We start from the raw sequence: 144,179 nt of genomic DNA, 5'->3' as shown, positions 1-144,179 counted from the left end.
TGGTTTTGGCGTTGAGCTGCTACCCCCGAAGTCACGGGATCGAATCCTGGGCGCGCGCTGGCCGCATTTCGATGGGGGTGAAATTAAGACGCCCATGCGCAGTGTCTTGAGTGCACGTTGAAGAGCCCCAAGTGGACAAACTTAATATGGAGAGCCCCTACTACGGTGTGCCTCATATCCTGATCGTAGGTTTGGCACGTGAATCCTCAGAATTTAATTAATCGCCTTTAACGACACCAATTTGGTCAACTTTCTACTTTGTGTTTCTATAACGTGAAATGTTGATTGACCGGTTCTGTTCCGTTGGAACTACACTCTATAGTGTCCGCTTCTAGGCTTCAAAAATACGTCATATTTTATGCTGTTGTTCGTTTGAATTTATTTGCGCGTGGAATGTCCTTCAAAATGTCAAATGGGGCCGATTGCTGAAACCGATATAACGAAAACATGTTGCGGAATTATTGTTTGTATCTTTGCAACAGACTATCCACAGACCTTACTTTTGTATCGTTGTGCATAGAAAAGAAGCCGTTACTCGACCATACATGCGTCGCGTGCGCAGATGGTGCCATTCTCACGCCACCTGTGACGTGATCTTCATCAGCATCATCAACCTATATTTAGGTCCACAGCGAGACGAAGACCTTTTCCCACGATACCTATGTCTTGCACTAGCTTATTCCAAATTGAACCTGCATATTTACCAATGTCATCACCCCACCTAGTTTAATGCCGTCCTCGACTGCGCTTCCCTTATCTTGGCGCCCATTATGCAACTAATGGTGCAGCGGTTACCTGCCCTGAGAATTACATGGTCTGTCCAGCTCTATTTCTTTCTCCTATTGTCAAATATTGGTTATTGCCATTAGCTCCCTGCCTCACACCATTCTCTTCGTACGTCTTAACGTTACGCCTGACATTTATCATTGCGTCACTCTTTGCGCGGTCCGTATTACTCATGGCGTATTTGGAGCTAAATTTAGCCCAGCGCGCGGCGTTCAGAGAGGCGCAGCTCGGCCGCGCATTTGTCTGTCCGAGCAGGAATGGTGGCGTTTGATAGAGTTCAACATTTAATTGTAGGGGTAATTGATCACTCACACTGGTAAACTCGTGTTTATCAGGTGTTTCTAGACCCAAAAATGCGCAATATGTAGCAAAAGATTTACACTTCCTAGGCTGCGTTATTGAGCTTCGGAACTGCATGTAGCGCCACATGATTATAAACGCAGCGAGTAAAGTAATACGCATATGCAGAGCACAGGGGCGGGCAGTGGGGAGGGGCTATCTCGTCCATTTTCCCAAAATGAGGCTGCACAAAACGCTGGAAGAAAAGTACGCAGCACTTACCTATTCATACAAAGGACCTACAAATGCTGGTCCTACTTTGTCAAAATATATTAACAGCAGTATAGTTAAACCTCGATATAACAAACTTCAGTATAACGAAATTCTCGATATAGTTGGCGTACGTCGCGATTTCTGGCGCGCGTCTCGGCCGTGTAAGCGCGGCTGAGTCTACATGCAGCCGTGCACATTGCGTTAGAGGTAACCTGCCGCGTGTGCCAAGAGTAGTGGTGCCGAAACGGCGTGGCATCATGTAGGCTGTCTTCCCGCGCCGCGTCTTTAGTGTTGAAGGTTGTGTAATCTCGAGTTTCGGTGACTCGTTGGATCGAGAGACAGACGAATCATTCGCTCCTCACTGCCGGCGCTCTTCACGATAGCGTCATTCCAGTGCGGGCGACGCTATCAGCCGCAGGGGCGGAATGCACGTGAAAGCGCGGCTGGCTTCGTTTAATTCGTACAACCGAAATGATATCGGCGACGTACGTGGTATGAAACCGTGTCATTCGTCACAGCCTACCAAATTCATCAAAAGGAGTTGTTTTCTCATTCAAATTTCCCATTTCTTCGATTGCCCGATAATTCCGGAAATTCTGCGCCCCCTTTCTATGCGAGCAAAATCGATCGGTGACTCTACTTATTTGCATAGAAGGTCGAATTTCAATGCAACGAAATGTTGCTATGATGAAGCAAATTACCGATTTTGCCTACTTCGTTGTATCGAGATTTAACTGTATAACGTCAAGCGTTAGTGGAAATTTAATTCGTGTGATTTTTTTTAATCACGAGTGCTTGAACAATCTGTTACTTTTCTTCTTATTTTTTTTTTTTTTTGTGCCTACGCCGGCGACAGCACCCACATCATCGGACCACAGCGTCGGCAGAAGGACACAAGGGAACGAGCGGTTGAGATGGGATGACGGAATTGTCAAGGTCAGTGCACTTTCTCGCGTCCTTGTGGTAACATGGTGGGTCGTAGTTCTTTTAGACAGCGGCTACACACTTCCACTAACATCCTTGCATGCTATAAAGACAACAATAGGCCACATCAAAAAAGTCGGAACACCAGGTATAAATGAAGCGTCTTGTTCACCCAGCAGCTCGTTCGCGCTGCAGTTGTTTTACCGCGGACGCTGCACTGTGCACGCTGGCGTCTGCCGCTGAGCATGAGGTAACGGGTTCGATTCCCAGCTGCGGCGGGTGCATTCCTATAGCTAGGTGCAACTACAGAAGGCAGGGTCATTAGCCCCTCAAAGGCGGGTGAACACGAGCGTCCACCAATGGGCGCGCACTCTGGATGGACGTCCTGAGCCGGACGGCCAGTGACCCCGCCGACGAAGAACATGGCAACTCGCGCTTCAAACTGGGCCGAGTCCGGTCAGCGGGTTTATTTCTTTAGTCGCGGAGGCAATTCGCTGCCGCACCTCGGTCATCTCAGCGCAGTCTCTCCTGCCTTAAAGCGGCATGACACGGTTACCTAACAATTTACGGTTTAACGCGACAAATTGTGGTAGAGGGTCCATTATGGCTATACACGAGTAAAAAACTGGGCAGTAAAGACGCGTTCCTGCCGAAAATATGAGCTAGAACTCGCCGGCTTAAAGTCCCGCCCTCCGGCTCCGACAGCCATATTGTCATGTCATGTGTGACGTCATGGGCTGCATGGAACCGAGCCATCGTCTGCTGCAAAATCAGGCAGCGCATCACGTGAGGTCCGCACATAGCTGCCATTTGTTGCCGTATTTGCTCCAGATATCGCGTGCTATGAACGACAATCTTGTGGGCATCATTAAGGAGTGTGCAATAGAAGTCGGTGGTAACTCCGTTAGACAGGATACCAGTAAGCTATCGCAGGAAACGAAAGATCTGATGAAGAAACGCCAATGTATGAAAGCCTCTAACCCTACAGCTAGAATAGAACTGGCAGAACTTTCGAAGTTAATCAACAAACGTAAGACAGCTGACATCAGGAAGTATAATATGGATAGAATTGAACATGCTCTCAGGAACGGAGGAAGCTTAAAAGCAGTGAAGATGAAACTAGGAATTGGCAAGAATCAGATGTATCCGTTAAGAGACAAAGCCGGCAACATCATTAGTTATATGGATGAGATAGTTCAAGTGGCTGAGGAGTTCTATAGAGATTTATACAATACCAGTGGCACCCACGACGATAATGGAAGAGATAATAGTCTAGAAGAATTTGAAATCCCACAGGTAACACCGGAAGAAGTAAAGAAAGCCTTGGGAGCTATGCAAAGGGGGAAGGCAGCTGGGGAGGATCAGGTAACAGCAAATTTGTTGAAGAATGGTGGGCAGATTGTTCTAGAGAAACTGGCCACCCTGTATACGCAATGCCTCATGACTTCGAGCGTACCGGAACCTTGGAAAAACGCTAACATAATCCTAATCCATAAGAAAGGGGACGCCAAAAACTTCAAAAATTATAGACCGATCAGTTTACTGTCCGTTGCCTACAAAGTATTTACTAAGGTAATTGCAAATAGAATTAGGAACACCTTAGACTGCCGTCAACCAAAGGAGCAGGCAGGATTCCGTAAAGGCTACTCAACAATAGACCATATTCACACTATCAATCAGGTGATAGAAAAATGTGCGGAATATAACCAACCTTTATATATAGCTTTCATTGATTACGAGAAAGCGTTTGATTCAGTCGAAACCTCAGCAGTCATGGAGGCATTACGGAATCAGGGTGTAAACGAGCCGTATGTAAAAATACTGAAAGATATCCATAGCGGCTCCACAGCCACCGTAGTCCTCCATAAAGAAAGCAACAAAATCCCAATAAAGAAAGGCGTCAGGCAGGGAGATACGATCTCTCCAATGCTATTCACAGCGTGTTTACAGGAGGTATTCAGAGACCTGGATTGGGAAGAATTGAGGATAAGAGTTAATGGAGAATACCTTAGTAATTTGCGATTCGCTGATGATATTGCCTTGCTTAGTAACTGAGGAGACCAACTGCAATGCATGCTCACTGACCTGGAGAGGCAAAGGCGAAGGCTGGGTCTAAAAATTAATCTGCAGAAAACTAAAGTAATGTTTAACAGTCTCGGAAGGGAACAGCAGTTTACGATAGGTAGCGAGGCACTGGAAGTGGTAAGGGAATACATCTACTTAGGACAAGTAGTGACTGCGGATCCGGATCATGAGACTGAAATAATCAGAAGAATAAGAATGGGCTGGGGTGCGTTTGGCAGGCTCTCACATGATGAACAGCAGGTTGCCATTATCCCTCAAGAGAAAAGTTTATAACAGCTGTGTCTTACCAGTACTCACGTACGGGGCAGAAGCCTGGAGGCTAACGAAAAGGGTTCTACTTAAATTGAGGACGACGCAACGAGCTATGGAAAGAAAAATGATAGGTGTAACGTTAAGAGATAAGAAAAGAGCAGATTGGGTAAGGGAACAAACGCGAGTTAATGATATCTTAGTTGAAATCAAGAAAAAGAAATGGGCATGGGCAGGACACGTAATGAGGAGGGAAGATAACCGCTGGTCATTAAGAGTTACGGAATGGATTCCAAGGGAAGGAAAGCGTAGCAGAGGGCGGCAGAAAGTTAGGTGGGGGGATGAGATTAAGAAGTTTGCAGGGACAACATGGCCACAATTAGTACATGACCGGGGTAGTTGGAGAAGTATGGGAGAGGCCTTTGCCCTGCAGTGGGCATAACCAGGCTGATGATGATGATGATGATGTCTTCGACGATGCCAACTTCGCGTGAAGAAGCAAGCGACGAATCTTTGAGCAAGGAAAGCAGCGATGGCGTCGTATGCGCTGCACATTTTGACTTCCATTTCATCGTCACCACCTCAGGTGATGAAACACGGCCTCCGAGATTTTCGCGCCTCGGCTGGCGCGTTCAAAGAGAGCGCAGTAAACGTGGTCGACATAGATGGCGACATTCGTGTTGCGCGAAATGCTGCTGATGCATTTTCGTACTGTTGAGTGCTATATTTCATCAAATTTCATGATCGCTGCGCCGCTTACTTAGCCAGCCGTACACGAGAGACGAAGTCTGGAGCTACTTCTCACAATGCAAATTGTTATGCGCGCATATTGTTTGGCGGCATGCATTCCATGCATGCATGTCTCTCGAATCCGTACTCAACAAAACTGTGATTTTAGCTGCCGAGCGTTCCTCTCTCTCTCTCTCTATCTCTCTCTCTCTCTCTTTCTCTCTCATCTCTCTCTCTCTCTCATCTCTCTATCTCTCTCTCTGTAGTTGCTTGCGGCATATGTAAACAAATGCCTGCGCACATGTGTCCGTGGCGCAAAGATATTGCGCGATGTATGGTTTGTTAAGCCTTTACTTGCTTTATTATACCCGATATCGGCAAAAAAAAAAAATGTAAGGCTATCATTTGGCCGAGGCACCGCCTGTAGGATGGGTCGGTGAACACGGTCGGCATCGCGTCTGGCCGCAGCCTCAGCTTTTTCACGGGTAACCGAAACTCGGCGAGCAAGCGCAAATCGTCGTTGTAGCTGTCTGGCGTGAAGTGTCCCGAGAACTAAATAAAAGCGTCAGATGTGCGCCAGTCCTTGCTGCCCACATTCGCCTCCGAAGCCTTCCGCTTGACGGGCTCCTTGGGGAACCTGAAGAACGATACGAAGCACTCCTTGCTACGTTAGCTCTGGCACCCGACAGCGCTACACAGGCGCCGCGATGGCATTGTTTCAGCCGCTGTAAGTTGAACAATTCCAATAGCAAGGGAAGCAGAAGTTTCCTGCATGCGTGCACAGCTGAAACACAGACTCTTCGCCGGAATATACATGCTTGCTCGGCAAGCATGCAGCTTGTGACGTCACGGCTATCGAACTTGTCAGTGTTGCTCGACTGTTATGCAATTCGAGTGTAATATAAAAAAATGTAATTATAAATTACGTGCTGGCTCAAATGAGCTAAAATTTTGCCAACGTGTTCTCGAACGCACAAAGATTACCTCACACAATACATATTATGATGGGAAATTGGGTGTCATGCCCCCCTTTGAGTTTTACCCGCCTATAAGTAGGCGAAATGTGAAAACGCTCGTGTACCTAAACTTGGGTGCAGGTTAAAGTGCCAGGTAGCAAAAATTAATCCGAAGCCCTTAACTGCGGCGTCTCTCAAGGCATTAGTGTTTCCTCCAGACGTTGAACATCGTGAGTCATCATCATCGTCCGTCATCATTTCGCGAGACATTTTCTTTCGCACGATGTTTGAACGCAGCTCTTTTCAATCTTGCCAAAAATAGGTCACTCATTCGTCGTCTGCGGCGGCGCTGGCCGAGAAATGCAGGTTTTTGTCAGTGAAAGAGGATTGGTGGCGCTGTTTGTCAGTGTTCCGGCAAAATACGGCGCGCTCTCGGTTTCCTGTTGTAGACACGCAAGAGGCATAGAAAGGAGAAAGAACACAAGCGCTGTGCCGCCTCAAAGCTTCCATTCGTTGTGCTGCCGTATGATGAGTGCAAACAACTCGCCCGGTTGGTTGTCCTGGAGCTGTGTTTCGTTGTATAGTAACGACGACACACGACGCGACCGTTCCTTTCGCTGACAAAATCTGTGTTTCTGCTGCAGCGCCACTTCAGAAGCCGTGGAGTGCGCGTGCGTTAAGTAACTCGTTCATATTCATCATAAATACTCAGCAAGATTAACCCCGGCATCGGCGGCCGCATTTCGATGGAGGCGAAATGCGAAAACATCCGTGGTGCTTAGATTTAGGTGCGCGTTAAAGAACCCCAGGTAGTCGAAATTTCCGGAGTCCTCCACTACGGCGTGCCTCATAATCAGAAAGTGGTTTTGGCACGTAAAACCCCATAATTTAATTTTAACCAAGACTAACCTTGCTGAAGGATCCCTTTCTTCGTTCTAACAGTTGTCGAACGAAGGCACGGTTTAGCCAGTGTTAATCACTGCAAGCCTCAACTTTCCTGTGAATTTCTCTCTTGTTTGGATTTCGTCGCTTTGTATTATTTATTGCATTATGACGATGTTTCCGTAATTCATTATCATGATCTACCCTTTACATCCTGTTCCTATGTTCTAATATTACATGCTTTAATTATGCGTTTTCTTGTTTTGTTGTTCTTGTTTCGTTCCGCTAATTATGATTTTGTATTTCTTATACTGTTTGTGCTTCATGGGCTAAAGAAATAACAAAACCGAAGGGGCTCAATTTCTCTTCATTCGGTCATTCCATGCCAACTGTCTCTACCGTGGCGCTCGAGCAATATCCATTTCTGTGAAAAAATTACAAAAAAGAATATATGTATACATGAGCATTACTTGCACAGTATCCTCCTAAACTATTTTCAGCGGGAATAATTTTAGTGCCTGGGAGGGCCATTTGAATTTCGCCAAAAGGTGGAAAACCATGTGTGAAACGAAAATTTCCCAAAAATCGACTTTTTCGCTAATTCTTTTAAACTTTCCTTTCTTCTTTTTTTACACTGTCTGAAGGTAGTGCTTTGATTATAAAGCTGTTTCACAAAATGCTTTTATGTTTTCCAATCCTTAGCGTCTAGTTAAGAATACGCAAGTTACAGCGCTTTGGGGAAATTTTTCACAAAAGACAGTCACGAAAGAAAACCTGGGATTATTCTTATAGAACTGCCCCTAACACTTACTATGTCCCAAATTTTATTTTTGCCAATATATATGCTGCGCACAAGCTCTAAAATAAAAGCCTGACTTTGGCAAGAATGTTATTTTTGGCCTACGTTTAGACGTTGGTAACGCACTAACGCGGTCCATGGAAAAGTACGCTGAAGAGTGGATATAATTGAGAAGCATAACAAATTTCACCACGGAAATTTTAATCGAAGTAATTTGTGTTTTGACCGAGAGAAAAAAATTCGATTTGAGTGCCCCCATTGCAATATTTCGGCTCGAGCTTCGATTTCACCTCGTAGCATGCTTGCTGGACAAATAAACTAACAGAATTGGTGGCGCGAAAAAAAAAAAAGCATAGGTGGTGTATTCGCGCCACATTGTTTGCGGTTCTTTATTTTGCCTTCTGCATTCTTTGTATACTATACGAGGTGCTAACTTTTAAGTTGTACGTTATATTTAAAAAGCACCTGTGGCAGTAAACATAATTATTGTTCTGATTAATAAAGGGAAAATGAGACATCCACTCAGTCGCAACAATTCCTACAAAGGAAACTCATACGGGTTCCTCGAAAGAAAAGCCTCGCAGCTGAAAAAAAAATTCGTCCTGCTCCGGAACTCGGACCCGGGACCAACAACTGTCCGGGGCAGCCGCTCTACCACCTCAGCTAACCGGGCGGCTAGCAGATGGCAGGGCGAAGTCGAATTCATCAACAATTTGAAGCAAAGGCGGGAGTTTGGCGTAATAGTTCTGCGAAAACCCGCATTTTCCTTTCATTAATTACTTCTCTACACCTTGCGGCTTTCCGCAGAACTATTCTGCCAATTTTGTTCTGGAGCTGGATTAGTTAACGAGGTGGACATTACTAGCCCGAGAAATCAAAACACATATTCAACTAATTAACAAAAATCACTACTTCTTATTGAGTTACTTGACAGCACATATTGCAATTCACAAATCGTAGTCGGTGAGCCAGCAAGACTTACCGACTTGAAATTAATTTCCAGAATGACATCAGCTTCGATGTATTCTTTTCCGGAATGTGGGACGAAATACGTGGGCGTGCCAGTTGCTTTTGTGCTTCAATGCATGAAAGAAAACACGGGGAAAACGGGAGATGGAAATTCAAGACGATAAGCAACACGACAACAAGGCGGAAGCCGAAGCCAACGTTTCGACTTGCTTAGAAAAAAACAAGTCCATTTCTCGAAACGTTGGCTCATGCTTTCACCTTGTTCGCGTTTTGCTCATCGTAATGCATCAAGAGCGTTCTGTTTAAAAAGTAAGTGGAACAACAGTGCAGTATTGCGGTGAGATTAATGGCACATATCTCGAAACTAATGTCATTCTGGAAATTCATTCCAAGTTAAATACGCCTTGTGAGCTCGCCGGCTACAAACCATAAATTTCGATATGTGTTGCAAACTAACTAATTAATAAATGACACGACGCGGTAGCTTAGCGGCTATGGTGCTGCGCTACTAAGCACGAGGTCGTGGGATCGAATCCCGGCCTGCGAAGGCCGCATTTCAATGGGGTGAAATGCAAAAACGCCCGTGTCCTCTGCATCAGGGCCGCGTTAAAGATCCCTTCGTGGTCAAAATTAATCTGCAGACCCCACTAAGGCGTGCCTCATAGTCAAATCGTGGTTTCGGCACAGAAAACCCCAGAATTCATTTACAATTAAGAAGCTAAATAGTGAAATATTGGTAATTCGTTGAACATGTGTTTTGATTTCTCGTGCAAGAAATGTCCGCTTCTTTGACTAATCCCCCTCAAGGACTAGAATTTTGTTGTCTGCAACAGCCTCTTTTTTTTTTAATTCCGTAAATCTTAAAGATGATCACCCCGTGTATGTACGGGATAACAAACACAGTCTCAACAATCTGGCAATATCATTAAGTACATCACAATGCCCCCAATAATACAAAGCTGCACTCATTGGTTTCCTCGGGCTTGACATCACAAAGGGCCCGTGCTGCGTGTCGTAACAAAAGCTGTCGACTACTGTCTATCTGTCCCCAAGTAGCTGGAAATTTAATGGTAGAGACACGTCACGGAATAGTGAGATATGCTCAACAAACCTGCCTATCAACAATATTCACCAACTCTTTTCGTCTCCTTTCGCTGGTTCCACGGTGACTGAACGTGTGTCGTGCAAGTGTTGCTTTCAGTTCAAAATTCAAAATTCAAAAAATATTTTTCTCGGCTAAAACGCATATTACTTCGATTAAAATTTTCGTGGCGAAAGTAGCCATGCTTCTCGAGTTAATCCGCTTCGCTGCGCATTTTTTTTGGACCCCCCTTAGCGGGGTTACCGACGTCTAAGCAAAGGCCAGAATAGCTAGCATTTGTGCCAAGTTCGGGTCTTTATTTTAGATCATGTTCGCAGCACAAAGGGGGAAAGTAATTTAACTAGATACTACGTTTCTGGGACAGTTCTATTAAACTAATTACAGGTGTTGTTCCTTGACTATGCACAAACTAACTATGCTTTGTAAAATATTTCCCAAAAACGCTCTAATTTGAGCATTTTTGCCTCGTTGTTAAGTATTACCGAACACAAACGTATTTTGTGAAACTGTTGATAAGGAAGTCGCAATGTTCACACAACGCAAGAACGCAATGTACGAATGAATTCGCGCTGCGGTTGATTTCCGGCGAATTTTTGTTTCGCACTTTGTTTTCCATTATTTCTTGAAATTCAGATGACCTCACGCGCTGAAATAACTTTTTTCGCTTAAAATATCTTGTGAAAAAGCTCTACAAGCAATGCTTACATAAGCGATCTTCTTTTTTTTTTTTTTTGAGAGAGAGAGAGAGAGAGAGAAAATGATATCGGTTGAGTACCACTGTTGGAACAGCTGGCGTGTAATGACCCAGTTGCAACCACACGAAGTCAACCGACAATGACTGGCTTCAATGTCTGTTAGCCTCGTGTACTTGCAACTTGTACGTGATTTTCCCTAATTTATTCCATTTAACGTTTTCTTCAATACCACAGTACTCTGATATATGTATGCCACCATTACCGCTTTGTCGAACAGTGTGGGCAGCCGAGGCAATCGGAGCAGCGTAAATTTTATTTCTATTTAGCTTTTTCTATGTAGTATTCTCAAAAATAAACATTATTGATTGAAAGCGATGGATGCCAAATGTCATTGTAAAAACAAAAGTGGAATAGTGAGCATATCTCACTATTCCGTGACGTGTCTCTACCATTAAATTTCCAGCTACTTGGGGACAGATAGACAGTAGTTGACAGCTTTGGTTAGGGCACGCAGCACGGGCCCTTTGTGATGTCAAGCCCGAGGAAACGAATGAGTGCCGCTTTGTATTATTGGGGGCATTGTGATGTACTTAAGTCAATGATATTGTCAGATTTTTGAGACTGTGTTTGTCATCCCGTACATATGCGGGGTGATCATCTTTGAGATTTACGGAATTAAAAAAAAATTGATTTACAACTGGCATGTAGGATGAAAGACCCAGAGCGCAGCTTTTTTATTACCAAGAAAATGGGCCTTACAAGACCGTGTTCTTTGGTCTTTAGACACTTTGGCAGTGAGCAACGTTTCTTTCAAACAACCTATCGTGTGCGATGGAAGAAAGTTTCTAAACAACGGGTCATGGGGACACTGATATATCTTGGGACAGAAGAGCCCCCATCTATCTTTTTATCTCCGACAACAAGCTTGTTTACCTCACGTAGTGCAGCAGTCTGAAATAACGTGTCGCAGCTGACACCGATCGCGATAACACTGACACCATTTCGGTCGCCCTGCACGGGGCCGTTGCAGCATGCTGCTTTGCGCATTATCACCGCAGCTTGAGGACCAGACAAATTCGCGCGCAGCGACAGTGCACATCTACAGCGAACGCGTATATTACGCGTGACGTCACCTGAGCTTGCTTGCTCGTCGTGCTTCAGGCTTCGACTCCGATTGCATTCTGCCCACAATTCAATATAGCCGGCAAATTCCATGCGGGATAACGAATATTTGCCATTACCACCTCGTAGCAAGGCTCCACCTTGCTTTGTTCAATCAGCTGGTTGATCAAAATGTAAACACTCGCGATTGAATTCACTCCAAACTTATCGAGCAGCACTCTTCTCGTGCGTTCTTTCTTTTTTTCGATCCAGGACACGCCACCGAAACGGAACTAGAGCTGTCGAGGCTTCGAGAGGAAGAGGCTTATTTCGAAGAGAAGTAGCGCTAATCAAGTTTCATTAGGGCGCTTACTATTAATCCCACACTCATGTTTCTAATATCGCCAGGTTACGAAACAATACTTCAATCTTTTGCACATTAATGATCAAGTCTACCATAGAATATGGCTCTGCAAGTCATAATTTCGATCGATGTTTCTTCGCCCGAAAGCTTCCCCGGAAATGACCAGGCGAGAAACACACGGTCCTGACTTTTTTTATCGGACTGGGCATGTATGTCAGCCACTCAGCCGCGTGCACGTGAAGTCGTTGAACACGAGTCAGTGAATAATCGCGCGAGCGCCCAAGATTTTTTGAAGGCGCAGTGCTCACTCTTCGTGGCACAGCAGAAATCGCATCACCCTTAAACGAACGAGGTAATCACGATCGTACTGCAGCATTGCCGGAAGACCATGCCGCTGAGAAAGTGCGCATGGACGGAAGCTATTCGACGAGGCATGACAGGGACTTCCATAAGTGCTCTATGCAGCTGGCATTTATCCGCATATGCGTTTTTCTTGGATCCAGAGTTAAGCACCGGATTATAAATTGGGGCATTCTTTTATTACACTGCTTGGCTGCAATTCCGCAACTGAGACATGCGTCCGAAAGTTATTAAAGGAAAATTATATATTCAGCGTCATTGATCAACCGGTGGCACACTGCGATTTATCTATATTGTCTGCCTCTTCAAGTAACCCAGATAATGTGACTAAGTGTTCGACCTAGGACAGGGGAACGTTAATAAGCGGTTTGCATTTGCACTTTAAGATAATCAGCAGGTATAGACCGATTATTACTGCGGCCGTTTGTTGAATGACCGTGGGCCTGAGTTGCTTGTAACAATCTCAGTACTGAAAAACTGTATATTGCGATGCTTAGTTTATTTATTTATTTATTTATTTATTTACTAATTTATTTATTTACTAATTCATTTATTTATTTATTTCATATTCGCACGGAAATGATGTTGAGCGCAGAAGCAAACCTTTAGCGTGCAAACATGTGCTCCAAGCAATGAAAACGAAGTGATCTCAGGTTGTAGTATTTAGCATATCTTCGCTTATTCTGCGCCATGTAGAAAATTTGATCTGATTAGTCGCTTAGCTGAAAAATAAAAGTGATTTCACTTAAATATAGATATAGAAGCATATACAGAATCCTTCAGTCTAAGAAAAAACACCACAATAATGTTCACGTACTAATAACACCTCAAATTCAGTAACTGGGCGCACGAGGTCATAGTTCATTGACGTGCCCTGAAGTAGTCGGGGGCATTCTGTCCACCCATAAAGCAGAAGAAAATAACGTTCAAGTTAGGCTGTCGCCCGTGCTACATAGGTGTCTCACTTAAGAGGAGGCGACCCAGCAACTCGCCTGAAGCCCGTTATATATGGCCGCAGGTCAGCGTCTTTCACGCATAGCAGTCCACTTCCGATTTCTGTACTGGCAATCGTGTTTTGCTAGCTACCTTGTGTTCAATATGCACAGCTGTACTGCTAACTATATAAACGCTGCATGTGCAAACTGAGGTGTCAGACCGCAGAGCTGCTTCATCTTACAACTCGAATAATTTTTTTCCCATTCTGGCTCTACGTCTTGCAGGCGTCAGTCAAAGTAGGACCAAAGAAGACTCGACAAAAAACACATTCCCGCATCGCCATGGCGCTCGCAGCTGTGTTAGGCTCCTTCTCCGTTGTCCTGGTGTCGGTCGTCCTGATCGTCGTGTACGTCGCCGCCACGCAGCCCAAGGTAAAGGCCACTTGCGACACCTTCGACTGCAAGGACCATGTCGGCGCCTTGGGCCTGAGCCGAATCCACGGCGCGGACCCGTGCGAGGACTTCGGCCGCTTCGTCTGCTCGGGCTGGATACACAAGTATAAAAGAATCACCCAGACCCTCGTCCACGACGTCTTGGCCGACTGGCTTTATCGAATAGCGGAGCTCACTTCGAGCAAGGCGGGCGCGAGTGCCGCCTCGAACAAAGCGCAGCAAATGATGATAGCCTGCGCTACGAAGGCCGACGACTACGCTGCGTCCCTGAGCAGCCTCAAGAGCTTCATGGTGGCCCTTGGGTTTGCGTGGCCAGAAAACAAGTTTCACGTTGGCCCCGACGAGTACGCCAAGTTCCTTCAACTTCTGATCGAATTGGACGTGAATTGGGCGCTCCCCTTGTGGTTCCACATCGAGCAACACGACACTTTCGGAAGCCGAGGGCGGACGTTCGTTGTCAGTTCGTCTTTCATGGCGACCGTGTGGCAGTACTTCAACAAGAAACTCCAAAACTACAGAGGCGCCTACGACTGGTACCTGCACCTTTTCGAAATCTGCTTGTTTCGGGACGACCTTTCTGTTCATGGGACTTTCCACTATTTCCTCAAGGACAGCGCTGACGTGCAGTCGGTGATCTTGGGAGCCCTCGGCAATGCCGACAGATCGCGGGAGTACCGGCCGCAAGTCATTAGACTAGGAGGCACACCGCACATAGCGACTAAACTCACACCCGTGATGTGGATGGACGCGTTGCGAGAGGTCTACGGAAGTGACGCCCCCGTCACGGTTGGCGACTTCCTCGTAGCGACCAACGAGCGTCTAATGGCAGCCATTGAGGAGCTGTTCGTGGCCTTCTCGGCGCAGACGCTTTGGTTTCACACGACCTGGTGGTTTCTTCAAAGTGTCGGCACCTTTTCGAGCAATGTGATGCCTGCGATCGTAGCAGCCGTCGACTTTGGGAAGCTGGGAAGTATGCTGAACACTGTGTACTGCGTTTTGCAAGTGGAACGTACCTACAACGCTCTTTTGGCTGCCATAACCAAGTCTCAGTTTACGGAAGATGAGGTGCGCGAGATTCCTCGCTACTTTAATCGCATCAAGACTCTGGCGATTGAAAAGATTAGCTCAAGCGACCGCATGAACGGTACCACGAAGTCTGCTTTGCTGAATGTCCTTAAGGAAACAGCTACTGCCATTTGGCCAGGAGGCGGTCTTCAGTCGCAGGGAAGCTTCGACAGGCTCTATGGTGTGGTTGACAACGACTCCCGGGACTTTTTCTCGCAGTGGTACAGCGCTCGTCTAGCGCTACAGAAGTCCAGAGGCAGCTCCCTATACGAAGAGGCAGGGAAGATTTACCGCGTTAGCAACCGGCTATTCGTGTACAAGTACATCCCGAACACAGTCTCGGCATCGGCCGCCAGTGTACGCCCACCGCTGTATTACTCGAACGGCACAAGCGCGATGATTTATGGGGGCATCGGTTTCCTCTTTGCGAAGGAACTCGTCGACGCGCTAAACTTTATGATATTGCGCCTGATTCCCAACGACACGATTTGGGGAACCAACTCGACATGGCGACTCTGGGATGCATTCTCGTGCCCAGCGGCAGATGACAGGGAGCAGGTGGTATTCCCCATGCTACCTGCTCTAGATATTGCTTATTCAGCGTACAAGCGTTTTCGGGACCCGATGAAAGACTTGCCTCTCCAGGGCCTAGACTCGTACACTCCGGAGCAAATATTTTTTCTCACGTTCTGCCACACCACGTGCAGGATTGAAGTGCTGACGGGAGCACAGTACTCCCCTGATTGCTCTGTAGCGGTGAGAAACTTTGAACCCTTTGCCAGGGCTTTCTCGTGTTCTCCTGGCTCCAAAATGCACCCTATTAATAAGTGCCGCTATTTCTAAGACTGGCAATCTTCTCCTCCTCTAGGTATTTCTTTTTTGCTTGTATCGTTTTAGATTAGTGTTGATCTCGTGCGACGAAGTCGCTCCTGCTATTCCGCGCTTACTTTCGTGTTGTGCAAGCTAAGAGCACAACTTATAAAATTACCACGACTTCAAAACAAGATTGATACGCAACACAGCCACATCTTTATGTTTCCGGCTACCTTGATGTATTGACGTGTAAAGAAAAATGCAGGACAAACACCTCGCAGTAGGCGTCAGTGCACACTGATAACCAGGGCTGAACAGTTGGTAATTCAGAGAACAGTCCCCTCCCATTCCCTTGCCCTGATTTGCGTACCTCAATTGGTAGTTTAGCGCTGGTGCTGTGTGTACATGTGCGCAGTCGTTTTTTTTTTTTTTTTTGCGTTGTTCAACCTGCAGTATGGTACGCTATATAACTTGTCCAAACAGAAGCACTCCGTAGGAAACGCTCGTCACCATCATTCGCATTTATCTCGCGCCATTAGCAGTAGAGTATAAAATTTGTACACTGACTTCTGAGCTTCGATTTGGACATTACGACGTAACCATATTTCTGCCGGGCAGTATACTTTGCTTCGGTCACCTTACTCTCCGGCATATACACTCCAGCACATCACTAAACACACATTTCCCCGTGGCGCGCTCAATAACGCGTGCGGCTGCTAACGCTGCATCCAAGCACGGTTTATCTCTTGAGTACTTGTAACACTCGTATCGCATTAACAATAGCGAAAAAAAGCGCTATACTACAGGCGTATTTCTTTGATCTTGACTGACGTTACCGCAAAGCGGGTAAATACATCTGTTCATGTGATTTTCGATGTGATTCCAAAACGGTACAAACGGAATACTGGAGGGTAGGGGGCCTTAAAACGTTTCTATAGCGGAAGGAAACCTATGCACAGTCACATTAAAAACAGTACGACTTTACCGCCGTGAACTACAAGCATCTGCTAATACCGCCACATACATGAATAAGCAGAACCTTGGTGCCACTCTTAACAGCAAAATCCACTACCTCGTCAGGATTAGAACTGCTTCCAAGATTATCACAGCAACAAGATAATGATAGCGACAAGCCAAAGCAACGAACCGTAAAAGGTCGTTTCGAAGGCCAAGCGAGAACATCCATCAATGTTAACGGCGGCATCGAGTTTTATTGCTTCGGTTGCACTTGGTTGCTGGTGATCCAAAAAAACCTATAAAAAGGTTGGGAAAGCGAATATAAACAAAATTGTGCACGTATCACGAGCTATGGCAAGTGGTTTAAACGAATTTTTCATTGGTGTTTGCGAAGAACGATGTACTTGTTCGGTAGCTATTGGCATGGATATAGAGCGCATGACCAAGTTGAACACGTACTCGTATTCCCCGGAAAAGGGTTCGCTCAAGGTAAAATGGTGGGGCTGCGCCGTCGCAGACACGTACGACAGAAACTATAGAGCATATTGCGTACACTGAGCGCCGTACCGAACTTGTGCTACGCTAAGTGTTTCTCAAAGCACTTGTTTGCACTCTTAAATCCACGGTGCGTTTCCGCGGTTATCTGCTCACTGCCTATGATGCTACGCCTGCTTCGCGACTAAAAACAGGTGCGCTCACGCGTTCCTGGCCATTCGCTGCGTATCGACGTTGCTCCGATTCGCGTTTAATCGCACGAAATACAGTTTCTTAAAATCGTCTCGAAACAGCTACCAACGGCTATAGACGTCTTCGTCTAAGCGAAGACGAGTAATTGATGTCTTTCTCCAAACATAACCGAGGTTCCCTGAAATGCACCCGTATTTAACTTATAAGCGGTAGCAAACTATTACTAGTGTCGCCACAGAATACTTTGGTTAACGCATTCAGGACGTCTACTCAATAGCTTCTTTAGATGTTTTTTGCCCAAATGTTCATGAACTATCAATACGGCTTGTTAGAAGTACGGTGACCATCGGTGTGAATGAATAAAAGACGCCACGGAAAGAATGACCTCGTAAGAAGCAACACAAGCTGGCGCAGTAGAGAGCATTCCGCCACTTCGAGGAACATTTCCAGCGGTCTTTAGGGCTCATCACTGCCACATGAAGCTCCTCCACTTAAGTTTACTAGTCTCCGTATTGAATTTTCGGCTCCGCGTGACGCTTCTTCCCAGCGGCGAAATGCGAAAACACCAGTGTACTTAGATTTAGGTGCACGTTAAAGATCCCCAGGTGGTCGAAATTTCCGGAGACCTCCACTACGGCGTGCCTCATAATCAGAAAGTGGTTTTGGCACGTTAAACCCCATAATTTTTTTTTTCTTCCCAGCCTATGTATCGAGTAAAAGTGTGTGTGTTTCGAAAAAAATGAACCAGTTGGAAGTCAGCGCCACCTTTCAGCCCTTCTATTGTGTTCAAGTATTGCTTCCGTGCTGTTACTTTATAAATAACTCTCTTTCCTCTGCGATTATATGCTTCGCTCACATTTTCTGTATGTTTGAGCTTTCGCATCCACTTACATCAACTGCCAATACGAGCGGCCATGGTTTGCACGGCCTCCGGGATCGGCTCGCCGTAGGAAACAGCAGCCAGCTTACGCAGAATCAGAGGAACAGCACAGGAAGCTTCGGTTTAAAATTATAGCATACGATTTAGCGATGGACTGTCTTAAGCCAATCGATATATGTCTGCGTAACATAAAGCTGTCGAAATTTCGTATAATTTGTGTAATCTGAGCGCGTGTTACGGGAACGACAAGACTACGGCGACGACGAAAGCATGACGACATCGCCTGATTCATGGCCTATCCCCCGTTGTTGTTGTCGTTGTTGTAGTTTAAGAAATTTAAGGGAACATTTTGCAAGCATTCCTACTTTGCGTGAAATCTCGAAACGATACTGCACTTCATTTTTTGAAACGCATTTATCAATGTAGCGTCTGGAATCGCTGTCTCCGTGTATTCCGACAGGCGTCAAAGCCTCCTCAGCAGCTCGCTCCACCAATGAACCGGCTGATTGCACAACGATTGTGCATTTTTGTTTCAAGATAAACCAGTCAAACAAACCTGCAAATTGATTATTAAGTAACAATGACCGAAAATGACATTTCGACAAGGCAGTTTTAGATGAAACAAAGCATGGCCGTAAACACACAAAATCCTGCAATATTCTTACAATGAAAACGCATGTCACCTTATTCTGGTTCACCGTCTACTATAGGCACCATTCAAAAACCTCACAAGCCCAGAAAGCGATGCGTGCATTGCTGCATGTTCCAAAACTCGACAAACTTCCGTGAGTGACTAGTTTCGGCATGCATCGCACAACGAACCGACACCCCCAGTGCCTTCTTGATTTTCTTTGTTCCACCTTTTAACCCTGTTTGCCCTGCATTGTGCAGCAAACCGGGCATTCGACTGGCTGACATCCCTGCATTTGCTTTACCTTTTTGCAACTTTTTTTTTCGACGAATTTCACTAAATCGTCACCAGAACTGGAACTTCCGAAACCTTAGAATACTGGCATACAACATACAAAACAATGGGAAATCCCACCAGCCAGTGTTGCCAACAATGTCTTTCTTCTTTTTTTTTTTTTTTCAAAAACACCCTACTCGGCAATCTTAACAGCTTCATCACGTGGCCTTCGCCTAGAGTATACGTTGGACTATGTACTCAATAAAGCATCCTTTAAATAATTAATTACATAATTTTACATAAAGCTGTTCATAATTACTTACTATCAAAATAAAATTCTGAAACCGGCGAATAATGGAAAGCAAGCAACGCCTTCTATCGAATGAAATTTCCTGCAACTTACTTCATGTGCACCTTTTTCCAGCAGAGATATATCGCTAAACTTTGTGCCTTACAAAAAGTGCGTTAGGTTTCTCTACCGCCAGCAAGAAAACAAGAACCTGCAGAGCTGCAATATCTCCTCAGGTAAGTTTTTACAATAGCAACTTCAGAGATACTAGTTACCTTGGAGCGCGAAGGCAAACAAAGGCGACAAGGCGAACACGGGCAAACGCTAACTTCCCACTGAATTTCTTTATTTTAAACCACACGATTACAATCAAACGCCTCTACAAAGAAGTGCTTAGGACTGCCAAAATCCTTCGGTATACACGTTACTCCGTTGTAAAAATAGCACATCAGGCCGCTCACAATAGAGCAGGCTAAGCTCGTTCAACCACACAAAGCCTTTAACACAAATTGGAGGGAGAATAAGTTTTTTCAGAATTCAGCGGCGATGTAGGGGTAAATGCGAGAAAAATGCATTAGCATTACGTCACACATCTGTGAAGTCCCCGATTGATTATTCAAACTGCGTTCACCCACTGCAAAGTGTTATTGAGGAGCTCAATCGGCTGACCTACCGCTACCTGTACCACATGGCTGGCTTCCCGCATTTCACATACACTTTTTCATCGTAATTTCTCTTTGTAGGCACTTTGTCGTGCGGAATGGGCCGCCGCGCAACCGACATTATCGCATCAAGGTTCACCGACCGTACTGCATCTAGCGAAACGTTGGAGCGACGCGATGTAAAGCTCCACATCGTCCACTCCCGCTGTCGCGTCCCTTGCCATCCAAATTCTTGGTTCATTTGCCGCCGGCGCTTTATGACAGATGCTTTTGTTGACATTGACGTCCTTACCACTCTAGATGACATTGAAGACGTCGTCGGTGGCAAGTTGCGAGTACATCGTCCCGCCGTCATCATGTGCGAGGTCATCGTGCCGTCGCACCCGCTTCTCTGCTACAAATAGCGTATGAATTGAGCGGTTCCCGGAGTAGTGCCGCAGGACTGTCAACGGGAGTGTAACGCTCGCTTACAACGGCACGCTCATCCTGTGCGCCGCTAGCGAAGCCGTTAGCACTAGCGCAGAGTGCGGCTCAGCGGAGTCTGCAGAGCGCGCCGGCGGCCCCACTAAGTGGCGTTTGTTGCAAAGCAACAAATCACATCACATGGCCTGCCCAGCTCCATCTTCTTTTTCTTTCAATGTCAACTAGAATATCGGCTATCCCCGTTTGCTCTATGATCGACCCCGCTCTCTTTCTGTATCTTAACGTTACGCCTCACATGTGCCGTTCTATCGCTTTTGCGCGGTACATAACTTGGTCTCGAGCTTCTAAGTTAACCTCCAAGTTCCCGCCCCATATCTTAGTTCCGGTAGAATGCAATTATTGTACACTTTTCAGTGACAGTGGTAAGCTCCGAGTCAGGATTTCGTAACACCTGCCGTATGCACTGACGCCCCTTTTACTATCAGGGACCCGATTTTCATTAGTCATATCATGAGAAGCCAACAAACACTGACACCTAGGACTACATAGGGGAAATTACCTGTGCTTAATAAATGAAATAAAGAGCGATAAATTAATGTAAATGAAAATGGATGATGGCTTCTTATCATAAGACTATATATATATATATATATATATATATATATATATATATATATATATATATAGGCAGTTATCACAATTCTAGTTCATGAACTGGTCTACTCGAAGCAGAGGACAATAATTGCAGAAGAAATTGAGATGCCAAATCGACTATTGAATAAAATTCACTAATTACTTTTCTAACTATTTACAGTATGGCCCATATTGCAATTTACAAATTCTAGCCGTGGAGTTCGCAAGGCGGATCCACTTGGAACGATAACATTTGTTAGACGTCGAAACACGGTCACGCGATAAACAAGTACACGTGTCACAACATATATATATATATATATATATATATATATATATATATATATATATATATATATATATATATATATATATATATATATATATATATATATATATATATATATATATATATACATCTGGTTTAGATTGTGTAGCTGATTTCTTCGATGGCTGTTCTGGTGTGGATGTGCACGCCGAGTGTGGACGCCGTCGAGGCTCGCTCGATCGGTTGACCAATGATTGCGAGCTGGATCGGGGGTGCTCGATGCTCTCTGGCTCTCCGTGGTCGGATGTGAAGGTACTCTGACTTGTGAGAGGCACATGTCATGCACGCTGCTTGCAGATACGTTTCGATGTGGTCGATGGCCGTCTGTACTGTGTCTTGTCGCTCGCCATACGAGCCCTTGGTAGCCAAGAGGGCGACGTCCTCGACATAAAAGACGCTCCCGAGGAGCGAAATGCTTTCGTGTTGTAGGACGAGTGTCTTGAGTCCGATGTTGAATAGAGAGGGGGACATGATGGAACCTTGCAGGGTGCCTTTCTGCGGTTGGTCGTCGGTGTCTCAGTTCGTGCCTATCGCGCCGATCTGTGCTTTGCATTCGCCCAAAAGGTCCGTGGCGTATTGGTACGAGCATGCTCCGCTTCCTATATCGGCGAAGCCGCCTAGGACAGTTTCGGGGACGATGTTGTCGAAGGCTTTCTCTACGTCGAGGGCCAGGAGTAAGTTCTTGATGCTGCCCGGGGTTGAGTTAAGCACTTCGTCTTTCAGCAAGAAGAAGACGTCTTGTACCGATACTCCTTTCCGGAAGCCATATATGGAGGTGGGGTGAGGACCGTGTTGTTTCATGTGGCGTTCGATTCATGTACGGACGACTTTATCAAAGTGTTTGCCCAAACAGGACGTCAGCGAGATCGGGCGTAATTGATCTAAGCTGCATCGCTTGCGATGTTTGGATATGAGTACTAGTTGAGCGGCGGTGCATTGTGTGGGTCGTTTTTCGTTTGGTTTCCAGATTTCTTCGTTGGATTATTGGGTGATGCCTAAGTTGGAGAGTTTCTTTGCGTAAGTTCCTTAACATGGCGTTGGTAACACCGTAAGGGCCCAGCACCATGTTTTTCTTGAAGCTCTGTACTGCCGTGTACACTTCTTTGCACGCGATGGGCGCGTGGAGTTGTTGATTGAGGGATCCCCCGTATCTGGGGTATTGTTTCGGATTCTCGGTCCGTTCTCCGCTCATGGTGGCCTGAGTTCTCATATGAATTTTTTGTGGGTGCCCGGGTATTCTCCCACGAGTTTTTGCAGGGTCGCGTTTGTTTCCGTCTTTCTGGTTGTAGGGTCGAGGATGCTGCGCAGTATGCTCCAGGTTTTCTTGGCGCCGAACGTACCTTTGAGTGAGCCACCGAACATGCGCGAATTGTTTCTGTGTAGTTGTTGCGCGTGCGCATGCGTTTGCCCTTCGATCTCTGCGATGCGGAGTCTGAGCTTGAAGTTGTACTTCTGACGTCGCCATTGCTTAGCGAGGCCTCGGCATGCCTCCCATAGGTCTATCAAATGGTTGCACATGGCTGGCGAGTGTGTGGTCGTTTGATACGTCGTGGTGCTGTTCTTGGAAAGATTCCTAATGTACAGAATCCGTTCCGCTAGCGTAGCTGGGTTCCCTTGGCTTTCCGAAGGGCACCACTGAGGCTCGCTGTTGGGCTTTTGTTGCGCCCGGAATTTGGGTCAGTTTGTGAGTCTGGTTTTACCCGTGGATCAGCGGAATTTGGACGTTTCGCTGGTGTTACGTTTCGCCTACGACGCGCGGTATAGCCGGCGCGGATGCAACGGACGCCGGGGCTTCCTTCAAAGCGGCGGACATTTTGGCCCGTTCGGAGCTGCCGCAAGCCTCGCCGCCAAGCGCGTCCAGGCGTGTTTCAGTGCCACGTGTCTTCGTGTGTGCGTGTGTGTGTGTGTGCCCACGCTTGTCAAAGCGCGGCAGCCCGGGAGAGGAGCTCCCTAAGTGTGAAGCGAGGAGGTCTGTCCGGCGCCCGGCCGGCGGTTGAGTCACTACACTCGTCTCAACATGTATCTCAGTCTGTCCGTACCCGCCGTCACGTGGTCTCGTCACGAGGCCTTCCTTCTTGCCCTCAACTGCGAAAGTATAAGAGCAGCTGCCCCCGGACGCCAAGGGAGAGGTTCCGATTTCTTCTGTTGAGTAACGTGCTCTCCCGTCTCTCATTTCGGTCGACCTGACCGGCCGCTCTTTTGCGATGCTAGAATAAACAAGTTGTTCTGTTACCAGTCGACTCATGCTTGGCCGGGACCTTCGGATGCTTCCAGTTGTGCCACAGGCCGCCAGGCCAACGCTACCCTTGGGGCTTGCGACCCATTTGCTACAACGGGCGTCAGCGCTGAGTTTGCAACAACTCGTGCCAGCGGTGAGGTTCCAACAGCTGGTTGCCAGCGGTGAGATCGCGACAACGGAGGCCAGCAGCGAAGATATGCGGTTGAATGTATGCTGAGCAGCACAACGACCATCCGGGAGCAGTGCAACGAGCCCTGAGTGATGACTGGTTGCCTGCAGCGGAACGACTGCGCTGAATTCTTGGCTGCGAGGTTTGGTGAGTGCGGGACTTTCTTCTTCTGAGTTTTGCCAGGCTTTTGTTAGTGTCAGAAACAGAGCTGGTAATTGTGGTTGTCGTTGCTGCCGGGTTAGTTTGCGGCAAGACAATAGTAGGCAGTAGAGAAAGCAGCATTCAGAGCAGCCATGGATTTGAAGTCGTTGCGCAAACCGAAATTGCTGGAGCTTGCAAGAGAGTTGGGTCTGGATGTCTCAGACAAACTCAGAAAACCAGAACTGCTGAGGGCTATTCTTGAGTTAGAAGCTGAGGATGACGAGCTGTCGGAATGCCTTGAGACCATTGAGGAAAGAGAGACGGCAAAAAGACAGGAGCGCGAACTTAAAGAACAGAAACAGGAGCGCGAACGAAAAGAACAAAAAGAAAAAGAAGAGCGCGACCGTCAACACGCTTTGGAAATGAAGCGTCTCGAGGTAGAGATGGAACGCGCTCGTAATGGAAGTCAGGCACACGGTGCAGGAGAACGAGTATCGTTCAAAATGACTGACCTGATGCGGCCGTTTAAGCTTGGAGAGGACATTGGTTTGTTCCTGGTTAACTTTGAGCGAACGTGCGAGAAGCAGGGGTTCTCTCGGGAAACGTGGCCACAGCGCTTGCTCACTTTGTTACCCGGCGAGGCGGCCGACGTAGTCGCTCGCTTGAAAAGAGAGGAGGCAGAGGATTTCGACCAAGTGAAATCGAGTCTGCTAAAAAAGTACAGGCTGTCCGCGGAGGCGTTCCGTCGGAAGTTTCGGGAAAATGAGAAAGGCAAAAGTGAGTCATATACAGAGTTTGCCTACAGGCTTATGTCAAACATGCAGGAGTGGCTCAAAGAAGAGAAAGCGTTTGGTGACCACGAGAAAGTTCTGCAGTGTTTCGGGCTAGAACAGTTTTATAGTCGGTTACCTGAGAACGTGCGGTACTGGGTCTTGGATAGGCCAGACGTTAGTACGGTGGCTAGAGCCGCCGAGCTAGCCGAGGAGTTTGTGACGCGTCGGGCTCGCGGAGCTAAGGACGGTCAAAAGGGTGAATTTGGCTCCAAGTTTGAGAGGCCGAAGTTCACGCCCATGAGAGCAAAGGGGGAAACACGTAGTTCGGATGCAAGTGAAAGCAGTCCGACCGAACGTAAGGAGACGGCGGCAGCCGAAGCCGAACGCAGAAAGCGGTTCGAGACGAGGCAAGCGCGCGTTTGTTATACGTGCCAGAAGCCGGGTCACTTTTCGGCGCAGTGTCCAGAAACAAAAACAAAAGTCGTGTTTTTGTCCTTATGCAGCACTGACGAGAACATGAAGCTTCTCGAGCCTTACATGCGAGACCTCCTCGTGAACGGGAAAGAGTGCCGAGTGCTTCGCGATTCCGCAGCTACAATGGATGTAGTTCACCCCTCCTACGTGGAACCCTATATGTTCACGGGCGAGTGCGCATGGATCAAGCAAGCCGTGGAAGCTCATAGCGTGTGTCTGCCCGTAGCAAAAGTGCTTATTGAAGGACCTTTCGGAGCACTTGAGACAGAGGCCGCAGTGTCATCTATGCTGCCCCCCCAGTACCCGTACCTATTTTCGAACAGGTCCGATCACCTCCTGCGCGAGAAGGGGCTTTTGTTTGGTGAGGCTAGCGTTCAGGCCTTAACCAGATCGAAGGTTCGGGAGCTCGCTGCAAAGGCGGTAGTTGCGGGACCGACGTTGTCGAACAATGAAAAAGGGTCAGAGGCGCAGCAAGCCGATATTCAGAGCACGCCCGAACTGAATAAAATTGAGCCTGTAGCGTTAAAGGCACCAGATACTGGAGAGGAAATTCCCGATGCGGGAAAGTTAGAAGAGCTATCTGCAGATTTGCTCATCGCGCCTACGTCAGACGGACTTAATAGGTTGCTAAAAGTCAGCCGGTCGGCTTTGATAGCCGAGCAAAAGAAGGATGGCAGCCTAGAAAACATACGCTGCATTGTCAAGGAAGGTATCGCCAAGAAAAATGCTCGCTTTGTGGAAAGAGGTGGGGTCCTGTACCGAAAGTATCTAGACCGCAGGGGAGTGGAGTTCGATCAGCTGATCGTGCCTCAGTGCTACCGTCAGGATCTGTTGCGCTTGTCGCATGGGGGTTCGTGGTCCGGACACCTAGGAGTTAAGAAAACTAAGGACCGTCTCTTGCAAGAGTACTATTGGCCAGGGTGTTTTCGGGACGCAGACCACTTTGTGAAGACATGTGACACCTGTCAGCGGGTGGGCAAACCAGGGGACAAATCGAGGGCGCCGTTGAAGTTGGTACCTATCATTACGGAGCCTTTTAGACGGCTCGTTATTGATACAGTGGGACCTCTGCCGGTAACAGCCACGGGGTACAGACACATTTTGACTGTGATCTGCCCAGCGACAAAGTTCCCTGAAGCAGTGCCGCTTAAAGAACTCAGCTCTGTTGAGATAGTCAATGCACTACTGTCCATATTTGCGCGAGTTGGTTTTCCTGCGGAAATCCAGTCAGATCAGGGCACGGTGTTTACGAGCGCTTTGACGACAGCCTTTCTCGAAAGGTGCGGGGTAAAGCTGTTACACAGCTCAGTGCACCACCCCCAGTCGAATTCCGTTGAGAAGCTCCACTCCGTCATGAAGCGCGTGTTGAGAGCATTGTGTTTTGAACATCAAACTGACTGGGAGCTGTGTCTGCCTGGGGTGATGTTTGCATTACGGACCGCGCCGCATGCGGCTACGGGATTTTCGCCAGCTGAGCTGGTGTACGGTCGCTCGCTGCGATCTCCGCTTCGCATGCTTCGAGAATCATGGGAAGGCAGGGGCGACGACCCAGTCGTGGTAGAGTACGTGCTTAAGCTCCTCGAACGCTTAAGAAGGGCACAGGAGTTGTCAGGTGAAGCAATGGCAAAGGCCCAGCAGAGGGCCAAGGTTTATTATGATCGGACAGCCAGGGCCCGTCGTTTTGAGGTGGGCGATGAGGTCATGATATTGCGCACATCGCTAAAGAACAAACTCGACGTGCAGTGGGAGGGCCCAGCACGGATTGTTCAAAAACTGTCGGTCGTTAACTACGTGGTCAGTCTGCCAGGAAAACGGAAAGCACAGCAAGTTTACCACTGTAATCTGCTCAAACCCTATAAGCAACGGGAAGCAGTAGTGTGCATGATGGTAAACGTTCCCGAAGAGCTTCCGGTCGAGCTTCCGGGACTAGGCTCAGTGACGAACAGGAAAGACACCGATCAAGTCATTAGTGACCTAATCAGTAAAGCATCGCTGTCGCCTGAGCAGAAAACCGAACTACACCAGATCTTACAAGAGTTTCAAGGTCTGTTCTCTGAGAGGCCTGGTAGGACTTCTGTCCTTACTCATGACATAGAACTTACCTCCCCAGAGCCAGTACGATCCAAGGCGTACCGGGTGTCACCCCGCCAGAGCGATATTATGGAGGCTGAGGTAAAGAAAATGCTACAGCTCGGTGTTATTGAGGCGGGTGAGAGTGATTATACCTCCCCTTTGATTTTAGTTGAGGTACCGGGCAAGGAACCTCGTCCTTGCGTCGACTACCGCAGGCTTAATTCCATCACTAAGGATCAAATTTATCCGATCCCTAACATCGAGGAGCGCCTTGAGAGAGTGAGTAGCGCGCAGTTTATTTCCACCCTAGATCTTGTCAGGGGTTATTGGCAGGTTCCACTTACAGAAGAGGCTAGTAGGTATGCGGCGTTCATTTCACCAATGGGAACATTCCGTCCTAAAGTGTTGAGCTTTGGTTTGAAGAACGCGCCATACTGCTTTTCAAGCCTCATGGATAAAGTGTTGCGGGGATAGCAAGAATTCGCTTTACCGTATCTAGACGACGTAGCGATATTCTCCGCATCCTGGCCTGAGCATATGGCCCACTTGCGGGCAGTGCTAACCCGCCTGCGCGATGCGGGCTTGACAGTCAAGGCTCCCAAGTGCCAGTTAGCACAGGCCGAGGTTGTCTACCTCGGTCACGTGATTGGTCGGGGTCGTCGCCGCCCCTCTGAAATAAAGGTGGCCGCTGTGCGAGACTTCCCGCAACCGCGCACGAAGACCGATATTCGGTCGTTCTTAGGTGTCGCCGGCTACTATCAGAGGTACATCCCCAGGTACTCTGATATCGCGGCTCCCTTGACGGATGCTCTAAGAAAGACAGAGCCGCAAACAGTCGTCTGGGATGAGACGAAGGAAAGAGCTTTTAGCGCCCTAAAGAGCGCCCTAACAAGCCAGCCTGTGCTACGATCGCCCGACTACACAAAAGGGTTCGTTGTTCAGTGTGATGCTAGTGAGCGAGGCATGGGCGTTGTACTGTGCCAACGGGAAAATGGAGAAGTAGAACACCCCGTTCTGTATGCTAGTCGTAAGCTGACCAGTCGTGAGCAGGCGTACAGCGCCACCGAGAAAGAGTGTGCGTGTATCGTGTGGGCCGTTCAGAAATTGTCATGCTACCTAGCCGGCTCGAGGTTTATCATTGAGACGGATCACTGCCCTCTCCAATGGCTGCAGACCATCTCTCCCAAAAATGGCCGCCTCCTGCGCTGGAGCCTCGCTTTGCAACAATATTCCTTTGAGGTGCGTTACAAAAAGGGGAGTCTCAACGGTAACGCCGATGGCTTAAGTCGAAGCCCCTAACGTGGGAATCAGCCTCAAAATTGTTTGTTACTGATGTTTTTCTTCCTGAGGCAGGATTTTTAACATATTGCATTTGTGTAGTGTTTCAAAGTGATGATGTGCTTTCTAGTGCAATTTTCCGATTTGTGGACGCGTTCTGAGTGCTGCTAAACTACTGTAAGGAACTAGGCAGTAGTATAAAAGGGGAAAGAGCCTGGCAGGGCTTAGTGAGGGTTGTGCCGTGCTTGCTGACTGAGCGGTTGAGTTTCGGCGTAGTTCTAACGCTTGCCGGGAACGAGAACAAAAATGTCAACTCTCCCGAAGTCACTTTGCAGTGTCCTGTGTGAACCTGAACGAGAGAACGAGGCCTTCTCTGTGCGCTGCGCTCAAGAAACGCCGAAGGACGACCGACTTCGGTTATGAGCTTCATCAAGCGACATCCCTCCGGACAGCGGATGCAGTCCCCTGACCATCGGGATCTCCTTCCCCCGGCGGGGCGGTCTGTTACGTTTCGCCTACGACGCGCGGTATAGCCGGCGCGGATGCAACGGACGCCGGGGCTTCCTTCAAAGCGGCGGACATTTTGGCCCGTTCGGAGCTGCCGCAAGCCTCGCCGCCAAGCGCGTCCAGGCGTGTTTCAGTGCCACGTGTCTTCGTGTGTGCGTGTGTGTGTGTGTGCCCACGCTTGTCAAAGCGCGGCAGCCCGGGAGAGGAGCTCCCTAAGTGTGAAGCGAGGAGGTCTGTCCGGCGCCCGGCCGGCGGTTGAGTCACTACACTCGTCTCAACATGTATCTCAGTCTGTCCGTACCCGCCGTCACGTGGTCTCGTCACCAGGCCTTCCTTCTTGCCCTCAACTGCGAAAGTATAAGAGCAGCTGCCCCCGGACGCCAAGGGAGAGGCTCCGATTTCTTCTGTTGAGTAACGTGCTCTCCCGTCTCTCATTTCGGTCGACCTGACCGGCCGCTCTTTTGCGATGCTAGAATAAACAAATTGTTCTGTTACCAGTCGACTCATGCTTGGCCGGGACCTTCGGATGCTTCCAGTTGTGCCACAGGCCGCCAGGCCAACGCTACCCTTGGGGCTTGCGACCCATTTGCTACAACGGGCGTCAGCGCTGCGATTACAACACTGGTTATTTCCATAATGTAGTGGTCACTACTCAGCGACCCGTTTAGGACTCTCCAGTTCGTTCTCATGGCGTTGTTTACTATCGTGAGACCCGGTGTGGTATCTCTCATGTCGCTGTTGCCGATTCCGGTCGACGTGCCAGGCGTTGTGAGCAGTGCATAGTCGTATCTATGTATGGTTTCTATATGTTTGGTGCCTTTGGTGCTGTCTTTTGCGCATCCCCACGTAGTGCGCCACGCGTTAAAGTCTCCAGTTATTATGAAAAGATCACGCGGTTTCAGCAAGCCGTGCAGGTGCTGGAAGACTCGCTCAAAATCTGCCTTCCTGTGTTAGAGGGGGGGGGGGGGGGGGAGGAACTGTACACTTTACACAGGGCTTGTTTCGGTCGCCCTTTCTTGGCTGGCGAGATCGTGAGGATTTGATGTGGTGCGTCTTCGTTGGGAACTGCCCTAAGGGCCGTTGCCAGATCCTTCCGGGTGAGCGTGGTCACTTTAGGTTGGGTCGGGTCGATTTGGGTTTTGTAACCCGTGATCGCTTTCGGTCGAGCTCTAACCTCTTGCAGGCCAATAACGTCAGGAGGGATTAACGCCACTTGTGTGTAAAGTGAGAGTAAAATCTCTTTTATGTGCACAAAGAAAAAGCAAACACAAGTTAGTTCATAAGCTGTCAAAGTATAGAAAAGGATATGGCGTTATCAACAATGAAGTTTACACGAAATGATACATGTGTTTTTCGAACTCAGGAAGGCCACGTTCTGAAAAGCATGGGAAGGCAGTGCATTCCATTCGCTGGTGATTCGAGAAAAAAAAACAAGTGTTTGAAAAGGTTAGTGTACCCACCGTGGTTGCTTAGTGGCTATGGTGTTGAGCTGCTAAGCACGAGATCGCGGGATCGACTCTCGGCCATGGCAGCCGCATTTCGATGGGGCTGAAATGCGAAATCACCCATGTACTTAGATTTAGCTACACTTTAAAGAACCCCAGGTGGTCCAAATTTCCGGAGTCCTCCACTACGGCATGCCTCATGATGAAATCGTGTTTTGGGGCGTAAAACTCCATATTTTTTTTTTAAAAGGTTAGTGCGTGCGAAGCATGGTGTCAGGTCGTGATTGTGAACATGTCCGGTCCGCCTGGAAAAAGTGGGAGACAGGTATATACCAGGATTGATATTAAACTATACAAATTGTGGAGCAAGAAAAGAAATTCAGATATCACTCTGAATTTCTTGCCTCAAATTTCGTTCAGATTGGTGCAATGGTTGCTTCATGAAAGCAATTCTGCGTTTCAAATGTATTTTAGTAGAAAAATCGTAGTTCGTCCTAAGCTAAAGCTTCCTCTTAAAGGGACACTAAAGTGAAAAATGATTTCTTCTGCATAAGTAAATTACCGTTCTACATTACGAAAAACACCACTCTTACAACGATAAGACGTTTGGTAAGCCAGAAAAAGCGCAAGAACGAAATACTGGTGGCGACGCCTACCTAAGTTCCCGCACTTGGGGCTGTGACGTCTTGGATTTGGATGGCATCTTCTAGGGCCTACTAATTATATATAGCGGTACAGATTGACTACATTGTGTTTTAAAGGAACCAAATATTAAACATGGTAAGTTTCGGGAATCTTTATTCAGCCAACGCGGCCCAAATGCGAAAACATACTTTGGAATCCCTTACGTCCCGCTGACGTACCGACGCTGGGGTTTCGGCGCAAAATTGAAATACTGATACTTGGACCTTAATTTTCTCATCTAATAATCAAACTATTTCTTTTAAATGACTGCCTGCAGGGTTCTCAAGCAATGCTTCATTAGTCTAAACTGATTTGTTGTTTCGCTTTAGTGTCCCTTTAAGTTCGGTCAGTCTTCGGCAGTGAGATGCAAAGAAGAAGAAGAGGAATGAGAAGAAGAAGAAGATTATGATGACGATGATGATGATGATGACGACGACGACGATGATGATGCTGATGATGATGATGTAAAAGAGAGATATTAAAAAGAAGAGCGAGAAAGAAAGAGTAATCTCAGCAATACCCAAGCATTTCGCAAAATGCGTCGACGCTATTTCGGAACGAAAAACGTCAGCTAATCAAAAGTGATGTAGATTTGGCAAGTAAAGGGCGTTCCTTGGCGTCCAGTCGTCGTCAGTCATTGTGTGTTCGCTAAATTTTCACCGAGACGGCTACAGCTCGGCAGGTGTTATTATATATTTCTAGCTTTGGCATGTTAATAAAAAAAAAAAAAAGACGACGTCCGAACCGAATTGCTGCCTTTTAAGGCCATATTTGCTAAAACCGCCGCGAGCATTGTTGCATAGAACGTGCAAATAGTCCCTGAAAGCTCTCATCCTTTTTATTATTCGTGTTACGGGCAGATACTTAAAATTCTGGCCTTAAATTATTTCCCCTTAAAAACGTACTAAATTTTATAGAAATTAGTTGTTGTAGTGATTGACTTGACACAGTGGACTGCGAGGTCTTCGAACAATAGGTTTTTGAAGGAAACCAACACAAATGATCTTTCCACATTGACTTCACACATTGAATCCAACACAGTATATTTTTGTTTCTAGGAAGTAGAAGGAAGATATTGCTCCGCAACCCGAGAAATGCCTAGCAAGTTTGCACAACTACCCTATAAGCGAGGGTAGATCAAGGGCAGCGTCAGCTATTAAAGGACACCTCGTGAAACAACGTTCTCATCCCCAACCTATATTTTTTCCGAATTTTTACGATTGCCACCAAATATGCAGCTGTCACTAGTACACAAATTCTGTCGGCGACAAGAACGGCGGCGTGACAACACGGCAACGACGTAGTTTGCAAAGCCTTCTCAACACCTGCACTGAGGTAGCACGCTGTGTGCTCAGCCGCTGTACACGCTACAGAAATGTGCCGAATAAACAATCATCCGCCGGGCCGTGAAATGCCAAATGAAAGCTGTATGTTGAGCCAAGTTTGTTTTGACACTTCAATGCGTACCTGCAATAAAGTAATTCTCAATTCAAAGCGAAATGGCAGCTTGTAAAGAGATCCAGTGCAGGGAGATTATTTTTTGCACGTTCATGCAGGTGCCTGTCGCCGACCCAGACGGCGAGGATGCTATGAAGGGAAAAAAAAACGCGGACGCAAGCAGACGCAGGTCGAAGAGCAGTAAGAATTGATGAAACACGTACAGACACACACGCACTTGCACACATATGCACACAGACACTGTCTCTCTCACACACACAGCCTATTTTTACGTCCTCTGCAGGGCGAAGGCGACCGCCAATTACCTCTGTTTTGCACTAGTTGGTTCCAACTTGCCCCTGAAAATTTCCTAATTTCATCACCCCGCCTAGTTTTCTGTCGTCCTTGACCGCGCTCCACTCCCCTTGGCAACAAATCTGTAACTCTAATGGTCCACCGGTTATCTATATGTCCTACGCATTATGTGGCCCGCCCAGCTTCATTTTTTTCTCTTAATGTCAAGTAGAATATCGGCTATCCCCGCTTGCTCTCGGATACACACCACTTTCTTCCTGTCCCGTGTCGTTCCGCCCAACTTGTTCTAGAGCTTCTTTGTTAATCTCCATGTTCCTGCCCTGTATGTTAGCGCTGGTAGAATGTAATAATGGTGCACTTTTCTTTTCAATGACAGTGGTAAGAATAAGCCCCTATCCAGGATTTGGTAACGCCTGCCTTATACAAACCATTTTTATTCTTGTAAGTTTCCTTCTCGTGATCAGGGTCTCTTGTGAGTAACTCACCTATATAAATGTACTCCTGTACAGACTCTATAGGCTGACAGGCGATCTTGAATTTTTGTTCTCGTCCCCTCCCCAAGTGTAAGGTAGCCAACCAGGCACGTCCTTGGTTAACCTACCTACCTTTCCCTCTTCGTTCCTCCCTCTCTCTTCTACCCTTGCCAAGCTATTGAACATTAGGCTTGTGTTTGAATTACTCGAAGATACGGGAATTACTTGCAGAAAAAATCGAAATTACAAGTGTTCAGGGTTGTCAGTTTAAACCAAAACAAAAAGTGCCTCCTTTTGTTTTCTGGATTTGGGTTTTAGCCAAATAGAATGGGTGAGAACCTATTTGCCAGAAAGCTAAGACGGCGACAGGCTTGCACCTGCTAGCCTACATGCGCTTCGATGTAGCCTGTCGAGGTCAACGTCACCTGCCCCGCCCAAGAAATCTCTACTCCTTCCTTATATGCGTCCGTTGTGCCTGTCACTGCGACGAAAAGAAGTGGTCAGGGGTACACTGCAACATAATTTACACCCTTAACAGTCAATAATGATGTAAATTGGCATATAACTCACACATTGACATCCTGTTTTGGCGTAAGAGTGTGAGTTAAAGACCGATTTACACCCGTATTAAATTTTCATTGTGTTAATTATTTTACAGTGTACGCATCAGGGTGGATGAATCCATAGCCTTGCTCCTTGCTGTTTTCGCGTAAAGGCAAGTGCAGTAGGTGAACTGGGCAAGTTCACCGATTGATGCTAATTTAAGACCGTATCCACTTTGCATATTATCTTTTCTTGCTTTATTCTTTAAGTCCCCTAAACACCTTAGAGGGTATTCAATAGGGAAGAAATACAAAATTATTCTGTCACTCATAGAAACACCTGAGCAAAAAATGAAAAAAAAAGAACATTTGAATTCTCTAAAAAGTAAATGCAGTAGAACTATAAGGCGAGTCTAAAGACTCATTCAAAATGTTATTCACAATTAAGGCAGGCGCAACGTGACAAAGTTACTATGCACTTCTTCAAGTGCATAAATAACGAGAACACAAAATGAAAAAAAAAATAGATATACTGATATGTATCCCGGAAATGGTAAGTACAGTATTATAACACGAAAGGTACGAGGACACATTCAAATGTCCTGTGAACCACGAACGTCTCTTCAACGTCTATGATTGATCCAAACGTTAACGTCTTGAAGTCACGTACATGTCACGTCTCGCGCATGTGCCGTTTTTATAAGAAAAAGCGTGGCTGTTTATAGGATGTACTATCTACATGATTGTTAGACTACCAGATAAGGCATAATGGATGTACATAGCCTGCCGAGCCTGTCGTCCTGACCGTAGACGCGTCGCCACACGGCATGGGAGCCGTCCTTGTACACCGACACAAGAATGGCCAGGAACGCCTTGTGTAATTTGTTTCTCGTCGGCTTTATGCTGCAGAACAACGTTAAAGCCAGCTGGAAAAGGAAAGCCTCGCCCTCATGCTCGGGGTCGAGCGCTTTTACCAGTATCTGTGGGGCCGGACACTCGCGGCGGTCACAGACCACAAGCCACTGTTGGGCTGCTGGGACCTGACAAGGCGCTGCCCGTGCAGGCATCACCTCGAGTGGTACTCTGTGCCTTGAGGCTGGCAGCCTACAGCTACCAGCTGGCCTACCTGTCGGGAAAGTACCAGAGATCTGCTGATACCCTGAGCTACCTGCCCCTGCTAGAGGTGCCTGCTGTTGTTAGAGAACCTGCTGAAGTGTTCATGCGAGAGCACGCGTACCCGGAGGTACTCTCTAGATCTGCGGTGTCACAGGCCACCAACCGGGACCCAGTCCTCTCCCAGGTGGTGAAGGCGGTGTCCCGGGGGGAGGAGTTGGCTCAGCGGGTCTATAGCCACAAGGCCACCGAGGATACGCCTGCAGCAGGGGCTGCCTACTGTGGGGTTCCAGGTTGGTGATAGCCCAAAGTCTCTGGTCCAGGGTCCTGCAGTTGCTGCACGCGGGTCTTCCTGGCGTGGAAAAGACAAAGATGGTGGCCCGGTCACACGTACGCTAAGTGGCCTGGACCAGGACATCGTTCCCATGGTGCAGAACTGCCACGTCTGCCAGGAGCATCAGCGCCCGGGCCTCACGTCATATGGAAATCGCCTCCTGGCCGTTCCCACAGAGACCCTGGTCCCGCCTGCATGTTGATTTTGGGAGGCCCTTGAAGGACCATTACTTCCTGGTGGTGGTAGACGCCTTTTCGAAGTGAGTGGAGGTCCTATCTGTCACCACTCCGTCAACAGGCGTGACCATTTCAGTGCTGCAGCAGGTCTTCGCCAACCAGGAGTTGCCGGACGTCATCGTGTCCGACAATGGTCCCGCTTTCGCCAGCACAGAGTACCAGGCCTGGCTGACAAAGAACGGTATCCGCCGAATGATGGTTCCGCCGTACCACCCTGCTTCAAACGGTGTAGCCGAGTGCGTGGTGCAGACCATCAAGGACAAGCTCAAGAAGAGCCAGGCTGGGGATTTCCGGACACAGGTTGCGTAGGGTACCGTTCCACTACCGTACCACGCCCTACTATGTCACAGGCCATGCCTCCTGTGAGCTCCGGCTGGGATGGATGGTCAAGACACCCTTGGACGTCTTGCATCCGGACCTCCGATCCACAGCGCTCCTGAAGCAGCTGAAGCAGAAGCTGGCTGCTGACCGAGAGTGCCGTCCCGGGCCTTTGCAGGAGTCGGGAGTTCCAGTTTTCGCCAGGAACTTTCGTCCTGGCCCACCCTGGTCCGCCGGATAGGTGGTGTCTTCTGCCAGCGCCTTATCGCTGCTCTTCCGCATGCCAGACGGGGCCACGTGGCATCGGCACGCCGACCATGTTAGGCCTCACCTCGGGACCTGGTTTGCACCCTCGGCTGCCACTTCAGAAGTCCAACCCGCAGGGGGACCAACGGCAACACGAGTCGCTGCCAGCGAAGCACCGCCTACCTCGGAGGCGGCAAGCGTTGCCAGTTGTGCGGCTCCCGTTGAGCCGGTGTCAAGTCTGGCGCCACTCTCAAGGCGCCCCCTGGCCACTGCGGACCCTCTGGACGGAGCGAGGCTGGCTCAGGCCAATGCTCAGGCCATGGCTCAGGCAGCACCCAGCGTTGCCACACCCGGCCCTTGGCGCGAATAGCTTTAGTCCGTCTGGACCTTAAGTGATTTTCGAAAAAATATGGGTCCGGACTCGATCTATAGGCTATGAGTAGACTTGCCCGCTTTGTGTTTTGCCTCTCCTCCCTGTCACCATCGTCAACCGTCTGGTTGCGCTTTCTTTTCGTTTTCCCTGCTCCCAACGCAGAGGAATGTACTGTGGCAATATCTTCGAAAGAGAACCCTCTAACCCTACCCCTGGTAACGGCCGTGAATAGATATTAATAAACTTTTTCCTACGAGGACGGCAGAGGTCTAGGCACAACATTTGCTTTTAAAAGGAAGTGTTCCGCATACAAGGAAACACCTGAGTAGAGTGACCTGGGTAGACGAACAACACGGTATTCACACGGGATGCGCTGGTAGCGTGACCGATAAAAACTACAAAAAAAGGAGAACCACTGCGACACACAGGCTTATGCGTGTCTGTACCTCTCTTCCTGTCCCTGCCTTTCGCACCGCCCCCACCCGATCATACACAACCGGCTCGCCCGAATTACTACAATTACGTTGGTCTTTAGTTTTGAATTTCCCGCTTGTAATGCTGCACGAATTTGTTAGCTGACACCTTCCGATGATAACGTTTGAACTATTACGCCGCTTATAAAGCGTCCTCGAGGAAAGGAGCTGTGCTGTAGTATATTATCCAATAAAGTTACTCAAACCCTTATTGGCAGCACACAGTGGATCAATCAACGATCGTTGGTGCGTTGGCTGGTGATCGCTGACAAAAATGTCATAGTAACGACGACGGCCTCGCACTAAGCAAAAGTAAAAATTAACTGAAAAACTTTAAATTAAGCGTTTTTTCAAAGCAATGAAAAAACTTACTTAGTAAAACTTAAAAATGTATATCAACATAATATTTGGGACATTATTATTGTGCTGCGGAGCTACTTTTATTGTAATGGCTGCCTCCCTTCGCGAGTCCTGTTTATTGATCTCCGGCACATGGAAAACGTAAACAGTTCTGCCTCCGTGCTTCGGCATACGGGCCGTACGCCGATCAAGATCGCCAAATGGAAGATCCAAGCGGGCAGCCGGATTTCGCATGGCACTGGTATCTTGTTGTACCAGAAATCCGGCGAAAGTTCCGACGCGGACGCGCAGTTGTACAAGCTCAAGTCCGAATGCGATGGCACCGTCGACACATTGGTGGCCCAAGAAGGAGACGTCCTAAAACCCGGGTACGAACGATTGCGGTTTTGTTCGTTCAGCTAGTTCTATTTGCACCTGGCTGCTTTTCGCGAGTAACGTTCGATTCTTTCTTTCGCGAGGTTTGCCGAACTGAACGACACCGTTTCAAATTCTGCGATGCGCGCGCGCGCGCGCGCTTTCGTTTGAACAGCGTAGTCGCGTTGCCGAGTTCGGCGCATTAGCTGCGAAAAGAATGCAGAGCTTACGATTATCGGAGCAACGGAGTCATTTTGTGCTCGCACTTAGCCTTGCTACACCGACATGCGCGTGTGTTCGGCGTTCTTATGTTTGCAGCGCATTCGTAGCGGGCAGTTACTCGAGCGACAGATTAAATTTGCACTCGTCTTGTGCCGTTTGACTCCTACTCACTGCCTGTGTCTGGCTTATTTGCCGATCGCGTCCTATTCCTTCTTCCTTGTGCGTATGCGGTTAAATAGAAATAACGCGGGTACGCTGCGTTGAGCGCGTCTCGAAAGCGCAGTTGCTGAGTGGATATTGATTAGCTTTATCGTGTTGCAGGGATGTGTTGTTGAAGCTGGCCCTGTGTACGCATCCCGTCGTCATGAAGGACCTCTGTGCCGAATGCGGGGCCGACCTGAGAGAGTAAGTGCGTCGTCTTGTGTTCGCCAGCTACGTTGAACGTTCTGATGAATATGAACAAGTGCGCATTCGAATACGCGGACCGTGGTAGAAGAAAGTGAAACTGGTAGAGACGCTCGATCAACGTGGCAAATTGCGGTCCTTGTATTCGAATTCGCCATTGTTGATTTTCTTTAGTGCAGTGCGAATCAATTAACTCGAGAACAAGCACCGTTACGTTATAGCGATCGTTGCTTTTTGCGTTCAGGCTGGGAGAAGCCGTGCCGACCGCGGCCGACGTGGCCTCCGTCAGTATGATTCACAATGTACCCGAACTTCGTGTCACTCAGGAGGTGAGTATGATGCCATCCTTCCCATTGACCGGGGTCTGATCATAAACTAGCGACGCTACACACAGTTGTTCTGAGCGAAGCATGCAAACATAGCCCTGATACACATGCAGGAGGAAGTAATAAAACCAGTTATCATTGAAGAGAAAGACACAAGTGAAGCTGAAGGCACCAAAAGATGCAGGTACTCATATGACATGGACATCATAGTGGTAATGCAGAGGCACCGACCGTCTTTTGTGCTGGAGAGGATAAACAAAAGTGATGCAACTTGAAAGCTGCAACACCTTTTAACATTAATCCATTTACTACCGTGTACTTTCGCAAAAGCTACCTAAAGACAGCGATGGTTTTTATTAATACTAACAAATACATATACATAAAGAAAAGGTCCAAAATATATTGCTGAAAGTGTTTCTTTCAGGAGAATGCTTGTAAAAACATATTTTTAAATACTGTACGCAAAGTTGGCTTACGCGCAGTACTGTAGACACCCTGCAATGGCCACAGGGCGCTACAACCTTCTTGTTTGTTGCACCAACATCACCGGCTGCTCGGGAACCAATAAAAATTAGGTGCCATTCAAAATGCTCTTTGTTGCTCTCAGACTTGCCAATATTTGTAATCTTTAAAGCAGTGAAACACAACACTGAGGTGTTGTGCACAGGCTGAGAGTATGTCAGGACAGTTGAGGTTGACTTACGAGCTGTGGAGAGAGAATCTCAATTGTGACAAAGTTTGGGCCTCATACCACTGAGCTTGCTTTCAGTTGATAGAAATAGCACATAATCGAAAATATTTGCTTTTGTATGCATCTCCTTTTTTATTCGTATATGAGAATGTCCGACTCGATTCGCAATTTTTTTCGAAGGCATTTTATTTGCTGTGCATTTTACTAACCCCTCCCTTCTATTCTATTTTTGAATAACATGAACACTACTCCTTAGTATTCAAATTGGATTAAGTCGCTTTTTTTTTTTCAAATTTTTTCATATGCCTATAAGAGAGTGACAGCATCGGGCGATATGGTTTCGACTCATCTTGACAACATAAAACATAGTTCTGCATCACTCAGGGAATTTTGCAATGGCACTCAGGGAAAACCTGGAAAACTCGGGGAATTTGGAAATGTCAACTTGGTAGATACCCTGTAGGCGAGTGTGATAGCAATCCTAAGCTGGCATTAGCAAGAAGTGGTAGGATATGCTAGTAGTACTATGTATTGAGGCAGAGCTGGCACCCATTTATGGCACAAGTAGTCAATGGTTTTTTGTATGTCGCAGGGAGACCACAGAACTCGGGCTACTCGCTCACAAACTCGCACGTACAAAAGCACTGATGTGTGCTGCCATGCAGCAAGTGATGCCACCGCTCCCCTAGGTTCTGTCGTTCTACTTGTTGCTGCAAAGGCTGTGCCACTTGTTAGTGTGAACCTTTTGAGGTCGTAATATGCATAGAATAAAACGTAAAATGCCTGTATAATGCAAAGACTGGAATTTTAAGCCATACTTGTAGTCCTCTTAATAAAAGCTAACTTTCGTACAATAGTCTATGATTACATGGTGAGCAACCATATCTATACAAAGGTTTCACCGCAGCGGGGTGCAACATGCTGTTTTTCTTACCGTCTATGCTTATTGAAAATTATTTATTTATTTGTTTCTATATTTATTTACTTATTTATTTATTATAACTCGAATACCCCCAGTGCAGGGGTGTTACATGAGGGGTGGGCATTCGTACAGGGTTTGTTCAATGTGTGCTTTGAACAGAGCGGGGCTGGAGTGATGCACGACGTGGGGTGGAAGGTCGTTCCAGTCCTTGGCTGTTTGAACAAAAAATGAGCGAAGATGTGCAGTTGTGCAAGCACGCACAGGATAAACGGTGTTTTGGTGGTTAGTACGGGAACATGTCCGATGTGCAGGCATGATAACAGATGCGTCAGACAAAGAATGGAAGGATTTGTGAAAGAGAATTAGTCGAGCGACCTTGTGTCGCAATTTTAGGTTTGCAAAATGGGCTTTGTTCTTTAGGTTAGTGACACTTGAGTGGCGTGAGTAATCTGAATATATAAACCTAGCTGCCCTATTCTGGACAGAGTCTAGCGTTTTGGACAGATTAGATTAGTATGGGTCCCAGGCAACGGAAGCATATTAAAGTTTCGGACGAAGTAGCGCTAAATATGCTAAATGTTTCGCAGAAGGAGGAGCAAGTCATAGGGTTCGTCTGAGGTAGCCAATAACTTCATTTGCTTCGTTAGAAATGTTTGTTATGTGGGACGACCAAGTGAGATCTGGTGTTATGGTTATACCTACAGACTCTGCTTGAACCTTGCACAGCATGCTTGATTCCATCACTATAAATCATGGCCTTTTCATTTCCATCAAAATATTGTAACACATTGTCGGAATTGTCGGTCTGCTTAAGAAGAGGAAATGGCATAGGGCAGGCCTTGTGTAATGTGTAATGTTGAATTTCACGCCAAAGCCTCGGCACTGGTACAGCGCTCGACAATTCAAACGTGATAATCGGCCCACATTACGGCCACCACTTCTTGAACCACTGATGATTGCTGGGCGATTTGCTGGGAGGACCAAATTCAGTCACAATGCGTCACACAAAGGCCCTTGCCTTTGTCGCATGCCACAGTGCATCAGCTTGGTGTTTCTAACACCCATCCACCGGTGGCACAAAAAGTGCGAGCCGCCATTTGGGCAAATCATCGCACTCGAATCGCTGAGCACTGTACATCAATGTGCCATCATGGATTTCAACATAGTTCTGCATCCATCCGTAATTATGACAGAGTGTTTGATCCCATTACGATGCATAGAATGCAGCATATTTCTTATTAACCAATAAACAATTAACTGGACCCCAGCAGACACTGTCATAATCTGTGACATCACAGTGAGTTGGTGAGGGAACTTCAGGCAGGCGGCGCCACCTGCCTTTTGTGCTCCCATCTTTTTGGGCTTGTCCAATCGTGTCAATGTCTCTGTGACAGATGTGTGCAGTTTCAGGCAGAGCTTCAGTTTGCTTTCTGAAGCAGTAGCTTTCTTTGGCTCTCCCCTCCAATTTACAATTTGTATGGTTACCGTATCTGATCGAAATTAGGTCGAAGAGGGATATAGGTTGATGCCTGTATGTTGAACTCCGAGGAATAGAAACATATACTTAATTCAAATAAAGGTTGACCCATATTTATTTTTAAGAATGGAAAATTTTGAACGCAACGCACCATAAGTCACCATAAGCTCGGCTACTAAATCTATCTTGTTGACGCCACAAGCTGCACCCACATTGTACGCAGTGCCATCGAGTGCAAGCTCGCCAGCTGCAGTTAATAAATGGCAAAATGGGCTGTAAGTAATTAGTTCAAAATTTACGCAGTGAAGGGTTATTAATTACCTGCCGTTGTGGCTTAGCACCTATGGTGTTGCACTGCTAAGCATGAGGTCGTGGGGTCAAATCCTGGCCGCGACGAAGGTATTTCGATGGGGGCGAAATGCAAAAACACCCATGGTCCTGTGCATTTTGAGTACGTTAAAGATCCCCTGGTGGTCGAAATTAATACGGTGTGCCTCATAATCAGATCGTGGTTTTAGCACATAAAACATTAGAATTAAAGTGTTGTTATTTATTTATTTATGCGTTCTGATTTCTTGTGCAAGCAGTGCCCATCTTTCTCAGCAATCCAGCTCGAGGAATAGGACTTTGAGGTCGCCACAGGCGACCTTAAAGAACTTGTTTTACTCCAAGAAAAGTTCACCATAAGCGAGTGTACCTTGCAGCCTTTCAGAAGTGCCTGTGGTGGGTGTCAGTGTACCTGTCATCGTGGTTGTTTTTTAAAGGGCGTCTAAACAACCCATAGCTCGAAAATTACATAGTGGCTCATGTGTCCTAGTCTAGAAGGAACACATATAGCTTAAATAATTTCTTTAGAATGATGCAGTGATAACAAAGTTGCAGCCACTTGTTGAACGTCTACGCGGCCACCGCAGTTTCTTTCACCCTCGCTGCTCTTTCCACTAAGCTCTTGCTCCTCCTCGCCGCATACTCTCACCAACATTATGCGACGCAGGGAAAGCTGCGGGTCGTTTCAACAGACCAGAAGAAAGACTCCTCCATTGTCTGCCCCTTATCAGCCTCCACGCGATGCCGACCAAATGGAAGCTTCATGAAAGGTTCAGGGGTGCATGATGGGCGAGCCTCCCTCCATTCTCAGAACACTCAGCTGGCTGTTTTCGTGCTGGCGCCGTTGTTCCTCATCAACCAACCAGTCAACAGTTTTTCACCCTGGTGACATCTCGATGGGCGAAGGAGTACTGAAAGAGGTGCCAAAAAAGGCCAGGAGAGGAGCTGCTTTTTGTATTTGTAGCCTCCCCAAGTCGCTTATTGCTGCCGCAGTAGCCACAGATGGTCGTCGGAGCGTTCTTTACACCATGCACATGTTTATTTGATATTTGTAAAAAAAATTTTAGCGGTTGTTTAGGGGCCCTTTAATGCTGAATTATGTGCTTATACACTTGTATTAGGAAGATTAGGAAGTAGATTAGGAAGTTTCGAGGGTCAACATGGCCACAATTAGTACATGACCGGGGCAGTTGGAGAAGTATGGGAGAGGCCTTTGCCCTGCAGTGGGCGTAACCAGGCTGATGATGATGATGATGACACTTGTGCAAGACCTTTATTCGCTAAAGTGCTTTAAACTTTTTTCAGCAAGCTCGCCAGCTGGGCAAAGCCGATGAAGAGCGGCTGCGCAGCTTACGCAAGCTCGTCCTTCTGGTGGATCTCGACCAGACGCTCATCCACACCACAAGCAATTATGTGCCACCAGATGTGAAGGTACCTTGACCTTTGGCAGTGTGAAAACTTAATTGCATCAAGCTGGGCTTTTATCGTATTGCATTCGGACCTCATTACAGTCAAATTATATTAACTCGACCCTGACTGGACCTCCGAAGTTGGTCAGATTATCTGCCTTTGTTGAATTAAACAAGAGAGAGAAAAAACACTAAAACACACAGCTGATTGATTTGCTCGTATTTGCCTCTGTGTGGGCCCTGACGGAGGGGCTGAGCTAATTCTTCAGTTATAATGCATTGCTTAGCAACTGGTGTTTGTTGAATCCCTGATGACATCAAAAAGCAGTCTTTGCATCATTGGAGAAGACTTTTGAGCTGTTGCTGCTTACCCATGAGAAGACTCGGATTTATGTCGAAGTCTGCCTCCGGCACTATGGTCGTTGGGGTGGATGTAGCAGAATCCGAGAGGACAAATGCATTGCTGGTTTCCACAATTTCCTCCATGTACACGATCGCTGTGCCCTTGTTGATGAGCTTGAACTCCTGCAATACTTTCGCTTTCCCTTTGTGCACTTGAGTGACCCCTCTTGCTACGCAATTTTCACGATCGAGCAGTAGACGTGGGTCGCCCTCGATGACGCTTTCTACATCTGTGGGTGTTTCGCTGCCGACGGAAATAACAATGCTGGAATGAGACACGATGCTTACTTGATCTTTGAGCACACTCAAAGCATGGTGACTACGAGAGCTCTCCGGTGGTATATCATGTGGTTGTGGGATAGCATTATCGACTTGGACTTCATGTTGATGATTTGCACCGTGTTGGCTCAGGAATTCCGTGCTCAGAATTACATCTCGCAAGCACTGTTGAAAGACAATGAACATCGTAGGGTAGGTGTGGTCATGAACTCTAATTCTTGCTGTGCAGACTCCACTCGGAGTTATCAGGTGTCCTTGAGCTGTCCGAATGTGAGGGCTGTCCCGTGCAGTCTTGACTTTCTTGAATCGGGCTGCAAATTATCTGCTTCTGACAGAGTAGTCGGCTCCCGTGTCCACTAGAGTGGTGACTTTGTGGCTGTTGAGAAGCATGTCGAGGATGGAGGTTCTTTGTCTTGCGTTGCAGTGTTGATGCAGTGTTGGGTCACGGCTGTATTGGGTTGTCTCAGCGATGTTATGTCGGGTCATCAGCTCTTTTTTAAACAGCATTCTCTTGGCTTCGAGATTTATTCCGGCCCAGAGCTGGGCCACTGTATAGTCTGCACTGTGGTGGTAGGTAGCGCCCTAGTGACGGCGAACCGGACAGTCGTCGGGGCATTGCAGTGAGGTAGCTGGCGATGTCACATGGTTGTCCACTAAGCTGTGTTGACGGTGAAGCCTCGTAGTACTATCTCCGGGTGTGGTCGTCGGCCGTAGACGTGGCTTGCTTCTCTGCAGTGATAGCAAAGCAGGTGGTGGTGGTTGGGAGCATGCCACATGTCTGTCTTCCTCTGGGCATTGCGCAGGCTGACAGAAAGATGGGCGGGTAATAGCAGTTGCTGGCGGTGGAACTGCGGAGTTACCGGACTCTGGCACAGGTGCGGTAAAGGAAGCTGATGACGGGCGACGGCAATGTAAATCACTGCTTCAGGCTGGAGCTGTGTTGATTCTGGCTGCACTTCGGGAACTTCCAAATGACCGCTGTATTTTTTCTCACATGTCAGCGATTGAGGCCACCCGAGGCTGCGACCTAGGGAACGTCCTGTGTAGCTTCTCGCACACAGTTGCTCGGATGGTCTCACGCAAGTTGTTGGTGCCAACTGCTTGGGTCTCGTGCGCATTTCCAGCGTCTTGTCGATGGCAGTGGCTTCCGAGGGAAATTCTGTGATGGTCTTCAGTGGGTTGTGAATTAGACCAATGAACAAGTCTTGCTTCACTCCCCGCATTAGGAAACAAACTTTTTTGCCTCAGACTTATTCAGGTTGGCATGGCTGAACAGACAGGTCTAGCTGCGTTCATTGTTCTTGAAGGACTTCAGTCAGCCCTTTTTCTCCATACGACAGTTGTAAAGGCCTGAAGAAAGCTACTCCGTAACAGGTCCCATGACGTTAAGGTTGGCTCTTGATTCTCAAACCATGTCTGAATAAAGTCATCCAAAGAGAAATCGACATGGCGCAGCTTGTCCTCACAGTTCCAGTTGTTGAATGCTGTGAATATTTTGTATGTCTGAAGCCAGATTTCTGGGTCATCAGCCGATGACCCATAGAAAGTTGGTGGCTCCCGAGGCTGTTGGCGCAGGACAAGTGATGCTAGAGCTGTCATTGTGCCTACTGACTTGATGTTGGTCGATCTTGTCTGCTCGGATTGAAGTCCAGGCTTTTACACGCAACTTGTTGAAGCTACCAGCATAAGTGCTGGTGCCTGTGTGCCTTCCAGAAAATACTACACAATTTTTTTTTGTCGCACATGCAATCAGTTTGCCTAAGGTTTGGTGACAAGAGAATGGATAGAACCATCGATATCATTCGCGAAACTTCCGATACAGTGATCACTGGAGAAAGATAAACAAGTACACATGTCAATATTTTAGCAAGAAGAACTCGCCTTTCCTTCAATCCAGGCAATAATTAAAAGGTGAAACCAGCAAGCTTTACTTTCACAAAATGGAAATTTATTGACCTTATGTTATCGTCATCACTCTCGGACAGCACTTTAACATGTCATCCTTCGTACGGTCCACAGTACGTTCGACAGTGTGCATTTATCAAACGACTCTGCAACAATCGCAAACAGGATTGTGACCCACGCCTAGACTACCGTATTTACTCGCATATTGATCGCACTTGCATATTGATCGCACTCGCGTAATGATCGCACCCCTGAATTTTGTCGTCAAAATTCTATTTTTTTTCTTTCTTGTGTAATGATCGCACCTCGAACTTGTCACAGCGATATGTTGTGTGCCAAGTCTTGCTAATGAGAATTGCACTTACCATCTGTCGAATGCTGTCAAATGCTACGCGAACGACTCTTGAAGACATACCATGCGGTCTGCACGCAGCAAACATTCTTAAGCGGATGCCCCATTTCATTCCTTTCATCACTTTCCGCACTTCCATGATAAAAAACAAGCTACAACCAAACTTGCCTTAGCTTTAATACTTGTAGGCTTCATAATGGTTTTGGCCAACAACAACAAAAGAGGCACCTTTCGATTCTTCTCGTCTGCACTCGTGGGCATGCAACAAATCGCGAGCGGCAGTTATGGTGGCCACGTTTACACAAATAGGTTAGAAGTGTACCCTATTCATATGCTGACACTTGTAACACAGCTAAGATATTCGCCCACCCTTAGCGGAAACGTGCCGTTTGGGACAGTAGTGAAGACAACTGCCGCAGTTTCAGCAAACTTTCAAATGATTGAAAGTTTTGTCCCAAAGCAGTGTACAGGCATTACTTGTGCTGGATTCCTTGCGCTCACTTTGAATTTCACTGGATTCACAGTTTTGCTTCGATGTGGATTTAACCATTTGAAACCACACTGGGATTTGACGCATTTCATGCCTCAAGGCCAACTACAACAGAATTTAACTTTCGCTAAAAATTTTTAAGTTAAGGTGCAGCGAAGCTGCAAAGCTGGCAATTGTAGCCTTTTTGTGTGTGTGTGTGTGTGTGTAAGCAGCCTCTAAACAGCACCTAACCAAACGATGTGTGTACCTGGTGGTGTCACTGTGACATAAATCTCAGCACATTGTGTCCGAGATTTTTCAGGCGTTTTCAGCGTGCTGTGGGTGCCGTGTGTTTGTGCTAACTTGCATTGCCACACTTGGAGAATCAGAGGCCACTTAGAGCATGTGGTAGTTACGAGTGTCTCAACAGCGAGAGGGGTCGTAGCAGCACCAACAACAAAGCAGCACGGCCTTCGAGATTCTCGAAGGTCATGCCAAAGAGCGGCTCATTAGGTTATGCGCCACTTCTGGCAAGCAGTGATGGCGTTTTTTTTTTTTTTCAGTTTCAGTACCAAAAGCAGCTATTTTTATTAGCTTTTTGTTACACTTCTGCTCGTATTTCAAACAAGTTTTGCATGGAAGCCCCTCTGTGTCTGTATATTTTAGAACTAGGCTCTTTTGCATGGTCTGAAATTTTGTTGCAGCTGGCCTTCAAAGGACTACCGCCACAAAAAACTTTGTCATACCTTCCTTGTTCCTACTTTTTTATTGCTCTTGCTTTATTGGGTAGCTGTTGACAAATGGCAGTCGTTAAAGTTACTCCATTTGATTAAAATATCTCTGTCTTGTGTTTTGACTTGGTTGCTTAATGGATATTGTTTCCTGAACATTGTAGGTTACAGGAAACACTCATTATAACTAAGTAATCAACTTTGTTAAAAGTTGTAAAGTGTTTTATTTAAACCAGAGTCACTAGAATAGAGTCATAATAATGTGGGGTATGCACCCCAATAGGGCACAAACCTGTAAAATGTACATTGAAGTAAAGCTGTGCTGGAAAGTGGTGGTATGACAGTTATCACAATTTTTTAATGCCCATGAACAGCTGCCTCATCTGTGAAATGTTGCAACATGACACAGTTGGTTCCAAGAAAGATGCTACTGCCATGTGGAGGAGTTGCATTTGCGGTGCCCTTTTGTCTTGGCAGGTTGGTACTAGGCAGCACAATGGGTCATCGTGTGCTGTAGTAGTCCCATGCGGATCTCTCTATTCACACTACGTCCTAAGGTGCTACTGCACTTTAGTAGTCCAATCTAAAAGGCATGCACTGGGGTAGGGATCACAAGAAAGTTGTAGCAGAACCCATCTCACAATGCTGTTGACGGTAATGCGTTAGCATTGAATCATTATAGCAACATGACATATTGCCACCTTCAAAACGAGTTTTGTATGTGGTGAGTACTGCAGCCTGACTCCTCTTTCGTGCCTCCCCAAGAACACCCGGCGTCACTAGAGCTGCTGCCATGAAGCCTGCGCATAGCCTTCGAAATGTACGGCACACCAGTGCATGCAAACGCTGTGAAACATGTCATACGGCAACCAGGCACCTTTCTTGTGTTTTGCTTTCTGGACACGCTGTGCCATCTGGTGGCACCGCAGAGAAGCCCGCGTGTGGCCTCCGAGATGAGAGGCGAGGCACGCCAGTGCCTGCGAATGCTAAGGATCGCTGCCTCACGTGGCCGCACACTCAGTGGCACGTAGTCAGTTTACTGTCCCTGAGGAACCCTCGTAGCACTGGTTCGCTTCCACTCAGTGTCGGAGAAATCGAGGAGGAGGAGGAATAAACTTTTATTGTGGAACCAGCACTTTATGATGGCCGGGCCTAAGCCTCCCACGAAGGGACGTCGAGGGCTTGCCTCGCCGCCGCCTCGCGGGCGTGCTGGGTCGCCCAGGTTTGGTCGTCGAGGGCGGAGCTCCGCAGAACCTCATGCAACCTCGACGAGAGAGTCGTGGTGTTAGTCTGGGTGTACTGTGCTGGGCACTCCCATAGCATATGCGGAAGTGTAGCCGGGTGAATTCCACAGCACCGGCAGTTGGGGGTAGTGTAGAGGTCCGGAAATATAAGGTTGAGGCGGGCGGGTGAAGGGTACGTGTTTGTCGGAGAAATCGAAGGAATATTTTTTTCTTTTCGCATTGTAGAGCTGCACATTCCTAGTGGCACGTACCTTGTTACTCAAGTTGGCGTCAAAGAAATTCGTCGAAGAGCAACACGCACCTACTGGCACATACCCGCTGACCCAAGTTAGCATCAAAGGGGTTCATTGAACACCAGCACAAACCCGGTGTGACATACCCAGTGATCCAAGTCGGCATCAGAGTTTCATTGAACAGCAGTGCTACCCAGTCCCGCATCCACAGAGACACTTGTCGGTGTGAAAGACGTTTGTTGAATAGTGGCACATATATAAACATTGCCACGTACTACTCAGTGACCCAAGTTGGTCCGACGGTTTGCTTCAAACACTGTTCCTTCATCACAGCAGCCTAATGCACTAACCATGCAACCATGGACTACTCAATGACCCAGGTAGGTGGGAAAGCGGCCACATACATACATAGATACACACATACGTGTGTAGCCCCCAGAAAGTGTGCGAAGTACCTTAAGAATGTTAATGCATTAAATATTTTTGAATTAAGTGATACTTCAAATGAAGCAGTTTCAGTATAACTCGAAATTACTGGAGGTGGTAAAAGTGACACTATAATGCAGAATTAATTCGGTAGTTATAAATGTGACAAACTCGTGTGATGCTCGGTGTGTGCCCAGGGCGTACACCACTTCCAGTTGTGTGGGCCCCAGTCGCCCTGGTACCATACACGGGTGCGGCCAAGGACGCAGCACTTCCTTGAGCAGGTGTCCCAGCTGTACGAACTGCACATCTGCACTTTCGGGGCAAGGCCTTATGCGCACGCCATTGCTGCCCTGCTGGACCCCGATGGACGCTACTTCTCGCACCGGATCCTCTCGCGGGACGAGTGCTTCAATCCCACATCCAAGACTGGCAATCTAAGGTATAGTGTACTTTGTCTCTTTATTTGCAGTTGAACTTTATTAAAACAGAGACCAATCTGACAGGAAAACATCTTATTTTTGTTATTTGTCATAAGCATATAGTATACATTGCGTGCTGATATCACCAAGTGAAGTACTGTGCTTCATTATACAGCCAAGGTCAAATTTTTCGAACTCCCTGAGGACGATTAAAGCATGCGAAACAGCAGGCAGTCTGTACAAAAAAAAGAAGTCATGCATGCAGAAAACACCATTTTACATGTGTTTCCTGGATGGAAAAGGTCAAGGATGGAGTAGCATAACTATGCAACTTTGTCAACGAATTATTGAGGGGGTTCTAAAAACAGGCGATAACAAGATAATTACATAAATAAGAACAAAGAGATGTCGATTGCAGGTAGTGTCATCAAATTAGCCGGCACCATTTTCAATTGGGGTTCTCAAACCAAGTCATAATGCTGCCTTATGTTGCTCTAAAGGCTTCACAAATTGATCAATTCACTCTTGTATGGTGTGTAACGAAGAAGAGTAGCCGCCTGCGCCACAGCACCATCGCCACCGGCATGAGCTCGTGGTTGCTGTCTTTCGCCGAACGCTTGTGACAGCTACCCGTTCGCGCCCGTTGCTAATAAATCTCTTAGCAAGTGGTGGACGTGCTGGGTTTCGACCACCCTGGAACTTCGGAGTCGCACTCTACCCCCCATCATGCCCGACGACGCACGCACTCCTCCAGCTCCTCCAACGGCGCCGGCCACCTTGGTTTGTGCCGGTGCCTTGCGTCAGCGAGATCCCCCTATCTTCTCCGGCACAGATGACAAAGACGTTGAAGATTGGATCTCGTCCTATGAACGAGTGAGTGCCCATAACCAGTGGGACGACGTTACCAAGTTGAGAAACGTCGCATTTTATCTTACGGACGTTGCGAAACTATGGTTTCTAAACCATGAAGCCGACCTCACTTCGTGGTTGGTCTTCAAGACCAACTTTACCCAAGTTTTCGGTCGGCCTGCAGTAAGAAAGCTTCGTGCAGAACAACGTTTGCGCACACGAGCCCAAGAGGCCGGAGAAAACTTCACGAGCTACATTGAGGACATTGTCGACCTTTGCAAACGGGTGAATGCGTCGATGTCAGAGGAGGAGAAGATAAAACATATAATGAAGGGTATTCAGGACGACGCATTTCAAATGTTATTATCGAAGAGTCCTCACACTGTCGCTGAAGTAATAGAATTGTGCCAGAGTTACGACGAGTTGCGCAGGCAACGGCTTCACACCCGACGTCCCACCCCACCCGCCGACTCTCTATCAAGCCTTGGAGTCGACGACAACCATGCTGCTCTCTTCGTAAAAATCCAGGAATTCGTTCGCGCAGAGGTCGCCCGCCAGCTATCTTTGATATCTTCTGTCCAGGAACCACCCCCTGCTTTGCATCCTACGATCCGCGACTTCATTCAAGAACAAGTCTCTCAAGCCATTCCTCCAGCCGTTGAGCAGACACCAGTCACGGCTCCTCTCACTTACGCTGAAGCAGTTTCCCGATCTCGTCCACAAACGCCCCTGCCGCCCTCTATGCATCGACCACCGACATTTTTGCCGCCATCTATGCCGCTTCACGACCGCCGGCATTTTCCTCCTATGCCGCTTCCTGACCAACAGCATTTTGCGAATCCTCAACCGCGACTCGGACCTTACCCCCACCAGTGGCGCACCTTCGATGACCGCCCAATATGTTTTGCTTGCGGTAATGCTGGTCACGTGGCGCGCCATTGTCGTCGTGGCATGCTTCCTCTTCAGAACATCCGGCGAGTGCCACCTTTCCCCGCTCCATTTTCCTCTACGCCTTCCAGCCTTCCTACCTCTTCCTTTTCCCCTGACCGCCCAACCGCCTCTACTCGCCGCTCACCATCTCCCCGTCGTCGCTCGCTTTCTCCGATGCGGCGTCGTCCCGTGTCCACCGAGCAGGAAAACTGATGGCCGCAGTTCCCGAGGCACGAACTGCGTCCACGTCGCAATGCCCAAGTCCTCGTCCCTCTCCAGCCAACGTCATTGAAGTCTCTGTCGAAGGAATCGCCGTCCTGGCACTTGTAGATACAGGAGCCGCCGTATCCGTAATTTCCGCCGAACTCTGCCGCACACTACGAAAGGTTTTGACGCCTCTCTCCGACTTCTCCCTTCGAACCGCGAATGCTCAAAATGTAACGCCTCTCGCTGCCTGTACTGCTCGCGTCTTCATTCAAGGTCTACTGTATACCGTCGAATTCGTCGTGCTGCCCACTTGTTCCCATGACATCATATTAGGCTGGGACTTCCTTGCAAATAATAACGCCGTTATTGACTGTTGTCACGCCGAACTCGAACTTTCTGCACTTCCCGACGTCGAGCCTATCGAAAACGACCCTTCCAGTGTTAAACTGTTTGTGTCGGAAGACAATTCCGTCCCTCCACGCTCTTCCCTGCTTGTGCCTGTGTCGTGCGCCGCTATTTCTGATGCCACTGTTCTCTTTACGCCCTCTGAGCTGTTCATTCGCCGCCGATGTTCTCCGCTGCCCTTTGCTCTCCTTACTCTTCGCAATGGCGTCACGAAAATGGTCGTCGACAATCCCACAGCCTGCCCTTTAGCTTTATCTCATGGTGAATGCCTAGGCCTTGTTCAACCGGTCGACACCTTTTGCATCTTTGACACTCCTGCCGTTTTTACTTCTGCGGGCCTTGGCGCACTTACTTGTGACTCTGCGATTGATCAGTCACTCCTCGACGCTTTCCACTGCTCCATCGACGATGGCACGTCATCTTCAGAACGAAGCCAGCTTATTGCTCTCCTGCAGAGGTTCAGCGCTTCTTTCGACAGCCATGCTCCCAGTTTGGGCCGCACATCGACCGTTTTTCACCAGATAGATACCGGCAGTCATGCACCTTTGCGGCAGCGCCCTTACCGAGTTTCCGCCTCTGAGCGCCGTGTCATTGACCACCAGGTTGCTGACATGCTCAAGCGTGGCGTTGTGCAGCCTTCCAACAGTCCCTGGGCATCACCGGTCGTCCTCGTTAAGAAAAAGGATGGCTCTATTCGATTCTGCGTTGACTACCGACGTCTGAACAAGATAACGCGCAAGGACGTTTACCCGTTACCGCGCATCGACGACGCCCTCGACTGTTTGCAGGGAGCTGAGTTCTTTTCTTCGCTGGATTTACGTTCCGGATACTGGCAAGTCCCCTTGGCACCATCTGATCGACCTAAAACAGCATTTGTAACACCTGATGGATTGTACGAATTCATCGTAATGCCTTTCGGCCTGTGCAACGCCCCAGCCACTTTTGAGAGAATGATGGATAATATTTTACGCGGCCTCAAATGGAACACATGTTTATGCTACCTGGATGACGTAGTTGTCTTTTCTGCTGATTTCCGAACCCATCTCAGCCGTCTCGACCAAGTTCTCAAATGCCTCACTGACGCGGGACTTCAACTTAACTTAAAAAAATGTCGTTTCGGCGCCCGCAAGCTCACTATTCTTGGCCATGTTGTATCACGAGACGGCGTTCTTCCGGATCCAGCCAAGCTCCGCGCTGTCACCGACTTTCCGCAACCAAAGAAGTTAAAGGAGCTTCAAAGTTTCCTTGGTTTATGCTCATACTTCCGACGTTTCATTCGAAATTTCGCTTCCATTAGTGCACCCCTGACAGCCCTTCTAAGTGGCGACAAAGAACTTTCCGCTTGGTCACCCGCCTGTGATGACGCCTTCACGAAATTACGCCACTTGCTAACCTCGCCACCTGTCCTCCGCCACTTCGATCCTGCAGCTCCCACAGAGGTCCACACCGATGCCAGCGGCGTCGGACTTGGCGCCGTACTCGCACAACGAAAAGCGGGCTTTGATGAATATGTCGTTGCCTACGCGAGCCGAACTCTGACAAAGGCCGAGGCTAATTACTCTGTTACAGAGAAAGAGTGTTTAGCCATTATTTGGGCACTTGGCAAATTCCGTCCTTATTTGTATGGCCACACTTTCGATGTCGTCACTGACCATCACGCCCTTTGTTGGCTGTCTACCCTTAAAGACCCATCTGGCCGACTTGCTCGCTGGGCCCTTAAGCTACAGGAGTACGACATCCGCGTCCTCTACCGTTCCGGCCGCAAACACACGGACGCTGACGCCCTTTCTCGCTCACCGGTCTCCGCTGACTGCGCTTGCCTATCCGCCCTTGAGCCCACAGTTCCATCTCATGCACTGCGCAACATGCCGTCGGAGCAGCGCAAGGATACCTGGATCAGTGCTCTCATCAGCGTCCTTTCTGATCCATCCACCTCTTCACCATCTCGCGCTCTTCGCCGCCAGGCTACTCACTTCTGCATTCGCGACGGCCTTCTTTATCGTCGTAATTACCTCTCTGACGGTCGCAAGTGGCTTCTCGTGATACCCCGCCACCTCCGTGACCTTATCTGCGACGCTTTCCACGCAGACCCTCAGTGCGCACATGCCGGCCTCTTCAAGACCTATGCTCGGCTACGCATCCGATTTTATTGGCGCGGCATGTATAACTACGTCAGAAAGTTCATTCGCTCCTGTGCTCAGTGCCAACGACGAAAATTACCTCCCGGACAAGTCTACCCGTCACAACCCCTTCCCTGCCCTCGTCGGCCCTTTGATCGTGTTGGTATAGACATCTACGGACCGCTACCCTCCACTCCAGCAGGCAACCGCTGGATTATTGTTGCAGTGGATCACTTGACCCGCTATGCTGAAACAGCTGCTCTGCCGACTGCCACCGCCCGCGACGTTGCATCGTTTCTGTTACAACATTTCGTTCTTCGCCACGGTGCCCCTCGCGAACTTCTGAGCGATAGAGGCCGCGCCTTTCTTTCCGAGGCTTTGAAGGCACTACTCGACGAATGCCGAATCGTTCACCGCACCAGTACAGCGTACCATCCGCAAACTAACGGCATGACCGAGCGCTTCAACCGTACTCTTGGCGATATGCTCTCCATGTACGTCGCCTCTGATCATTCAAACTGGGACCAAGTTCTCCCTTTCGTGACGTATGCGTACAATACTGCGAACCAAGCAACTACTGGTTTTTCCCCTTACTTTCTCCTATACAGACGAGAACCTTCTACTACTCTCGATACCATTCTGTCATATACACCTGACGCCTCCGAAAGTACTCCGCTATCTGAAGCTGCTCGTCATGCCGAGGAATGCCGCCAGCTTGCCCGCTCTTTTTCCACCGAGGACCAGTGGCAGCAGCAATCCCGTCAACCTGCCGGCCGTTCTGCACCAACTTTTTTGCCTGGCTCTCTCGTATGGCTTCGGGTACCCGCTACTACACCCGGCCTCTCCTCAAAACTTGTCGCAAAGTACCTAGGACCCTACCGCGTTCTCGAGCAAACGTCCTCCGTCAATTACATCGTAGAGCCCCTCACGCCATCGACGGACCTACGCCATCGCGGCCGCGAACTTGTCCACGTCTCTCGCATTAAGCCGTACTACGACCCAATCGTAGTCTCTTCGCCTTAAGCCGCCAGGATGGCGCCTTTTTCTGCGGAGGGCGATTGTAACGAAGAAGAGTAGCCGCCTGCGCCACAGCACCATCGCCACCGGCATGAGCTCGTGGTTGCTGTCTTTCGCCGAACGCTTGTGACAGCTACCCGTTCGCGCCCGTTGCTAATAAATCTCTTAGCAGGTGTTCTGATTGCACGCAACAATGTTTGGTAGAATTTTGACTGGGCAATGTCATCAGTGCTGCGTCAATTTGCAGCTTGTCGGCAGTGCAGGTACGCTTGCTTTTTGTTTTCATGTCCGAGTTGGCTGAATCCGCTTGACGGGCATCACTGGTCGGATGATTTTATCATTGGTTAATTCTATACAGAGGTCGAGCTCGTCATCATCAGCGAATTATTCGAGTGTTATCTTGCTGGGAGTTGAAATGCCAGCGGCGCACAGGTTGTGTGTCACAAGGTTCACGAAAGGGGACTGATTGGGCACGTTGTCGTTATTTTCAGATCAGATAGCCGTCTCAGTACAAGCCCATGTGGCAAAAAGTTGTGAAGTATGCCTTGTGTTACCACTTTCTTTGGATCCGAATGCATGCTTGCAGCAGACATGAGATCAACATTCTAACTTTTACCGTGGTCCGAGCACAGCACCATGTGGCTTAACATGTGTCGTCTGTACAGGAGCCTGAGAGTGCCAATCGTGCTTTGGTCCATCAGCTGAAGCATTACAGTTATGTTCAGTGGCAGGAATTCCATCTGTACATCACAGTTATCTACAAATAGTAGTACTCTCTGATTCTGCTTTTCAAACATTCTGGCCAACCTGTGGATGTATTCTTTGAATAACTCCTGCATTCTCCAAGCCTTCTTGCCCACTTCGTACAGAACCGGTAGGGTTGTCCCCTTAAAGCACCCTGAATTTTTTTACTTCCCTATGACGAGCATAGGAAGCTTCTCGCTGCCCGACATGGTGCTGCCATTGAGCATGGTCAGCCATTCTTTTCTGTGTTTGGTACCAGGCAGAGGTCACCAGCAAACGCAAGCTTTTTTTCTGGAAGCATTTTGTAAAACAACCCGGTTTCGTCACAGTTGATAATGTTCTCAGGCACGAGCTGCTGCAAAAAAGACTTTCAATTGTGATGCTGTGCGACAGCTGAATTGTTGACAGTGCCGCTTTCACCAAACATCTTAAACCTGGTATCATTTCGGTTCTTTAAACTTCTTGGCCACTTCTCAACATTCATTCGAAGTGCGAGAGCCTTGCACTTTAGTTTCAATATGCAAACCGAGACCGCAACTTGCTTGCCAATCATGACATTTAATCACATGCTTATTCAGAGCTTTTTCAAGCTTAGAGTAGACACCCTGACTTGCATGCTTTCTTTTTGAGCCCTGGTAGATTTCCTGGCTGACTTCTCAAATTTTCAGCTTAGTTTTGCAGAAATACAAGATTGTCTGCCAGGAAATACCAAACTCTTTGCTCACCTTGGCTTGTAACTGGCGTAATACTAAGCGCAAACACCAACTTTGCTTTAGTTTATTTTTTTCTGAAAGAAATTGAGCTTATTACAGATGTATATACAGTACTGTTCAAAAGGCAACACACTTGTTGACACATGGATGAACATGAAATCACACAAATGCAAGCTTGATTTGAAACCTTATTCTACAAAATTTTTCATGCAAAGTGCTTTCAGGTTTTTAACACTCATTAACAACCTCTCATCAATGCAGCGAATGCAATGCATCAGCCAGTTTAATGATGTATTTAAGGGAAATGTAGGCATGCTGAGTTTCTGTTCACGTTATGGACTCCATTGACCCGTTAAAGGGCCCCTCACCAGGCCCCATTGCAAAGTTTGGTTATACAATGGAAACTGTAAAATGCCATCTAAGGTGTGTTTTACTGAAATAATTTTTCAAATTAAATCTTTGCTGGAGAAGATAGAAATTAGCTGTCCTGTTATAGTCTCACCAAGAGGCAAGCGTCACTGCCAAGAAACATGTGTAAACGCAGCAGGTATTGAGGCCAAGGAAAGCATAGGGGTAATTAGCTGTGATTAAAATTGGCATGTAAGAAATAATGATGAAGAGGGAACATGAACGGGGGCAAAAGGTTAAGTTGAGGCCAGTGGGAACCACCATAGCTGAGGTCTCGAATATGGCAGCCTTGATGCTACATATCGGCCGTGTGGGGGTTGCGTGCACGGGAAGGTGTGGCTGGCTTTGCACAATTCATACTGCCTAGAAGATATTGTCGACGTACATGGCATGAAATCGTATTATTCATCGCCGACTCCCAAATTTATCAAAATGAATTGTTTTCTCATTCAAATTTGCTTTCTTCGATTGCCCGATAATTTGGAAAATTCTGCGGCCCCTTCCCGTGTAAGAAAAACCAATCGGCAACTCTACTTATTTGCATAAAAGGTTGAATTTCAATAGATCGAAGTTTCGATATAGCAAAGCAAATTGCAGATTTTACCGACTTCGTTATATCGAGGTCTAACTGTACAGTGTCGTGGCATAACGTGTCATGATCAACTACAGCCTTTCCGAGCTATAGTTATGGTTCCTGCTACAGGTGCCTACAGACATAAGTACATTAGCGAGAATATTCCTTCTACTTAAGGCGTTAGTAACAATAATGCAGGGTCAGTAAACTAAACTAAGGAAACCAAATGAAGCTTAAGTGTACGTCACTAATTTATTATAGCACCTGCCTAAACTAAGTACACTCCGAGATTTGCAACACGTGCAACATATTTAAAATATATAAGCAGAAAGCAATGATCTACTCGCCAGGTCTAAACAAGTCGTCCCGAGTGAAGTGTTTCATATAAACTAGCATAGTATCATCGATCACCTTTTTTCAATGCGTAAGATTCTTATCCATGTCAGTCTCCGATGCGCACCGTCTGGAAAGAATGAAAACTTACACTGCTGTCTTTCCCCCATGACGACATGCATAACGGTATGCAACAAAATTCTTTTGACATCCGTATTTTTTCCCCCTTTTTCAGGCATGTGCACGGTCTCATAATGGTGATTTGAGAGCTGCGAGGCAATGTTGCAGCACACGCTGGAATATGTGAAACCTGAGGCTGAACCTAAATCGGCTGGTTCTCGGCGCGGTCCCTAGGGCGCAAGTATTTTGTTAAAGTCGTAAATTGTAGCCATTCCCTCCGCCTGCCTCGCATTATCATTTCGGTTGGTCCTGTTGACCTGAACAGACCTTGGGCTGACAGAGGTGGTTCTGGCCGACGTCGGGATGTGCATGTGGTAGGCCAGAAGTGCCCGCAGAAGTGAAATCCACCACCGCATCAGCCGGATCGGTCCTTACTCGGCGTGCTCGGCTCTCCTTTTGGGCTGACGAAGTGAGCAGCTCGTTTGTGCGGCATTGAGCGTGAAACGAGCAGGATGTGCTACGTGGCGCTGCGCGGGTCTCTACATGAAATATGCTGAATATTTGAAAAGTCGAGCAGCAAATGCTTGATTCGCAACTTGAATTACTTGAACTACCACTATTTGATTCGGTGATATTCGAGTATTCGCACACCTTTGTCTTTTGCATACTGATCTTCAACCTTGCACTTTGTCTATATGCATCATTACAGTTTCCTCAACAATTGATGTAATTGACCATCGGCACCATACATACAATGTGATTACACCGGCCTGTGTTGCTATTGAATGGTTAGCAATGTTCACTAAGTTTTTGAGACAGGAAGCACTTCTCTTACAAGAGTGATAATGTGATAACAATGATAATTCTGTCAAAGCACCCAGAAGCAGAAAGTGAAATAATGCGCACTTGGCATTTTTGGATGCATTTCCTATTTTTTTCTATCAGAGCACTGTTTCCTTGTGGAGACTCTATGGTGTGCATCATAGATGACCGTGAGGATGTGTGGAACTTTGCGCCCAACCTGGTGCCAGTGAAGCCGTACCTGTTCTTCGACAAGACGGGCGACATAAATGCACCACCGTGCGCCCAGCCTGAGTCGACTTACTTCCCTACAGCGGTAAGGACAGTTTACATACATAGTGTTTCTACGAAAGCGTTGAGCAAGGTCTAGAAATGGCCATTTTGAAACGAAAGGATGGTTCCATTGGATACATGCCGTGAGTGGTGACGAGTGACACAAAGTAATTAGTTGCTAGTCAATAAAAACGCTAATCAACTTCAAAATGTTGCAATTATTATTAAGTGATTTGTTGTGTAATGAATGAAGTAACCTTTACACATTGTAAGCAAGCGCTCCTACAAGCCATATGAACTTTCGGATCTGGAAAAACGTGATTATGCACCGAATTAGGGCACAATGAAATTTGCCTAAGTGCACAAAACCAAAACTGGCAGGCTGCAGCACACATGTTGCTGCGCCCCCTGAGGCGACATTTTGCTTACGTCTTTCAGCAGTGGGCAGCCAACGTGTTGCGGCTCCTTGCTCCTCACTGGCATGCTGTGACCGCCTGGTTGGCCTTGGTCGAAGGCCAAAGCCAACCAAGGTGCTGAATGAGTTAATCTTTAGTATGGACTAGGAAAAAACAAGAGCAGCGCGTTGTATCATTAACAGCACACTTCCCGTAATTTGATTGTGGTGGGACCGACTAACTGGTCGAATGATCAGGCAGGTCGAATTGAACAAAAGGCAGAAAAATCGGCGAAGCACATCTTTAATTCACTTGGCAGTATTTGCCTCTAAAGTTAGCCTTGCCACTCTACAGTCATGTTATGCAGTGAAGCATACTAAACTTGGAAAGGTGCTACTGTTGCGTTACATGCGCAGTTCTGGTCACTGTATGAACACAGAGAGCTACTAAGTTTCCTAGCAGGCCTACAGAGTTATAAATAGACTCCTCTCTTTTGTTGACTTTAAACGTTTCCTTGACTTTTGGAGTATTATAATCTTACTGCATTCCTTTTCGCCAGCTTTCCCAGAGCACAGATAGTTTTTCTCCAATTCATAGTGCATGGTGCTTACGCATGCATATAATTAAAGAATTCATACTAGGCCCTGTTAATGGTATTTTATATGAGACACGCATGGTGGGTGAAACGAGGTCTCATGTGACAGCAACTTCAGAAATAGCTCTGCATGAATGCCAGTATGCTTATTAAGTGTCTAGGTGCTCGTACTGTGACCAGAGATCAGAATCAGAATCGGTTTTTATTGAGATCATTAGAATGGTTACAAGTTGTTAATATTCAGAAAGAGGTCCCAAAGTCAAAGACTGCAATGGGACCTCCTTTACAAAGTAAACATAATAAAACAAAAGTACAGCAGTTTCAACAAATTGTTAACATAGAAAAATTACAGGTTTTAGTATGAATAGCATGATTGAAGAATTACATATGCATAAATGTCATGAAAAAAAGCACAGTAACAGAATCTTGTTGGCAACTGATAAACAGCGTAGATGACGTGACGAACACAGTATAATTTGCTAACTCGAATGTGTATGTGGGGCAGAAACAGAAACCTAACGGTATGGCGATGAAAATTAGATGAAGGCACCCTGAAAGAATGGTTGTGAGTATGGACTAGGCATCAGTATTCGACAGAATGTAATCTTTTAGTTGTTTCTTGAATTCGTGAATTTTAAGTGTTTTTATGTATAATGGTAGTGTGTTCCAGAATGCGATAGATGAAAAATGGACGCTCTGTTTGCCATAATTAGTACGTATTTTAGGTAAAATGAAGTTCCTATTTATTGCTAACCTGGTTATATTAGTATTTAATAGAGAAGATTGTGGTATCAAGCTATTGCATCGTGTGTAATTGATCTGATGGAACAAAAAGGTACCTAGATTATATATAACGAGTTGTGTGACTGTAAGAATGTGATTAGTTCGTAAGAGATATGTGGCGCTGTTGTTATATGGGCTAAATGTAATTATCCTAATAGCCTGATTCTGTAGGATTTGCAATGAGTTTAAATGGGTTACGTGTTTCCCCAGCAAGTAACACAGTAGTTAATGTGAGAATGAATAAATAAAAAGTATAATGATAGTAATATTTGATGGTCAAATATGTTTCGTGCTTTTAGGAGTACCTTTATCCCGTAGGTAATCTTCTGTTTTCGTTTGGCTAAGTGTTCAATAAATTTAAGATGTTTGTCTATTTCTATGCCAAGATAATTACATGAAAAACTTGCAGAGATAGGACTTCCGCCCAAAAAGATAGGAGGGATGGAGTGAAGTGTTCGTTGGTGGGAAGTGAATACAAAAAAATGTGTTTTCGACGGGTTTATCTGTAGCTGGTTAGTATGGCACCACTCGAGCAGGCTGTGTAAATCACCATTAAGGTTGTATACTAAGGTTGTAATACATTTATTTTAATTAATAATAGTAGTATCATCTGCATAAAGTATACATTTCGAAGAGGACAGGCAGTTAGGCAGATCATTGATCTATAATAAAAATAAAAGCAAACCCAATATGGAACCCTGGGGCACGCCAATATTAGTGAACATGGTTTTAGAATGAACGCCTGAAATGATTACTACCTGCATTCTATCTGTTAAGTAATTTTCTAGTAACAAGAGTGCTGGGCCGGTAGCTCCCAATGATTCAAGCTTACGAAATAAGATGCGGTGATTTAGTTTCTCAAACGCTTTGCTTAAATCTACAAATACTGAAGCTGCATAATTCCCTTCATCGATAGCGAGTTTTAGTTGATCGGTTAGAGCAACGAGAGCCAGTTCAGTCGAGTAACCCGAGCGAAAGCCATATAGGAATCGTGAGAGAATGTTAAATTTTGTAAGGTAATTAGTTAAACGTTTTTCTATTAGCCGTTCAATTACCTTGCTAAAAAAAGGTAGCGTACAGATGGGGCGATAATTGGAAATTAAAGAGCGGTCACCTTTCTTAAAAATTGGGGTGATCTTGCCTTGTTTTAGTTCTTGTGGGAAACTGCCGTGTTTAAACATGAAGTTGATTATGTCTGCAAGGACATCACTTATTAAGGGAGCAGTTAATTTTATTATGGGAAGGGTGTAATTTATCGATGCTGCCACCGGTTATTTTCATGTTGTTTATAATGTTTAGAACTTCTGGGGAGGTAGTTGGAAATAAGAAAAAAGACTGTGGCAGGCCCTGGAGCACGGGATTGTCATGCACAGGTGACTGTAGCTCGCTGCTAAAGAAGAAATCAGCAAACGCATCAGTTATTTCTTTGGGGGTCTTGTATACCATACCCTGATAAGCAATTTATGATATAGCTTCACGATTATTTGCCCTTTTTAAGAAGGAGTTACCAATTTCCCATTTCATTTTTACGTTTTTACCGCATTCCAAAATTTTTTTTTCGTAGCATGTTTTTTTTAACTTTTTTCAATGTGGCAGAAAGCTGCTTAGAAAGCTTTTTGTACCAAATGGCTAAATTCTTGTTAAATGGTTGCCGTTTGGTTTTCTTATAAAGATTATCCTTTTTGTGTATTAAAGCTAAGAGCTTATCTGTTATCCATGGATTTTGAGGCGACGCGTATTTCTTCTTGCATTTAACTTGAATGGAATGACGATTGAAACATGACTTAAGCATAGAGATAAACAGTGCAAATGCTTTTTGTGGATCATTTGTAGAAAAGATGGGGGACCAGTCAAGGGTCGACATGGCGTCAAGGAATGATTGTTTGACTAGTATAAACTTCGTGTACGTGATTTTTTCGGAGCCATGAGTATAGTGAAAGTTTAAAAATATAGATAGTGATCAGTTATGTCAGTCATTATAACACCTGCGTCTGGTGGATATGCCAAATTGGTAATGCATGGTCAATTAATGTACCTATGCGGCGGTTAGCACATCGTGTCGGTATCTTAACTAAACATTCATAACCAAAGCTGTTAAAACAATCAGAATAATGTAAAGCATTAGTAGAGGTACTATCAGCGAGGTTAATGTTGATGTCGCCTATAATTATTACATATTTGTTTTCATCTGCTAGCAGTCCCATGACGTTATGGAGAGCAGTACAGAAATCTATTGCTGATGACGAGGGTAAACGACATATGCAACCAATTATTAGGTCTTTGTTGTCTATGTTGAGGAAGTCATTTTTAATTTCAATTCAAACGTCTTCACAATTAGTTACATTAAGTTCAAGATTGTTCCTTCGGTTGTAAGTAATATCTGAATGGATATACGGCGCTGCGCTGCCATGGTTGCTGAACGGACGATTGGAGTATTCAGGAGCAAAACTAGAAAAACAGAAAAGGTGTTTTTCGTGGTCGCTCAACCAAGTTTCAGATACTCCGATGACCGAAAATGGGAAGGTGAATGAAGAAACGAGATCGGAGAATTCATCGAAGTGCTTGCGCAGACTGCACGCAATAAAGTGCGAGACAGATCGCTGATGATTTGAAAGAAGATTGCTTAACGGGTTAGCTGTTACATAGGATGAAATTGTGAGACGAAATTGTGGTGCGTCCATGCCTGTATAATTGAAGAACTTAGATTTAGGTGCACGTTAAAGAACTCCGTAAACTCGGGCAACAGGCTTGGAGTGGGATTTGACACTGGCAAAAAAAAAAAAATGTGTTGAGAACTAATGTACAACCGAGGCTGTACTAGTCCGGGTGCAACCAAATAGGAAGGCCCACTAAGCCACAGGTGGTCCAAATTTCTGGAGTCCCCCACTACGGCATGCATCATAATCATATTGCTACGGCACAATATGCGCGATCACGAAAGGCCAGCAGTGTGAAGACGACGACGACGATTAGAAGCTAGCGCGGGCTGTTGCCTCTTGGCCAAGCGCAGCGTATTTTCCTTGTAAATATATTTGTACATAGCTTTTCGTCTGCGTCTTCCTACGTAACATATCTGGTGGAGGTGGACGTTCCCTGTACCTCGTCACGGAGCTTCGCAGTGGACGGTACGTCGAGCCTTCCTTCATGGCTCCCGGCGACGACAACCCGACTCCGCCGGCTCCGACACCTGCTGCCACTGCGACGACCTGCCACTGCGACGACCGAGGCAGTTGTCCGCCAGGAGTTTGAAAACATGGGTCTTCACACCATCTGCTCGGCCCATCGCCCTAATACCCGCCCGGCTTCTTCGATTTCGCCCCGTCCCGTATCTTCTTACCCACCACGTTTCCGCAACCCATCTGAATGGCGCACTGCTGACGACAAGCCTATTTGTTTCCACTGCCATCGAATCGGGCACATTTCTCGGCACTGTCGTAGTCGCTGGAGTTCCCCGAGCCGGCCTACTTATACTGCCTACTCTCGCCCCTCAGGTGGCCCTTCTCGTCCCTATGCCGCACGCTCCGATAATGCCGCCACTGATTCTCCTGCAACGAACCGCCCCTATTCTCGTTCGCCTTCGCCCCAACGACGACAATCTCGCTCTCCCCAGCCCCGTCGCTCCTATTCGCCGACTCCCTTCGGACGCCGCTCCCAGCCGGAAAACTAGACGATGCAGCGCCTCGAGGTGACGCTGCATTGCTCCCTACGCCGCCAAATCCTCTACTGACTTTGCCCACTCATCTGAACCTTCTTGACGTGCAAGTCGACGGTGTTTCTGTGTCTGCTCTCATAGACACTGGGGCGCATTTGTCCGTAATGAGCGCTGACCTTCGTAACCGGCTCAAGAAAATTATCACGCCCGCCACGACGCCTGTTGTCCGTGTCGCCGATGGCGGAACAGCCCCCGTAATTGGTATGTGTACCGCCCGCGTCTCCTTCGCCGATCGCTCAACAATCGTGCTATTCACAGTCATCGCCCACTGTCCCCACGACATCATCCTCGGCTTAGACTTCCTTTCCGCACATTCTGCTCTCATCGATTGTTCCGCCAGTACTCTCCGCCTTGACCTGCCTGTTCTGGATCCTGCTGAACCACACCCCAGTCGCCTCAGTTCCGCCGACTTCGTTCGCTTGCCACCTTCGGCACTGACCTACGTTGACCTAGTGTCATCCCCACCAGTCCCTGACGGTCACTACATCGCGGCTCCTATGCAAGACGTCCTCCTTACACATGGGATCACAGTACCCCATACAGTTTTATCTATTACGGCGAATTGCGTCTGCCTGCCAGTGGTCAACTTTGGCTTGACGACACAAGTGCTGCCACGTGGGATGTCTTTGGCCCAGCTTTGTTCATTCGAGGATCACTCAGTAGCATCCATTGCAGTAGACGACACTTCATCCGATACTCCTCTACCATCGCAGTCGGCAAATTGTACCATCGCTGACTTACGGAAAATGATTGCCCCCGACTTGCCCTCCGAGCACGCTCGTGAACTCTACCGCGTTCTGTTTTCCTACCACGATATTTTTGACTTTAACGATCGTCCTTTAGCCCAAACTACAGCTGTCAAACATCGCATTAATACCGGCGATGCCCCTCCTATTCATCGCCGCCCGTATCGAGTGTCACCAGCTGAGCGTCAAGTTATTCACGCAGAAGTTCGCAAAATGCTTGCCAAGAACATTATTGAACCATCATATAGTCCATGGGCGTCACCTGTAGTACTGGTCAAAAAGAAGGATGGCTCATGGTGCTTTTGCGTGGATTATCGGCACCTTAACAGGGTTACCAAAAAGGACGTGTATCCCCTACCTCGGATTGATGACGCCCTTGACTGCCTCCACGGTGCTCGCTATTTCTCTTCTATTGACCTTCGCTCCGGCTACTGGCAGATTGCCGTGGACGATCTCGACCGCGAGAAGACTGCTTTTGTCACACCCGACGGTCTTTATCAATTCAAAGTGATGCCGTTCGGTCTATGTAACGCCCCTGCCACTTTTGAACGCATGATGGACTCCCTTCTTCACGGTTTCAAATGGTCCACGTGCCTGTGCTACTTGGACGACGTTATCGTATTCTCCCCAACGTTCGCTACGCACCTCGAACGCCTCTCAGCAGTCCTGGACGTTTTTCGGCGAGCCGGTCTGCAACTCAACGCATCGAAGTGCCAATTCGGCCGTCGCCAGATTACCGTCCTTGGACATCTCGTTGACGCGAACGGAGTGCAACCGGACCCACGCAAGATCCATGCTGTTGCGCACTTCCCTGTTTCGAAGCGTGTCAAGGATGTGCGCAGCTTCATCGGCCTTTGTTCGTACTTCCGCCGTTTCGTGAGAAATTTCGCCGCCATAGCACGACCACTAACCGACCTTTTGAAAAAAGACGCTCCTTTCCAGTGGGGCGATAACGAGGCCTCTGCATTCTCTCATCTAATCGACATTCTCACAACGCCTCCCGTTTTGGCCCATTTCGATCCTTCTGCGCCTACCGAAGTCCGTACTGATGCCAGCGGTCACGGAATTGGAGCAGTACTGGCACAACGCCAGCGTGGCCACGACCGTGTTATCGCTTACGCCAGCAGGCTCCTCTCACCCGCGGAGCGCAACTATTCCATCACTGAGCGTGAGTGTCTGGCCCTAGTTTGGGCGGTTGCGAAATTCCGCCCATACTTATATGGCCGATCCTTTTCCGTTGTCACAGACCATCACGCGCTTTGCTGGTTATGCTCACTGAAAGATCCTACAGGAAGACTTGGTCGCTGGGCCTTACGCCTCCAAGAATATTCGTATACTGTCACCTATAAATCTGGCCGACTACACAAGGACGCTGACTGTCTGTCTCGCTACCCGGTCGACGAGCCTGACGACGCCGACAGTAGTAGCGCCAACGGCATTTTCTCTGTCTCTGCCTTCGGTAACATCGCCGATGAGCAGTACCGAGACCTATCGCTGCGAGCACTTATCGAGCGTCTGCGCTCTACACCTACCGACGCATCCGTTCGCCGATATGTCCTCCAGGGTGGCATTCTGTATCGAAGGAACTTCCTCCCTGACGGCTCTGACCTTCTTCTTGTCGTGCCAAAACAGCTACGACAGACTGTGCTCTTTGAGATGCATGACGCACCCACTTCAGGACATCTTGGGGTAACCCGCACGTACGACCGCGTCCGCCGCCGCTTCTATTGGCCTGGTCTCGCTCGCTCCGTTCGACGCTATGTTGCTGCCTGTGATCCCTGCCAGCGTCGGAAGACACCTCAGGTGCTACCTGCCGGTCATCTCCAGCCGATCACCGTCCCTGTGGAACCGTTCTTTCGTGTTGGATTAGACCTGCTCGGTCCCTTTCCCACGTCATCTTCTGGGAACAAATGGGTAGCCGTCGCGACTGATTACGCCACCCGATACGCTATCACTCGGGCTCTCCCTACCAGCTGCGCCACTGACGTCGCGGACTTTCTCTTGCGTGACATTATCTTGCTTCATGGCGCCCCGCGACAGCTGCTGACTGACCGTGGTCGAAACTTCCTCTCGAAAGTTATCGCTGACATTGTGCGTTCCTGCTCCATTCAACACAAACTGACTACTTCATACCATCCTCAAACCAATGGCCTGACAGAGCGGTTAAACCGTACTCTTACCGATATGCTGGCCAAGTACGTTTCCAAGGACCACCACGACTGGGACATTGCCCTTCCTTACGTAACATTTGCGTACAATTCTTCCCGGCACGACACCGCCGGATTTTCTCCCTTTTATCTACTGTACGGTCGCGAACCTACCTTGCCCCTAGACACGGCACTTCCTCCTGCTGCGGTCTCAACAAGCGAGTATGCGCGCGACGCCATCGCCCTCGCTGACCATGCACGCCAGCTTGCCCGTGCTCGACTGACGGCCTCACAGACCACTCAGCAGTGTCAGTACAACGCCCGCCATCGTGACGTACAGTTTTCACCTGGTGCGCTCGTGCTCCTGTGGTCGCCCTCTCGTCACGTCGGACTTTCAGAGAAGCTCCTTTCGCGATACACAGGGCCCTACCGCGTGCTGCGCCAGGTGACGCCTGTGACTTACGAAATTGCTCCTGTGGCCTCAACCTCGTCCTCTCCTGTGGCATCTAGTGATGTCGTACACGTCAGTAGGCTCAAGGCCTACTACACTGCTTCCGAGTCCGATCTTTAGTCGCTCCGGGACGGCGCTTTTGCAGCCGGGGGTAGTGCTACGGCACAATATGCGCGATCACGAAAGGCCAGCAGTGTGAAGACGACGACGACGATTAGAAGCTAGCGCGGGCTGTTGCCTCTTGGCCAAGCGCAGCGTATTTTCCTTGTAAATATATTTGTACATAGCTTTTCGTCTGCGTCTTCCTACGTAACAATATCATGGTTGTGGCATGTAAAACCCCATAATTCAGTCTTTCCTTCTTTTTTTAATTTTTGGCATGCATTGCCGCATATCACGGCTGTGTTTGGTGAAGCTGATGAGTGGAGTTCAAAGGAGAAAGACAATTTTAAAATCAACATAACAGAAGTACGGACCCATAGAAATATATGGGCACTTGCTGGGACCTTAGGTCAGGATCGAATTAACCGGAGTCGAATTAATGGAAGTCTACTGTATAGGACATTTTTGCTTCATAAAATGAGATCCACAATGCGTTGGTTTCTGTGGCAAATTTAGTAGTACAGGTCTTGATTACAAATGTCGTCAAAAGAATTTTTTTAAACATGAGTGTTCTCATTTGTGTGACTTACTTAGAGGAACTAACTTTGTGACGACAAAGGTAGCCAATAGCCAAAGGTAGCCAAGGTGCAATAGGTATATTGTTTCAGGTGCATAGATGTATATTTCATTTCTTGAATGCACTTGCATATACAGTGGAAGCTCATTGGTATGCCCCATTTGGTACAATTTCCTGGCACCAACTTTTGAGATTGAAAACTAAGAAATTGGCTCTATACAGTTGTGCTTATATTTTACCGGCTAATACATTCCCGGAAAACTCAATCTTTTAGCACCAACATTCAGTGCACCAACATTTAGCCCAACTAGTAGTAGTAGTAGCAGCAGCAGCAGTAGTTCGTTGTATCAAAAACAAAAGAAGGGAGGAAAAAAATGAAAGGCTGTGGGCATCGTAACTGTCTCACTTTCCTGCGGGCACCTGAACAGATTTCAATTGCAGATTTCAATTCTTCTTTGGAACTTATTTCGAAAAAAATTCACCACAATTTTTCTAGGGTGGCCGTAAAGTGAGAAAAAAATATTTTGCGTTGGTATATATGTACTCTTCATTCATGAATAACAACAATAAAAAAAGGAAATAAACTTGTAAGAATAAAAAATTTGATACATTTTTATACACATAGTTCAAGGCCTTGAAAATGCGCACACGCGAATATTTTGCAAGACTGAAATGTTCCGGCTCTTACACTAATATCTAATATGTACATCCATAGCGTAATCGAACTGCATAGGTGCGCGCACTCAAGAAAACTGTGTGATTGTGTGCCCGTCAAAAAAGCAAAACGCGTGACAAGCTTTTGCTAATCTTCATCGTATCGCCAACTAAAGGCAATTAGTTTTCACGAGTGTCAAAAAAAAATAAAATACGCAGCGGAAAGGCGTGCACGACGGCATCCTTCCTATGCGCTCTCCTGTGAGCACTGAACCAGTGAGAAAGAGGCGGTAGCCCTTTGAGCGATTACTAACGAGATAGCCATCAGTTTTGCAAGCGCAAGAAGCCTAAACCGCTAGCGAAAACAAAACCCGAACCGCCACTCGCCCGTGCACGCGATAATGCGCGGGCGGTACTGTATAGAGGCGCGGGAGCGAACTAGCGCAAACCATACAACGAAAACCGAGAGAGGGAGGCGCGCAAAAAAAATTCCCTGTATTCCCACATAGTGGCAGCACATGACAGAAAAGAAAAAGTTTGGAAATGGGCGCACTTTTTAAACGTACAGACGGCGCCGTAAATATATGGCATCGACCATTTTCGGACTTGTTCACGGCGCCGTATATTTACGTCATTGATCCTCAAAGGGTTAAGACGGGACAAACCGTAAGAAATGTGACAAAGATGGGCGCATGTGGAACATATAACTATCACCGCCAGCTGTATCGCATTAAGCACCTTCGCCTGTCGGCTAACTGGGCCAAGCCTTGTCAAATTGCTTACGCTTGTCCTGTCTTTAGCTGCTCAGTTTTTCAAGAATGCAACTATACCAACTTGACCAGCTGTCCGTACTTTTGAAACTGTATCATTCATCCATGAAGTGGTGTTATGTGAGACGCCAGACCTGTCTCCTCCAGGAATGTTACCACTGCACGCTCAGTTTCCTCTTTGGATTCGGTTAAATCTCCTCATGGTTCGTCGCACCCACAGCTACCATGCAGACAACCCGATTATGTTAAGCATTTTCACCTGTCTGTTCGACAGCCCATGTGGTATAGTGCTGTTGGAAGTGTACCGCATGCTTTTAATCGGCAATAACCAAAGTTGTGGGACCGGTTCGAGCGTGAAACTGAAAGTACAGTAGGGCCTTGTTAACTTGAGCCTCGTTAAATCGGATAATTTGGACTCTTCCTCTGGTTCGAGCGGTCATATGCAATATTTCATGAAATCAACCTTGTTAATTCGGACGTACATGCTGCACACTGGCTAATTTGGGTAACTCTTGGAGCTCAAATTAATTGGAGTGCCACAAATGTGTGACACAAAAGAGCAAAAGCAGCACTAGCGTCCAATCAAAACAAAGTGGCAGAGTCGGCATTGCTGTAGTCATCAGCAGAAATTGTACCAGGAACGTATCGGGCTTATTTGTGCCTTTATATTCTTTATTCTAGCGCTTACCGCCACGCATAAAAACTCTGCGTTGGTCGTGTGCCTTCTTAATTGCATATTTGCCATTCATGATTGTGTCAATAGCGACTACGATTTTGTCCAGAATAGTTGCAGCAAATCGTAGTTTCATTCTGACTCACTGAGTATGTCGGCCACATGCCTTCAGCACTGCATAGTTGCCTTTGATGAGTCGTCAATAGTGACCACCGTTTTGTCCACAGCGGTTGCAGTAAAGAGTATTTTTGTTTTGCCTTGGTGCATTGACTGCGCTTGCAGTGTCACAAACATGGCAGAAGCTGTTGAGGATGAAGAGCATTGACTACATTGTGATGGGCGAAGAGGGACAGTTTTATTGCTTAAAAGGATTTTCGTGCCATGGTTGGAGCCCCTTTGTTGGCGACCAGCTACCTGGCAAAAAAATAATTGGGATGTGTGCGTGGAAGTTTAAAATGTGTTTCGGATGAAGAAGTGCCGCGGAAGCACTGCGAAGGAAATTTCAAGGCCTTCACCGCTACGAACGTTAATGAGTCACAAGATGATGAGACCTGATGGTGCTTTGTAACAGCCAGTATCTGTTCTGTCCTTTTCAGGAAGACATTGCAGGGGCTCCCAGAAGAGAAAAGCCAAAGGAAAGTAATGGCACAATCGAGAAGTCTGAGGCAGCAGGAGGGGATACTCTTTCCTCAAGAGACGAAGGCGCGGTTGTAGACTCGGCTCACCAGAAAGACTCTCCGAGCCAAGGTGACAACCCTGACGTTAGTTCCGGCTCCCCCAGTGAAATGCTCACAGAGCCATCCAGTGATCAAGACCAGGAGCCAGACGTCACAGAAGGCGCAGACGCATCAGCCAAAGAGTGTAAGGAAGCCACAGCGAATGACATCGTCCAGCAGGAAGATGCGGAAAAGCCAAACGAGAGTAATGGCACAGAGTCCAATCCTCCGTCCCTTGCATCTGGAGAACCACCCGATGGCACTGACCAGAAGGCGGACAGTGCAGAAGAGGCCATGGACACTGAAGCTCATGGCAGCAAAGAAACCACAGACAATGGCAAGGTTGAGGACAATGTGGCAAACATACAAAGCAGCCCTGGTGGTGAAGGGCCTGCTCTTTCATCCGTGCCATCCACTGAAGAGCTGGATAGGAACAACCAGGAGAAACTAGTCGCGACAGATGATGCCACTTGTGCCACAGAGTCGTCTGCCACTGCGGCTGATGACTCGGCTGCCAAGGAAAACACAACAGCAGATGACTCTGCAGACGACTCTGCAGACAAGGATGACGTAACAGCAAAGTCAAGTGGTAGCCCCAACACGGGGTCCGATTCTCCAGCTGCTGCAACTCCGGAGCGACCTGGTAGCCCTGACGAAAGCTTAGGAGACAAGAGTCCCGAAAAGCAGCGCGACGAGGACGAGGATGAGGATGACTACCTCCTGTATCTGGAAGAGATACTGCGAACTATCCATTGTGCCTACTATGCCATCTATGACCAGATGACCACTGAGGAAGGGGGCCGCATTCCCGACCTCAAGCATGTCGTTCCCTACGTGCGGCGCAAGGTTCTCAAGGGAGTCCACATTGTGTTCTCGGGAGTGGTTCCCATGAATCAGGTGAGTTCTTGTATGATCACGTGTGTATCAGCAAGTTTGTATGGTTGCTGTCCACTACGTTCACACACAGTGAAACAGAGCACTTTGTTACCGCAGCATTACCATTATTGCGCCTATTGAAGTGCTGCATATTTCATAGGAACTTTGGTGTTATTAGTATCTTTCATAAAATGTACTGTATTTTAGTTTTGCAAAAGCGTTTTATTGCTGTTTCATCTAGTGTGCTATGAAAAGATTTACTTTGTCCCTTTCAGTTGTAAGCTTTAGCCTTTAAAGAAGATATTCATCGACAATTGCAATACTCCGTAATGCGAATTTTGAGCACAGCTGTACACATGTTTTCATTTCGTGATACATTGGCTGGCGCAGACAATCTGCCTCGTGCGGCACGTTGCAAACGGAGCGAATTGGGGCGCGACTTCCTTGCTAATCTGGAGATTGCGAGAGGAAGCGTGTGGGTGACACGTGGATGCAATTCGCAGCAGCTGCTGCAGGCAGACCTCCCAGACGACGTGCGCTACTCTGGCGCCGTCACGTAGCCATTGTCACCGCACTACGCTTTTCTTCTCACGCTTTCACCATACCCTCCCCTTCCACTTTCCCCCTCATGGTCTTACTGCACCCTCCTCCTCCGCTTTCCTCCTTGCGTCTTTCATCCTCAGCAGTGCTCTGCGTTCACTTTTACATCCTTTGCTGTGCTTGGTCGCTCGGTTGTGCCAACGCCAACACTCGCCGCAGGAACGAGCACCTAAGAGCTGTGCTCTAAAATGATGCGGGGTGACTCTCTGTGGTGAAACATGTCATTAGGCCTTGAAATCAGTGTTCAATTCTAAATACAGTCGCCGACCGTTTGTTCGAACCTCACGGGGTCTGCAGAAATGTCTAAATAAACAGGTGTCCAAAAAAGCAGAAAAAAAAATATGAAATCCTTTATTTCCACGCACTTATTTGGGCTCAGCAGTAGGCTTGAAGAAATCGCCGTTGCACGCTGTTCCGTTTACGCGCAATCAGATAAGCCTGAATCTCGGAGAGGGTCGTACGGTCACTATAGGCGGATGAAAGCACAGTCACTGCCTGTACGCGCTCCGCATGCGACGGCAGCGTAGCACATGGTGTGTCATCTTCCGACTCAGAGTCATCGTCCGGCAGTGCAGCAGAAACCTGACGAATGATGTCGCCGTCGTCGAGTTCTGCGCATGTCAGTACAGCAGTGTCAGCACCTGTGAAACTGTCAAATGAGACAGTGTCCGGAATCGCAATACAACCACTGCGCAAGTCTCGGCAGAACGTTTTCTACATCACTAGGGAGCACATCGGAAGGTGACAAATCTTAGGCCTCCTGGCACCCGCTTGCCGACATTCCCCAGCGCAGTCTGCGCAGGCACCGTCGGCGCCATTAGACACTTGATACGATGTTTCCGTATGCTGCATTGGATCACCGGAACCTCGACACAGCAGCAAACACCACCATGCCGACACCAGTCGCACAAACGAAAAACATGGCCTACTCGCAGCGTCGTGCGCGAATGTGCACGAACAAACAAATCAGCTGCTGGATTGTCTTGACATGGCTTACTAAGCTGAAACCGGAACTGCTGTAGAGCCACTCTATCGAACATGCTATCGAACCAATCAGAAACGATGATGATGATGAGCGGGGATTTGCAGCAGCGCCACTTCGCGGGGCAGCAAAACAAAAATGGCGTTCAGCAAGTCGAACCATGCACCGGTCAGAGTTGGTGCATGGTGCTCTCGATCGAGTTGGCTCAAGGAGTGTCCGAAAAATCTGACGAGAGGTTGCAAGGTGTCCGAACTTTCAGCAATTGTTATACCTTATGGTCTATGGGGTGAATGGCGGCGCCGCGAAGCAGACCGAATAATCCAGCATGTCCAAATTTTCGGAGTCCGGAAATTCAGTCGGCGACTGTAAATGTGTAGCGGCTGTCCGTCACTTCGACTTGTCTCTACGTGGGGGTCATTGCCCCCTGCTCTTGGAACCGAGGTGGCTGCCTGACTGTGGTGCCAACACTGCCAGTCGGTAAACCTCATTGTACTCTTTAATAAAGCCAGTCGACTCTCCACTCTCAACCTGTAAAAACGTGTTTTCCTTGCTTCCGCTGAACTGAGCTTCCAACAGGTGGTGACCCAGGACATCTACATTTTTTCTTATCAAACACTAGCCATATACGACGCTGCTCCTGCTGACAGAAACGACGCCAAGATTACGTCTCCTGTCATCGCTGCCGAGTTTCAGCTTCTCAGCTTTTGGTCCAAAAATTCTCGAGGTTGGTTTTGCAAGTAGAGGCCCATCTACAACTCCGGCGCAGCTCTTCACAGACAGCAAAATACCTGCACGGCATCACCACGCTACCCTTTGACATCGCCGATGACATAGACGACTTGCTAGCGGGTACACCTTCAGCCACAGCTTAAAATGACCTATTGGTCCTGCAGCACCTCGAGCCATCGCAACAGAGTAGGCTTTAACAGCACCTCTTCGAGGAACTCGGTAGCCAATGACTCTCACAACTCCTGCACCGGTCGCATCAGTCAGGTGAGCACTCCGTAAACAAGAGCCAGCTTACAGTTTTATGCCAGCTGTTCTTGCAATGCCTCCCACAGTCCACACGCATGGTACTGGTGGGTTCCGACGAGTCTTGATCGGCTAACTGCACTCCGTGGTCAAATATTACACTGCTTGTCTGTGGAATAGCTACCTATCGCCGCTGCGAGAGTCTCACAGCCAGGAGACCGACTCTCGCACCTGGAGGAAACAGTCAATCACCTTGCCAGTGCACTGGAGAATGTGACGACGGGTGGCAACAGTGGCGACAAACTTTGGTGTAACAATTCGTCTTCACAGTCTCGCAGTGAAGCTAGAGACTTACTGTAGCAGTTGTGCTGGTATCACTGTCACTTTCGTGAACAAGCTAGTTGCTGCACTCAGCTCTGTTCGTGGACAGGAAACACACCAGCCAGTCATTAATGGCGGGATGCGACATCGGCCCTCCGTCAAGCCACCTATTCTTTGTAGTCAGCGGCACCTGCCTCCCTGTCGACACCGGAGCCAAGCGGCCCATTGTTTCCGCCATGGCAGCAGATCGCCAGCGTGGCAAGTCCAGATCCACGATCCATGCAGTGAACAACACTGTCATTGTGTCGTTTGGGTTCCGGTCAAAAGCGCCAGACATCAGACTCCGTTGCTTGTACAGATGGGTGTTTGTGATCGCCGACTTCAGCTTTGCCATACTAGGAGCACAGTTTCTCAGCCATTCCAACCTAGATGTGAGGTTTGCAGTCGGCGTGTAAAGGTTAATGTCACATCTCTCGATGTACTTAGCCTGCAGTCCAGCTTCACCTCATCTGGAATCCGTATGTTTCGGCCGGTCTCAACGTATGACGGGATACTTGCTGAGTACCTGCAACTCACGAAGCCCCAAAGCGATGCACTGCCCGTGAAACACAGGTTGATTCATCATATCACCACCATCGGTCTACCTGTCACCACCCGGCCACAGAGGCTTGCTGGACGGAGGTTGGAAGTCGCCTGCCATGAGTTCGAACACATGCTTCAGCTCGGTGTTATTCGTCCGTTTTTCAGCAATTGGTCTTCACCTGTCCATCTGGTTCCAAAGCAGGACAGTGGTGTGTGCGTGCTATGGCGGTACCGGGTTCCTCTCGGGATCGAGTTGCGGAGTGCAATGTTAGAAGGACAGAGCAGCAACGCAAGCAGCAGCAGGCCGCAAGTCAACCGACTCTGAAGTTGTCGCATCTGCAGATTGCTTTCAAGATACGGCGCGTGCTGCCGCGCGAACTACGCAGTCGCTACCAAAGTAAAAGCCGCCCCCCCTCCCTTCCGTGCTGCCTTCTCGCTTTCCACCATTGTGCACGATTTGGCTTACCTTCGCACGTTTTCAGCTGCACATGCAGCATATACGGTGCGCAGGGACGATGTTACCACCCTTGGACTTTATATGGTACATCACGGTGACCATGACGCCACAAATGTGCCTGGAGTGTCCATTTCATTGCTTACGCATGACCCGCGTTCACGAAGTGAAACGTCACTATTTTTTTTTATCACTTACCGAACGAATAGGCGCGTCTTGGGCACTGGTGATATACGCTTTTATTCGGAAAAACTGCCGTTTTGAGGGGGGTGCTACTTATACAAAGGTGCGACTTATAAATCGGAAAATACAGTATACATGTGTGCACCCGCCATCTCCTGTCACAGTACGAACACCGATATGCCTAATTAGTGTACTGGCAGGCCTTCAGGGTTTTTTTGAACATGCCTGTTGCGATTTGAGTCCTTAAATGGACACTAAAGTGAAACAATAAATCAGTTTAGACTAATGAAGCATTGTTTGAGAACCCTGCAGGCAGTCATTAAAAAAAAATAGTTGGATTATTAGATGAGAAAATGAAGGCCCAAGTATCATTATTTGAATTTTGCGCTGAAACCCAAGTGCCGGTACGTCAGCATGACGTCAGGGATTCCAAAGTATGTTTTCGCATTTGGGCCGCGTTGGCTGAATAAAGGTTCCCGAAATTTGCTATGTTTAATATTTGGTTCCTTTAGAACACAATGTAGTCAATCTGTACTGCTATATATAATTAGTAGGCCCTAGAAAATGCCATCAAAATCCAAGACGTCACAGCCCCCAGGTGCGGGAACTTAAGTAGACTTCGCCAGCCCTATTCCGCTCTTGCGCTTTTTCTGGCTTACCAAATGTATTATCGTTGTAAGAGTGGTGCTTTTGGTGTTGTAGAACGATAATTTACTGATGCAGAAGAAATCATTTTTCACTTTAGTGTCCCTTCAAGGGGGGCCTTCGAAAACCAAAAAAATTGCAAAAAAGTAAATTTTTGAAAAACAACATCTTTGGGTTGTGTGTCTCGTATAAACTACCTGTTCTGTAATTATCAGCACCTAATTTAACTGCTAAGTACCAAAAAAAAAACACTACTTTTGAGGCCACCGCGGCCCACAAAACGCGCAAATGCCGAAATGAAGTCAAACTTCGCCTGTGCACCATTCCCAGCCCATGCGGCCTGCCCGCGCCATCTTGGTGTCGTTTTGACCACGAATTCTTTGTCTCTGTTTTTTAAGGGCAGTAAAACATGCATTCATCTTTTTGGACTGCCCGATTTTTGGACGCCTTCGCGGCTCCTAGGGAGTTCGAAAAATCAGATCTTGATGGTACAACCGACCAAGAGAATGCTTCAGATGGTCCAAGGGGCAAACGCACAGCGGAAGGAGGACGAGAACAGAAAGGACCGACGCATTGAGGAATGAACAGGAAAGGAAGTGTGCCGTCACTTCTGTGAAGTAGCTTGAGCTCAAAAAAAGAAATAAGTGTTGGCTGAAGCCGAGATGCAAGTGCCTCTCATCCAAACCAAAATATACTCTTTAAAGCAAACACTGTGGCGTTGTGCGCGGACTGAGAGGATGTCAAGATAATTGAGGTTGACTTTCCAGTTGCTGAGAGAGGATCTCACTTGTGACAAAGTTTGGGCCTCATACTAATGAGCTTGCTGTCAGTTGATAAAAATAGCTCATATTTGAAAATATTTGCTTCTGTATGCATCTCTTATTATTCGTATTTGAGAATTTTCTACTTGATTTGCAATAGGCTTTGCAATTCTTTCGAAGATATTTTATTTACTTTGCATTTTACTAACTCTCCCTTCTATTCCTTTTTTTGAATAAAATAAACACTACTCCTCACTATTCAGACTGCATTAAGTCGTTTTTTATTTTTGACATGCTTACTAGAGAGCAGCGCCATCGGGCGACATGGTGTCAGCCCATCTTGACATAAAACAGAGTTCTGTGTACTCATGGAATTTTGCAAAGGCACTCGGGGGAAACCTGGAAAACTCCGGAAATTTGGAAATGTGAACTTGGTAGACACCCTGAACCATTTATTTAGCTTTTTTTTGGTAAGTTAGTCATACAGCAGCCATTCTTACTTGGAAAGGTTGTTTGCAACCAGGATATAAAGTTGTTAAGAGGCTAATAAAAGTTAGCGGACTTGTGTTTAAAACTGATCATTTGTCACTGATAGTTTAGCTGTCTTGCGCTAGTCAGTATAGGCATGGTGCCTAATTATGCCGAAAGAAAATATGGTTCCACTGTAAATGTACGCACCTTAATTTGAGTATTCAAAATTTGATTTGATATTCGATACTTACTACAGTCAATGACCAATTTTTTCGACACTCTAGGGAACGTAAATACGTAAGAAAATTCAGGCAGTCCGGAAAAAATGAATGCATGCAAAAAGATTCACCTTTTCCTTTTTTTCTCGGATCTAGAGGTAAAGGGTGAAGTACCAGGCTTCCGAAACCCTGCCAAAGCATTAGTGAAGTGGCTATAAAAAGACGTGTTCAAAAACTCTGTATGCAGCCAACTGCCGGTTTATTTTGTACGTATGCATCGTCGGGCAGCCGGTGTTATTGCTGCAGTGACTTGAAGAACTTGTTGATTGTTATTTGGACGGCGTTCCGGTTGCATATGATCATATTCGCCTCGATCTGAGCAAGGGTCATGTCAGCACTGTACACCAATGAAAGGGTCAACAGTGCTCGTGTCAACTCGGCGCTTGTAGGCGGTGAAGCACCTAGGCCTAGTGTGGCAGAGCACACTTGACACAACAGCACAACCACACACCACTCTAGCCAAAACGTGGCCTGCGCAAACAAACGAAATGGCGCCGCTCCGGAAACTACGCCTGAGGCGGAAGCATAGAATAAAGAACAACTTTAGAGAAGGGAAATTGTACTTTCCACAGTGGTTCGAAAATAAGCAGCGGCAGTGCATGGAACTTACCTAGGTGGACGCCAGATGGCGCTGCTAAAACAGGAAGCGGAAATGCGCATTTTTTTTAGAGCATTATCTAATATGGCCGCTTTTCGCTGGTCGTGTACGCCTGTATCCGCTCGTACGCGCTGTACTCGCCCCGCTGGCTATGCAGCATGCCTCGATGCCTCGGCTGTCGCGTAGCCGGTGCGTTCTAATTGCCAGGAGACCAAAGAGCCTCTACTGACGCCCATACAAACAAGCCACAAGTGAGTGAACAGAACGTGCGACTTTATTGGCAGAAGACAAGCAGTGTACATTCTCGTGCAATAGCAGAAATAAAATTTGTATGTCGAGATACGCTGGAATTTTTGACGCGAGCCCGTAAACGGCTCACCGTCGTCGTCGCACAAGCGGTCTAGTAACGAGCGACAACCAGCGGCGCAAGCAAATTGGACAGAGTGTCCTGCCTGTTTGCAGCGGCAGTCGCCGTTAAAGATGAGCAACTTGCATTGCGAAGCAATCAGGTGAACCAGGCATCTGCTGCCGCAGCCAACACAGCGACATGGACTACCCGGCATTTTAGCCTTAACTCCTTTCCAACCTGCACGTTACTTTTCTTTCGGGGGCCGCTAATGTATGGCTCGCACTTGGTGTCCCACATTGTCTCAATATGGACAAGTCGCTTTCGCAGACATCACCTTCATCAGCCACTTTTGCGGGCCTTTCCACCCAACTTCATACACGTCGGACCATGTAAGCACGTATGCCGGTCTCCGTTCGTGCTTAATCGCGGCCGGGAAAGGCCACAGACACAATTTGTCCATGGCTGCAGCAGGAAAAGCTGAACGGGGAGCATGAATCACGGTGTGTGTAAATTTGGAGTCTATGCTGCTGTGTGGACTGGAGGAGCAAATGCTTACTTCGAGAGACTGCTTCCCAATGCAACTGACCTGGCCGCCATATTCGAAAAACATAACACGACGACCATAACCAAGTAAGATAACAGTGAAATTAAACAGCAATCAATCAATGCATGAGGTTCAGAGAATACATTATACATTGGCTACGAACCATATGGCAACAGTGAGCATTCACATACAGGGGTCTCTTAGGATACATTCAGCCGCCTACTTACAGGCATAATGCTTGCCTTCGTCGCATGTGGTGGTCTGGTAACGAGCGACAACCAGCAGTACAAACAGATTGGACAGAGCGTCGCACCTGTTTGAACCGACAGTTGCCGTTGAAGATGAGCAACTTCCATTGCGAAGCAATCAGGTGATGCGGGCATCTGCTGCCGCAACCAACACAGCGAAATGGACTATCCGGCATTTTAGCGTTAACTCCTTTCCAACCTGCACCTTTACTTTCTTTCGAGGGCCGCTAATGTGTGGCTCACACTTGGTGTCCCACTTTGTCTCAATATGGACAAGTCGCTTTCGTGGGCATCACCTTTGGCAGCCATTTTTGCAGGCCTTCCCACCCATACGACTATCAACTTCATACATTTCGAACCATGTAAGCACATACGCTGGTCTCTGTTTTGAGCAAATCATGGCCGACGTAGGCCACAAGCACAATTTGCCCATGGCTGCAGCAGGAAAAAACGAACGGGGAGCACCACTTACGGTTTGTGTACACTGGGAGTCGTCACTGTGCGGACTGCAGGAGCAAATGTTTACCTCGAGAGACTGCTTACCAATGCAAGTGACCAGGCCCCCACATCCGAGAAATGTAACACAGCGACCACAACCAAGTGGGGCAGCAAAACCAGATTCTGCAATCTATCATTCAGTGTAGCTTGCGCAAAGAGTGTAGCTTGCGCAAAGGAGGAAGAAGAGCAATCATCAACGAGACTAGGAATATGGAAAATGAGAAAGCTTGCATTCAAGAGAGAAGCCACTCTGCTCTGCAAGCATTGAAGGCCAAAAACATCAAGAAAAGTAAAATGGTGCATAGCAAACGGTGCGTAGGTTAATGCAAGACACACGTCGATGTTGCATCAGCTATTTCAGGAGAGGAATTGTGCATGACAACATACACTAAAAGGTACTGCTACAGATATGTTATGCTACTAGACAGTGACTGGTATTAAGTATCAGCGAAGAATTGGTTGACCTTTATGTTTGGATGAGGATGAATGATCTCTAACGAGAATGGGCAATGAAAAAGCTTGCATTTATAGAAGAAAAATTACACTTGGCACAAATGGAATTGACATGGCCAGGAAGCTGATTAAGGGCAAACTGACGGAACTCTTTTGGCCAGCGTCGTCCGTGCTTGATCAGAAGTTGCAGGTCCATCTGAAGACGAAGAATTTCTATAAAGTCCCTTTTGAGTTACCTGGATGACTCAGCCAATTTGTCCATGCTGGTGGAATGGTGGCTGAAGCTCTTTTCAGTCTTGACATAGTGCTCTGCAGACTTGATATCTCATGCAAATTCTTCTGCATGTGCTTCTTTGTTCGTGGTGTAAAAGGCTTGCAAATTCGGCTCCAGCCCCTTTCTGTTGGTGTGGATAGGAGCTCCTGTGATGACCAAGATATGCATGGCATGGACTCTGTTGGGGCAGAACGGTGACACATGAGATACAGCACAGATTAGCCAAACTCATGTGTGTTTTCTGTTATGTTCGAACCAATTATACTAAACCATAAACATGAACAAACATTCATTTCTGCTGCAAACAAATGACATGTATCTCAAGACTAGCAAGCCAATACAGCATATATCAGGCATATTTATTTCTGAACCACATGTTGTTTACCTTGTAGTAGCAGCCAATGTCCACACAATGGCCTTGTTGTAGCAGCCAGCACCTTCTGTTTAGTGTGTGGAGTGGGTTGCTTTATACTGGTGCCATCCTCATTACTGCATGTCTGGAACAGAAATTTTGACTGAATCAGAAATTGAAAAAGCACAATTTCGCAATATGAAATGCAAAAAGGTGTGACATATATATTGTAATGGTTTGCGACAACAGAACACATGCAAATGTACCCTGTCTGTTCTAGGGTGCTTAAGCAGCACGTTAAATAAGTACAGTTGAGCCCGCTTATAACGAACCCGACCGTCACGCGGAATTCGTTCGTTCTATCCAGAAGTTCGTGGTATGTGGGCCACATACAAAAATTGACATCAATCAAAACAAAAATTTATTGAGAAAAAAAAAATCGGTGTTCGTTGTCTGCCTCGTCAGACCACACCCAATGACGGCGGTTTCAAGCTTGTTCAAAGCTGCGATGTGTTCGTCACCCAAGGCCTTAAAATACACAAGATTTCTAAGTGCCTCAATATGGCTCACTGCTGTGGTCGCGCTTACGGGTGCTGGCTCCGACGGATCGTCGTCATCGTCCGATGCTTCGGCGTCGCTTGATGCCCGCACTTCCCGGACGGCGGTCTCGTCGCAAAACGACTCCGCAACTTCAGCAGCGTCGTCCACATCAACAAAATCTTGCCAATCAAGATCGCAGCCGGCCAGGTTAGCGTCAATAACGCGTCGCCACAAGTCGTCGTCAGGCTGGCTTTGTTCAGTGTCTTCAATGCCTGCTTCAGGAGCGTCAGCGAAGCCGGCCTTGCGAAAACAATTCCGGATGCATTTGGGTGTCACTTCCATCCACGCCGCTTTGATCATTTCTATCGCCGAGTACAGCGAGACCTCCAGAGGCACATTGGCAGCGGGGCGATCAACTGCAATCAGCATCCGCTGCACAACACGGCGCCTGTAGGCCGCTTTAAACGACCGTATTACACCCATGTCCAGCGGTTGCGCTTTTGAAGTTACATTTGGCGGCAGAAAAAGCAACTCAACTGCCGTTAAGACAGCTTGGACATGGTGGGCGGTACAGTTGTCGAGAATCAGAAGAACTTTACACCCTTTCTTCGCCATGCTGCTGTCAAAGTCAATGAGCCATTCCGCGAACAACTCGCGTGTCATCCACGACTTCGAGTTATGCCTGTAACGCACTGGTACATATGTGCGGAAGCAACGTGGCCTCTTTGATTTACCGATGACAAATGGCAAGCATCGATCGCTTCCATCCATGTTGGTGCACAAAAGCACAGTTATGCGAACTTTGCTGTGCTTGCCGCCAGCACATTTGTCACCCTTCATAGCTTGCGCTTTGCCAGGCAGCATTTGATAGAATAGCGCCGTTTCATCGGCGTTATACACATCCCTTTCAGCATAACTTGATACATGGGCCAAGTTTTAGACATCCATGTGTTGATGTCTTCGTCGCTTACCGATGCCGATTCGCCGTTGATGGTCTTGAAAATAATTCCGTGGCGGAGCTTGAAGCGATGGAGCCAGCCATTGCCAGGAGAAAAATCTGGGAAGTCCAGGAGGAACGCTAAGTCCTTTGCTTTGGACAACATCAGCGGCCCGCTGATGGGAACATTGCGTGCTCGAGTATCAAGGAACCACTTTAGAAGCGCGTCTTCAATGTCTGCATATGTGGCTTTCCGTAGGCGCTTCCTCATCGCGGAGTCCGTGGCGGCACTCTTGTAGATTTTGTCCTTCTGTTTTAGTATCGTGGATATTGTCGATTTCGACAAACCATACTTTTTCACCAGTTCGTGGTTTTGCGTGCCTTGGGAAAGGTCTTTCAAGATCAACAGTTTCGTGGCCAAGTCCAAAGCTTTTCGCTTCACTGTCGAAGTAGACGCCGGCTAATCTGCCATCTCGGATAGGCACGGGAGCACACCAGTAGGAAACAACGCCGACAACGCTAGCACAACCACAAGTAAGAAAAAGACAGTCCCGCAGTCGTGTGAGGTGTGAGGCGCGGCGTTAAGGGGGGGGGGGGGAAGGGAGAAGAGGGGGTACGAAAGCACGTGATCACGTGCTACATTGTCAATTGGTGGAAAACTTCGCCGCTGCCCTGACGTCGACGATGGCGAGTGGGGTCCCGTGGCGAATGAGCTGGCACTTTCGACTTGTGTGTTCACGTTGCTGATGCGTGCTGGGCAGGCATTTTTTTTTTCTCTCTCTCTCGTTATCGCGGCGATCCCCTCGCCGCATCGCCGCTCCTCTGTGCCTCCGGTGAGACGCCATGGGAAAGCCGATTCTCGGAGCGTGCACAGCACAGGGTCGGCGGATCTCGCCACGTGGAAAGTGGTCCGCGACACCAAGGCGTTCGCTGTAGCCGATCGGCTAGGCTCGCGGGCGTTCGTTGTAGCTAAGACCGAGCGCCATAGCCTAAACGTATATTTTGACGGTCACGCCGGACTTGTTCGTGATAAGCGAGCGTTCGTCTTAAGTGGGGCCGTTATAAGTGGGCTCGACTGTATTGCTATTGTCCATAAATTTGTCTGCCTAATTATACAATGCATGTAAACAGCTTAAATATTATTAAGATCACAAATGAGAATATTTGTGCATTCATTTATACACTGGAAGAGATCACACTGCTGGTTCCACAAGCAAATGCATGAAAGTCATGAAGCTATTAGAACTGGTGCATTATTTTTCTGCACGGACGTGATGCACTGCTTCACCACTGCAAAAATAAATGCCCTACGGTAAACCAAACTGAACAGCAAGAACATTTAGAACCAACAAATACGAAATATGAGTGAATTATCACGCTTGCAACTGTTAAATACATTAAATTCTGTACTTCCACATCATTTTACCAAAGGATTATTCGGTTTTGTGGACGAAAGAAGTTGCTGGTGGACTCGAAAAAAAGTTTTATATGTATATTGTTAAGGCTACCCAGTCACCTATGGCCACGGCTACAATAAGATTAAAAATGAGACGCGCGTTCCGATATTGCTTTCTTTCCCACTTGTGTGTGTATAACGACAGCCTCGCAAGTAACGGTTTATTTAGGAAACAGCAACGGAGGATCCCGACTGCCAAATGTTGTGCAGGATCTAGTTCGTTAACTTGTCTCCGCCTGTAAGTTGTCTCCGCCTGTAACGAATATTATATAACGATTCAAGCAGCGGTGTTAAATGACTCACCGTTATTGCCGTTGTCAGCCGCACCAGAATCCAGCTCCCGTTTCGATCCAGACGTGTTCCGAATGGCTCACAAGCGATACCCAACTTTCGGGCTTACTTTTCCGCTTGCAAACACGTCACATCACCTCAGGTTAAATAACGCGAGACATTGAAGCGCAATAAACTAGCTTTAGCAAAAAAGAAGCAACCAGTCTGAGTGCACGAACGAATGAATCCGTGCCGCCATGCACTTGAAAATACCGGTAAAAGTTTTAAATCCAGGCCAGAGGTCACGTGAAAGATCGATGATGCTGAACGCTATTTGCGTTTACAGGGACAAAGAAACAATAAACTTACTTACAAAGAGTACAACATCTAATTAGCAATGATAAGTTCGCCCTCTTTTTCATGTAATAAACATGCTTCGGTAATTGTAGGAGAAAGTTTGGAAGAAAAAATTGCGCTTATTACGGTGCCTTTAGCAGAAAATGTTCAAACTAACGTAAGCATCCCGAAGTGATTCTACTATGCTGGTTTTGTTAGCAGCAGCACGCGGTCGATTTTGTCGCCCTCTGTGGCCATTTGTTGAACTTGAGAGTGCGCAGGGCCTGGCGGAAGTGCGGCGATGAACATAGCCAGCGTGGCCAGACCAAATTGGTGTGCGACGACCAGATTCGGCTAGTTGTGGTTCAAAGCAGTGATATGCTTCGGCTGCAAGTCAATTTTCTTCGCAAGGGTGCTGCGCGAGGAGCCAAAGGACCTTCGGTCACGTCAAAAAGTCCGGGAAATTGGACGGCGGGGGGTTCGAGGGTCCGAAACTTCAGATGTCCTTATACATTGATTCTATGGGGCTCGTGGCGGTGCTGCGAAGACGTCCGAAATATCAGGCATGTCCGAAAATTCAGTCGTTGACTGTGTTTGTATTCAATTCCCATTCAAATAAGTTTTTAGTCAGCTTTGCCGCAGTAGCGCCGTATTGTGCAGCGAAATATATGTAAAATATTGCAGTGAAGCACATCAAGATTGGAAAGGAGCCGCTGTCACAGAAGGTTGTACATGTTCGTTAATTATACATGCCCCATCTTTGGTCACACTATGAGTGGCAAGATGTCTAATAACTGTACTGACAGCCATTCAGAGCTGTTTCTGATGCAATTTGCGCCCTTCCTCATCGTTACATTTTGCTGGCTATTATGTTTTTTTTTCCGTGGTCCCTTGAAAAACATACCAAGGGATTCTACTGTGTTGATGTAATAAGGAATTCGGCTTTTAAGGTGTTTTGCATTGGCAACGAATGACCAGTGCTAAATGCTCTGGCATTATCCAATAGGCATGTACTCCACAGGGCACACCAGTGCAATTATCCTTCTCTTTGCATTCCATGCTCAGCTTAGCCACACTTGCTCAGTGTCTCATAATTTCTGAGACAGCGCTTTTAAAAAATACATTGTAAGACACTAGGCCTTGTTTATGTGGTACAGTCATCAACTGTTAATTTAGACAGCTTTGAGGAAATCTTGGGCACCATACAGCAAGCGCTCTGCTTGAGAATTCAAACTCCGCACCTCTCTGCCTATGTGACCATGTGCCAATTCGGCCACCTAGTTGACCTAGTCAAGAGCAGTAAAGTGATATTTAGATATGTAGCCGCCGCTGCCCCGAAACCGAAAGTAACATTCCACCTAGGTCACCTAGTCGATCCAGTCATAGCCAACTCCTCTCAAACCACAGCCCAAGCCAAGCCGCTAAGTTGTGAAGAACTGCATTTCTTGCTTGTTGCATGAATTCCTGGATCTGAGCCTGTTGCTTTATATTTTTAAATTGCGACATGGTCTTGGGGAGACGTCTTTAACTGCTATTACAAATTTTTGTAGTTCATAATCGTCAAGCAGCTTCAAATGGCATCAACTTCATCCTCGTTTCTAGACAGTGACTGTTGTAATGAAACCCACGATCATACAGCTATTAGGGCATGGTCAGCCTCGGTTTACGTTGCAGGGCATGGAGGTTTAGTGCATTTAGAAACCACAGTTAAACCTTGATATAACGAAGTCAGTAAAATCAGCATTTTGTTTCGCTATATCAATGTTTCATTACATTGAAATTTAACCTTCTATGCACCGATATATTTTCTTACACGGAAGGGGTTGCAACATTTTCCAAATTATCGAGCTATTGGAAAAAGTAAACTTGAATGAGGAAAAAAATGTGTTTTGTTGAATTCGAGAGTCAGCGATGAAAGGTATAGTTTCTTGCTTTGTTGACTATATCTTCACATCGGTGGCACGAAATGAAGCCAGCCACGTTTTTGCGTTCACTCTGCCCTTATGGCTGATAGTGTTGCTTGCAGCAGGACAACGCTATCGTGAGAAGCTTAGAAGCTTAGTGAATGCTTAGTTTGCCCCTCGCTTCAACATGTTTCCAAAACTTGAAGATTACGTAACCTCCAGTACTAAATGGGCAGGAAGACAGTGCACATGATGCTACGCTACCTCGGCTTGACCGCTTTTTATACATGTGGCCGATTCCTTCTAAAGCAGGGCATGTGAGCTGTGTATGTGCTCAGCAGCGCTGGAAAAAGATGCATGCCAACCTGCTCCCCACTACCTCCATCCCACCTCCCCTCGCTTGCGCTTGATCCCCTTATCGCGGGCTCGCTCCCCTCCGCTCCTTTCCCCTTGCTCGTGTAGGAAGACGCACAACAGCCTCATCAAGCTACCATCCTCCTTGGCTTATCCTTGCATGCTTTCACTCACGCCCAAAGTATACAGCGCTCAGGTTGCGCTGTTAGATATGGAGCTGTTTCCTGCGCCTACTTCGAGTTCCCCCAGGCCACATCGAGTCGCAGCACAGCTGGTTGAGAGGCGCAGAAGCGCGGAAAGCACATTCCAGAGGAGCGCTCGAGCAAACAAGTTGAAGGTCACAAGTTCGTACGCCGCCGGTAGCTATTCATTGCTTGACTCTTCCAGAAAAGCGAAGGGATAGCCCGGCACTGTTGAAAGTAAAGTGGGTGCCAAACCAAGACGGCGGTATTGTGCCGGGACGGCCTGACGGCGGTAATGCGCCGTGACAACCGGACGGCTGTGATGTACCGGGAAGGCCCAAGCGTCCCCCTTCTTCGCCTTTGAAGAAGGCATTTGCCACCACAGCGGGGCCGTACCACCGGGAGCAGGTGAGCCCTCGGACAATGGAGCCCAATCATCCCCCTTCTCCGCCTTTGAAGAGAGCATTGCACCACAGCAAGGCAAGACCGCCGGGAGCCGCCGGGTGTGACATCACCGCACGGGTGCCTACCATTGGCCGAAGGTGGCGTCATCTGAGCGGGCTCTCCCATTGGCCGAACATGACGCGACTTCCAGTCCTCGAAAGGTTTAAAAGAAGCATTCCAGAGAGACCAGAGATTCCCTGATTCACCTCTCTCGAACTTCTTGCCGCGGGCCGCAGCGTCCGAGTTGCTGCCGGCCCGTAATGACTGTACGACTGTTCATTGACGTCTCACTGTAAATAATGTAAAATAAATCCCCCAAGTTTTCATCCCGAAGTCCGTCCTCAAACCCCTACAGCGCACACTTGGACTTTATACGGAACATGATGCTTAGGGTGTCTACCAACCAGGAAAACCGGGAATTCTCAGGGATTTTGAGTAGTCTAGAAAAAATCTGGGAAAACTCGGGGAATTTGTGCCTCTATCAGGGAAAATTAGCTGTAATGTTATTGAAAGGGTCGAAAGTCGCGGTAATGCTGGCTCGAGTAACACACAAGAATCGTAATGAATAGTCTTTGACGTCCTGTCGTTGGCTGGAGGAGTTGCCAGTGTACAGTCAACGACCGACTTTCCAGATTCCCGATAATTTGGATGGCTTCGCAGCACCACCATGTACCCTATAGAGTCAATGTATCTGAACGTCTGAAATTTCGAATGCAAGAACTCTTCGCCGTCCGATTTTCCGGACATTTTGCCGTGACGGCAGGTTCGAAACCGCATTAATCAAAGCCACCACTGCTGCCATTTTCATTACCTCGCCGCCTGAAACCGGCACTCTCACACGCAGATCCGCTGGCAACGCTAGGCCTAGCTGCTTCAACGTTCGCTATAAAGCATCTTGCCGTTGGGTGTCGTGTTTTTTATTGAAAGAATTCGCTGCTGTCAGCAATGACCCGGACTCCGACTTTGCTTTCCTCGTGATTGGCTTAGAAACTTGGAAAGCACGGTGCATTGCATAATGCTGGTTCCCAAAAGTCAGCTTCGCCTCCGTACAGAAATGTTACTTGGTGAAGCATACGCAAAAGTATTGCAGTGAAGCATAACAAGCGTGAAAGGGGCTACTGCCACGGGACACAGTATGTATTCCTTAATTATACACGCGTACACCCGGTATTTCCTGCCGCAGTACGAGCACCGATATGCCTAATACGTGTACCGACAGGCCTTCATAGTGTTTTCCAATGTGCCTGTGGCAGTTTGAGCCCTTAAGGGCAGTAAATGACATGCATTTATTTTTTTCCAATTGGTAGATTTTTCGGACATTTTCGCGGCCCCTAAGGAGTTTGAAAACTCGGACTTGGACCGTGCAACTGACCAAGAAGATGCTTCAAATGGTCCGCGGGACGAACGCGCGGTGGAAGGAGGACGAGAACAGAAAGGACCTACGTATGGAGGAATGAACTGGAAAGGAAGCCTCCTACGCATTGAGGAATGAACGGGAAAGGAAGCCTGCTGCCACTTTTTTCAAGGAGCTTTAGCTCAAAAAACAAAGTGTTGGCTGATGCCGGAATGCAAGTGTCCCTCATCCAAACCAAAATAAACTCTTTAAAGCTGTGAAACACAACACTGAGGCGTCATGCGCAGGCCGAGAGTATGTCAGGACAGTTGATGTTGACTTACGAGCTGTTGAAAGAGAATATCAATTGTGACAAAGTTCGGGCCTCATACCACTGAGCTTGCTATCAGTTGACACAAGTAGCTCATATTCGAAAATATTTGCTTTTGTATGCATCTCCTTTTTTATTCGTATATGAAAATGTCTGACTTGATTCGCAATTTCATTCGAAGACATTTTATTTGCTGTGCATTTTACTAACCCCTCCCTTCTATTCTCGTTTTAAATAACATGAACACTACTCCTTAGTATTCAAATTGGATTAAGTTGCTTTTTTTTCAATTTTTTTCATATGCTTACTAGAGAGTGACCGCATCGGACGATATGGTTTCAGCTCATCTTGACATAAAACACAGTTCTCCATCACTCAGGGAATTTTGCAAAGGCACTCAGGGAAAACCTGGAAAACTCCGGGAATTTGGAAATGTCAACTTGGTAGACACCCTGGATGCCCTGCCCTGCTTCAGCACTCGCTCTTGATCGCCTGGTGGTGCACGATTTGAGGTGTGCGTTCGCAAGCAGCCACTTATAATTCAACCATTTGACCACCTACAACCATGGAAATTCGCATTTATTTTCTCGGTATTCCTTCGCAGCTGGAGTGAAATTTCGTTATGTTGAAATCATGTATAAGCACACGTCGTTATATTGAGTTTCTAAATACATGGTGTTCTATGTACAAGAAGATATGAAAAGTGAAATATTTGATTATGTCGAGAGTTTTGCTGTGTTGAAGTTTGTTATATAGAGGTTTAACTGTCCTTTTGTCTGCCTGTAGCAACAGCCATGACAGTGGTCAGAGTACAGACAGGTTGCATGCAAGCATATGCGCATGTGTGCAGCAACGCGTTGACCAGCTGTTGTGGCCACTTGTGGAAAAAACGACGAGGATGGCGATATGGGCTTGTTGGTCCGTCATCATGGAATGGTGCTTGGAAATAAGGTTAATAATTGCTGTGCACATTTTTTTTTTATGTGTGTATTAGTATGAGCGATCCCAGAAATATAATTTTGTTATTGAAAGTTAGCGCTTGTCTTCATCCATTCATTCCTTCTTATGTCCATGTTTTGCTGCGCTATCCGGCTGGACACCATTCCATTTTTTGGAATAAAGACTTATTTTCTAGCAAATTTGATATTTCCAACTTGGTTTATTCGGACTTTTGGGCAGTCTCCAGCTGTTCCTGGAATATTGGTCAAGGACCTTATTGTGTGCTTTATGCACACATTATCAAACACAATATCCAAAGGCAACCTCTTTTGTTCAAACTGTGTTTTATTAGAATAATTTCCCCGCCCCCTTGGAATTCGATATAAACCACCGTACCCACCACAGGGAGTCAGTGACTAAGGTGCAGTACTGTTGAACATGAGGTCGCATTCCAGTGTATGGCTGTTACGTGTATGTTCCAACGGAAGTGGAATGCAAAAAGACTGATTTACTTTCCTTCGGGTGCACATAAAGGAACTCGCGTTCATCAATATTAATCCAGAGCCCTCGATTGCAGCATCTCTCATAAACCACGTGCTTTTTTCCCTCAGTCTATCAATCAATAGACTGCAAGTTGTTTCTGGCCTTCATGCCTTGCGTAGCATCAGAGTGTACGTTGGCTGTTTAAATTCTCGCTTCTATACTCGTGGGCAACTTTCTGTGGCAATCAAGGGAAAGCTACAGGGCCGAAGCTTGTGCACGTGTGTTTCTGTACCAAGTATTCTGGCGGAGTTAGATGGTGCTTACGATTTCTTGCAAGAGATGCTGAATCACCGTGGCTTCCACTTGCCAAAGTCCCACATTTGACCAAATGCAGAAGAGAGAAACTGACAAATAAGTGAAATCTAACAATCCGTGATGTATTTTGTTGTTTGTTTTGCTATTGTAGAGGCGTGTGTTTTCTCTTCTCCAGGTTAAGCTAATGTAGATAAAGAAGAGGGACTTTCCTTAGGGGAGCTCTTAACTCTTAAGCACACTTTGCCTCCATAGCTTTTCTTTCAGTGCCACCAAAAGTTGCCTGTGAGTTTAATTCCACATTAACTTTGTGCGGAAGGTTTTCGAAAGGTGTTCCGCAAACACCGTGATGGCTGTGAGCAGTTCTGTATAATTTCAAGACAAAGTTACTCAAACATCATGGACAAGTGAGGGATGTGTGACTTGGGGCTGACTAGAGCACCTTCTTTCATTTCTTGTAATCAGCATGATTCAGCAGGTCTTGTAATATCAGCATGATTTTGGTTTGTACATTTAGTTAGGTGCCTGTGCCATCTTTGCTGAAAGGACACATAGTGATGCGAAATCCCGCTCTCGTGCTATTACTCACAGTAGCGCCGATGCTACACACACTCCCACTTGCATTTCGTTGGTCCACGATGGCACATAAATACCCAGGAAAATGGAGGACTGGAGAGCCGGCACCACTGCTCAGCTGCTAGAGGTCTGCACAGGTCAACTCCTGCTTGCAGGGTTAAGAATCTGGTTGCTGGCCTGCTGCCTGTTTTGTTTTGTGTGCAGTTTACTACATAGGAAATGTTAGCAAAATGTTGGAGAGAATAAAAATAATACCCCAAGAGGAAAAACATTTCCTTTCTGTATACTCTGCCTTGGCTTAAATCGAGACTGTCAATTTCTGAATAGTTTACTCAGTAGAGAATGGAGAAGAGTAAGTACTATACTAGTTTGTAGTTAACTATAGTAAAGATGCTGAAAAAAAACAAAAATGACCAGAACGAGGTGCTAACTTTGAACCAATAGTATATCCTTGTAGAATGCACGTAATTACTACAAAGACAGTATGGCATGCACTCATACATTTAACCAAGCTCCAGCATTGTCATTTCATCGCCAGTGACGGCAGCAGATTGCTAGGCTTTAAAATAGCTTCTAAGAGCCTTATCCCAATATTTGCTTGTGCAAAAGGTCAGGGAGCACTTTTAGCCATGAGAATGCACTGTCTTGCACAAATGTATGCCTGCGGGTTTCCTTTATAGTTATGAATGGCTGGGCACGTGCGAATCAGCCCACACATCCATATAAAGCAAACAGATTATGAAATCAGAGAAAGCACAGGAAAAACTAACTGTTATGTTTGATTGAAATGTGAAAGATGATAAGAAAAAGGGAAATTAAAGTGGACAAAAAGGCAATTTGCTGTCAGAGCCAAATCCATGTCTTCTGCATTCTACATGCTTTGCTCTATAGAACTGCTGCAACGGCCATCGTCCGATTATCGCATGCTTGTGTGTGTGGAAAAGCAAGGCTTTAATGCTTGCAGTCGAGACACATTACACCAACTGAACCCCTTTGGGGTGCACGCATGGTTCATCTACCTTTTGTTGGCGAGAGTGTTCTTACCTTCACCAACGTTCATTTTGTGAAGAGCCGACGCGGCGCACAGAAGCAAAAACAGCTCCATGGAAACGGTGGAGGTCTTTTGCTGTGGTAGGCCGAGCGTACTATTTAAGGGTGAGAATGCAGTCAGGCAAGGGTCTAGTCCCTTCTGAAGAGATCTAATGGCTAAGGAAGGAAACCACGGGGGCGCCGGGCATGCTCTTCTGGACGGTGATGAGTAAGCCGTGATCGTCGAGATGCTGGAAAAGTTGGTGAACGTGCTGGCGGTGGTCCTCTTCATTGGGAGAGAAGACCAGAATGTCGTCTAGGTAGACAAAGCAGAAGTGTAAGCCACAGACGTCGTTGTCGATGAAGCGTAAGAAGGTTTGTCCTGCATTGCAAAGGCTGAAACTCGTAAAAGGGAATTCAAATAAGCCGAAGGGCGTGATGATTGCGGTCTTTGGGATGTCATCTGGGTTGACAGGAATTTGCATTTAGGCCTTTACGAGGTCAGCCATCGAGAAGATGGTGCTGCCGTGTAAGCGGTGGGCAAAATCCTGTACAGTGAAACCTCGTTAAACCGTAGTTGGCCGGAGCTCGGAAAAAGTTCGTACTAAACGGTAGTACTGTTTAACTAAAATAGCATAAGATCGCCCACGAACCTGTCGAAAACACAACTCAGAGAGAGTGCGACGAAAGGGGTAAAAACATGCAGTATTTATTCACTGCGTGCGACAAAAGTGTTATTTTCGTTTGATGCCACGACGGCCTAGCACGACGACAGCTGCCTCAAACTTACTGAAGCTGCGTGCCAGCCTTTCAGTTAGCCCCCTCTTCTCGGCAAACACTCGCATGGCAGATTCCTCGTTGGCGTTACCTATTCTCCGTGCACGCGCGCAGTAGTGCTGCAGAAGTCCCAGGGCGCCTTTTTCATTACCGGATGCCGGAGTTTGGAATACTTTTAGTTTGGTATAGAGTTACGTTATTGCACCCCTGTTCTCGTCGCGATGATTGCATTGATGAGGCTGACGTAACGTGCAGCTTCTGCCACTGTCGGGCTTGAATCGCCCGTGCTGTCGCTTTCCGTGTCGTCTTCATCACTGTCGCTAGTCGACGCTTCGGCAACAACAGAGGCAACGAGGGCGAAAAGTCGAACCTCGTAGCCGACATCTATTCGCGGTCACAGCAGCACTGCCGAGCAACTCTTTCGCATGCCAAATGCCACACACCATAGTAAACAGCAGATCCCTGTCGCGTGCCAGCGGCGGCTTCTTCGTGTCACGTTCGATAGCACAGATGATGTCTAATTTTTCTTCTATGCTGAGCACCTGGCGTCCTTTTTACCCGAGCTTCGGCATGACGTGAGTCCTCGCTAGCATGTCGCCACAACGCTCTCTGGCACGGCGTCGAAATGATGTTGATGTTAATGTGGCTTCACGCGCAAACGCACAGGGTACTTGGAGGCCATTGTTACGATCTCTGAGGCTTGTTCTGCCGGGGCCGCCCGATGGAGACGACGCACCGCCGTGTTTGCGTGATGAAAAGGGGAAACACTAAGTTTTAACCAATGCATACGCAATAAGCTGGTACGGTTTATGCGGATACAAAACACATTATGTTCAATGGCTGCTGAGTTGGGGATTTGACCTTACTACTTTTAAAATGAAACTACTGTTTAAGCAAGTACGGTTTAACGAGGTTTTACTGTATACGGATGGGGTACCTGTCAAGGACGGTGACAGTGCTCAAATCTCCACAGGGTCGCCTGCCATCGGTCTTTGGTACCAGATGGAGCGGTGACGCATAAGGTCCCCAGGAGCGGTGGGCAATTCCTTCATGGAGCATGGCTTCAAACTCGGCTTGGGCGATTTGCAGGTGGTCCGGAGCTAGGGGACGGGCACAGCAGGAGACCAGCGGGCCAGGAAAACTACGGATGTAGTGGATGGTTGTACTATGGCGCACCTCTCCAGGGCACCGTTAGGTCGAGTCAAGTCGGGAAATTCTGCAAGAAGGGCACGGTACGGCGATTGATTTTGGATGGCAAGCACCTTAATGCTAGGCTGTTGGATGGTCGTACGCTGACCCGGCGAGGAGAGACCTGTTGTGGCATCAATAAGTTGGTCGTGTTAGCAGTCTGGTAGGAGATTGTAATACGCCAAGAAGTCGGACCTGATGATCGGCTCTGCAATGTTGTCGATGATGAAATTCTATGGAAATTCACGGCATATGTTTTGAGGTGGATGTTAAGGCGGAGCGAGCCGTAGGTCTTCATGCTCAATTGATTCGCCGCACTTAGCTCAAAGAATGTGCAAGGGCTTTTAACGTGCAGGAAGGCTCGTCTAAAGCAGCAGATGTCGGAACCGCAGTCGATGAGGAACCGCCGCTTAGTGACTTGGTCGGTGACAAAAATGCAACGACCTCCAAGTTGGCAGCTCGCGGCCGTCTCTACGGGCTGCTGTTGAAGCTTCCCTGATGTCCGACTGAACAGGGTGGTTGACATTTCTGGGCCCTGTCGCTGAAGCAACGATGGTAGTAGCAGTGGCCGTTATCGTTACGATGCGATGAGTTGTTGTTGCAGTCATTGCTTTGGGAGCAGTTGCAGGGACTTGACTGTGGGCGTTGATCCAGATGCCTTTGAATCAAGTTCAGCAGATGGGTGATGTCGTCGATACAGCGTGCGAGCTCAGGGGTGGGCTGTGGGGCATCGACGGCATGGGCGGTGAGTGGTGCCAATGATAGAGAGACCTCAACCACTTGGTCCCTAGTCTGGGCAAGCTGGTCCAGCAGTAGATTTGGCTGAATTTTGAGGATGGCCTGTGCATTGACGGTAGGCGCTGAAGCCAGATGGTTCGGAGGAGGTAGTCGTCAATCCGCATGTTGCCCGCAAGGGCACGCATATGGCGCAGGAACTGCGATGGCTTGCAGTCACCGAGCTCTTTGGGCTGAAGTAGTTGACGCACTTTCTGGCCTTCTGAAGGTGAAAGCCATGGGATCAGTTGTCTTCAGGTGCAGGTAACACTCGTCAGCCAGAAGACTTGCGTGTGTATCGCGAAGCTCAGTCGCGTAATCAGAGTGCAGATGGGCGATGACATATTCGTAGCGCGTCCGATCCTGGGTAATACGTTTCACAGAAAACTGCGCCTCTACTTGTGCGAACTACACTTCCGGTGAGTCTGTCCAGAACGGTGGAAGCTTTACGTCTACGTGACAGACATTCGGGTCAGCGAGGGCCACAATAGTAGCAGCGCCTGTGTTGACGGCGACCGCTGGAGTGGAGCTTTGGTGGGCGTGGCCCGAGCGGGGCTATGCGGAATCGTTTTGGATGCACTGCTGCTGTTCCTGAAGCTGCTGCTCTTGGTTCTGGATCACCTGTTGCTGGGCCTGCAGTTGGTGTTGAAGTTGTTGTACTTGTTGGCAAAAAGCGGCAAGGGCCTCCTGGTCGGTCATGGCGGTGCGGTAGGCTCGGTTTCCGGATCACCAGATGTGCGAAAGCATGGCTTTAATGCTTCCAGGCAAGACAGATTACAGCAACTGGCCCCCTTTGGGGTGCACGCAGGGTTTATCTAGCTTCTGTTGGCGAGATTGTTCTTATCTTCACCGGCACACATTTTGAGAAGTGCCGACGTGGCGCACAGACGCAGAAGCGGCACCGCAATGTTTTGCCACACGTGCGTCTGCAAGATTAGCCCTAAGGGTGTTAGCCTGCACCTATCACAGCCATGGCTGCGGATGCTTAACGTCCTTTTCAACCACAAGCATCACATAGTGCATGAACTTAGGAGCTGGCAACTGGGGGAATAAACTCTTGTATGCTAACTGAAGGCAATACAGCTGCCAGAGTCGAGACCCTTGCTATACGACAAATGCAAATGAGCTGAACTGAGGGGCCAGACTTTTTGTCTATCTGCTTCATATGTATGGTTGTAACTAACAAAATATAAAGCCCCTCAATTCTCCTTATTCTTTTTTCCAGACAATGCATGTCATTTTGAGGTTGGAGAGGAACAATATTGTGTCTCGTGTGCATGCACTGCTCTCATTGTCATGTATAGGTGGTGTAAGTGGAGCTGGTGTCATAGCTGTACCAGCCATACACATTAACTAGCACTCATCGTCTTGTTGTGGCTGTCATGCAAGAAAGCTTGTGCTGATGCACTGTAAACATGGATAGCTTTTATGTTGGCCTTTCTGCCACCCACATGCATCTGTTCTTAGTCAGGGACAGGTATCGAATTCAGTGGCAAATGTATGTAGGAAAGAGTCCTTATGCATGCCCAAGCCGATCGTCATCGGTCATTCGTCATCTTGTAGCACTTGCTGTGGCGTCTGCCACTGCCACTGCATGTGGGTCGCACATCCAAAAGAAAGCTGCCATTTTATTTTGCCTTACAGATTAGTTAAAATTTTGAAGCACTGAATAAAAAAGCATTTTCCTCGTTTCCAATGGTACCATTTGTAGTGAAGGCAAATGCATGTATATTGCTTAGTGAAGAGCTCATATAAGGTTTGCAAACATAGAATATGAAGTAAGTTGTAAGTTGCTTGAAAACACATGAGAAGTGTTCTATTAACAGGGAAGTTCAAAAATATTTTAGTTAAAGAAAGATGCAACATAAGATCACTTTTTGCTGCGAATATGAAATCACTTAAAGGGTTAGTATCACTTCGTCTTGTCAAAATCAATCCAGAGCACTGCAGTATAGCATCTTTATGAAAGGAAGAAAAGAAAAGGCATCAAAAAGAGATGAATTCAAGAAAAGAAAAGGCAGCTGGACAAGCGGTCACTTACACCTATTTGTTTTTTGTAGAATGCATCTCTCATAGCCCTTGTGTTGCTCTGTCACATTAGACTCCCTCTCCCCTCTCCCCCAAAATCAGTGACTTTCACATTGTTGTTGTGGCCGGCATCTGAGTCGGGTCTCCACTTTTCTTTCTTTTCTGTGCAGCCTGCTGAAAAGAGCCGGGCATGGCAAGTAGCGAAATCTTTAGGCGCCACTGTGTCACGTGACCTCAGCCCTGGTGTGACCCATCTCGTAGCAGCAAGGCTTGGCACAGCAAAGGTAATACTGTGTCACTGTGGCTAGGCAAGCTTGGCTGGAGGAAGAGTTAGTCTGGTAAAACAGAGTATAGTGCAAAAGAATGGTGGCAGTTTAATGCATGGTGCTGGCTTGCAACTTTGAGGTTACTTTTGTTTGTTTTTATACTTTGTATGTATTAGACAGTTTTAGTATAGCATACGCTATACCATGCGTACACTAAAAGAAATAGCGGGTATAGCGGGCGTACGCAATGCAAACGAATTAGCGTGAGCGTTTTTGCATGGTTTGCGGAGTTTGCGTGAAACATGGCGGCGGTCCCGGCTGCCTGCTTCGAATTGAATTTGGCGTTGCTTTTGTAAAATGCACTTCGTTTGTAGCAAATGATTATGTAAACGGCTTTCGCTTAGTCTCAGGCTGCTTCGACGACAAAGTATTATGGATAACCTTGTGGTGTTTTCGAGTTCGCTTCTCGTTTCGAACGAGTTGAAGCCTAACGAAAGAAACATTTGGGATGTCAGCGCCACCTATCGCTACATTCGGGAAATAGCCGCAACGACGGCATATGGCCTCTGAGATCCGAAGATATCGCCGGCCAACTAAAATTGTAAAAACGTGTGCTGCTTAGTGTATGCTACAGTACAGCGTATAGCGTGCGCTATAAGTTGTGTACGCTAAACTAAAACTGTCTATTATCATTTTGAGCCACTCATTTTTCCAGTATGACAGAGTAACTACAGTAAAAATTCGTTAAACTGTACCTGCTTAAACAGTAGTTTCGTTTTAAAAGTAGTAAAGTCAAATCGCCGATTCAGCGACCATTGGAAATAATGTGTTTTGTATCCACATAAACCGTACCAGCTTATTGCATACATATCAGTTAACACGTAGTGTTTCCACTTTTCGTCGCGCAAACACAGCGGTGCGTTGTCTCCATCGGGCGGCTCGGCAGAACAACAAGCCTCAGAGATTAGAACAGTCTCCAAGCGCCCTGTGCGTTTGCGCGTGAAGCCACTTCAACATCATTTTGGCGCCATGCTAGAGAGCGTTGTGGCATCGTGCAAAGAAGGACTTGCGTCATGCCGAAGCTCTGATAAAAAAGACGCCGAGTGCTCAGCGTAGAAGAAAAATTTGACATCGCTTGTGCTATCGAACGTGACACGAAGTTGCCGCTGGCACGCGACAAGGATCTATTGTTGGCTACGGTGTGTGTCATTTAGGATGCGAAGAAGTTGCACGGCAGTGCTGCTGCAACCGCGAAGAGGTGTCGGCTACGAGGTTCGACTTTTCGCAATCGTTGCCTCTGTTCTTGCCAAAGTGTCCCCCAACGACAGGGACGAAGACGATACGGAAAGTGACAGCACGGACAATTCAGGCCCGACAGTGGTAGAAGCTGCGCGTTATGTCAGCCTCATGAATGCAATCGACACGACGAGAACAGCACCCTGCAATGAAAAAGGCCCCCCACGACTTCTGCAGCGCTACCGCCTGCGTGCACGGAGAACATGCAACGCCGATGAGGAATCTGCCATGCGAGTGCTTGGTGAGAAGAGGGGGTTGGCTGAAAAGCTGGCTCACAGCTTCAGTAATACCAATGAACACTTTTGATCAAGATCAAGCCCGATACAGATCGGAATTCTCGACTGCGATTGGCTGCCTCGCGCATCTTGCGCAAATGAGCCAATCATGACTGTGTCGATGACAGGCCGCTGTCGTCGCTGCTAAGCCGTGGTGGCATGAAACGAAAATAACGCTATTTACGTGCAAAGTGAATAAATACTGCATGTTTTTCCCCCCTTTCATCGCACTCTCTCCAAGTTCCGTTCTTGACAGGTAAGTGGGCGATCTCATGCTACTTCGGTTAAGCAGTACTACCGTTTAGTAGGTACTTTTTCTGAGCTGCGGCCAACTACGGTTTAATGAGGTTTCACTGTAGTCCAACATATATATTGTCTTTGTCAGTTTGCTCCTAGAAGTACTTCTTATTTGGCTAGTTGCTGAAACATAGCAGTTGAAAGAGGGGCACATATTGACACAGAAAAAAATTGACGTAAGTGCATGGAGATACAAATAGGTGCCAACTCTCCAGAATGTTCTGTAAAGTTGACAAATTGGTACTCGTCTTACTCTTTTACGAATGCTGCATCAACGTGTACAAAAATACTGTTCCCAAAACTTTTGCCTGTTGGTCTCCAAACTTTCAGTTGGAAGTCTTCTGACGGTGAACCGACGTTAGAGGAGTACTTGCTTCAAGCAAATTTATGCAGAAAAGTTCCAGAAGCAGCCAAAATTGGCAAGAGCGAAGTCACCGAAAAAAGCTTGCAGTTTTGCCGAAAAGGTGAAGCATTGATTGCGATAGGAAATTATTAGACAGCTATACGAAGTAAGGATAGTAGTTTTCAATTACTAACAGGGAAACATGAACATTTCACTGCGGATGCTCATCAAAATGCTGACATGAGGAAGAGCGGCAACAACAACGAGCGTATTGACCTTTATGCTGCATCTCGCTTCAATGCGAACTAAGCAGTGAGAACACAAATGACACAAAGCACACAATCACTAGTAACCAGTGCTAGCCTTCCATCTTTTGTATATGTAGAATGTCATATTAAAATGTCATACTGGTAGTAACATTGGAAGCAGTGCAAGACAAGAAAAAAAGAAGAACTGCAGTATGTGTAGGTGCATGTAATATTGGCACTGTACATTGTTTATCTTTTTATGCCGACCTTTTTTTTACCGGCTAACAACTGTTACATTGTTATCACTTTCTCAAACTTTGTTGCTAATTCTGCAGCTAAAGAATCTTCTGTGATGAAAATGTGTGTGCGACGCAAATAGCGACGCAAAAAATGCGACGTTTGATATAGCCGGGTACATTCGAACCCGGCTATATCAAACATATTTACATTGAATTATTCTGTATATCCAACAACTGCTGAACACTGTATAGTTACTATGAGAAGATGTAGCAAAAGTTACGCTTACATCGAACAAAAACAGCAGCGACTCCCGATATATCGAACGTCAAGCAGCTCAAAAGTGCCCCCAAAAGTTGGCTTTTGCTCGCGATGGCAAGGAAACCCGCCGACGCATAGCAAAAGTGGTTTAGCCCAGCGGCGCAACTCCATCTACCCACTCTCCCTACTGTGACCGCACCGCTGACACCCCCTGCAAAAAATCATCCAGTTCCGCCCGCAGTGCCTGCTCAGACAGCCAAGCAGAGGCTCTCGTGCACTTGTCATGCAAGATGGTGCAAGTCCGAGTTGCCTTGCTGCTTTTCTCGTTCGTTGTGTTTGCGCCTTGTGGGCCTTCTCCCACAGTGTTGCCGTGATGGCTAGCACGAAGCGCACTGAATTTGCCTTTCGCCGTGAAGTTCGAAATCATAAATCTAGTAATCATAATTGCGGTAAGAAGTCATTTGTCACCACAACATGCAAGATATCGAGGTGCACTCTCAGCATTGTCTTGAAAAATAAGTGGGAGGTTAGGGCTAAAGCGGACCAACAACCCGGTGCCCGTGGTGCCCGACGTGTACGCATGGCCATAGCATTGAGGCGGCTGTGTGCAAGTGGTTCATCCAAAACTGCTTTAGACATGCCAGCTTCCATGGGCCTGGTGATGACTCTGAAAGTGCTTATGTATGCGACGAAGCCATTGCTGGTGTCGCCAAAGTTTGGAGCGAGCTGTCGCAATTTCCAGAAGCCATTAATGGATCAACAATCAACGAGTTTGTGAGTGCGGATGGTGGTGTCACGACCACGGGAGGGCCTGAAAACGAAGACTACATTGCTGACATTGTGCTCAACACAAGTGAAAGTGGGCACAATGAGGCAAGCAACGACGATCCTTTACCCGCATCCTCTGAGGTGATTGTTGTACTCACACTAGTCTGGTGCTTCTGCGCGAGTGTGGAAGGTTGCGGCATCAGCTGTCTGACTCTTTAGACAATGTGGATAAGTGCGTGCTGTCGTAGGCAGCGAAGTTGCCCAAGCGGAAGAAGATACAGAACGATTTCACACGAAAATAAGCTAATTTCATCAGTAAAGTGCTTTTATAGATGGCATGTGCTTTTATGACGTTCAATTCTTTCGCAGGCTTATATCGAATTATGCCCTATATCGAACAGATAGGTATTTATTTATTTTTTTCGAGTTCGATATAACTGGGTTCGACTGTACTTTCTTGAATGTATGCTAGCACCAATGATTATGCTAGAATGTACACTGAGTCATGTATAAATAGCAAACGCACTTGATCCATAGATCATCTCTCGACGACAGTTGATCATGCTTGCCACTATCATCATGTTCAAGTGTTACTTGCTTTGCTGGGTACAGGCTCAACCAATACAGAGTTACATTCATAACTCACACTTTGCCATTGACTGATTCTTCACTGTCCCTACATTGTGACAATAGGGCCATTGCCTCAAAGCAGCATTGTATGTTCAATTACTAGTAAAGGCAGTATGGTAGTAGTAATGTAATCCCTAAGGGTCATCAACTTGAGAATCTGGGTTTATGAAACTCCAAAGCATTTTTAATGGGAGCAACCATTTCTATCCTAGACATAAGGAAATACTATAACCCTGAACTGGAAGGTCGTGCTACCTCTACCAAATGGTATACATTGTTTGCAGCCAAATTCAAAAAAAAAAAAAATAGAATAAAAATTCAACCAGCAGCTAACCATGTGTCTCCCGGATAAGCAGTGATACCTGCTTCTCATCCTGGGGCTTCAGACTATCCAACAGGTTATCTCGCAACAAGTCAACAAAACTGACATGTCTGCAATGAGCCGTATGAATAAATTATTGCTTAGGCCAAGTGAGTGAACAGCATTTTCTGTTAAGGGGACACTAAAGAGAGATGCTAAATAAGTTTAGACTGATAAAGCATCCTTTCTAATCTCTATTTTTGTTAATTTCGCATTAATAGGTTAGTTATTAGATAAGAAAATGGAAGCTAGCCCTTCATTTTCTCATCCATTGATCGAACCCTTGCTGGGAAACTAACAAAAATATAGTTTTTAAAGAATACTTTACCAGTCTAAACTGATAAAGTGTCCCTCTTCACTGTCCCTCTAATGGTGGCACCAAGGTTATGCTTTAGTGGCCCATTATGTACTGTGTTTTGTGCCTGGTCACACCTGTGTGCTCCCTCCCCTTCCCGACTTTGCCCAGGTGAACAAGGCTCGCCGCATGCCTGGTGTTCATGTGGTGCACCCATCGTGGCTGTGGTGCTGTGCTGAGCGTTGGGAGCACGTCGCTGAAGCCCTCTTCCCACTCAGGCCGTCCAGTCGAGAGGGCGCATCTGAGAGACGTCCGCAGCAGGCCTCCATCAGCCAGAACCTCAGGGTGTGTGGTTCTATTTGTTACTGACCCTTGGTCAAAAAAAATCATGGGGTTTTATGTGCCAAACCACGATGTGATTATGAGGTACGCCGTAGTGGGAGACTCCAGATTAACTTTGACCACCTTGGGTACTTTAAATCTAAGTACTTAGGTGTTCTTGCATTTTGCCCCCATCAAAATGCGGCCACCGTGGCCGGGATTTGATCCCGGGACCTCGTGCTTAGCAGCACAACACCAAAGCCACTATGCAACCAAGGCGGGTTGACACTGACCCTTGGTCAAGCAATGAATGTACTGCACGAGGTGCTGTCAACAGATCACTGTAGACCCTTTTAACCGCATTGTAGCAACAGTGTGTTCATCACCCCAGAAAACTTAGTCACGCCTTTTTCTTAGTCTATAGAGTTTCTCACTGTATTACCTAGAGGGAAAACTGGCACTGTGCTGCTGTTGTATGCATGGGAATGCTTGGATGGGGTGGCTTCGGATCGGCATTGTCGCAGAGCCAGCACACTTGAAGGTGCGTCTGGCTAGTGTCATTCCGTCTGTCGGAACGAACGGCTCATTCTCTACTAGAACAGTACATAAAGAACTGTTCGTATTGCAATAGCAATTACAGTAGAACATCGTTCATACGTTCTAGAAAAAAACATGCTAACTGAGAAAACGTAAGATCCAAAGTAACCAAAACATTTGACAGCCTCAACTGTATTTGTTATGTACGTAATGGGGTGAATCGTTGCACACGAGGCACGAGATGCCAATGCACGTTGAGCTGGTGGGGCTTTTGCAGCCTGAGACACATTTTGTTGTTTTCCTTTGCGCTGTGTTTAAAGACGGCAACAGGAAACCGAAACAAAATCGAGCTGGCGGGCTACGCCGTATGCTGCCGAAGTGCCGCCTGCAGCAGGGAATGGTGGCGCGTTTGGATTATCGCCTACTAAAAGCATGCAGTATGCTACCAATGACACTACACCCCACATGCTTTAAAACAGTTAGGCAAAGACGATTATTCCAGTAGGGTTGGTTACGATAGCTGTGAATGCTGCAGCGACGACCCCGGATGTGATTTGCTGGTACTGGAATAAGTAACTGTGTGTGTCCCGTCATTTTCCCATGAGACTTGTGGGCGAGTGTTGCGGTGAAGCTGCCGCAGCAAGTGGCTATATACTGTTTTCGATCGCACGTGCTTCGTGCATTTTCTTGTTTGCATGGGATCTAGTGGCCTGAAAAGGTATCGTATGATCGCAGTTTGGCAATGTATTGAACGTTGGTGCGGAAAAATCTTGTTTCTCCGGGAACGTACGAACTTGCAAAAAGCAAGCATAACTCTGTTGCATCATTTTTTTCTGTTCTCAGTCGCTACCGCGGCGCCGTTTCCCCCGTCCACTTTCGGCGCTGTGGTCGCTCAATTGGTAGAGCATCGCACGCGAAATGCCAAGGTTGTGGGTTCGTTCCCCACCTGCACCGAGTTTTTTCATCCACTTTCATTTCTATTAATTTATTGTTTCTTTATTTCATTTATTAAGCACAAGTAATTTCCCCTATGTTGTCAGTGTTTGTTGGCTTCTTATGTGGCTAATAAAAATCAGACCCCTCGGTTAACCCCCTTTCTTCTTGTTTATTGCATAATCACCCTGTGGTTTTTGCACATAAAACCCCAGAATTCAATTCTATTCAACACATTTTGGAAAAAAAGAAAGAAAGTGTACTAACCAGGAAAACGTAAGATCTGACGTAGCGAAAATCTTTGCCAGGCTCAAATGTAGTTGGCATCCACATAATGTGAAGCATTGTGTCAAGTGTTGCAACACACGTTGCCAAAGCACTGCTGGGGCCTTAGCGGCCAGACATGCGTGTTGCCGTTTCGTATCTTTGGCAAGCCTACGTTCGTGCTCCTTGAATTTGCCTTAGCTCAGCAGCTTCTTCAGGCATGCATTTTGGCGAGAAGTTTTGAAGTGCCCGCCAAGTGAGGAGAATAGTTGTGGCATGAGGCGCCAATACATGCCGAGCTTGGGGAGCCCTAGATGCGGGTTGTTATTATAAGACAGTGATGGGAAACCGAAATGAAGTCGAGCCCATGGGCAACGTCAAAATACAATGCCACGATGCTGCCAGAGCGAAACGGGATGCTCATTTCGCACTACCTACAGGAGAACAGACATCCACCCGTTCGTAGCAATTGCTACAAAGGAAACCCATACGGGTTCCTGAAAGGAGAGCCTCATAGTTGAAGAAAAATTTGTCCTGGTCCGGGACTCGAACCCGGGACCACCGCCTTTCCGGGGCAGCCGCTCTACCATCTGAGCTAACCAGGCGGCTAGCAGATGGCAAGGCGAAGTCGAATTTGTCGACAACACGAAGCAAAGGCAAGAGTTTCGACTTCGAGTTTCGACAAATTCGACTTCGCCTTGCCATCTGCTAGCCGCCTGGTTAGCTCAGATGGTAGAGCGGCTGCCCCGAAAAGGCGGTGGTCCCGGGTTCGAGTCCCGGACCAGGACGAATTTTTCTTCAACTATGAGGCTCTCCTTTGAGGAACCCGTATGGGTTTCCTTTGTAGCAATTGCTACGAACGGGTGGATGTCTGATTTTCCCTTTATTCATTACTTCTCTCCACCTTGCGGGTTTCCGCAGAACTACTACGTCGTACCTACAGGAGAGAACGGCGATGCATTTGGGTTATTACAGTGCGTGTAGTGGTGCGAAGCAGATCGGTGAAGGCACTTATCGCAATGGGTTGGAGGCTATTGTGCTGTTGCTGTGAATGGTGATGGTGTGACGATCTGCGAGATTTGCAAGTGCAGGAATGAAATCCGAGTGGGGGTTGACTTTTTCACTTGGTATGGGCTGGCGAGTGCTGTGGGGAAGCTGCCATTGCGGTGCCCACGGCTCTCGATCGCGCCTGTCCTGCACCTATTATGGTTCATGTGGGATATAGTGGACGTTGGTGTGAAAATAATGCGTTTTCCAGGAACTTGTTAACCGGTACAAAAGAAATGTGACTGCATTCTGTCTTTTTATGTATTCTTGATCGCGAACATTGGCACCAGGAAATTCTGCAAAATGGGACTGTATCGAGGTTCTGCTGTAGTCATCATTTGTACACTTCAAATAGAAACTACATATACTGTATTTATTCGAATCTAGGCCAATAGTTTTTCCCAAATAATCATGTACAAAACTTTAGGGTCGGCTTAGATTTGAAGATTTTAGAAAATGTGCCTGTTTGTAACTGAAAATGATAAATATGGTCCATAGCTGGCGCCATCTAGAAAAGTCAGTATCGCAGCCACTACTAGCCGGGCTAATAGCCAACTGAAGTACACGAGCGATGTCGTTGCTTTGACCTGTGTCGTATAGAAGCTGGTTCTATGGTATCGGCGTTTGGCATGGTTTTATCATAATGGCACACTATAGTGCCACTTTCAAATGAAAAGTTGTGCTAGCCGCAGAGGCATAGTAAGACAGGCGGGACTTGACTTCAGCATCGATGAGAAAAACTTCCGTCGTTGGAAGGGGCAGTGGGAGATGCTTTTGCCTGTACCGCAACGAAGAGATGACAGCGATAAGGAAGATAAACACGCAATAACAGAGAGGAGCTGTTCACCGAGATCGCGCCGCATTTTGATGCGTGTGATGCCGTACTGTGTGTGCATGCATGGGCGCGAGGACGCAAGCTTGTGCACGTCCGCAAGTGTGCGTGTGGTCTGGGCTTAGCGACAAGGCTAGCAGCTATGATAATGTAGAGTGAGCTCAGCATGTTCATATTAAATGAATGCTGTTTTCATTTTGTGAACGCTGTCTTCACTTTTTTCTGTTCGGCCTACATTCGAGGTAAGTTTTTAAAATTTTTTCTGGCTTTGGACATCCGGAGGTCGGCTTAGAATCGGGGCCGGCCTAGATTTGAGTAAATACGATAGCTTCTCCTAGGCTTTCGTTTGTTTTGTTATCTGTTGGCTTCATATGGTGGGACTTCATATGGTAGGGACAGACAAAAATTGGGCCCATCGGTTCTGCCTCTTATTTGAAAAATGTGTGTCACTTTAATCTTGACTGAGTCGTATTTGCCTTATTGTCCCCTCTGTAGCCAGTGAACACCTGCTTCAATAGCAGAGTGGTTATGGCATTCTGCTGCTAAAAATGAAGTCACTGGTTCCCTTGGCCATGACAGCGACATTATTGGTGGGTGCAAAATGCAAAAATGCTCACATACTTTATATATAAGTGCACTAAAGAACTCTAAGCTGTCAAAGTTAATCCAGAGTCCTCCACTAAGGTGCTCCGCATTGCACTTGTGTTGCTTTGGGATGTTAACACCTGGGAACGAATGAATCAATAAATTAGTCAATCAGTCAGTACACTGAGAACTAAGTGGGAAAATGATGAGGAAACGTAGAAGGAGCCCTAAAAGGGAAAATTATTTAAGCTGTGTTAGTGAATTACCCTTCCAAAAATAGGTCCATGCATGTTACAACGGATCCACATACAACATACTTTCGGATATAACAGACCATTCTCCTCACTTAGTTTGGTTTGCCTATATTATTCCTGCAATAAATTCTGCTCTTATCGGACCCGGTTATAATGAAATATGGGCTACAGTGGAAAACATTTTGTGCATATTTTCTCTAGATGTTGCATATACAACATACCTCATTGCTTCAATCCAAGCGCGCAAATATTTCCGGCCACTTGCAGATATGTATGAAAATTCATTTTTTTTTCTCAGGGAGTGAACACACTAGTGAGAAGCCTTCTGCAGCTTCGTGCCGCGTGACTCCCCTCTGGAGAGTTTTTGGGATCACCACACAAATGGCTCACTGCCGCCTGCCGCTGTCGGCTCGATGCCGAGCAAGTGCTGAAGGCACCAAGTGTGTCGGTGGGCATCTGGGCTATCTCGGAGTAGTGTAAATGTGAAAAGATACTTTGCAATCTGTGGCATTGCCATGACGCACCAGCCCTGAGGCTTCGGCATGAAACTTGAAAATGAGAACTTCGACTGTAATTTGCTCTTTTAATAATCAACCTAGCACCTCGAAATCAAGGAAAGTAGAGTCCTTCAAGAATACCATATCAACTTAAACTTATTCTGTGTTTCAGTTTACCATCCCTTTAACCCCTTGAGAGTAAATTTTTCTTTGCCTAATTCAACGCCCCAGGGTCGATTTTTTTATTGCAGATTTAAAATCATCAGAGTGACCCATTCTGAAAAAATTTACCGTAATATTTTTGCAGTGGCCATAAAGTAACAAAAAATATTTTCCATAGGTAAACATGCACTGTTTACAGAGCAGTCCACTTTTAGCGATACCACATATATATCAGTTATAACGATGAGCCGTCTTACGGGTGTCAACTTATACATTAGGGCTATGAGAAAAAGAAACATATATTACGATGCGTTATTCACCATGTATCGGATATAACGATCAAAATTTTGCCTTCTGGAAAACATTTTAATGCAGTATTTGCATTCCTAAGTTCCCCTTAAACTAATGATGCCGAGACGGCCCGATATGTTTGCCTACGTGCGTTCGTATCTGCTGCCATTAACCGCTCAGCGCGTCCCACCCGCACGCCACAAGATGGCGCGCGGGCCACCAAACTCAATAGTTGTGCACACATTAGAAGAACCTAATGAGTCAGAAACTTGCAGTAATCCTTTGTACCATTGCCAATGAGGGGCAATCAGCTTTCAAGTCACAAGAAAAGACACACAGGCATGGCAGCATCGTTCGCATACAGACGCATCACTTACCTACTAGAGCACTCGCCTGTCAACAGATGTAATCGCACTCCTGTAAGCAATAAACAAGCAAGTCATTGGCACACTGGTGTAAGCAAGCCATGGAACTAAAACCAAGAGGCTATGAAGTAACAAAAACAATTTCTTGTATTCACACAAGGTGGCAGCACTTCTTGGGCAGCAGAGTTGTAGAAGTAGCGTGTTTTTTAAACATAGAGATGGCATCGTTGTAAATACAGTTAAACCTCCATATAACGAAGTAGGTAAATCATCAGTTTGCATTGTGATATAAAAAATTCATTGTATTGAAATTCGACCATTTATGCAAATAAGTACGGTTGCCGATAGATTTTTCCTGCACAGAAATGGGCCGCAGAATTTTCCTAATTATCGGGCAATCAAAAAAGTAAATTTGAAGAGGAAAACAATTCATTTTCATAAATTTGGGAGTCGGCGACGAATGACATGGTTTCACGCCACATCGACGATATGATCACAACGGCGGTATGAATTAAGCGAAGCCAGCCATGCTTTCGCGTGCACTCTGCCCCTGCGGCTGATAGCGTCGCGCGCACTGGGACGACGCTATCGTGAGAAGCGCCGGCAGCGAGGAGCAAATGCTTCGTCTGCCTCTCGCCCCAACGGGTCACCGAAGCTTGAGATAACGCAACCCCCAATACTAAGCGCGCGGGAGGACAGCTTACATGATGCCACGCAGTCTCTACACTGTCACTCTTTGCACACGCTGCAGATTATCTCTAAAACAGGGTGCACGGCTGCATATGTGCTCAGCCATGTGCAGCCATGGCTGAGAGGTGCATTTGCAAGCAGCTGCGTGTAATTCAGTCATTTCACTTTTCTTCTCAATTTTTCTTTCTGCATTCGCTAAAGTTTTTATTTATTTTCTCGACATTCCTTTGTGGCAGAAGCAAAGTTTCATTATTTTGAAATCGAATACAAATGCACTTCGTTATACTGAGGTCCTTAATGCATGGTGTTCTATGACAAGAGGTTGTGAAAAGTTAGATACTTCTCTATGTCTAGAATTTTCTTACATTCAAGTTCATTACGTCCAGCTTTAACTCTATACGGCATCGGCCATTTGGGACTTGTTCGCAGTGCCATATGTTTACGTCTTTGGCTCTCAACGGGTCAAGGCGGCGAGCTGATCCAAAAGTAAGACGAGACTGATAGGAAAGGGATGTTTTTACTGAAAGCACATCAAACCGACTAACCTACTTTGGCATGACACGGCTAAATGTTTTTTTTTTTCTTTCTTTGGTTGCTTAGGAGCCCGTGGCTGAAGTGGCCCTTCTGCATGAAAAACAGCTTGACCAGCCGGTGGAAGCCCCCGTGTACGATGCGGTGACTGGGAAGAGGATATGGCGGAGCGGGGAGCGTGCTGCCGCCTCTGGGCCCCAGGCGGCAACTGCTGGGAGTGCACCAACAGTTGCTGCCTCAGAAGAGTGGCCCTGGTGAGTCCAATATTCCCCGACCTCAACAACAGAGTATAGTTCATTTCACATGGTGTGAATTTGCTTACGATTTTGCACTTGTGAATTCTCAGGTGGGACAGACGGGCTGTCGGCCCCCTAGTGTGTGCAAATTTTCGTTGCCTCTGCGAAAATGCACATGCAGCTAGGACTCGGAACCAATAACTACTGTAAAATTCTGATCAAGCTCCCCCCACCACAGCAAGTTGAAGTTACCGGCAAAGCGGGTGAGGGGGGGGGGTAGCGCAACTCGGAATGGCGCCAAAATTCAAGATGGCGACAACAAAATTTTCTCGCGCAAAAGAAAACAGTTTGCATGGTTATAACATTTTATTAGTACGATGAACTTTATTAGGCCGTAGAGCATGTCGGTATCATGCTCCTCGAAAGCATTTTTCGCAGCTTGCATTTCATGAATGGGTGCCTAGTCCAGTACCAGTAACTGCCGCATGTCATCGTCGTTTGGGCCCCAAAATCTTCATAGCCACTCTCGCATCTTTTCTGAAGTCACGAACATTAGCTACGAGTGAAAAAAAAAAGTCAGCATTGTGATAGAACAAACTCTGCAACATAGTAGCTGAAATTTTGTTGTCGCCATCTTGAATTTTGGTGCCATTCCAGGTTGCCTAAAAATTATTCTCATCAGGTATGTGAAGGCACGCAAAGGACCTGGCTGGAATTTTCCCACTTGGTTCTTTGAAGATAATGTAGGCCGGGAGCTTTTGGCCGGTAGTGCGTGCAGCTAGGGCAACTGTAAAGCCTCGCGGGGCACATCTAGTGTTTGCGATGCGTATGGTGCTTTCGCCGACCATATTGTTCGTCTTGTTGGCCAGGTTGTCGATGCAGACCATCGTCTGGTTCATGTTGGCAGCGTTGTACAAAGTGTAGACAAGTCCTGAACAGTCCCAAGTTCCAGCGATCACTACAGAGGGCGAAAAATCAACCGTGGTGCGTTCCAGCATGGAGCACACAAGAGAAGCTACTGTAATTTGGTCACATACTTTAATTTGTATTTTTTCGGCTAGGGCGCTCAATGAGGCTATTTGATCTATAAACGTACCTAAGCGTGGGAAGTTTTCTTCATGGCCCTTACCAATATATTTGCCTCTTGAAACATTGGCTCCAGGCTGAGGCTTCGCTTGCTCACCTCTGTTACTCAATTGAAATGTTCATCTCCTTGCAACCTCTTTGACTTGTTTGAACACACAAACCGATATGTCTTTTCAACATGAAACTGTAAATTGCATTTTCCAAGGATCCATGAGCATTAATTGGCCTTACTTATGTGTTTATTTAGTGTCCTTGTTTATTCACACAATATTCGCAGAGATCCTTGTAAGAACTGTTGTCTCCACAACGTTCCTCACTTTCCTACGAATGCAGTCTATGCTCATTACAACGGACCCGCATACAACAGACTTTCGGATATAATGGATCATATTGCTACGGAACAGTATTTGCGATCACAAAGAGGCAAGCAGGGTGAAGACAACGACGATTAGAGGCTAGCGCGGGCTGTTGCCTCTTGTCCAAATGCGACGTATTTCTTTCCTTGTAAATATACTTGTATATAGCTTTTCGTCTGCGTCTTCCTACGTAACACTACTTCAGCCTTAGTTTGCTCTACCTATTTTATTAATGCAACGAGGTTTGCTTTTAACGGACCGCGCTATAACGGACTATCGGCTGCAGCAGATGAAATTAGCGACAATTTTCGTCAAGATCAGTTGTATAAAACGGACGTTTGCCATGTCGATGCGGGCTGGCAAGTGACTTGCGAGGTTCAGCTGATGAACGCTCCTCAATATCGCGCGTGCGAGGGAGGAAGGCGAGGCGGAAGTGCGCCATCTTCTTTTGCACATGAAGAACGGGGGGGCGGGGGTTTATACTCCGGCGACTGTTGCTTACGGCTCTGCTTACGGGGCGGCTGCACGGGCGCCATATCTTGAGAGCTTCTACGGTGTGGATAAAGTGCGTCCAGTGCCGTTAGCTTTTGTATGCGCTGTGCTTTCGACATTTAGTTTGCATTAAAAGTGCAAGACAGCACAAAGGGCAATTCGCTCGCTGCTGCTACCACGCTTCCTCACTCCAACGTTTTGACAGCAACTTTCCGCGGTCATTGAGCAAGATGTGTTAATGTTTACCTGCTCGCGCGTGACGCCATGCTTGTTAGTGTTGTTAGTCAGCGAATGTTGTAACTTTATACGGCCGATAAAACTACTATCCTTACTTCACATAGCTGTCTACAAATTTGCTATTGCAATTGGTGCTTCATCTCTTGGGTGAAACTGCAACCTTTCTTTTGTTTGTTCTTTACTTTGGACGTTCGTCACTCACTCTTTGCTATAACATGAAAAAGATTCGGAAGTAAGCGTTTCAGATATTATGGACTTCAGATAAAACAGACATTTTTTGTCGGATTATCAGGGTCCGTTGTTATGAGTGTCGGCTGTACTCCACTTGTGTCGAAGTCTTTACTGTCGCACCTGAACACCAAATGTGCAGCAGAACCATCAAGGGCAGACAATGTGTGATGTCGAGTTTAGCATAATGTTTTTTTCCCCCGACACTTCGTGCCTCTCGTCATTGTGTTATGAAAACAATGGGACATTACAGCTAGAGCTTATCTTGCTGACAGTGCATCTTTGACGAGCACCTTTTTTTTTTTTTTTAATATACCTGAAATCGTTGAACACAGACAGTATACTGTGAAACATGTCAAGCAGCACTATGCGCAGTACAAGTACAAGGATAGCCCAGCATAAGTATCGTTGTCTGAAGCTTCGTTTCACCTGCTTTAGCCAAACACGATGAGAAAACTCAATTTCTGCTTTCAGTTTCATTAAATACCATATTTACTCGCATAATGATCGCACTCGCGTAATGATCGCACTCCTGAATTTTGTCGTCAAAATTAGATTTTTTTTATTACCCGTGTAATGATCGCACCCTGAACTTGCCGCAGCGATATGTCGTGTGCCAAGTCTAGCTAATAATGATCGCGCTTACCATCTGTCGAATGCTACGCGAACGACTCGTCTGCACGCACCAAACATTCTTAAGTAGATGCCTCATTTCATTACTTTCATCACTTTCCGCACTTCCATGGCAAAAAGACGTAAAACCAAACTTGCCTTTATTATGGGTAGGCTTTATAATGGTTGTGGTCAACAAAAACAAAAAAGGCGCCTTTCGATTCTTTTCATCTGCACTCGTGAGCACGCAACAAATCGCGCGCGGCAATGATAGTAGCCACGTTTACACTGATACGTTAAAAGTGTACCCTATTCATACGCCGACGCTTTTAACACAGCCAAGATATTCGCCTACCCTTAGCGGAAACGTGCCGTGTTAGGATAGTAGTGAAGACAGATGCCGCAGTTTCCGCAGCACGCCCGCCATGTGTTTCTATGTCACTGGCAGCTAAGCATGCCCATCTCTGTTTCTGTCCCCTCAAAGTGGACATGGCTACGTTATTGCCGCAAACTTGCCGATATTAACGATATTATTCATCACTGATACGGAAGAAACTGTTTCAATGCACGTAATGTACTCACGAGAAGATCGCGTTCGGCGCATTCGGCTTGCTCCACCGGCCGCCATTTTTGTTTTGGTGTCCCGCACCCGCATCCCGCAGCAAACGCAGGACGAAAAAAAAATTTTTTTTTTCTCGCGGGAAATTTGACCCGTGTAATGATCGCACCCCTGAATTTGCGTCAATTTTTCTGACAAAAAAGTGCGATTACTATGCGAGTAAATACGGTAGATGATATCTGTGTTTCTCTATGTTGTGAACTCAGTGACTGACAACATTAACTGCACCTGACCTGTATGAAAATTGTGGGCATGTACTGCTTCATTCACCATTGACAATAAACAATGTAAGCTTACTTGTTTGAAGTGTTTCTTTGCCACTTGAGGCCTCTCGGTCACCTCGCGACGTAATAAAGGTATTTGTAGTCATGTTAGAGTGCCGTACACATGAATACTGCCCTGAAAGCAGTAACAAAGCGCCCAAAACCAGCGAGCGAGCAGCACAACGAGCCGTACTAGCTGCTACCATAGTGGCCATATTGCTCACTATGTAATAATGATGATATTAGTTTTGATGTTGCTAGCTACATCTCTCGGTCGCATACGTTAGTTCACAACAGCACCGCTACTCTTATTTCCGTTGCACTATGGGAGGTAGAATTATTTTTCTTCAAGTTTATGTAGGTGTTCTGTGTTGTAGTCGTTGCACTGTCGCAGGGAATTCGCAGCAATCTGAAAGGCACTTGCTGCCTCTGAAAATTTGTCGGGCGTCTTTTGGCTCTTGTTCGACGCTCGGTGCATTGCAACGCCGAACCGCTGTTTCCACCTATTTGTATAATAGCTGGAAGCTACGAAGTTTCGCAACTGCATGTTGTTGGCTATTTTGACAGCCTCTTCAGAAAGCAGCCGGTTGCCAGCGGCACGACCTGCACTTCTTTCATGCTTAAAGAGCTCGAACTGTGCATTGTCCACGTATTCACTGAACACTAGTACGCTGTTAGTTAGCTTTTGTCGAAGTTTGGCTTTCCTGTAGTTCTGCTGCAGCAAATTGTCGAAATTCTTCTCCCATTCCCGCATCCATTTCTGGTCGAGCTTGAATTGTCGGGACGTCTGGTCACATTTTCCCATTTTCTCGATGCCATTGGGTGACCTCAATTTTCTTTGCTACTGTGTAGGAATGCATGACTTGACACTGCCAAAACAAAACAACAAATGGTGCGCAATGTTCAGGCTACAAAGTAGGATTGAATTAGATTGGATTGGATTCTTGGACTGGGTCTGACAAGCCAGTGTTGCCCGGGTGCGGCGTGTGAGAAGGGTGGGGGGCGCCTGCAGGAGGGAGTGGTGCCGTGCTTGGGTAATCGCCTACTAAAAGCATGCGGTACACCTCCAACAGTACTGCACCCCTGCTGTACTTGCCAACCCTCCCGATTCGCCCAGGAGGCTCCCGATTTTTTACTGAACTTTCCGATTGTACGATCACTGTCTTATATCTCCTGAAAAATGGTTTCCGTTTGCGCAATAATGGTTTTTGCGAAACCGGCACCGCGGAATCTACAGCCGCATCGTAATCGTCTGCATCACCAACAACGGCTGCACTAGCACCATCGGTATCATCAACTAAGCAGCCGACTACAGTGCCTAAGCCAACCAAAGCCAGAGCCAATGTAGCTTTTGCATTTCATGCATGCCTTCGTCTATGGTGCATCTTGTTGCTGCTGCTTGTGTGTATGATTAGTGGTGTTGGCTAGGTCATAACGCCAAAGAGACGCCTGAGCACATCTACGAGTGCTTGATCCCGGCAGCACTGATTGAGAAAGTGAAAAATATTTTCAAGCTGCCGGGAGTGCCATACCTGACTCTCCGGTACATGAACCCACTCCCCAAAGAAGGGATAAACCAGTTTACTCTACTGATAATTGAGTGTAGCTATCAGGTATGGCTGGCGAGATGCAAAGCAACGTTCATGCACAAACAACCGGGACTCCACGAAGTACTGGCAAAAATCAGGAAGGAACTGTGGTTCCACCTGGAGAGGGAGAGCCGTCATTTGGGTACACTCCAATTCTCCCAAACATGGTGCCGACCTATGATAATTTTCTCCCAACGACAAGGAAAGATAGTTGTGGAATTCTGAAGAACTCGATCGCCACTTACGAAGGCGCTGGTAGTGCGCTCAAATGCGGTGCTATGGCGCTGAGAGCCACTCCCGCCAGAGTACAGTGGCTTGATCCCGTTCTGAACATGACCTCAGCCTCGAACCCCAAATCTCCTTCACCCCTGCGGTGTTGGAGACCTTGCTTGAGGCGGTTGTACAGATGATGATGGTCGGCTGAGATCTGAACTCTCACTAGGGGACAGCACTTTTTGAGCTGCCCTCTCTTCCATCTGACAAAGCAAGGTCGTCTGTGCAGTGCACTGTGTAGAGTTAGAATCCTCGTGTGCTTCATGCCATGGTGCTATCAAAGCCGAAGAACGGGTATTTGCAGAAGTTTTTGCGATCTTATACTTCTGAATTTCTGTGCTTTTTGACATCAAGGAAAGGAGAACATTTTGCATTTTGTACAACGTGTAGATGCGACGTCAGCGTGTCTCGTGGTGTCAAAGGCGACTTGAAACTGCACGTTTCCACAGCGAAGCATCAAAGCTATGTTCGCACCACTGACCAGCAAGGCAACATATTGAACTTTCTCCGGAACAAGTGTGACGACAGTATGGATGGATGGATGAATGATGCTCAACCCTTTGAATCATGCGGCGCGCGCCAGCTAGCCTTGTGTTACAATGTTGTACGTGCGGAGCGCCTATTTACGGGATTCCTCGTCGAACACAACCTACCCCTTAGTGTCAGCGACTACGTTGAGCCTCTTCTACGGAACATATTTCCGAAATGCGACGAGGCGAAGCACTGTGGATGTGGACGCAACTCTGAAGAATGCGGAGGTGGCCAACCCGAAATTTATATAGCAGGCATCGCTCTCGAGTCTTCGTTTTTAATTCAGAGTTTTCCTCAGCTGCTTCCCTGAGATTCCAATAAATCTGCTGAAGACGCTTTAGATGCTCTCGAAGCTGAGTTTGCCACACTACAGGCGCACAGTCTTCCAGAGGACATTCTGAATGAAGAAAGGTGGGACGTGCAGTGGTCTATGGTTGGAAAAATGAAAAACACTGATGGAAAACATGTTTCACCGAGTTGCTGAGGTGATGCTGGATTTACTCGTGATACCACATAGCAATGCAGAGTGTGAAAGGATTTTTAGCACGGCGCGAAAAACTAGGACTAAGTTCCACTCATCAGTGTGCAACACAACCCTCCAACACCTGCTGCTAGTGAAGGGCCATCAGTCTGGACCATGTTTTGAGCGAAGCTTACTCCGACAAATTCTTGAAGTGAGCAAAGTCTGCCACTGCAAGGTCCTGCAAAAGGACTCATCGAACACTGCCTGAATGTTTGAACGAAACCCCCTCTTGGCGCGAATAAAGTCTCTTGATTTCTTATCTCGCCAGGTTGGCAGGTATGCCATGCGCTGTAAAACAAATAGGTGAAGATGCCTATCGCAATAGGGTTGGAGGGGTGTGGTGATTCGGGAGGAGGTTTCCTGGTACCGAAATAACAAACCGAGTTTCTTATTTGCCATCGTTTTCACGTGACACTGGCAGGTGAGCATAGCATTGAAGTGGTCGTGGCGGGCAGCTACCTCATATACGATCTGCTGGTGGAAAATGTCATATGATACACAGTTTGGCGATATGCTGAACGTTGGTGCCGAAATATTCTGTTTTCCTGGAACGTACGAACCGGTTAGAAAAAACTTTGCAATCCCACGCACCGTGGGAATCGATGCAAGTGAAGCTTTGTATGCTGATTGCTTTGATTGACCATAATTTGCAGTGATGTTGGCTAATGTGTAATTTCTTCAGTGTTACTCCAATACAAGACTGGTGAGTTGATGTTAAATGTTACCATGCATGCACCACTGCTGTTTGTCTGTGTAGTCCACAGAACACACAGGGAGACATGCTTGCTTGAGGCGTTGTGCATCATTTTTCATAATCTCTGAGAGTTGAGCATTATCATTGCCTCAAATGGCACATTGCATTGTGGCAGAAGTGCCAAACCTTATTAAATTTTGGGGGGATATATAATTCGATTAATTATTATCAATTGTATGTATACATTGTATACATACATTCACAGTCTGCACCACGTTTCGCTGCATAGTGAAGACGGTCCTTTTCCGCACGACGTTTCTTTTGGGCCTGGGTGTCCTCGACACTGAGTGCACGCTTTGTAGCCATTCTTGTGGTGCATAGTTACGTGTTTCGTATGCATATGTGACCAGCACGCTGTTGGGACACCAGCTCCAAGCGCTCTCATCAGGCTATGGATGATTGTAATGTTTACACTATCGCAGACCTGCACGCAGCCTCCACAGCCCAGCACCTGGATTTTTTTTCATAGGAAAGCAAGTGCAGCATGTGCAATATGCACAAACTAAGCATCCCGGTGTGTGGTGGCGCTGGCCAGGATGCGCACAGAGGCGGATGCCATCTGGTGGTGTTGTAAAAAACCCAGCGGCACGCGTGGCAAAACTGTCGCAGTGCCCGGAAAGTCGGCAGAAGAGGCAAAGAATGGTTTGCTTTAATAAGCATAACTCAATTGGGTCCTTGTTTATGTTCTCGATTGGGAATGTTGGTGCCAGGAAATTGTATGTGACGGATCATATCAACAAGGTTCTACGGTATGTATGTACATACATGACACATGTATGTGTCACATTTGGACATAAATCACAGACATACACACCACGGTCAGATGATTGTGTCTGCAGAGTATGAGAGCGTCGCATGCTGCAATAACAGCTGAAATTTTAAACCACATTGTGCATCCTCCCTCTCAGGAAGCAGTGCTCCCAGCTAGAGACGAGGTAACGCACACGAACAGCACCACGTACACTGCAGTCCTAGCTGGCAGTGTCACTCACCATGACACATCACTTTTGTAGATTGTCTAGTGTGGGAGCACAACGCCACCACCGTAAATGGGCTGCTTAGCAAAAATAGAAGTGGAAACAAAAATGGAGGCAGGGCTCGCCACATGAAGCCGACGTGGGCTCTCAGCTTCGGTTCCACCGTCTCTGCACGAAGCAGGCAAAGTAATGCATGCAGTTAGTAACTGCAGAAGCTTGCATGTATACATAAAGCCTAAAAGCACCGAACTAAATGTGCAGATCATCAGTTAAGCTGACAGCAGTCAAGGTTGCACATGCAATATCTGCTCTTTACAACCAACGGCACGCACAAACTGAAGAGCCAAAGAGCAACAATGCACACGCTTCTCCGTCGCCTAGGAAACCCCTGCGTGCCGGTATCAAATGCCGCCACTTTCTAAAGTGAAGCTTTCTCTGCCTCTTCTTTCAACTTTCCCACTGCTGCTGCAGCTGCTGCTGTCTGGCACACCGCATCGGGGGGTGGTTCAGAGCATGTGTATACATGGCAGGAGCGTGGCAGAGAGGAAAGGCGATGCGAGAAGCTCATTTGGATATTTGCACCTAGTTGCATGTGCACAATCCCTCTGGAGCTGCCTAGGCCACGATACCCTCTTCATGGCCGTAATTATTCATGATCCCCCAAAAAGCATAGCAGAAACTGCAGCACTTGCCTATCTACAACATGCAACTGTCCAGAGGGGAAGCGGATAGAATGGTTGGCAGGATGTAGGAGAGAGTAAGCAGAGAATGGGTAGAACCGATGCAGCCATGAAACGAGTGAATATCAGCCTTGGCACTCTTTGCTCACAACTCGCATACATATGAGGGGAGGGCGGGAGAGGGAAATGTAACGTGAGAAGGTAAGGAAATGCTCCTACTAGACACGAAAGTGGTAGTGCACAAACCGGATAACTTTAAATTCAAGGTACGGTACGTTCCTGCTATTTCTGAAAAATAAACACCATGAAAATTTTTCAAGTGGAAAACTCGCGCACTGGGTGCAGACACAAAGCCGCATTGAAGCACCGCAGTGCCTAGATGACAATAGGAAAGCGGCCGCACGCCAGATCAACACTTCTGTGCCCCTCACGGTAGCTTTGTGGCAGTGGAATCGCTCGAGGTCACGGATTCGATTTCGACCACGGCAGCCACGTTTTGATGGAGGGGAAATACAAAAACACTTGTGTGCTTAGATTCAGGTGCTCGTTAAAGAACCTTATGCCATGATGCAATGTGCTGTGTGAGGGAATGATAGTATTAACCTTCTTGGTGGTTATGAACAGTGGTGCACAACGCCTGAAATAAACACATCTCGCTGTGTGTTCTGTGTACTACTCAGACAACAAGCAGTGGTGCATGCAAGGTAACATTTATCATCAGCTCACCACTTTCATAATGCACTAAACACTGAAGAAATTAGGCATTCGCCATCAACATCACCGTTAATTGCCGTCAATCAAAGCAAACAGCACCGAAAGCTTTGCTTTCTTCGATTCCCACAGTGCGTGGTATCCTCATAATTTTAAAAAATATCTTGTCCGTTAATTCCGTGCTTGCCCCTCCACATCACCTTTATCGCTCTCCCCTCCCATCGACCGGCTCACGTAGCTGAGAAGTGCCCTCATAACGACGCTTATATGTGGGAGTTTCCTGCTGAATCCACATGATAACTGGTATTTTGTCTCGCTCGTTTGCACTGTAAGCGGTATGCATATATATAGAGTTCTAAGGGAGTCAGATAAAGCCGCGTTGTAGCTAACTTTGCACTATGTAGGTGGTCACATTGTAAGTGGTGTAAGCTGTAGGAATGTCGATCTCGGATATGTCGAATGTGAAGGAGATCATGAAATAGCTCGCTATATCGAGAATTCGAAATGTAAAATGTGCGTATGTGAAGCTTTTTCCATGTCTTAGACACTTCCCTGAGATTGTGAAAAGCCGAAACTTACCAATTTGTTCCTGCAAGGCCTGGTCTTATAGGGTGAAATGCAAAAACACCCGTGTACCGTGCATTGTGTACACATTAAAGAAACCTAGGTGGTCAAAATTAACCCAGAGCCTCCCACTATGGCATGCCTCATAATGAAATCGTGGTTCTTGCACGCGAAATCCAAAATAAGAAGAAATGAGAGCCTTGTACATACAAAAGTGACTTAAAATGACTTACTTATTGCTCACGAATGTTGGTTTTTTCGTGCTGCAAAATGGCCTTTGATAGGATGATCGCAATGCTAACCTTAAAAGCCCAAATCACCCAGACATGAGTCTGCAGTGCTCATTGCCCATGTCTATGTGCTTGTTGGTCGTTTTGATTCAAGATAAGGTACAAAGTGATTCACCATGGAAGCATGCTAGCTTGCATGGATATGTGCCTTGCCGACATCAGCGTACTTGCACTGCAAATCATACATGAACATGCCTGGCTGCATGTCCGTTACAAACACTACTCCATTTAAGCAGCCTATCTTCATACATGGGCAACGAGCCAGGCAGACTGTTGTGCTCGGTTTCTGAACCTACTTGATGTTGGAGCCAAACGTACTTGGTTCTCGACCACCCTAAAGAGTCGTGCCTCTCTTGCATGCCACTCAGTGCTCCGATGCTTCGTGGCCGGTACATCCCTTCATTCTAAGCCTTTCTGCTCTGGCCCCTGTGTCAGTGACTGCCGACGCTTCACACATACTGTTAGTTTCTAAAGTGGCTTTCAGCTTGCACAACATTGAGTAACCGTTTCAGCACAAATGAAATGCATTCAGCACAGACCCGCAAATTGCTCAGCAATGGGTGTTGCGCGCCACTACCGCAATGGTCTTTCCTCAAAGTGCGGATGTGTCATGTGGTGATTTTGCTAAATTGAAACTGTAATGTAAAGACCCATCCAAGTGTAGGTTGGGATGAAATCTATTTTGGCCACTTGTGGAATCCTAAAATGCCGTTGCAGGAAAGCCCTTGTCTACAAGACAATTCTGGCGGCACAGCGTCTCCAGTTCGGCATCCCATGCCAGGTGCCACTCAGTGAAACTAAGATCAAGTGTCATCCGTGCTTTCATGTAGAATGAGTATTGTACCACAAAGCCTTTTGTGTTCTTGAAGCAGAGTGACTATCTGCTCTTCCCAAAAACGAATGACTGCAGTTTGCAGAAGCCATCCGTATTCACAGTGAGCAAAATTAAGAGCACTCTGCCCACTTTTCCTTCATAGCATGTACTCCCTTTCAGATTGAATCTCTTGTTGGGCAGCATCTGCCAAAAGAGTGCCATTTCGAATTCATCAGCATTAAATATTTCTGACAATGCGAGAAAGGATTGGGTGTGCGCATGCCTATGCTGAATTAGGTATAAATGGCTGGTGAATTTCAAATAAACTTCCAGTTGGCAGTCAGCGCTTGTCTGTGTATTTGTTTCCTTGTGTCCTTGTTCTATTCGCGCTGTTTAACCTCAGTTCTAAAGAGAAAGGATCACATGTCTAAGGAGAAGTGCACTTGCAGGGGTGTGGTGTGGCGCAGGGTTCGATATATTGAATGTGGCAGTGAACAGGAGTTCAATGTATGCCTGGTACATGACTTTTCTTTTGCATCAGTTGTTCAAGGGGATTTTACAACTGTTTGGTATAGACAATAATTCTGTGTATCTGAGTTTGATATATCTGGGATTGACTGCAACTGGGAAAACACGTGATTTGAAGTCATTAAGAAATTGTCAGACTCAACTGTAGTTGATATCTACGTAATGCAAAGCATTGTAGGTAGTCATTATTGCAGCATGAGATGCTGACGTGGGTTGTTTCAAAGCGACGCATGTTGTTTTTGTGGCTTCTGCAAGCTTACACTTTCGCTGTTCGAATTGAGCCTACGTCGGCAGCGTCATTGATCGGCACATTTTGGTGGAAAGGTTTGGCGTGCCCACTCGACGAGAATCGTTGCACCCGCGTGCATTGAGTCGGTGGGGCCCAAGCAGCCCGAGTCACACTTTGTTGTTTTGCTATTGTGTAGTGTGTTAAGGTGGTGACAGGAAGCTGAAACGAAATTGAGTTGGTGGGCAACGGCTGTATACATTGCTGCCAGCACACAATATGACGCTCCCTTCAAGTTGCCTGCAACAGGGAACAGCTGCGCATTTCACTGATTGCCTACTAAGACATGCAGTATGCTTCGAACGCCACTATGCTGCACACCCTGTAAAGCAGATAGATGAAGATGCTTATCGCAGTGGGGTTGGTGGCGGTAGCAATGAATGTGATGAGTGTCAACCAGCGTGGAGATTGGCTGGTGACAGGAGAGGAGTCTGAGTGCATTCCGGCATTTTCATATGACATGGGTGAGCATCTACTGCTGTTGGCACTGTGTAATCTTACAAAACAGGATCGTATCAACAAGGTCCTACTGTACAAACTGTGCCACTGTGCACCATTGCCAAATGTTACCGAAACTTGGAAGGATCCACAAATTTTATTGCTTTCCTTGTGTTATTTGCCAACTTGGTGATCGATCTCAGGGCCAGGTGGCATTCATAGCAAACCTTCCTTTCGCCGGTGATTGTTCTTCTGAATCCTTCTTGGTTGTCCCGATTTTGAACAATGAAATGGGTTAGATGATGATCCCATGGCTTCAGAGAACATCGCAATTCACATTGGTGCTTTGCCGACAGCACCAATTTGTGTATTTATATTTCAGTGGGTCACCATTACTGCGGGCAATCACAATAGAGCTGGTGGGGATTTGTGACCAGAGCCATCCAGGAATACCTGCTAACATGGTGGCACGCCTAATTTTTCAATTTCTTAAGTTGCAGATGTGCAGGATATTTCATGGTACAAATCCAATATTTTGATATGCGAGTAATAGATACAAGATAAAATTTTGGTTATTTGAAATATTGGGCGTTTTAGAATTAATAGTATAGTACTGAAATATTTTTTATTAAGACAAACTTTTGGCTGGGGATTTTTTCAACTTTCACTATTCTAAAAAAGTGTTGATCTGAGGTTTTAGTAACGAGCTTTTACTGTATACAGTTGACTTTTGTTACAAAGAAGTGAAAGTTGGGTGAATGCGATGTGTGACGGAACACGGCGCATTTGCTCTCCGCTTTCTTCGTTGAGCATGCCAGATTGAGCCGCGATCGTCGGGCTTCCCTCGTGTGCTTTCACTCGCACATGGACTTTATACGGAACATATGATGGCGACGGCAAAGATGTGCTTGGAGTGTTCATGTAATGCCATCGCAATAAAAGGGGTGGGGAATTAGCTCAATATATAGTCATCATATTTTTCGGGCTCCCTAGGTGCCGCGAAAGTGTTTGAAAAATATGGCATTCCGAAAAAACAAATGCATGCTTTCTACTGTCCCCAAGGGCTCAAATCGCCACCGGAACGTTTGGAATAACTCTGAAGCTTTGCCATTACACTTATTAGGCGTATCGGTGCTCTTGCTGTTACAGCAGACGGCGAGTGCACGCGTGTATAACAAATGCAAAATGTGTCCAATGACAGTGGCTCCCTTCCAGTTTTAGTATGCTTCACCGCAATACATCACCTATGCTTCACCGTGTAACACTGCTGTATTGCGGCAAAGCTGACTTTTAGAAACTGGCATTATGCAGCGCTTGACCCGTGTTATGCTTTTCCCGCTTCGAAGCCATCGGCGGGATGACAAAGGCAGGGTTGGCACCATTGCTGACAGTGGCGAATTCTTTCAGTGAAAAACGTGGTAGGGAACAGCAGGAAGCTTGGTAGCGAACATTAAAGCAGCTAAGCCTAGCTTTGTCTTGGTGTTGGCTGCGGCTGCAAGCGGATTGGCATGCGATATAGTCAAAATTGGTGCGATGGTGGCTTCAGTTAATGCCATTCGGAACTGCGGTCACGGCAAAAATTCCGGAAAATCACACGGCAAAAGATCTAGTATCCGAGATTTCAGACGCCCAAATACATTGCCTTCATGGGGTACGTGACGGTGCCACAAAGGCGTCCGAATTATCGGACATGTCCAAAAACTTGGTCATGGACTGTGTTGTGTAATTGCATATAGAACTTGGATATAATATGTATCTCGTAAAGAAACTGCCTTACTTTCTAAATGCATGCAGCATGAGCATACTAGAGCGAAAGATAGTCTCCGATTGTTTTTAGTTCCCATTGTTGGTGACCTCCAAATGACATTGAGCCAAAAGCCAGAGCTGTTATTTGGGCACTCAAGCGGGAATATTTGGGCAAGTTTGTGAGAACAAAATGACGTCATCCGGGCAACCAGTATACAAATAATGCAGTCTCTGGCCCCCAACCCTTTGTACAGGACTGCATTACATAAGCTAGTTACTGCCCAAACATGTTACAAAAAATATTGCATCTGAGTTCTTCATGCTGTTTGTTCACAATATCACTCAAGCTTAATTTCTAGTACGCTGATGTTTTGTCATTTGCAATAGTGAAATTCAAAAGGCAGATACAGGGCACCATACACTTAGTTGTTGTCTTTTGGCACTGAGCGCTGAATTCCAGCAGCCTGCAAGTTCCACAGCACGGGTTTTGCGTCATCTCGAGAGATGGCAGCACGTTGCATGGCGCCTCCTTCAGGTGCTTCTATCCGCCACAGTGGCTTAGCGGTAATGGTGTTGCGCTGCTGAATACGATGTCGCCGGATCAAGTCCCAGATGTGCCGACTGCATTTTGATGGAGACGAAATGCAAACATGCCCATGTCCTGTGCGTTGGGGGTACGGTAAAGATCCCCTGGTGGTCAAAATTAATACGGAGTCCCCAACTACAGTGTAAAAACCACAGAATTCAATTCATTCTTCTAGCTGATCAGTGCACTCTGTCTCCCTAGCGTCTTTTGCTGCTCGTCATGCAGCCTTCAGCCTGTTGTCTTCTTCTAACTGGGCAACATCCATATGGACCAGTGCACAGTATTGCATGGTGCGGTGTGCTGTTGCAAACATGCACTACACCCATTTTAAGATTTTGGCTATTATCATCTCCAACCAATCTCCTTTGCTGGTTGCCATTTCATGCTTACATCTACTCTCTAGGGAGAGCCAGCAATTTTTTTTCTTTTTAAAGCATTGTTCAACAAACACTTTTCAACTCACAGCCTTCTATTGACACACAGAAGCGGAGAACAGTGTTAAATCCGTGAAATGCATGGGAACATGTCGAGTCCTCACATTTACTGTCGCTGGCTCGATCCCTAGCAAGACTTGCAACCCCTTCATCAGCAAGCTCTCTAGTAGTCTCAATGACGACAAGAAGTCAGTTGCTGCCATTCCATCACAAATGGCACCTAAAAAACCAGACAGCTCACTCCACAAATCATCAGTGTAACATCAAGGAGCCACTTGTAAACTGCCATCTCGTCACCCTGATTTGCAGCTGTGCACACTCGTCGGGTGCTGGAAGCAGCAGGCCTCTCGTCTGCATTAGCCATAATGTCGGCCTTGTTCTTTGGTATCGTATTTAGGGGTCGTATTCTGTAATGGTTAACTTTGCAACCGGTTTGCACTCACGAATGCCAATCGCCAGAGCTTCGTTGTTGTTATCCCTGGTGGGCGTTGCTACAAATTTTGTTGTCACACAGGTTGTCAGTCATCTGGAAAGCGAACTTGTCATCTGCTACGAACAGAACCATGGAAAAGCAGTTCACTTGATGGGCATGCATGGTCGTGAGCATGATATAGACGGTTGCTAAGGCAACCGTGGCTGTCTGCTAGTCTAGCGCTGCCCGGTACTACGAGACAGAAGTGCCAATGGCCGATCCTTTGTTGTGTTGCTGGCGAGTATTGGTGAAATACAACGTGACGAGAGGCATCAGTGACATGCATTTGACAGGAGTGAAGGAGAGTTTCAAAGACATTTTAGGTTCTCGGAAGACACAGTGCGATCTCAGACCAGAAGAGTTAGTGCTGTTGACATTGCGACAGAAGTGCTGTGCCTGCTGCATTTTTTTTTTTTTTTTGCACCTGGTTGTTTTCAGCAGTGCATCTTGAATGAAGAAGCCAATGCAATGTCGCAACCGTCAGTCAGTCGCATCATTACCGCCATCGCCAGGGCCAATACGGTTTAGGGAAAATAAGAAGTGTGGGTGAGATTTCCCTCCATGGTGCAGGAGAAAGCTGCAGTCAAGGAACTGTTCCTTGATTGCAGCAAGATTCTCAAAATTGTGGGATGTGTGGCCGAAACTCTCATCGCAATCGTCCGCTCTAAGAAGCTCAGCCCTGGCAAAACGAAATCCTATTAGACCCACAGTCTACACACAGAGAACCTCTACGATTACTTATCATATGACACACCACCTAGCAGCTATAAAAGAAAACAATGCAAATAAAATTAGAACACCAGTGGCTGTATTTGTTGCTAGCTCACGTTTATTACTGGAAATTAAATGAGAAAGTGTTCTATATGAACCAATATATTTTTTATCAAAACAACATCCTTCAATTACTATATCGTCCCCAAAATACAAACAAAAATGATGATATTACCTTACGGCAGACTGCCGCTCTTCACTGGTCTCCCTCCTGCTGCCCCATTCAACTCTTCTTCCGAGTAACGTAACCCTGACATAACAGCCAGAGCCAAGCGATTCCAAAGCGAACCGTTACAGGATACTGCCCCAGCATGCTGCTTAGGATTCTGTATGCTGCAGTAACATTGGACTTGTATGCATTGCATTCAGCTTTGTTGATTATCTTCAGCTTCGCAGCCATTGCGTTAAATCAAAGGCAGAGAGCAGAGAAGCATGCCAAAGCAATATAGCCACACCTCACATAGTCAAACGATTGAGTCAACATCTGATGCAGTCACAACAGAGAATCACATGACAATCTCATTGCAAAAGAAAAAAAGAGGAATCACAAGACAAAGCAGCAAAGCAAGTGATGACAAGTTGTAGTTTCTAGTCACTCCATGTGGTACCCTTTTAGTCACACCACTTGCTTTCCCGGTGTTCATGCAGGAAAGCCACCTTCTATTGGCATGTTATGGAAACACCAACTTGAAGTGTTTTGTACTATTTTAAGTTCTGTCTCTCAAATATCTTGGCTATTTTTCTTTGATGTAGCCATTAATTTTTTATTCATTGCTGGTAAAGCATTACAGTGTTTAAAAGTTTTCAACATAAAAGATCATTTGATTTACTCGAGTTTGATATAATTATATTTACAAATTCTAAAACACCCTACTCTAACGAGCACCCAGAATTTGTGGGTTCAAATTAGAAAAAAAATTGTAAATCCAGGCCTAGCACACACCAAATTTTATAACAAAAAGTAAATTAAATTATGGCGTGCCTCGGATTCCGGCACTCGGGTAAGGATAAAACCAGCAAAGTTTACCTTCACAGTATAGAAATTCATTCATGCTTAATGTTCATTGCTGTTTCTCTGAGACAGTACTTTATCGCATTTTACAAACCACACCGTGTCGTCTTTGGCGCGTGCCATTGCATGTTTGATATTACTCTGCATTTATCAAATGACTCTGCAGCAATTGCAAATAGAGTGGTGGCTCACGCTTGGACTAATCGCTTTGTTAGTTCACCCTGCCACGTATGTGATTCCCCGTATGAAGAAAACATGTGATGCGATTTTGTTGCCGCTAGCATTAGCATGTAAAATAATTTAGCTTTTGAATTAACTTTCGTAATCAAACTGAAAGCAGTGTGTTGTCCTCACCATACTATGTGAGAACTTGTACTGTCACCATCTTCTGCCGACAATGGCTATCACGCTGGCTCTGGCAGTAAGCTCTTGTGAATTCTGAGAACAGGATTTCAGTTTTCTATCCGATTGCACCATGCAGGCTCTTTCCAGACCAATTTCCTAAAAAAAAAAAAGGTGCATGTTAGAATCTAGCAAATATCGTAATCATTCACTGTGAGCTGCCATCTTTGCCAAAAAATATTCCTAAGATAGGCTGCAAATAAATGTTTTCAGCAGGACATAACATTTCGTCTGTGCATTAACTGTCTCATAGCACCACCAGCATAGAGTCTGAAGCCATTTGGGTCGCACTTAGGGTCAAGCACAACATGAACAGTTTTAAAATAATTGGTGAGGGCCAATTCTACGATAGAAAAAATGAAAATACTCACCCACAAAAATTTATCGGTGCCAATCAAGAGTTATGAAAGGTAATCAAGGTAATCAAGGTAATGAAAGTGGTCAATAAACACTGGTGGCCTTTACATTGAAGCCGCCATGGTTCAAAACGTTGCCATGCAATGATCAAGAAGAAAATACGGGGAATCAAGGTGCTCAAGCTTGATTTTCTTTACGACCGTACAAAGGGCAGACAGACAGGGAAGCCCTGGAAAACGGGAGGAGGGGGAGGTAAGGAACTACTACTCTAACTGAATTGTGTTCTTTATTTTCTTTAATGCAGCGCACCATCGTCAAGCAAAGATGACCACCCGCAACTCGACGAGAAGGCAAACCCGTACCTGAGCATGTCGTCGGAGCAGCTGCTGGAAATGGATCGCGAAGTTGAGGACGAATGCAGCAACGACGATGATGATGATGATAACATAGAACAGAGCAAAGAAAATGCAGAAAAGACGCAAGACGAAGAGTCGAGCCAAGACTCTTCCGTGCTTGGAGGGGCTACGAGGAATAATTCGGACACCGAATCGTCCGCCGAGTCACTCTCGGGTGGCGAGTGTCCACGTGGATGGAGCAAGCGACGGCGCCGGAAAAGAGGGCGCGAATGTTTGACAGAAGATGAGGCATCGCAGCCACCAAAGTTTCCGAGAAGTGAACTGCCGGAGGACAGTGAACGTTCAAACAGTGAAAAGTCCACAGATGACTGGTCGAATGGGTCGATTGGATCTGTTGATGAAGAGATGGCTGCAGCTGTGGAAAGGGAATTTCTGGGTCTCTGAGACCCGGTGAAAAAGCAACTGCGTGTATCTTTGTTGACTGCTTGTGATGCGATGATGCTGTAGCTAGTAAAAGTTTGGAAAAACACATGATTTTAAGAGAAACAAAAAGATCTTGTGCAGTTATGCTCGCTTATTTCAAAACCGCAAATCATGATTACATCCGTTTTGTGCTTTAAATGATTAGTGACCCATATATTAAAATTTTTAGAAACTACATGCTCCTAGCACTCAAAAGGATGATGCTTAGCAAAGAATTGAGTTGTTAAATAAGATATTTTAATTTTATACTAAAATGGAGATGACAGCAGGTCATTGTAATACAGAGCCAGAATTTGCTGACGTGTAGCGACACAGCGAGTTAAGGTAATTACACATGAAGCAAACAGACAAGGAGGCCAGGGAAAGCATAAAGGCAATAACTGTTGTTTTATTGCGATAGTAATTACATGGACACTCCAGGCGCATTTTTGCCGTCGTCACTGTGATGTTCCATATCAAGTCCAAGGGTGATAACATCGTCACCGCGTGCCGTTTGCTGTGTGTGCGAGTGAAAGCGTGCTACGGTGGGCCGACGGTGGCGGTTCAACCTCGCGTGTGCAAGGGAGAAAAGTGGGGAAGAAGTGTATCGTCTTTCGTCACGAGCAAGGCACCAGGGGGAGGTACGGGTTGAGGTGCTTTCTACTCCGGCTGCTCCTGTGTATGACACGGCTGTGCAGGCCTTATCTTGAAAGTGATTCGCGATGAGTACAGAGTCTGCATTCGCCGCGGGCTCATAGCTTTGCAGACGCTATGTCCTGGCTGCTTAGTTCTCGTTTGAAGCGAGAGGTGGCCTCTCGCTTGTTGCTTCTGCCGCGCTTCCTCACTGCAGTGTTTTCAAAGCGAGTTTCCACGGTTATCGAGTGAGATGTGCTCATAATTGCTTGTGCGAGCATGCATGCTTGTTAATGCAGTTAGTAAGCGAATGTTTACAAATTTATGCGGCTGATAAAACTACTATTCTTACTTCATATAGCTGTCTACTAATTTGCTATTGCATTTGATGCTTCGCCTTTCAAATGAAACTGCGGCTTCTTTCATAAAATTGGAGAAATGATCAGTCAAAGCAAAATATAAAAGACAAGTTGCTGCAGGTTGAAGCCGAACCCACATGTTATATATTACGTATGTTTGCGGTGCTTTACGTTAGGCTACCGCAGTGGCCATCTTCCCATAGACATTCTTGGGTATTTGTGTATGAGTACAGGCTCGAAGCCGCGCTAGCGGGAACACGAGAGCCTGTGGCATCGCTCCATGAAGCGCCACCGCTGACGCATCTCGAAGCCTTGTGGGGCACACGCAATCACCGATCTCCACTAGAACAGTTTTAGTGGAGGTCAGTGGGCACAAGCAAAGCGATGGAGGAAGCACCCGGTGCATCATCTCCAATGGTTCCTCCCCTCTGCCGCACACATTGGTATCTCGATTGCGTATACTCGCAGCTTTGAGTTATCAATGTTGCGTGCAGGCACACAATATTTGGGAGGAACCGTAGGAGACGATGTGCTGTTGCTCCGCCCATCGCTTTGATTGCGCTTACGCTGCAAGACTTCATGAAGTGCCATGGTGGTGGTGATGATGGTAATTTAATGGCATCCCCTTCGAAACGGCAGGGGAAAAATAGTCGCCAAGCCTGCTTCACTTAATCAGGTGTGCAATACATGTCTTTTACCTAGCATTTTTGTATAGATCTCCTTAATCTTTTTTCCCCTTAAATAGCTACCTTGTACCGCTAGCCATGACTAAGAAATTCAGTCGTATCAATCCCTTCCCTGCTTTTTTTCACCAATGCTCTAAACGTCTGTTGCTTATCTCAACTGCTGACCGGTTGGTGCTTCCATCCACTTTTGATCCCAAGTGCTTCTGGAAGGTGTACCTTACGTACAGTTCTCACTGGGTGAATCTCTTAGCATTCCATTAGGATGTGCTGAGTAGTCTCTGGATTTTTGCTGCAGCATACACATGCCCCATCTATTTCAGAACATTTGCTCCGGTATGTTTTTGTCTTTGGGGAACCGGCTCGAGCCTGAAATAGCAAGGCACTGCCCTTTTTGTTATCGTACAGACTTTCCCTTAGTTTTTCTTCTCATTCTTGTAAATCTCCATAGTCCTTTTTGCTTCCATTCCTTGCATCCATTTAACTGTCTCTGTTGCTCTCACTTTCCGATGACTTCTGGCTGTTTACTTACAGTTTCAGTGACCTTGTACTTGGTTGCCAACTTTCTTGACCTCTTCCTTCATTGTGTGTCCACGCTTGTCAAGGGCAGATACTTGTGCACTTTAGCTGCTCATTTGTTTTCAGTTATGTTCTTTAGTCTTCAAAACTAATTTTGCTCTGTGCCTCTCTGACTTCAAAAAAGGCCCAACCCATGTCACCGTGCACTGCTCCATTTGTGGTTTTACTGTGTGCTCCCAAAGCCAACCGGCCTACCGATCGTTGGTTAACTTCCAATCGAAACATGATATCCGATTTTAACCATAGTATGGCATTTGTGAACACTAGCGCTGGCACCATTACACCTTTCCAGATTCCACACACCACCTTATACTTAATTTGGTCCACAGTGCTGATTATTGCAGCATTCCGCTTCCCCTTTATTTTCAGGTCTTAGAGGGTGTTTGAGTAAGTCTTCGTTTATGTATACGCCAAGTTATTTATATTGCTTGACTATGGGTATGACATGCAGTTGAATTGACACCACGTAATTGCTCGCATCTTCATTAAAGATCATAATTCCCGATTTCTCTTTGCTAACTTGAGGTTTAGATTTGTTGCTGCATTGCCACATATGTTCGTAAGTGTCTGTAAACCTCTTTTATTGTCTGCTTTTAGCACTACGTCGTCCGCATACATCAGTCTATGGAGCTTGTGTTGCACCATTTGTCCTTTACGCATGTAGCATAAACGAAACCCTAATTCGCTGTTTTCCAGTCTTTCTACACCCTTAGCATAAAGTGTGAACAACAATGGAGACAAAGGACATCCTTGCTTCTGTCCTTGGCAAATTGCCACCACTTCATTACCTTTTGCGTTCCACGGAGCGCCACCATGCGGTGCTGTGTAGCTGCTAGCAGTGGCCGCGTCTGTACATGATTAGCCCTGGGAGTTTTAGCCAATGCCACTCTTGGCCAATGGTAGAGGATGTGGAACCATGTGTCGGCATATTAGCACAGACAATAGCTCCACGCTCGTTTCACAGACTTGATCAGATGGAGCATTATTGAGCGACAAAGAGTGACTGGGTGTGAATAGGAAAGGGATTGAGTGTCGGTTACGTAAGTATGATTGAATGTCGGTAATGGCGAGTTTGACTAGTGATTAGTATGGACATGACTGTCGGCAATACGTGAGTATGCGTGTGAGTGGGAGCGGTTGCGAGTGTGATTGTGAGTGGGTGCCAGTGAGTGTGAATGGAAGCGACTATGAACTCATGTGAGTATGTACAATGTGTGCACGTGAATGATTGCATAGCCTGCAAAAGTATTGGTGAGGGACTATCCTCTTATTCTGCCGACCTTTGTGTGCAACATCTCTTTAATGGCAGGCGCCACGTAGTATGTGAACTTTACAGGTAAGTGGCCTATAAACCCCCTTATGCTACGTACCTCATGACAAGGTTGTCAAGATCGAGACTAGCTGTGCAATGAGTGAGAAGAGATTTGATAATGTTCTTCGTAAAAAAAAAATGTGCAGTTTGTTGCATTTGGTGGCACTTGTTTGGGGTAGCCACAGCCGTAGCAGCAATAGAGCAAGGCAGCGTGTCCTGAGGTCATGACGCATCCACCTACACGGTATCTAAACAGATTTGCGAAAGGTATTATTTTAGAGTATTTATGGCACTCTGATGCCTGCTGCCAATGTTGTTCATTAAGAGGTTTCGAAGACTCTTTTTTTCATCCAATAAAAAAAAAGTAAACCAATGGTAAGTCAAAGATTGCAACGAAATTTCGGACCATGTAGAATGCCAAGTTTCACACAGTGCAAGCTAAACTACGACCCTGACATAAAACACTTATGTGTAACACCTGCCACAGATGGGCCCAGGCACACCCCAGTGACAACAGTGACGTCCTAAGGATATCCACTATCAGGACATGGATATCATAGGGATGTCTAATACCTCCAGTGGACGTCCCTCGCAGGACGTCCACATGCTAGGGCTGCACCACCATGACGACATATGATGGGAACAATAGGCAGCGACCGAAGACACAACACGCCCCACCAGATTTCTCTTTGGCGAAGTGCTTTTGAACGTACACGTCTGCGCTCCACAAGGTCCTTCATTCGGCGCCGCTTGGTCTCGGTGGCCTATTCGACGGCCGTCCGCTTGACTGTATTTAGGCTACACGCTGCTACTCTTGTTCGCGCTGCATGGCAAGGTGCTGCTCCTCGGCTGAGCGCTTCCTCTCATTGCTCGTGGTCCCAACGCTTCTGCTATTGCCTCGCCACTATGGTACGCATCTCATGCCTCGATCTTATGTCTCTCCGTAGCCTTTGCACTTTTACGCTCCTCTTCCACTTGATACTCTCGTGGGCCCATTGTTGTATCAATCTACGAGTAGAGGCCTATGTGCAACATAGCACACCTAGCACAACCGAGCCATGCCTATTTGTGGTGCGCACACAAGTACGTGGTGTGCGCGCCACTCACTTGCTCGCTGCCTGTAGCAGCGAGCGAGCAGTCCATGGGGGTCTGCGTGACCTTGGCGGGCCTCGCGTTTGGCTTTTACTTTGACTAATCATAGAAATGCCTCACATTGCTGAACGTCTGCATTGTCCGAAGGCTTTCCCCAAAAGCGTGCCAACGCCAAACGGCGGCACTGAAACCACCGGTGGTCGTGGAGCACGTTGCCCCAATTCCGCGAACACGCGTTCCCGTCTGGTGTCAAAGGCTCATAGAGAAGCGACAGCAGCGGCCAGGAAAATTAATAAGGCATCTGCCACTCCTAGGCGTACCTCATGGCAGTACGTCGCTGCAATTACCCCCTCTCCTCTTCTCTTTACTCCCGCCTCTTGGAAAAAGAGAGAGATGTGACTGTAAAAAGAGCAAAATTTCAGTGATTGTCTTAGACACTAGTGTGGTGTTAGGGGAAGGGAATGGGGAAGTCACAGTTTTGCCGCAAAGGCGAAGCATTGGTTGCGATTGCAAATTATGAGACAGCAACACGAAGTAAGGTTAGTCGTTTTATTAGTGGCATAAACTGCTGTAAACATTTCCCACGAAGTAAATCAACAAGCATGTTATCACGTGCGCAAAGACAAACACGAAGACGTCTCGCTCTATGACCGCAAACACGCTGTCGGAATGCTGGCGGGATTAGTAATGGCAGCAGTGGCGCACGAATTCCCCTTTCTGCCTGTCGCTTTTACGCAAACTACTCGCTCGAGAACAAAGAGCACACGAAGCCATCAGCAGCCTCTGGAATCGCTAAGAATGTAATGACAATGTGTGGAGGCTATTGCCAGAGCGATAGCCGCCTCTTCTGCTGTTTCGGAGCTTCTGGTGCGAATTGAACCACCAGCGCGTATTTCACCTGAGGAGTCCACCACTGCAAGGGACATACAGTTGCGTTGTATGTATTCTGCTGCGTCGACATAGACTACGTCTTTGAAGGCGTGGAATTTCTGATGTAGGGCTTTTGACCGTTCGGCCCTCCTTTCCTTGTGGAATTTGAGGTGCATGTTTTTCGGGAGTGGATTAGTTTTGAGATGGCGCCTCTGATCGTGATAAATGTCTACTTTAATGCTTTGCATCGACTCGTAGTTGAAACCGAGATTCTGGAGGATGTTTCGCCCGGCGGCACTCTGAGCTAGCCTTTCGTATTGAGATATAAGGTGCGCTTCTACAAGTTCATCGAGGGTGTTGTGCACACCTAGGGCTAGCAATTTAGCGTTGGCCGTTCTTATAGGTAGCCCAAGAGCCGGTTTATAGACTCTCCGGATAATCCCCTGTATTTTCTGTCTCTCAGCCGCTTTGAGGCAGAGGTACGGGGTGATGTAGGTGATGCGGCTGAGAACGAAGGCTCGTACCAACCTTATGAGGTTGGCTTCTTTCATGCCAGAGTGTCGGTTGGCAATTCTTGAAATGAGTCGCATCGTCTACTGAACGCATGCTTCCAGTTTATGAATTGTGTTGCCGTTGCGCCCGTGAGCTTGCATGAAGAGGCCTAGTACACGGATGGTGGTCACCACCGGGATCGCGCCTCCTCCGGCTCGCACAGTGATTTCTGGGGATGGCGCAGTGTCGGATTTGCGGTTTGTAGGGGCTCTGAGTAGGAAGAGTTCTGATTTTTGCGGGGAGCAGGCGAGGCGTTTGTCGGTAACGTACTTTTCAACCGTATCTACTGCTTGTTGCAGCGTGATTTCTATATCTCCATCGCTACCTTTCCCCACTCACAGGGTGATGTCATCGGCATACAGACTGTGGTGTTGATCTGGAATCTGATTAAGTTGTTCCGGTAATCTGATCATCGCTAAATTAAAGAGGAAGAGGTGTAAGACTGGTCCCTGCGGTGTGCAGCGACTTCCAAGAGGGATCTTGTCCGATTGTATTTCTCCTATTCTTAGTTCCGCTGTGCGATGGTTGCAGAAATCTTTGATGTAGTTGTAGGTCCTCTGGCCCACACCTAGGTATGCAGATTCTCTAGAAGAGCCTGATGCGCTACGTTGTCAAAGGCCTTTGTAAGATCAAGGCCCAAGACAACCCGGGTACCATGTGGTCCAGAACTTGATGTTTAAGCTGAAGCATGATGTTTTGCGTGGAAAGTTTTGGACGAAAGCCAATTATGGAGTTCTGGAGTAAGTTGTTGTCCTCTGCAAAATTGTGGAGGCGGTTAAGTATAATGTGCTCCATGAGTTTTCCTACGCACGAGGTCAGAGAGATCGCGCGTAAGTTCTCGAGCTGTAGTCGCTTACCATGTTTAGATATGAATATTATTTGTGGATGCTTCCATTGCGAGTGGATAGAACCTGTTTCCCAACAGTGGTTGAAGTACTCTGTTAGGGCAGTGATAGATACGTCGTCTAGATTTCGGAGGGTCTTATTTGTTATTCCATCGGGGCCTGGTGCAGATTTAGTTCTGAGTTTCAGCAAGACGGCTCGTACATCAGCCTCTAGGATGGGTGCGTCTAGGTTAAGATTCTCCGGACCAGTGTGTGGGCTCTGGGGGATTTGTGCATTTGTGCCTATGTGCCGGGTCTTGAGCTCTGTTAGAAGCTTGTCGTTCGTGCCCTGGTATTGGTGAGTGATCTTATTGGAGGCATTTCCTCTGCTCGGATTTACTATTATCCGGGTCCATAAGGTATCGGAGGAGATTCCACGTTTTGGCTAGACCGAGTTGTCCCTGCATGCTGTCGCATACCTTTTCCCATTGCTTTTTGGTTAATTAGTTACCGTATTCCCCGATTTCTATGTTGATTTCCGCGATGCGCAAGCGGAGTGTACGGTTTAGTTCATTCTTTTTCCAGCGGGTTTGCATGCTATTTTTGGCTTCCCATAAGTGTAGGAGGCGGCTATCCACCTCGACCAGACAATCGTCTTCAGGGATTTCCCTCGTGAAGCGTTTCACGCTATCTCTGAGGTCCCCTATCCAGGCCTTGAGATGGTTTGTATGCTCGGTGGCGGTTGTCTCCTGAATCTGGCGGAAGCGGTCCCATTCCGTGAGCGAAACTCGTTTGCCCTTCTTGCGGGGTGGACCCGCCTGAATGTTGATTTCTATGGTATAATGATCGCTACCGAGGCTTTCCCCGGTATTAGTCCAATCATAGTTGCCTATGTTTTTGATGAAAGTTAGGTCGGGAGTGGTATCAACACTGACACTATTCCCGATACGGATGGGTGTCTGGCGGTCTGTGATGAGAGTCAGTCCCTGTTGTTGGGCTTCTAGCCAAAGATTACGACCTTTGACTACCTCTTTGCGGTATCCCCATGCAGTGTGTGGAGGGTTAAAGTCACCTAATAATAATATGGCCTTTTGTTGGGAGATTCTGAGAACCTTCCTGAATAGAGTTCCGAACTTGTGACGTCGGCACTTTAAGCTACTATTGACATTAAGAATGAATATGCTTTCAGCCTCCTTACGTTTAGGAATGAGTTCAATAACGACGTGGTCTATGTGGACTTCTTCAGTGTCATGTGTAATGACTGTTAGATTTCTGTGAACTAGAATAGCGGTGGTGGAATCCGACCCAGAAGCATTATAGGATTTGTACCCTGCCAATTTTGCGTGGCCTCCCGTCTTGTGAAGGGCAATGATATCCGGGGCCGCCTTACCCCCAAAGAACTGCTGAAGGTTTCCCCGTTTGCGGCGAAACCCATGGCAGTTCCACTGCCAGATGTTGTAGTTAGGAGTGTGAGCCATTTTGGAGGTGGCGGGGGTTCAGCGATTGGTTTGGAGATTTCGGATAGGGGTGGACGGTCATAGGGTTTGGATTCCACGCCCTTAAGGGAGCCGGAGGCCGTGGATGTATATCGCGACTCCCAGCGAAGTACTTTGGCTTCGGTCGCGGCTACCCGAGACTCTAGGTTGGTGGTTCTGGTTTCCAGAGCGTCTAGACGTGCGCTTATTTGTTGCAAGTAGGCACCATTCTCCTGATGTTGCTGAAGCATCTGGTTGGCAAGTTCAGTAATGATATGTTCTAGTTTCTCGAATCTTGGTGATATGTCTGAAGAGTTGTCTGTATGATCTTCTGCCTTACGTTTATGTGGTGGTACTGTGGTGTTGTGTGAGGGATTAGATGGTGGGGTTGGGCGCCGCGTCTGACTGCCTCGAGAGCCTGCATCTCAGTATATTGAGCATTGGGAGAAGAGACCATGTTAGCCCAGCTCACCTGTGGACCGCTGTTAGTCGGGGTCGTTCGTCTGCCGGAACTCGATCGGTTCCGCGACGTCCCGTCGGAATCGGTGGCACTCGGAGTTTAGCATAGTCTCGGGTAAGATCGAGATCGGCTCCTACTGCTCGATTCTCCGGGAAAAAAGCTTGCACTGGTTTCTTGGCTGTTCTGTGTCTATCAGCGTTCTCGCGATCTACTTTGCCTGCCCTCGTTAGAGTGGTTCTGTTCTTCCACCGAGAGTTTGTGCCACTGTCGTTGTCGGATGATATAGGGGATTAGGAAACGTTTCTTGCATTGCTTTGAGCCAGAGAGATGGTTGCCGTTGCAGATAGCGCATACTAGTTCACAGTCATGGTCCGTTGTCGGGTTTTGCTTGCCGCACCGGATATAACATTTTTCGTTAGGGGTGGGGCACACATCGTCCCGGTGGCCCACTTTCCGGCAGATTCCGCACACTTCGATCTTTTTCTTGTACTGAAGGCATCGGTACGTAGTATTTCGGTAGTTTACGTAGTGTGGTACTTCTTCACCTTGAAAAACAATGATAACTGAGGACGTCTTGCCCATGCGCCTGGCGTGCAGGACCCGGGGGGTATTACGCGCCAAACTTCTAATGATGTCTTGTTGTGTGTCGAAGTCCGGAATCCCATAGATGATTGCTTTGGCCGAGTTTTCGGCCGCTGTAATGTAGGTAGTAATGCTGAATCTCTTCTCTTGTGATTTGAGCTCCTTGATTTGGCTGTTCTTGACGGGGTTGTCTTCTCTTGGTGTGCTGACAATAATGATGTTTTAGCTCGTGTTGATTCGGTACGTGTCTTCTAGTTGCATCGACGCTTCCAGAGCGGCTGTTCTCATGATGTTTTCGGTGATGAGCGCGGAGCTCTAGCTGGCTGTATTGAATCCGTCACGCGGTCGGAGAACCACTTTGAAGTCGTCTTCCGGCAGCGGTGGGGGCTTCGGCGCTTGCTGACGCGGACGGGACGACGGCGTCTGAGCTACCGAATTAGTTCTTGTACGCGGTATGGCGTTGGATTCGTGAAGGCTCGGTTTGCTTCGCTGTAGGTTCTTATGGGCGGCGAGCCATCCTGCCTTGTTTAGTTCTTCCGGGGCGATTTCGGTCCCCTCCACTTCTATTTCCATTCTTCACTGATGAATTGGTAGAGATGCCGGGCTGCCGAACCGGCGTTAGAGCTAACCCGGCGGCCAGCGAACCGGGCACGATATGTGGCGTTTTATGGATGGATATGGAAGCACTTGCCAAGATGTGGATCTCTTCGTGGTCCTGATGACCTCCCGCTGTAGTAGCGATGGTTACTTTCAGGAAATCTATAGGCTGACGGTCGCTGTGAGGGGAAAAAGCCGGAGCTCATGTGAGGTACTTCTACATTTCTCCTACTTCTTCTTCTTCCTACCTGCACACTGAAAAGTACCCACAAAACGGAAGCTCACATGAATGAGAGAGGCTGGCATGCACACCTGGTGGTTCACTAACCGTTTCTACCAAGCCATTTACGTAGGTAGTGCACACATATAGACCACATTCAGTCATGAATGCATAGCCAGGGCTGTGGCCTTGCGACTCGAGGCGCTCGATCGCACCCTGGTAGGCAGTGGGCTCGAACCCTGATGGGAGTTGTCGGAACCTGGAGGATGTGTACTGAGCACATTCTCTAGGTTCTCCCCAGAGTTCGAGTCCACCAGCCGGTGGGGTGACGGCGCACTATATACTATGGCTTAGCTATGGCTGGGCTCTTAGTGCGCCGTCTCAAGCCAGACCGGTCTCCCCCAATTGGGAGTGCCGGATGGTTGCAACCAAAACCTAGCTACCGGAAGTTGGGTGTCCACGAAAGGAAAGACCTGGCGCGGGCGGGGTGGCGTCCCACTGCAGAAAATTCTTTTTTTCTTGCTTTCACTGACGGCAACTTAAGGGAATGCATTAATTTGGATATCGGTAGTTCAACTACTAGCAGATCCTTGAATTCGGCACAATCGTACTTGTTCCAACGCCGCGTGTATTGCGCCTATTTTCTTGTAGTTACACCTTTTCTCTTGACTAGTTAACGTCCTTGACTTCCTATATTCCTCTCTCTCCCTCAGCCAGAGATTACAGCCTAGTCTTAAACCACGAAGACAAAACAAATATGTAGGTTTTCCTGTGACTGGATTTTCTAGATCTAATTCTTTTCTTATCCCACGCGCGGACTTTCCAGCCCCGCCACTAGATGGCGCAATTGTCTGGAAAGAAGTCCTAGAAGGAAAAACGTGCAGCATACCTGAATAAATCAAGCAGGTTAGGTGGCTCTTTTTCACTGCTCCGTTTCCAGGGTGTCTACCAACCGGGAAAATCGGGAAAACCGGGAATTCTCAGGGAATTTGAACAGTCTGGAAAAACTCAGGGAAAACTCAGGGAATTTGTGCTTCTATCAGGGAAAATTAGCTGTAACTTTATTGAAAGGGAACGAAAGTCGTGTTAATGCTGGCTCCAGTAACAGAGGAATCGCAGCGAATCGTCATTGACTCCGTGTCATCGGCACGATGTATTGCCAGAGTAGCTAACGACCGATTTTCTAGACGCCCGATTTTTCGGACATGCCCGATAATTTGCACGGTTTTGCGGCACCACCACGTACTCCATATAGTCAATGTATATTGCCCTGACTGCAGGTCTGAAATGGCATTAATCAAAGCCGCCACCGCCGCTATTTTGATTATCTCGCCACCTCGAACCGGCACTCTCGCAGGCAGATCCGCTGGCAGCCGTAACCACCACCGCGGCAACGTTAGGCCTAGCTGCTTCTATGTTCGCTATTAAGCTTCTTGCCGTGGGGTGCCGTGTTTTTCATTGAAAGAATTCGCCGCTATCACCAATGGCACCGACTCCGCCTTTGTAATCCACGCGATTGGCTTTGAAGCTCGCAGAGCACAGCGCGTTGCGTAATGCCAGTCTCCGAAAGTTAGCTTCGCCTCAGTACGCTTGTGTTAGGCGGTGAAGCATAACTAGCGTGGGAAGGGGGCAATTGTCACGGGACACATTATTTATTCCTTAATTACACATGCGTGCACCCCGTATCCTGTCACAGTACAAGCCCTGATATGCCTAATAAGCGTACTGGCAGGCCTTCAGAGCTTTTTCAGACGTGCCTGTGGTAATTTTATCCCTTAAAGGCAGTTAAAGACATGCATTAATGTTTTTCAGACTGCCCGTTTTTTTTTCAATTTTTTTTTGCGGCCCCTCGGAAGTCCGAAAAATCAAATGTTGACTGTACAACTGACCAAGAGTATGCTTCAGATGATCCATGTGGTGAAAGCGTGTTAGAAGGAGGATGAGAACAGAAAGGACCGACGCACTGAGGAATTAACGGGAAAGGAAGGGTGCCGCCGCCTTTTTGAAGGAGCTTGAGCCAAAAAAGCTAAGTGTTGGCTGACGCTGAGACACAGGTGTCCCTCATCCAAACCAAAATAAATTGTTTAAGCAGTGAAACCCAACACTGAGATGTTGTGTACGGGCTGAGAGTATGTCAGGACAGTTGAGGTTGACTTCCCAGCTGCTGAGAGAGAACCTTAGTTGTGACAAAGTTCAGGACCTCATACAGATGAGCTTGCTATCAGTTGATAGAAATAGCTGATATTAAAAAAATATTTACTTACGCATGCATTTCCTTTTCATTCGTATTTGAAAATGTTCGACTCAATTTGGAATGGGCTTTACCATTTCTTTGGCTGTGCATTTTACTAACACCTTCCTTCTGTTTTCTTTTTAAATAAAATAGATATTACTCCTTACTATTCAAACTGGATTAAGTTATTTTTTTGTTTCAGCATGCTTACTAGAGAGTGACAGCATCGGGCAATGTGGTGTCAGCCTGTCTTGACATAAAACAAAGTTCTGGCTCATTCAGGGAATTTCGCAAAGGTGCTCAGGGAAAACCTGGAAAACTCAGGGAATTTGGAAATGTCAACTTGGTAGACACCCTGGTTTCGAAGGCGATGGCCATAAATTACCGTTATCATTGTCAGCGAAGTGCGAGAGGAGAGCCATTTTGCCACATGACCACGTTTCTAAGCATTCACTCACCCACCCGCGCAAGGAAGCGCGAAAGAGGAGTCCCGTCGCAGTACACACCTCATACGTAACTCGTTGGAATGCTGGCAATACTTCGCGTCGCTGTATCGATTCAATGTTAAATGGAATACCGTCGGCAGTCATCGTGCGACGGGTTCTACCGAACTTTTGTAGCGACAAAATGAAGGGGAACACTTTTTACAGGAACTGTATTAAATGGAAAAGAATGAAAGCTTGTATTTTATTTTGTTTGCTATGATAATTACAATTCAGTTTTTCCAATCTGTGCAACGGAGTTTTAGTGCGCTGGCTCTATGTGGAGCGTCCGCGCGAGCTCTAATCGCCAACCGAGGCTAAT

General features: G+C 47.0%; 1 protein-coding gene and 2 non-coding genes across 3 annotated transcripts; 2 read left to right on the top strand and 1 right to left on the bottom strand.

Moving 5' to 3' along the window:
• The first annotated feature begins 37,675 nt into the window (after window positions 1-37,675).
• Window positions 37,676-131,893, top strand: Fcp1 (RNA polymerase II subunit A C-terminal domain phosphatase Fcp1). The gene is made up of 11 exons (XM_050174323.3): window positions 37,676-37,956; window positions 38,486-38,569; window positions 38,814-38,898; window positions 43,618-43,743; window positions 49,960-50,204; window positions 59,550-59,721; window positions 71,880-72,896; window positions 98,804-98,917; window positions 104,082-104,255; window positions 111,289-111,473; window positions 130,391-131,893. The coding sequence occupies exons 1-11, from the start codon at window positions 37,721-37,723 to the stop codon at window positions 130,884-130,886; spliced, it is 2,934 nt and encodes a 977-aa protein (XP_050030280.1). The 5' UTR covers window positions 37,676-37,720; the 3' UTR covers window positions 130,887-131,893.
• On the bottom strand, window positions 106,496-106,570 carry TRNAS-GGA (transfer RNA serine (anticodon GGA)). Its single transcript has one exon. It is a non-coding gene; the product is annotated as a tRNA-Ser (tRNA).
• On the top strand, window positions 106,680-106,754 carry TRNAF-GAA (transfer RNA phenylalanine (anticodon GAA)). Its single transcript has one exon. It is a non-coding gene; the product is annotated as a tRNA-Phe (tRNA).
• Window positions 131,894-144,179: the final 12,286 nt, after the last annotated feature.

This window comes from Dermacentor andersoni, chromosome 8 (assembly GCF_023375885.2).
Source record: "Dermacentor andersoni chromosome 8, qqDerAnde1_hic_scaffold, whole genome shotgun sequence".
NCBI lineage: Eukaryota > Metazoa > Arthropoda > Arachnida > Ixodida > Ixodidae > Dermacentor > Dermacentor andersoni.
The sequence above is the reverse complement of the archived record's forward strand: the minus strand, read 5'-3'. Positions and strand labels throughout refer to the sequence as shown.

Bases quoted from the DNA above. Each gene is read 5' to 3' on its own strand.
- Fcp1 (XM_050174323.3), top strand. From the start codon at position 37,721: ATGGAAAACGTAAACAGTTCTGCCTCCGTGCTTCGGCATACGGGCCGT. The intron at 37,957-38,485 runs GTACGAACGATT...ATCGTGTTGCAG, and splicing joins GGAGACGTCCTAAAACCCGG to GGATGTGTTGTTGAAGCTGG. The intron at 50,205-59,549 runs GTATAGTGTACT...TTTTTCTATCAG, and splicing joins TCCAAGACTGGCAATCTAAG to AGCACTGTTTCCTTGTGGAG.